General features: G+C 38.0%; 6 protein-coding genes across 7 annotated transcripts; 2 read left to right on the top strand and 4 right to left on the bottom strand.

Annotated features, from left to right (window-relative positions):
- Positions 1-34,312: 34,312 nt before the first annotated feature.
- On the top strand, positions 34,313-35,692 carry LOC141914230 (uncharacterized). The gene has a single exon (XM_074805497.1). It carries the CDS (start codon positions 34,313-34,315, stop codon positions 35,690-35,692), a length of 1,380 nt encoding a protein of 459 aa, XP_074661598.1.
- Positions 35,693-39,596: 3,904 nt separating this feature from the next.
- Positions 39,597-86,069, top strand: LOC141914229 (death domain-containing protein 1-like). Its single transcript, XM_074805495.1, has 16 exons — positions 39,597-39,609; positions 40,063-40,250; positions 70,187-70,380; positions 71,111-71,315; positions 71,821-71,961; positions 72,309-72,491; positions 73,070-73,201; positions 73,654-73,924; positions 74,600-74,729; positions 81,437-81,550; positions 82,206-82,336; positions 82,659-82,903; positions 83,328-83,510; positions 84,370-84,544; positions 85,206-85,306; positions 85,798-86,069. Exons 1-16 carry the CDS (start codon positions 39,597-39,599, stop codon positions 85,969-85,971), a joined length of 2,580 nt encoding a protein of 859 aa, XP_074661596.1. The 3' UTR covers positions 85,972-86,069.
- A 1,271-nt stretch (positions 86,070-87,340) lies between these two features.
- Positions 87,341-88,315, bottom strand: LOC141914228 (growth hormone secretagogue receptor type 1-like). Its single transcript, XM_074805494.1, has one exon. It carries the CDS (start codon positions 88,313-88,315, stop codon positions 87,341-87,343), a length of 975 nt encoding a protein of 324 aa, XP_074661595.1.
- Positions 88,316-95,325: 7,010 nt separating this feature from the next.
- Positions 95,326-96,300, bottom strand: LOC141914227 (growth hormone secretagogue receptor type 1-like). The gene has a single exon (XM_074805493.1). The coding sequence runs from the start codon at positions 96,298-96,300 to the stop codon at positions 95,326-95,328; it is 975 nt and encodes a 324-aa protein (XP_074661594.1).
- A 2,744-nt stretch (positions 96,301-99,044) lies between these two features.
- On the bottom strand, positions 99,045-110,004 carry LOC141913928 (cysteine dioxygenase type 1-like). The gene is made up of 4 exons (XM_074805157.1): positions 109,661-110,004; positions 108,383-108,648; positions 103,157-103,341; positions 99,045-102,513 (listed from the first exon to the last, which is right to left on the bottom strand). The coding sequence occupies exons 1-4, from the start codon at positions 109,840-109,842 to the stop codon at positions 102,481-102,483; spliced, it is 666 nt and encodes a 221-aa protein (XP_074661258.1). The 5' UTR covers positions 109,843-110,004; the 3' UTR covers positions 99,045-102,480.
- Positions 110,005-110,787: 783 nt separating this feature from the next.
- On the bottom strand, positions 110,788-125,829 carry LOC141913929 (AP-3 complex subunit sigma-1-like). Of its 2 annotated transcripts, XM_074805158.1 has the most exons (7): positions 125,633-125,829; positions 124,212-124,303; positions 119,440-119,551; positions 118,563-118,634; positions 117,617-117,724; positions 116,489-116,512; positions 110,789-111,248 (listed from the first exon to the last, which is right to left on the bottom strand). In XM_074805158.1, the coding sequence occupies exons 1-7, from the start codon at positions 125,699-125,701 to the stop codon at positions 111,138-111,140; spliced, it is 588 nt and encodes a 195-aa protein (XP_074661259.1). In that variant the 5' UTR covers positions 125,702-125,829; the 3' UTR covers positions 110,789-111,137. The 2 variants fall into 2 exon arrangements, with proteins under 2 accessions (XP_074661260.1, XP_074661259.1); XM_074805159.1 differs by lacking the exon at positions 116,489-116,512 and having other exon boundaries at positions 110,788-111,248.
- Positions 125,830-144,179: the final 18,350 nt, after the last annotated feature.

Genomic DNA, 144,179 nt, shown 5'->3' with positions numbered 1-144,179 from the left:
CAATCGAAAAATCATAGTTGAAAGATGACGATTTCACCGGACACGATCAATACGAATCTCGAGAATAACGTCGTAACACGAACATTACTCGAAATATGCATTAACGATCTAATTGAAATTTTGATATGATTAGAGTTTCGTACCGATCCCGAACCAGCCACACCTGCCGGGATCGAAACAGTACCGGGGCCAGTTGCAAAGTCGTGACTTAAGTCCAAAAGTGGTCTTAAATCATAAGACTGGTCTTAAGTTGTTAGATAAGCTATAAGAGTAAGTTGGTCTTAGACTGGCCTTAAGTCTAAGCCATGACTATGTAACTGGCCCCTGGGGATTAAGTTTTAAGAAATCGAAGTAATCGGTATTCTTAACTGATTGATATAGCTATTAATAGCATATAGCTCATCCTCAACTCTGGCAATGGCGGTTTGGTATATATGAAATACATATTTATATGGAATGCGATCTATTTCGCCAAAAGCTGTATTGGCTAAAGAACCAACATTTGTTAAGGCGTGTTAATGAGTTCGTGCCTATCACTTTAAAACTAGGCCTAATGGCGAGTGGCTGATGCTATGTAACGAATCCCGAATATCAGACGAGTCAATTCGTCGCGGAACAATTTCAAATTGACGACGTAAATGAAAAAGTTCACATCTCGCATATTTAAACTAATCGCATCCAAGCATTCGTTCCAAATGGGACGGTTTTCGATGCGTTCCCTTATATTTGATTTCCGTCTATTGTTAAAAATTTCCCTAAATTTTAAATCGTTTTCCACGACTGGACCTGCTAAGAACTGGTCAATCGACGAAGTTAAATACATGAAGAAAACTGTTCTAAATGTTACGAGTGATCTAGCAATCTCACCAAAATGTCCCTAATATTTTGCAGATTTACAAAATTCCCTGACTTTCCCTGATTTCCAGTGGCCACCCTATTGGATAATAATTACTATGAAGTTATTTCATGATAGATGTAACGAACTATCGGTTATAACGAACTATCGGTTATAACGATAACTTTGTGGTCCATAAAGAAGTTCGTCGCAACGAGATTACATTGAATATATAGGTACATCACATGTGTTCAGTAATTCACACGAAATATTTCTAATTGAAAATGAACTACAAATACTAGACATTATACATGTTTTTCAGCGCACTTTCAGAAATCGATCGTCCACACTTCTCATATTATGCTTAGTACTTCACCTGAGACATGTTTGATCGAAATTGAACAACAAACACCAGACATTAGACATTTTATCAGCACACTTTCAAAAACTGATCGTCGACACGTCACATGTGTTCAGTGCTTAGCCTGAGACATATTTAATTGAAAATGAACTACGAACTCCAGACAGTTTATCAGCACACTTTCGAAAACTGATCGTTGACACTTCACGAGTGTTCAGCGCATCATCCGCGATAGTTTCAATTCACCTAAACCATGTGAATCTTTAGTTTTCAGTTATGTTTCCAATTCATTGCTCAAATTTGCAACGATGCAACATTCAGGGCTGTGAACGTAGATGAACTACGCGCACACCATGGTTACACATCTTCAAATGTAGTTAACAAACGATTGAAACTTACGGAAGCGTCCTGTATGGGGACATATCTATTAAATGTAATTTTGGAGGTTGGAGTTAATTCCGAGTTACAAACTCGGAATAAACCTTAAAAAAAATCACATTTAACTGAGAAAACTAGCTTATTTCGAGTTACAAACTTGGAATTAACCTCGATTCTTTATATTAGATATGTCCCCAGGACGCTTTCGTAGAAACTGGTATTAATTTGCCTTTATCTTATACAATATTAGTGTATGCTTATTCCATCGTCCAGTATATAAATTTCTTCTATAATTTATATATCATGTAGTTACAATCCGATACGTAAAAACTAGAAATATTGTTTAAAAATGCAACCAAAATGTAACTGGAAATGATACCGTGCACTTTTTATTTGATTGTCAAGAATATACAACTGTAAGATCACCAGTGCTTAACACAATTTTTTCAAGACCTAGTCAATATAAACTGATAAGCCTTTTCGCCTCCTCAAAAAAATCTGGTCTAATTTTGCGATTCCTGAAAGAAGCCTTTAAACCTCCATGGTTTATGCCCCTGAATTATTGAATTATTCACCGTTATTTCTCTATGTATTGCCACTATATTACTGTGTCGAATGATAGTCGTATACTGGACCATGTACAATGTTACAATAAGATGAACTGAATATCAGCACACTTTCAAAAAGTGATCATCCACGGACTCCGCATCGAATAAATTGATACACGCATTGATGCCAACGAAAGACCGAATACCATTTCGGTGCTGACTGCACGTTTCACCTGTAAATTATTAACTGCTGTTTTTGATTTTTCAGTCGACCCGTTCTTGGATTTGGAGGAGAAACAACTGCGGGCCGAAGCGAGTAAACTGCACGCCGAGGTGGCCAAGATAAGCGCTGAATTGGCGCAGGCGTTGAAATTCTCGGCTGAAACCGAGACGAGCGCGACCGAGGCGGCCGAAGCGGCCGTCAAAGCGGCCCAGGAAGCCAACAGAATACAGCAGGTTCGTTGAGTGTTTAGAAAAAAGAATTATTGCCAAACTCTCGGCGTCAAAACGCTGAATTGTTAGAGAATACGGGAGGATGATAACATGTTGAGGTTAAATGATTTGATTACATCAAATAAGTAATTATTATAATTACTTACTCGGTTAATTACTTAGGTATGCAGTATTTGGACATGTCGACTTGGTATAACAGTTTCAGCAGACTTTGTCTAGGAAAAGTTACTGGTAAATTTCTATCCCGAGTTGGTATCGAATACTGAATAAGAGTTTGTGAAATACTCTGTCTCTTACTGCGGTAAAGTCCAGCGTTGAAAAATTCAAACTCGCTAAAATTCTAATGTATAATCGGTAAGAAAACTGATGACAGAAATGCATAAGATTCTGTGTCTTGTTCGGAGCAAACAGTATATGAAACATTTCATGGATGAATACTGCTTTTTGTATTGATCCCTATAGTTAATATAGATCCTGGGGGATTTTTCTCCGCAGCAAAATCTATACGCGTGGCTTTTTTCTTTATCGATTCGGGTTAAGATATTTATTTACTGGTCTCTGAATCTAATGATATGATTGAACGACGTTCAACTCCAGAACTGCGCGATTTCAATTTCAAGCAGTTTCGTTGTGCATGAAGTTTGCATGGATGGCCGCTGCAAATATATCAGTTGCTGGCGCTCGGTTTCTCGGCCTCAACGGAACTGACCTGACAATCACCACTGGCGAGGCAGGATTTAGACCTCATCCGCGGTGTAAATACATCCATCACGCCGATTACAAACAGGAAAATCGCAAATAACTTGATATATTGCTGGATCTTTGTACAACGATAGACATGGAAGTTTAAACCGATTTTGTCTCTATCTACAAGCAGTGACTGTTCGGAGTGCCGACTGAAATGCAGGCTTCAGAAAATGTATCGGTTGGCGCTCAGTTTCTCGACCTAAACGGATCGGACCTGACAACAACCACCGAGAAGGCGGGGTTTAAACCTCATCCGCGGTGTAAATACATCCATGACGCCGATTACAAACCGTTTCACGTGAATCTGTATCTACAGATTACGACTTACGTCATTTTCAGCATAGCCATCTGGGGTTTCGGTACAAATTTACTGTCTTTCATTGTTCTCAGCAAAGAACGTTCAAACAACACCAGTATATTCTATTTGAGATGTTTAGCAATTGCGGACATGTTTATTTGTTTGTCTTATATATCATTTGACTTTCAGTATCATCTCTACAGTCACACATTGTTACTGGACATGACTACTGAAATAAACCACGCTATGAAGCGCATGTATTCATACACTCAATTCATTAGACTTTTTTATTCAGGTATCAGTGATCTGATAACATTGTTGATAGCTATAGACAGATATATCGTTGTTTGTTGGCCTCTAAAAGCTGTTAGTGTCATAAGTATGAAAAGAAGTTATATCTACATCACTTTAGTCTTGGTCATTTCAGTTTGTGATCAGACTAGGAATTATTATAAATATCATACCCGTCGATCTATTAATCCGTGCACCGGACACGAGAGATGGACTCAGAGGTTGACTCCATTTGCTAAAAGCATTTATTTGAAATATTATGATGGTTTTTTCCGCGCTCCGACATTTACTATAATCCCGACAGTGATAGTGGTTCTAATAACTATCCGATTGATTTTCACGTTGAGACGCGCAGGAGCAGCGAGAAAAACCATGTCTACAAATAATCAAACTTCTAACAGCAGCAGCAGCAGCAGTGACCGTAGTTTAACTCTGACGTTAATTCTCATTTCATGTTTCTATTTACTGAAGAAAGCCTTTAATCTCAGAGCATCGATTCAAAATCTAATTCTTACTCTCAACGGAAAACTTGGTAAAGGCTCATTACCAAGAATAATCACCCAAATTCAAAATATAATCAGAATGATCGTAGCGTCTTGTAATTTCGTCATTTATTGCGCTTCGAGGCGTCGCTTTCGAAATCAACTGAAAGCGATTATTACGATGTCGAAGAAAAACAATGATAAATGAAATTTAATTAAACTTCCGACAAGACTCCCGAGCTGTTGATACTGCACCGGAACGGTTCCCTATTACCCGACGTTTTTGATTATGAAGTCAGTTTCGCAAACACTTTGTACAACCATAAAGAAAAAAATTAAGAATTATCGATTAACTCCTAATATTGAAATTTACGTTAGTTTCCTATTCTAGTAAACCCGCGGTAATCACCTAATTTTAAGTCACCGTTACACAATTATATCATTAGTAATTACTAAACATCGTCACAGTATTTCTCAAACTCCCAAGAACATCAGATCCACCTTTCTAAATATTAGTAAAACACGGGAATACGATTCATAGAAAATATTCTAGGCGATGGCAGGATGCATTTTCAGGATTTATTTCATCAGAAAATATATAACATTTTTTTCTGATTCGAATAGTCCAAATATCAACACATTTTGCAATTTCGGTTTTCGTAGACGAGTGGCAGTCTAATGCTTATTAACTTGATTAACCCACAGTAAGAACAAAAAAAAAGCGATGAGTCTGACGTTAGAACACAAATATATGAACAATTTTCAAAATACTTCAATATACTTAAGAGATTTTTCAACGAGTTTTGCAATGCCTATTGTCATTCAGAAAATACATAGTCTTGGGGGTTTCCTAATCGAAAAATTTGATTTTTGAAAAATTATGCTCGCTAGTAAGCTTAGAAGCAGGATTCGTATTATCTACGCCAATAGCCTATTATCTCTATTATTTTACTCTATCAGTCATCAGTCGTCTTTGTTATTGCTGTAAAGTTCAGACTGAAAAAATTCTTGCGTTGGCGTCAAATACTTAGTAAGAGTTTCTGAAATACAGTACAGCTCTGTTTTTGACTTGGTTCAGTTTGGACACGTTAAGTCCAACTAGGTCCGGGCTGAAAACATACACTACGCAGTCGAAAGTCTAAACTTCCTTCGATGAGTTTTTTACTATACATCTCGCATATATCATTCTATAGCAAGTTGTAAGCTCAGATTCTTTTTTCATCGTCGATTCGGATCTAGATATCGCCTACTTTCTGAATGGAATGATCGGGTAGACGTTAGCTGCGCCGAAATTGCAGGTTTATCATATTCGCTGTCGGTCGTCTAAGAGCTAAGAGCTCTAGTACATCGAGTTCTAGTCTCTCAGCGTCAGCGCGCATTGGAGACCGTTCTATCTGGTGGTTTTAGGTCCGTTTATATCGAAAGTATATTTTTGCAGCCGGAAAATCGCTAATAACTTGAGATATTGCTGGATCTTTGTAAAACGATAGACATGGAAGTTAAAACCGATTTTGTCTCTATCTACAAGCAGTGACTGTTTCGGGTGCCGACTAAAATGCAGGCTTCAGAAAATGTATCGGTTAGCGCTCAGTTTCTCCACCTCAACGGATCGGACCTGACAACCACCACTGAGAAGGCGGGGTTTAAACCTCATCCGCGGTGTAAATACATCCATCACGCCGATTACAAACCGTTTCACGTGAATCAGTATCTACAGATCACTACTTACGTCGTTTTCAGCATAGCCATCTTCGGAATGGGCACGAATTTGCTGTCTTTTATCATCATCAGTAAAGAAAGTTCAAACAACACCAGTATATTCTATTTGAGATGTTTGGCGGTTGCGGACATGTTTATTTGTATATCGTATATCGTATTTGACTTTCAATATTGGCTCTACAGTCACACGCTGTTACTGGACATGACTGCTGAAATAAACCACGCCATGAAGCGGATATATTCATACAGTCAATTCAGTCGCCTCATTTTTTCAAATATCAGTGATCTGATAACACTGTTAATAGCTATAGACAGATATATCGTTGTTTGTTGGCCTTTAGAAACTGTAAGAATCATAAGTATGAAAAGAAGTTATATCTACATCTTTTTTGTTACGGTCATTCTAGTTTGTGATCAGACTAGGAATTATTTCAAATATTATACCCGTCGTTCCATCAATCCGTGCACTGGACACGAGAGATGGACTCAGAAATGGACGCCATTTGGTAAAAACATCTATTTCAGGTATTATGATGCATTTGTCCGCGCTCCTTTATTTACTATAATCCCGACAGTGATAGTGGTTCTAATAACTATCCGATTGATTTTCACGTTGAGACGCGCAGGAGCAGCGAGAAAAACCATGTCTACAAATAATCAAACTTCTAACCGCAGCAGCAGCAGTGACCGTAGTTTAACTCTGACGTTAATTCTCATTTCATCTTTTTATTTATTGAAAAAATCTTTTGAACTCAGAGCATCGATCCAAAATCTAATTCGTACTCTAAACGGAAAACTTGGCCGAGGCTCCTCTTACGCAATAATAAACCAAATTCAAAATATAGTAAGAATGATCGTAGCGTCTTGTAATTTCGTCATTTATTGCGATTCGAGGCGTCGCTTTCGGATTCAGTTGATTGCGATGTTTACGATTACGAAAAGAAACAAGGATTGATTAAACTAAACCAATTGTTTCTACATATCCCGAAATACTCATACAGAACCGGAATTGTTCACAGCAGCTTAAACGATTAAATCCATTAGCAATATCCCTGCCTTAAGACTGAGGAATCCTCTATTTTCGTGATATTTAAATGATTCGTTATTTCTGGAATTAACCGAAATCGCGGTAAAGACCTAATTTCAATTCACCGTCGAGACGAGTTGTGTTTGTCTGTTACTGCCTTATTAATTGTGACTGGTAAAATTCTATCCCGGTTTAGTATCAAATATCGAGTAAGAATTTGTGAAATACAGTAGACTCTGTCTCTTACTGTATTAAAGTTAAGACTGGTAAATTTCTACCCCGAGTTTGTGTCAAATATCGATGTAGAGTTGCTGTCAAATACTGAGTAAGAGTATGTGAAATACAGTAGACTCTGTCTCTTACTGCGGTAAAGTCCAGCGTTGAAAAAATTCAAACTCGAGTTGGGGTCAAATATTGAGTAAGAGTTTGTGAAATACAGTAGACTCTGTCTCTTAGTGCGGTAAAGTTGTGACTGGAAAAATTCTACTGTAAAATCGGTAAGGAAACTGATGACAGAAATGCATAAGATTCTGTGTCTTGTTCGGAGCAAACAGTATATGAAACATTTCATGGATGAATACTGCTTTTTGTATTGATCCCTTTAGTTTACAAAGATCCTGGGGGATTTTATTCCGCAGCAAAATCTATACGCGTGGCTTTTTTCTTTATCGATTCGGGTTAAGATATTTATTTACTGGTCTCGGAATCCAATGATGTGATTGAACGACGTTCAACTCCAGAACTGCGCGATTTCAATTTCAAGCAGTTTCGTTGTGCTTGAAGTTTGCATGGATGGCCGCTGCAAATATATCAGTTGCTGGCGCTCGGTTTCACGGCCTCAACGGAACGGACCCTGACAATCACCACCGGCGAGGCAGGATTTAGACCTCATCCGCGGTGAAAATACATCCATCACGCCGATTACAAACAGGAAAATCGCTAATAACTTGAGATATTGCTGGATCTTTGTACAACGATAGACATGGAAGTTTAAACCGATTTTGTCTCCATCTACAAGCAGTGAGTGTTCGGAGTGCCGACTGAAATGCAGGCTACAGAAAATATATCAGTTGGCGCTCAGTTTCTCGACCTAAACGGATCAGACCTGACAACAACCACCACTGAGAAGGCGGGGTTTAAACCTCATCCGCGGTGTAAATACATCCATCACGCCGATTACAAACCGTTTCACGTGAATCTGTATCTACAGATCACGACTTACGTCATTTTCAGCATAGCCATCTGGGGTTTCGGTACAAATTTACTGTCTTTTATCATTCTCAGTAAAGAACGTCCAATCAACACCAGTATATTCTATTTGAGATGTTTGGCTGTTGCGGACATGTTTATTTGTTTGTCTTATATTGTATTCGACTTTCAGTATCGGCTCTACAGTCACACGCTGTTACTGGACATGACTGCTGAAATAAACCACGTTATGAAGCGCATGTATTCATATACTCAATTCACCCGACTTTCATTTTCAAATATCAGTGATCTGATAACATTGTTAATAGCTATAGACAGATATATCGTCGTTTGTTGGCCTCTGAAAAGTTTCATAATTATTGGTATGAAGAGAAGTTATATCTGCATCAATTCTGTTTTGATCATTTCAGTTTGCGATCAGATGAGAAATTACTTCAAATATTATACAAGTCAATCTATCAATCCGTGCACCGGACACGAGAGATGGGCTCGGAGGTTGACTCCATTTGCTAAAAACGCATATTTGAAATATTATGAAGTGTTTGCCCGCGCTCTAGTTATAACTACACTACCGACGGTGATAGTGGTTCTAATAACTATTCGATTGATTTTCACGTTGAGACGCGCAGGAGCAGCGAGAAAAACCATGTCTCCAAATAATCAAACCTCCAACAGCAGCAGCAGCAGCAGTGACCGTAGTTTAACTCTGACGTTAATTCTCATTTCATGTTTATTTTTGATGAAGAAAGCTTTTGATCTCAGATCATCGATCCACAATCTAATTCTCACTCTCAACGGAAAACTTGGAAAAGGATCGTTATCAACAATTATGAACCAAATTCAAAATATAATCAGAATGATCGTAGCGTCTTGTAATTTCGTCATTTATTGCGTTTCGAGGCGTCGCTTTCGAAATCAACTGAAAGCGATGTTTTAAATTATGAAGATTAAATGTGATAGATTCAATGGAACCTCGTCAGTACGGCTCGGCTAAACAACGAAATCCTCACAAATACGATGCATTTAAGAATTCCCGGCTTTTCCTATAGCATTTTCCTATAAAAATAAGTTTGCTTAGTGCAATTATCTTAATACGAAATTCGCGGTAATAAGATATGAAAATTTACGATCATTTCTCAACATGCTTAAAACGAATGAGTTTCCACTTTTTTTAAAGTTGAACTCGTTCACGTTATCCATGCTTCGTCTGAGCTATCTATTACGTAAAGGCGCTGACCACCCTCGCAATACAACGATAGCTAAAAAGCAAAAGAACCATCGATTTACTCTTAATATTGAAGTGTACGTTTTTCTACCGAACTCTCGTGTAAAGGACCTAATTTCGTAGAGAAAAATCGGTTTGTATATCATTAGTCATTTGAGTTGACGTCGTCACAGTATTTCACGATTTTTTTAAATTAAAAAAAAACGTAATATATTTTCTTGATCCCAATAGTCTAATTATCAACCGTTTTTCAAATTTTGGTTTCCATAGACAAGTGTCTAATGTCAATGAAGTTTATAAACCCACATTAAGATAAATAAACTAAGGTAAAGTCTGATGTTTCAACTCGAATCGATGAGCCATTTTCGAAATACTTACATTTTGCAATGTCTATTACCATTCAGAAAAATATTTAGTCTCGGGGGTTTCTAATCAAACAATTTGATTTTGACAAAGTTATGCTCGCTAGTAAACTTAGGAGCAGCAATCGTATCATTGACCCCTAATAGCCTATTATCTGTACTCTATCAGTCACCAGTCATCTCTGTTATTGCTGTAAAGTTGAGACTAATAAAATTCTACCCCGAGTTGATGTCAAATACTGAGTAAGAGTTTGCTAAATACAGTAGACTCTGTCCCTAAACCCTCTGACCCGCTTGAGTTGAGATTGATAGAGTTCTACCTCAAGTCGGTTTCAGATACAGAGTAAAGGCTTGTGAAATACAGTAGACACTGTCTTGGTTCATTTTGGGACACAATGTCCAACCGGATCAAGGCAGAAAATATATACTGCGCATTCAAAGTTGAAACCTACTTTGTGCATTTACAAGCATATTTTACTTTATATTTCGCAGATATTAATCTACCGCAAGATATATGCGCATGATTTTTTTCACTGTCGATTCAGATATAGCTATATCCAATATCCGAATGTAATATATGGGTAGAAGTTCGCTACACTGAAATTGCAGGTTAATGTTCTTCGCTGTCGGGCGTCAACTCGAGAACTGCATATTTCGACTTCTAGTCTCTTAGCGTCAGCGCACTTTTGGCTCATTTCAGTTTGGTTGTTTTACGTCCGTTTATATCGTACACAATTCTTGCAGCTTGAAAATTGCTAATAAATTAAGATGTTGCTGGTTCTTAGTACAACGATAGATTAGGAAGTTAAAACCAATTGTTTCTATTACCAATCAGTGACTGTTAGACTGTTTGTCGCAAGTCACTGATTGGTAATAGAAACAATCGATTTGAGCTTCCTAGTCTATCGTTGTACAAAGAACCAACGACATCTCAAGTTATTAGCGATTTCCCAAAATCGGACATAAAACCATAAAGGACATAAAGCCGACCGCACTTCACAAACTCTTTCTAGATGTTTGACCAAACGTGTACATCATCCTTGTAATTTCGTCATTTATTGCGCTTCGAGGCGTCGCTTTCGAAATCGACTGAAAGCGATGTTTTCGATTATGAAGATAAACTATGCGGTTGATAAAGCTTAGAGCAAGTTTCGACATGACCCCAATGTTGTTGATACTGAATCAGAACGGTCTGAACGCGTGGATGGAACGCGTTCCCCGGGGGACTGTGCCAAACTACACCTCAACTAAAAAACCGGCTGTTTATTCCTAAAAATACACTTCGGAACTATGGTTACACTTCTTGTTGAGGTCAGGATGCATTATCGGGGAATTTATAATAAATAGATTGATACATTTTTTCGGGTCGTTGACCTGTCCTTTGATTCCGATAGTCGGAATATCTACCAATTTAACCATCATTTCTATCATTTTTCAGGAAATCAATAATCTCGGGGGTTTTCACGTCAAAAATGCGGATTTTGATAAGATAGAGCCCGACTGATTTAAAATGAACCTATGAACTTTATCGAGCAAGCATAAAAAGGTTTTTGGTATTATTTCCCTCTATCTTATAACTCTAACTGTCCATCAGTCATCTCTGTCTCTTACTGCGGTAAAGTTTAGACTGGTAAAATTCTACCCCGAGTCGGCGTCAAATACCGAGTAAGGTTTTATGAAATACAGCAGACTCTGTCTTTGACTTGGTTCAGTTGGGACATGTTGAGTCGAACAAGATCGGCAAAAAACGTACACCACTATGGTTGAAACCAACTTCGTTCATTGATCAGTATATAGTTTCCTATATATTTCGCAGATATCATTCCGCGGTAACATCAACGCGCTTCATTTTTCTCATCCTCGATTCGAATCCGTTATTTCACTAGTTTCTTTATGTAATGGTAGGGTAGAGGTTCGCTACACCGAAATTACAGGTTTACCTACGCCGTTTGGTGTAACCCGGAGAACTGATGTATTCTAACTTCTAGTCTCTAAGCGTCAGCTCGTACGTGAGTCTGCTCAGTTCGGTCGTTTTTCATCAGTTTATATCATAAACGATTCTTGCAGCGGAAAATAACTTGAGATGTCGTTGGTGTTTTGAACAACGATACAATCAAAAGTTTAAACTGATTGTTTTTCAAACGGTAAACAGTGACTGCGTGCTGTGGCGTACTGAAATGATGGCTTCAGAAAATGTATCGGTTGGCGCTCAGTTTCTCGACCTCAACGGATCGGACCTGACAACAATCACCACTGAGAAGGCGGGGTTTAAACCTCATCCGCGGTGTAAATACATCCATCACGCCGATTACAAACCGTTTCACGTGAATCTGTATCTACAGATCACGACTTACGTCGTTTTCAGCATTGCCATCTTCGGTTTCGGCACAAATTTACTGTCTCTTCTCATTCTTACCAAAGAACGAACAATCAACACCAGTATATTCTATTTGAGATGTTTGGCTGTTGCGGACATGTTTATTTGTTTGTCTTATATCGTATTTGGCTTTCAGTATCGGCTCTACAGTCACACGCTGTTACTGGACATGACTGCTGAAATAAACCACGTTATGAAGCGCATGTATTCATACACTCAATTCATTCGACTTGTGTTTTCTGGTTTCAGTGATCTGATAACATTGTTAATAGCTGTAGACAGATATATCGTCGTTTGTTGGCCTCTGAAAGCTATAGGAATCGTAAGCCTGAAGAAAAGTTATTTCATCATCATTTTCGTTTCGGTCATTTCAGTTTGTGATCAGGTGAAAAATAATTTTAAGTATAAAGCTACCAATTATACCCGTAATCCGTGCACCGGACACGAGCGATGGACTCAAAAATTGACGCCATTTGCTAAAAACATATATTTGAGATATTACGAAGTGTTTTTCCGCGCTCCTTTATTTACTATACTCCCGACAGTGATAGTGGTTCTGATAACTATTCGATTGATTTTCACGTTGAGACGCGCAGGAGCAGCGAGAAAAACCATGTCTACATCTAATCAACCTGCTAGCAGCAGCAGCAGCAGCAGCAGCAGCAGTGACCGTAGTTTAACTCTGACATTAGTTCTCATTTCATGTTTCTACTTGCTGAAAAAGGTTTTTGATCTCAGAGCATCGATCCAAAATCTGATTCTTGCGCTCAACCGAAAACTTGGTAAAGGCTCTTTGGCCACCATGATGATCGCCTTTCAGAACATAATTAGAATGATTGTAGCGTCTTGTAATTTCATTATTTATTGCGCTTCGAGGCGTCGCTTTAGAAAGCAATTGAAAGCGATGTTTCCATTATGAAAATATAAAATCCTATGATTGATAAAACTATACGAAAATTCATATGACATGACCACAACATTGTTGATGTTGAAACTGGGCTCGTGATAAAGCTGAAAAGTTGCAACGACTACACTGCAAAGATCACTCGCACTACAGGTTGAAGTTTGGCATATAGCTTCAGTGTATGTGGGCGATACCCACGCCTTTCGTCTTACAGTGGAGTATAGCGTTGGCGTTTTGAATCATATAAAAACATACCGATGTCAACACTAATACTGTAAAATCCGACAATAGGGAAAAAGAATGGGGTCCGAAAGGTTTCTTTCACTAGAAAATATATTTCAACGATTCCGCTATATTCTAATAGTGATCTTCAGTGATAATATGTTGACACTAATTTGACAAGAATTTTCCAATAACTAGATCTACTATAATGAATATTAAGCGTTTTGCGCATTCCGTTCGATATAATAACAACGTTTCAAATAAGATTTTCATGTTATACGATAATAAAAATCCCAAAGCGGTACAGCTCAGTTTGTGTTGTTTAAAATGAAGATTAAACCGTCGATTGGGCGGCGGTTCGACCGTAAAGAGGGAATAAGGAGAGACAATACGGAAATCGAAGCTAAAAGATATCTGTTCCCCGCGATATTTCAGGAACTGGAAGCGAAACGTCGAGCCGAGGAGAAAGAGGCGAAAGCGCTACAACGCGAGAAAGAGCTCGAACTGGAGAAACTCAGAGCGGAAAAACGCCGCGCCGAGGAGGAGAAGAAACGATTGGAAAAAGAACGAAAACTGCGCCAGAAAATGACCGGCAGGACTCCCGTGTGGGAGGCGTGGCCTCCTCAAGTGTAAGTTGTCAATCATAGCAATTATATGCATCGTTGGATATAAGTTGTATGAACACGTTCGAAAATATGAAATCATTGATTTCATCTAGAATGGGCTCGTCATTGGTAACTTATCGTAGTGCTGAATCATTCATGTTATTGATAATAAGACTTTAGCCTCTGAATTCTTTAAGAATGGCAATGTCGTCAATTGTAACGACTCGTAATTCAACCGAATATTCACTGAAATCATCAAGAATAAGGCTGTGGTCAGTAACTAATCATAATTTCAATGAATCGTTGAAGTAATCGAGAATGGCAAGGTCGTCATTAGCAACTAATCATAATTTCTTACTAGATGTGAGAACGTATTGAGAATGAGAAGGTTGTCACTAGTAACAAATCATAATTTTTACCGAATCGTTGAAATTATTGAGAACGAGAATGAGGCGGCCTTATTTCGTGACTAATTATAATTTCACTGAATCGTTGAAGTTGTCACTGAAAAAGTGGGCAGTTTTGAATTTCAGACATGTTCTCGTATTACTGGGTATCAATTTCAAATAAAGACCTCTTTTGATTGAGTTCAAAAAACTTATTCAGTATCGAGTGCCAATGTGTCCCGTTCTATCGCGCAGGATTCACGTGCCACAGGGCGACTTCGACAACGGCATCGGCTGCTTGATCCGGGCGCGAGGCGGCGGCGCGCTGAACCCGACCGTCGACATCCAGTGCCAGGTGCTCCGACAAACCGACACGAACTTCGTTTACAACACGAACGAAGAGCTGGTCAGCAACATCATCCGATTGAAGAGGAAAAACAGCGACGAGGAAAACGAAAAGGTAACTCGCCGATTTAGAGGCCGAAAGCTGAGATGCTTCAGCGTTGTATATTGGCCGTCAAATGGCCGTCATAACATCACCTTTTCATATATTTCAAATCGTTTAAATCAATAGAAAATAGCTTGCGCAAGGTGGTTTGGAACCTTTTATTCACAACAACAATATGGTTAAAATACTGTCCATCAAATTTGAAATTTGTTAGCCTCTTGCGCGAGAGGTGGTATGAAATGTTTGTTTTTCTAACACCAAGCGTATCGTGCGCATCAGCCGTCAACTACTATTATAAGAGACCCGCATGTGCACAACGGCCAATATGACGTCACGTAAAATACCTAAACGACAGCATTTTGAAATAAGTTGATTTAAATCAAAATTCTGTGTATACGATCTGTATACGAGCTTTCAATCAAAATCCGTGGATCTATATTAATCATTTTCATCTAACTTTCAGTTGAAGCAAACGATCTACGTGGCCGTACCTCACTGCATGACGCGAGCGAGCGCCATCTCGCGGGAAACGGTCGTGAAAGTCGAATACAACGGCGTGTGGACCGAGTTACAAACGCAGGAGATCACCTACGATCACAACAAGGTCGGTATATACGGAACCGCAAGACCTGACATCCCACCAGATGGCGTAAAGGGCACTCGGTCTTCAGCAATTGAGATTACTTCACTATCGATCAACTTTGAACTGTGAATCTTTACGACCCCGAATCCTGATTGGCCACGTGATCTACTGAATGCACTCAGTGATCGATAGGAAATTTAATCAAATTTTAACTAAATGTAGAAAAAATTGAACGTGCCGACAGAGTGACTACTAGCGCACCTGGTGGATACTCGCTTGCCACAAGTGGAATCATCGATTGCCGCGGTAAACCACGACGTAATTTCCTCATTTCTACGAATTTCTCTCAATTCTCTTTTTTCGAAATCTACAAACAGGATATGAAATTCGCGCAGGCCGGCGTCGATCGGCTGACCAGGTTGGCGGTCGTGTCTCGTCTGAAACGCGATTACCACGTGATCGCCGGCAAGAGCACCAAGATAGTTTCGGCGGTCGATCAGAGGATCTCGCTGACCTGCGAGAAAAACACGTTCAACTTACCGGAGAATCTGATGTTACAGGTAAAATACGAGACGGCCTTCATAGTAACTTCCATGCTCGAACCAGTCACCCGAGGACCAGTCACTCTGGCTTCGATCGAAAACCAGTCTAAGACCATATCTTAGTTCTAAAGCAAATCATTAACTACCTAAGACCGGTATCAAGATTCTAAATCTGGACACGAACGCGACTGTTCTGCAGAGCACATGGACTGAAGACGTTACCGCGCCCAGTGTTAGAGTTGAACAGTTCAGAACTTAGATCTTAAACCGGTTAACCCATCTTAATCATACATATGTAGACCAGTCTTAAGAATTGAGATTTTGGAATTAAATCATCGCTGTTCCAGTCCTTTGCCTGAAACTAATAAATGTCCACCGGTCCACTATTTGATTTGAATGGCGAAGGCTTAGTCCTCGACTAGTGTAAAATATCTTGATTCTAAAGCTTAAGTAGAAGATCTCGATTCCATAAGTCATTCTAAGTCCAATGGGTTTAACACTAGGTTTGTGACTAATCAAAAGTCATGATCAGTCATTAAATGGCGAGTATGCAATGTTTGTGTTATTGTTGTTTACAGATTCAGCCGGTCGATTCGAATTCGCTGTCGGACATGAAGAAACGTCGACCCGAATGTTCGGGACTCTTGAACACGAGTTCGATAGTTAAAATACAGTGGGAAGGGAAGTCGGATATGAAGAAACCGATACTGGTAAGTACGGAAGCCCCATGGTGACATGCCACCTTCTTCCCTGGCACGGATTCGGACCTGAGGGAATCGTTAGACACTGCCACAATCACCTCTGGCAGGAATTAGCACCTTACAGCATGGCGCTGTATTGCCACGTTCCACCCTCGCAGGGATTCGAACCGGTTGGCATCGCGAGTCTCTGCCGTGTTTCTTAACCCAAACTCTAGAAGCGCAGGACTTTGCACTTAACACTTTGCATTTCTTTCCCGAATGATGGAATTCCCTAAATGATAAAAAGCTCATGTCTTTAATGATTCGGCTTTCTCTATATTTCTCTAAACACCTAGGTGAACTCAATCAAATCATCATGCTATTCTACGTACAGGTTACAATTCCGGTGCCGCCTAACCCGGTCAAAGCGCGCAAAGCGGCCGAGATGAAGAAGCTGAAAGAGGCGCGCATGAAGAAACCGATCGTACAAACGGGTATCGTCGAGCCGGAACACGAGCGCAAGAAAGCGGCGGCGGCTGCGTCTCGCAGTAACGCGGCGGCCAGGAAGGTTCAACTGCAGCAACAAGCGGCCGCCGACGAGGAAGACACCGAACCGGTGAAACCGCCCACCAGATGGTACATGGGTCAATACGCTACTAACGACGGTAAGCGAACGTCGGGTGAATCGAAATGTGAATCAAGAACCCATTGCTGAGCACCAACTGATCCGCTAGATGGCGCATGCATCAATACGACTTCCGCGCCATAATTTAGTTCATTTTCAAATGCCTTTCATGCAGATTTTTATCTTTCCGCCAAAAACGAATCGTTTACTTGTGGTTAGTACGTTGAAACGACTGATTATTTGTAATATCGTATAGGTTACCACTTATTCTTCTAACTTAAGAAATCTTGAACTCCTCCAGAAGAAAGCAGTCGGCATTATCATTAAAGCTGATTTAAGAGCCCATACCTCACCACTATTTAAGACTGCAAAAATTCTCAAGTTGGCAGATATAACCAATTTTCAGATCGGACAATTCGTGTATCTCTCTCGTTGCCCGAATATGCGCTCGCAACACTGCACCTGGTGGCGTGGTCGTACGTCAATATCACCAATATCTAAATCATATCATTTAATATCATCAATATTAAATTATATTACTATTAATATCATCAATATTGAAATATTGAAATATTTGATATCATCAATACTAAACAATATCATCAATATTATAATTACAGTTACCGACGCAATTCTCGCTACTTTCTAGTCCGAGTTACTTTCCAAACTTTGTTCAAAATTTCTATCCGTTTATTTTCTCCATCTAAAGACGACGAAAACGACAATCTGTACCTGGTGACACACGACGAGAAGGGCTACTGCCAGGTGGTACCCGGGGTGAAGGTCACCGAAATCAAAATGGACGTCGTGCAGTTCATGCTCGCCGAAACGCTTTCGCAGTAAGTGATACCGTTTAAGTTGAGGAGTCACTAATTAATTAGATAATCTTGAACAGATTGACATCCATATATCAGCAACAGTCTACACTAGAATTCCGGAAATAAAAATGATTTTTTAAAATGGCTCACATCCCAAATACACTGGGTTGAGCCTTATTTCACGGCCTGGATCTTGTTGCTTAGTTAGTAACCTGGAGCCAGTTGCAGAGTCATGGCTTCAGTCCAAAAATTAAGTCCTTAAATCTTGAGACTGGTCTTTAGTTGTTAGATTGGCAATAGAACTAAGATGGTCTTAGACTGGTCTTAAGTCTACGTCCGGATTATGCAACCGGCCCCAGAGGCTTTAAGTTGTCTCAATCCACGAGATTGGTCTTACGTTGTCAGAATGGTATTCAATCTAAGACCCGACTTTGCAATTGACCCCTTATCTCTGCTCAACAGGGATAAACCATTTACTCTTCGACATTAAAGGAATAAGTTTTAACCGACCATGATTAATCTAATTCAATCCCTTATTCCGAAATTCGGTATCTCACTGATTTTCATTTTTTTACCGATATCGTTAGATTCACTGTGGTCCGCACGAAAACGACCGTCGACGACTCCGAGGCGCGTCAATTCGCCTCCTACATCGAGGATTATCTGTCTCAGAAAGTCACGAAATTCGTCGTGAAACAAAGGTAAACATAATCGAAAACGTTTTCGATTAGAAATACGGTGACATGTTATAAAAAGACTAAAAATTCTGAAAACTAAACTTAGGTTCATCGTTAAACCAAGGTTAGAAAAAAATTGCGGAATAATTACGAGAGGCCACACGGAAACAATGAACGTCTCATGTGGTTGAAGGAAGTGGCGTCATAATTCTATAATAAATCAGTTTATATGGGTGGTACCTAGGATAACTGGTCAAATGTTTCATGACGAGTCCCTGTGGTATTAGGAATATAATCTAGTACCCAATTTAAAGTCCCCGCGTGTATGCAACATTTCTGCCATAAGGTTCAAAAAGGTTCAAGGCTACTCTATAGGTTCGGTGCCTGAGCCTTTTGATCTAAGGCGATATGGTAACGATTTCTGAGGCACGTAAACCGACTGTTAAGCGTCGATTTTAACCCTGACTGTAAATCGTCACAAAAAACTGCATTTTACGCAGTCCAGCCATTTACGATTCAGTCTCATTACTATTGTAATGAAATTTAGCCTGGCGGGTGTTATCGATGTCCCTGGACGTTCGGTTAGTGTCACGATACATGAACCGAATAATATTCATCTTGGATATTATCGAATGTTTCGATTCGATTTCAGAGGGGATGAACCGAATAGCGTGGCCGTCGAATGCGCCACGTTACCGAAACTGGACAAAACCCTAGAACGTTTAGAAGAGGAGGGCTTCGACGACGGACCGGACGTCGGGCCGGACATCCAACTGCACGAGGGTAGGTAGACTAATAATACACATGCAACATTCAATTGGAACCCGACTTTACAGGCCTTATGATCCCTTTTTGAAATGATCCGATAAAATGTCTTATGTATGGTCTGCGTGATCTATTTTGAATGGAGAATGTGTCAGGTTAAGTACAGACGCTTGTGAAATAATGCGTTGAGAAAAAATCGGTTGCCAAAGAAAGGTTGCACGAATAACAGATCTTGTTCTGGCAGGGGAAATGCAAACGTCGCCGATTCACATACACATTTTCTGACATTTTCATCCGCTATAGGTGACGTGGTCGAAGTGATGTTCAAAGGCAACGTGAAGAACGAAGACGACTCGCCGCTACTGTTCGCCTTCAATTCCCAACTGCGATCCGGGGTCGGTTTCTGGGCGACGGAAGCCAGTCAGTACCTGCAGCGCCAGTACCCCGTCTTCCGCGGCATGATACAGATGTACAAACGCACCGAAGAGGTGAAGGTCGTCACGCCTGAGCCGGAAACAGTGGCGATGAAAGCCGCCGCTAAGAAAAGGGTTAGTTTCACGAGCTTAACACGAAATAACATATTATGATATTCACCTTATGATGTCAACAAAATATTCATATCTAGCCATTTGATCTTGTAAGCCATGTTCTATTGAAGAGTCTCTAGGATCAAATAAATGATAACTACCATCTAAATCCCATAAAGACTCCATCAAAAGGCCGATTTTCAATTGGACCAACCGAAATTATAAGCAATCAATAATAGCCATATCAATGACGTCATTAGGGGATGTAAAGTCATTCAATCTCATACGGATGTCATCGGGGGGGGGGCTTCGGTGGCGAGAACCTTTCGATTAGATAAACGGACTAGCCGTTCTGATTTCCCTCGTAATTCTTGTTAGATTATTCTCCCAACAGATGTCGCTAGCTGAGAAGAAAGTGCAACCCGCCGACGAAACCGAACAACAAGCGACGACCGAGGACGACCAGACGGCGGACCAGGTGGCACCATCTGACGGCGAAGAACAGGACGACGGGCCGAAGTACGTCACCGAAGTTAGGCACGATCTGTTGTGCCAGTTGATGGTCAATATACCGAAGGTCAGCAAAATCTGCCTTTTTTACAGAATGGAATAATGAAAATCTGCTGATATGTAAATCACTCGCTAAACGTATAGCATTAACATAAAAATGGGGATATTGAAACTGCTAACACTTGTCATGATATGTAAATCACTCGTCGAATCGTCCTAAAGCATTGATAATGGGGATATAGAAACTGGCATATGAAAATCATTTTTCATTTATATCGCAAAAAAGGGGATGCAGCAACAAACTATGAACTGTCGAATATCACTAGCCAAACCTATGAAATTAACACGATAGCGGGGATCTAAAAACAAACGGGATCTATCGTATATCACCAGCCGAACTGAACGCATTGAAATAACAATGGGGATTTAGAAACAAGCAAGAGATATATAGACTTACGGTTTTCATATTTTTGTCTTTCTTTCGTCGCGGTTATTTTGAGTAATTTCCATCCATATTTTCTCCTTGGTAATGAAACAAAAACTATTCTTTTGACGTGTGACGTAGGCATCCGCGCTAAGCCTGAAAATAGAAACCACGGACATGAACACCAGCTTTCACCCAGCCCTGGCAGTGGTTGTCTCATGGAATAAAGTTATAGGCTGGGGACAATAATACCAAGTTTGGAGCGCATTTGAACAGACTCTAGTTCGGATACCTGCGCTATATAAATGTCAATTATTATTATCATTATTATTGTCTCCACAGTGATCTCCGTTGCTTTACGATCCTAGTGTAACCAACCACCCAGTGGCACATCGGACACTAAGGTTCTTGGTGTAACTTAAGCTCAGCTGCTGATAACTGAGCCCAAACACAGCCTCTAAATTAGCTATTCGCGTAATGGTGTTATCAATTCTAGTATCCAATCGCCCCGTCATTTATCTAACCGGTATTCATCGTGATAATTTTGTTATAAAAGAAAGAGTTATCTGAAAATGAAGTTCATAAATAAGATCTTTTTTTTTCATTTTTCAGGATCATATTGAACCGGTACATCCTATAGTGAAAGCGCCCGTCGTGCTTCTGTCCAACATCAAAGACCCCGTCGACGACGAGTATTTGCACCACCTGGCGGAAGAACTAGGAGACGAATGGAAGAAACTGGCTCATTACCTCGGACTGCGACGGGTCCGCGTACAGGCAATCATTTGTAAGCAGTTGATCAATAGCGTTATGTCTAATGTCCAGAAGCCAGTTTCACAAAAAGGATTAAGGTCTAAACCGATTTAAGTTATGAACTGAATTGATGAAGAAATTAAATCGATTTAAGAGTTAAACCTTTTTGTGAAACTGGGCCGTGGACATTGGACATTGCAGAGTTTTGTGGTCGTTTTGATTGTTCCATGTGAAGTCCTGAACTCGGGTGAAATCTGAAAGATCAGTCCTCGTAAGTGCGCCGATGAGATGCCTTTCCATCTGGTGTAGTTCATTTTCAATTAATGATATCTCGGGTGAAGTCCTGGAATCGTGAGACGCGTGGAAGATCGGTTTTTGACACGTTGCAAATAAAACGTCCAATACTTAGTGTTTTAGGCCGATTGTCAGTTCAATTCTGTCTTAAACACGGACGAAGTGTTTGGGGTTGAAAAATGCTTCCGCCGAAGTACTGGACATGCAGTATGGACGATCAGTTTTTGAAAAGTTACTAACAATATGTCCCATACCTGATGTTTGTAGTTCAGTTTTAATTCGAATTCAATACACGTATGAAGTGTTTTTGATCGCAAATCGACGGGATCAAGACGATAAAGTAACGAAATATGCATGAAAAGGAGATGAATAGACCGCTGAATAGATACTTGTGATTAACCCTTTCAACCGTCTGAATTTGCAGGTAACATTAACAAGAACACCGGGCAAAGACGATCCGATGAAGAGGCTAAATACGAGATGTTGACAACGTGGATGAAACGATTACCACGAGGCGCTAACAAGGTAGGTCGCAACGCAGGTCGCATAGTAAAAACATCAATGAAATAAAATCAAATATTGAGTCTACTATATTTCACAAACTCTTCCTCTGTATTTTAAATCAACTCGGGGTAGAATTTTACCAGTCTTATCTGTACCGCAGTATGAGACAGAGTCTAATGTATTTCACAAACTCTTACTTAGTATTTGACACTACTATCTCGTGGTAAAACTGTACCGTTAGTAAGCAACAAATTCTACTAACTCTAATTCAGTATTTAGCATCAAATTACTAAGTATTCGAACATCAACTCTGGGTAGAATTAACCAGTCAACCGTATTTCTTAAAAAATCATCTAAAAATGAAATATTAACTTCTTTGAATTGATTTTCTTCTCGACAGGTGTCGATTTTGCGCAAGTGCCTGAGCCGCACCGGCCGACGCGACCTGGTCGAGGAGCTGCTCGACGTCGAGAAAGATTTCATCGCCGACAAAAAGAACCGACTGACGCGTCGACCGTCGACAAAGCCGCCCATGTTGACGAGAGGCACGAGAACGACCATAGCCGCGGTTTAGGACGGCGTCATTCATAATTCGGGCTATCCCGCTAGACGAGCGTTAGCCGCGATCGCACGGAGTCGATTTGCCCCGGGCCAAATGAGTGCGGCGCATCAGAGCCAAATTAAACCACAAATTCGATACAAAACTGATGCTAAAACGATGCTTTGGCAAGCGAGGCGTGTCGAATCCAAAACAAGTAAACACTAAAAAGGACTCGATGTAAAACGGGAACAATTTAGCCTGGGTCAAAATCGCCCTTGCGATCGCGGTATTGTGGAGATAAGCTGTTGATTTTGCGATCAACGTCGAACTCGATTTCGGCCACCCGGATATATTGAAATATGACCACGCGAGTTTCCATTGAGATATCTGATTTACTTTCTCCGCATGTCTGCTAAAGTTTTCGTATATTTAGGTTTAGGTTTTAGTGATTATCGATCTACTGCAGATTCTTTTCGAAAATCTAAACGAAATGTTGAATGTATTGGCAATAAGTAAGAAAGGGCCATCGTATACGATTCAAATGTCTTTTATTTAGTAACTATGTGCTTAGACAACTCTTCAACTCGATTCTTAGAAAAAAACTATATTCATATCAAATACGAAACTATGTGATAAGTGGCAAGCTGCTGCCCTCTCGTAGGGAATAAATTCGGATATAAGATGAAATGTGATTCAATTAAATATCAACTGGACACGTTTCACGAGCAATCTAAATAGGATATAAGATAAAATGATTCAATTGAAAAAAATAACGTTTCGCCTAACGTCGTTGGCTATAAGATAAGCGGTAATTTTTATTTTTTTATATTTCTCTCGTTGAAGTGAATATATTCGAAACATTTTGACCGGGGCATTCTTAGCACCAAAAGTCGCGCCTGTTTCATGTTCCCAATCTCTGTTTCGAATCCTCGGCAATGAGGTTTTCAATTCCTATTTTCCCGTTAGGTCACAAAACCCGTTTACGCTGCTTGGCGGCTATATTTTTTTATTTTTGTATTTGTCGTTGAAGGGAATATATTCGAAACTTTTTAAACAGGGCGTCTTTAGTAGCATATGGATCGGATTGCGTACGGCGCGTATTGTAAGTAATAAGGAATTAGGAAATCATACATAATAACTATACGTCATCTTTATTTGAAACAATTTCAACAATTTCAAATACATAAAACTATTTTATATAACAGATGACTGTGTTTCTTGTTTAATTTTTTGTTCGTTTGTTATAATTTCTATCTTTGAATGTCGTTTGGTTTTACTGGAAAACGGACGATTCACTTTGATACCAGTTCCAATTACGAGTAACCCGGACGAACATGACGACGGTACAGTTGCAGCTCTTAGAAACAAAATACCATTTGACCGAGCTGTTAGACTGACTTCTTACATAAACAACATTTTGATTCAGATCAAATCATCAACTGCGCTATTGGTTAACGAATCCCGAACATCAGACGCGTCAATTCGTCGCGGAACAATTTCAAATTGACGACGTAAATGAAAAAGTTCACGCCGCTATTCGTGATCATCAGGACGCCGCTTAACAATGAAGAAAAATGCAGCATATGCACTGGTAATCGCGACAACACGCTTGACGTGCCGCGCAGGATCGTGAACGCCGTATTCGGCATGTTAAACAGGAAATACGCCACGACTATGCAAATCAGATTGCGCACGCATCTGCGTTCCTGTTCGGAGGTGTAGGTATTTTTGAAGCGGGCGTCTCATCTGGAAAACTGACCAGCGATCAGCGCGGTGGATACGGCAAAACCGCTTAACGGGATTATTATGGTTACCGCGTTCGAATATACGATCTTGACTTTTGTCAAAATGCTTGCGAGCATGTATGTCTGACAATTCCGTGTTATACTGTCGTCGTGACCGTGCAAGGTTTTCACGTAAAACTGGCCGCTCATCGCACCCTCGGTAATGGTGAAATAGACGAATATCGACAACACCAAATACCGGCGTCGAGCCCGGGTCACCAGCCTCCCGACTTGTAACGGAGCCAACACGGCTACACTGCGCTCGATGGCGAAACATAGCAGCACCCAGGAGGAGGTTTTTATACCGAAATTGATGAGCACCATACCAAGCTTACAGGAGACATCGCTAATCGCGAAGAACATGTATTTACCGTGTACATTACCGGCCACGATATGAATCCGTTCCAGCGATTTCATCGAGAAAGTCACGACGAAAATCGAATCGGAAAAAGCCAGCGGAACCAGGTACTGAAAGCTACACGCGTCTATAGCGCGACGCACGCGGAACAGCACGATTACGGACAGCGCGCTTCCGGCGACACCGGTCACCATCCAGAAATAGATGTAGATATTGAACGCGTACCAAACGCCGTTCTGCCACGTGCGAGCGAGGAACATTCGTGAGGTACGGTTCAGACTCATTCCACCGCGAATACCTACAGAGAACCGTTGAATAACCGACCGGTTTTCCTCCGAGTTCTATCTATTTCACAGGGCTGTCTGACAAGGCTCGCTCTGTTGGTCGATCTGGTTACTTGTGGTATATCGACTGGTCACATGCCACATATAGGCGGTAGACTAGCGAAAGTATCGACGCCACAGTGTATATTCCTAAAACGCTCGCAGATCTTAGTAATGACTGTTCAGCTTTTTTTTGCCACGGTCCGATCGAGCGAGCGAGAGAGAAATAAAAGGGTGATAATGGATGCACATTCACTTGTATTCGGATCGACAAACGATTAAGAGCACCTCTGCATCGCTGCTATCGCTCCCCGTCAATATGTTCCAAGCAATTGCCAACCATTAAATCCAAATCGATTGCGCAAAATAGACAACATTTTATAGCATAAACTTGAAAGCTGAGCATCGAAACGAATTTCAAACGAAATTCAACCTATGATATCTTTATAATAAACATCACCAGAAAAAGTAAACGTTGCGACAATAAATAGTTAGTGAAATTAGAGCCATTGATAGTTTTTCTGATAATAGTGGTTTTCGCTGCTAATGCTTACGAATAAAGTAGTTTGTAAAAAATGGCCGCTTTTTTAATCACCTTATATATGACATCATAAAAATTCCCTCCAGGGCATTTGAATCCTTTCGGTTACGCATTTGTGGGCAGAGCCTATAGGTGATCTTTTTAAGATTGCTATCTGTTATGCCCCCCCTAACAGATATTTCGTAGGTCATCTCTGTGAATAGTAATTTTTTCAACATTAAATGTTCGACATCAAATTAATTGAATTAGACTCGTTTTAAATAGAAGGGAAAACATATCGAAAATCGAAAATGATTGTGTTTTGTAAGTCGAGTATTTTTCACACGAAATCTTTAATAAAGTTCGGAAAAATAAAAAGGATGAAAATTGTGACGAATGGAATTCGAATGAAGGGAGAAATGAAGAAAACTAAATTTTCTTCGGTTCGCTAGATCGAAAATAGCAACAATTTCTTTATTTAACTGCGATCAGAACGTAACATAGGACTAACAGAAAATGTTTTTTTTCCTTAAATTTGAGGTGTCGATTGAATTCTGAAGATCAGATCCGTACTCGAATGTGACCAGTCAGTAGTGACGTTAGTTCTTATTCCATTTGTTTTTTAGTCATTGAATCAACCTTACATACACTCAATCAAAAAATTGCGTGAAATACAGTAGACAATGTCTCTACCTGCGGTTAAGATGACACTGTTCAAATCCTACGTTGTTAAATACCGAGTAAGAGTCTGTGAAATACAGTGGACTCTGTCCCTTAACTTTGACACTGGTAAAATTCTACCCTCAGTTTTTGTCAAATAGTGAGTAAGAATTTGTGAAATACAGTAGACTCCTCACTAACTTTGTTCCGTTGAGTCCAACCGGGTCAGGGCAAAAAACGTACACTATGCATTCGATGGTTGAAACCTACTTTCGTCATCGATCAGTATATCCTTCAGTATATCTCACATACATCATTCCACAGCAGGATATATGCGTATGTTTTTTTCGTAGTCGACTAGGATCAAGCTATTTCATAGTCAACGAATTTAATGGTTGGTAGAAGTTCACTGCATCCAAATTGAGGGTTTATCATCTCCGCTGTCGGGCGTCAACGCAATAGCTTATTTCGACTTCTAGTCCTCTCAGTGTCAGCGTGCATTTGACTTCGCGCAGTTTGGTGGCTTGACATCCGTAAATATCGTTAACAATTCTTGCACCAGAAAAATCGCTAATAACTCAAATGTCGCTGGTTATTGAAAGGGCGATAAATTTGAAAGTTTAAACCGTTCGTTTCACTATCAATAACCGTTGACTGTTGTTGCGCTAACTGGAATGATGGCTTCAGAAAATGTATCGGTTGTCGCTCAGTTTCCTGACCTCAACGGACCCGACAACCACCACCACTGAGAAGGCAGATTTTAAACCTCATCCGCGGTGTAAATACATCCATCACTCCGATTACAAACCGTTTCACGTGAATCTGTATCTACAGATCACGACTTTCGTCGTTTTCAGCATTGCCATTATCGGTTTCAGCACAAATTTAATGTCTTGTATCATTCTCAGTAAAGAACGTTCAAACAACACCAGTATATTCTATTTGAGATGTTTGGCTGTTGCCGACATGTTTATTTGTTTGTCTTATATCGCATTTGATTTTCAGTATTGGCTCTACAGTCACACGCTGTTACTGAACATGACCGCTGAAATAAACCACGCTCTGAAGCGCATATATTCATACACTCAGCACATGCGACGTTTGTTTTCAGATATCAGTGATCTGATAACATTGTTAATAGCTATAGACAGATATATCGTTGTTTGTTGGCCTCTAAAAGCTGTCAGAATTATGAGCATGAAGAAAAGTTATATGTACGTTACCTTGGTTGTGATCTTTTCAGTTTGTGATCAGACGAAAAATTGTTACAAATATTATACTCGTCGTTCCATCAATCCGTGCACTGGACACGAGAGATGGACTCAAAAGTTTACTCCATTTGCCAAAAGGATTCATTTGAGATATTACGACGTTTTTGTCGGCGCTACTTTATTTATTATAATCCCGACATTGATAGTGATTCTAATAACTATCCGATTGATTTTCACGTTGAGACGCGCAGGAGCGGCGAGAAAAACCATGTCTACAAATAATCAAACTTCCAACAGCAGCAGCAGCAGTGAGCGTAGTTTAACTCTGTCGTTAATTCTCATTTCATGTTTCTATTTACTGAAAAAAGCTTTTGATCTCAGAGCATCGATCCGAAATCTAATTGTTACTCTCAACGGAAAACTTGGTAAAGGCTCAGCATTGTTTATCCAAATTCTGAATATCGTCAGAATGCTAGTCGCGTCCAGCAACTTCGTCATTTATTGCGCTTCTAGGCGTCGCTTTCGAAATCAACTGAAAGCGATGTTTTCGATTATGAAAACAGATAATGGTTGATGAAACCTAACAAAAGTTTCAACACGACCTCGAATTGTTGACACAGAACCGGAATGGGTTCCTATTACATGAAGTTTTTGACGCTGAACCCGGCCTCGCGAACAGGTTGAAACGATTAGGGTCGTACCCGAAGAAACTGGTGATTTCCTTTGGCCAAGAACTTCAAACTGTCAACAATTTAATGACAATGGAATTTAGTTCGAACATTTAAAATGTCGCAGTTATTAGCTGAATTGGCTGAATTACACTCGGGCCGATAGCAAAACACAATATCAAACAGCTACATAGTTTTATACCGATATTGTTATAATAGCGAATAACATTGCAAAACTAGTATTAACCGTGTAACACTGGACACGAGAGATGGACTTCACGTTGAGGCGCGCAGATGCAGCGAGAAAAACCATGTCTACAATAATCAATCAATCATCATCAGCAGCAGCAGCAGCAGCAGCAGCAGCAGCAGCAGCAGCACCAAATCGCGCTATTATCAGAAGAACAACAAAAATGGCTCTATTCTTAAATTAAAGAAGACTACTAACTAGAAGCAGTTAATGCGTTTCCACTCGTAGTAAACCATTAGATGAATGTACGGCACCGTTCGTAAGGATTTTAGAACACACACTTGAAAGCTACTCTTTGAAAAAAATAAGCTCAAAGTGTCAACAGATTTATGTGCGTGGAACCTTCTAAACGAATATCACCAGAGAAAGTACACATACCAGCGATAAATAGTTATTGACAATAAAGCCATTTTTATTGTTCTTCTGATAATAGCGCGATTTGCTCCTTATACCAAGAATCATCCATTAAAGATGGCGGCCTTTGGAATCCCCCAATTACGTCATGCAAGTTCAATAACGATATCGTACTAGATGTCTTCTGTTGTGATGGGGTAATTTCGAAGATGAAGATGGTTAGAAGCTTCTAAAGAACATCTTAGAAGATGGCTACCTATTAGATCTCCCTAGCAAATAAGTAAACATCTATCGTGAGACTTTTTATCAATAGCCTTCGGCCTATCACATGTCTGATGTCTGAGGTATGGGCCAGGCTGCGTGTAAAAAGTTAAATTGCGTCGTCAAGTAAATATCAGTAAATCTTGTGGGGTGCAGTTTTAGCTGATTTTAGTATTGACAAAACCACCGTATAGAACGTGGTGAACTTGATAATTAGATCAACGGATCAAACATGACAACAATCACCACGGAGACGGCGGGTGGGTTTAAACCTCATCCGCGGTGTAAATACATCCATCACGCCGATTACAAACCGTTTCACGTAAATCTGTATTTACAGATCACGACCTACGTTATTTTCACAATTGCCATCTTCGGTTTCGGCACAAATTTACTGTCTCTTATTGTTCTTGGCAAAGAACATTCAAACAACACCAGCATATTTTATTTGAGGTGTTTGGCCGTAACGGACATGTTGCTTTGTTTGTCATTTGTTGTATTTGAGTTTCAGTATCGGCTCTACCGTCACACACTCTTACTCGATATGACTGTTGAAATAAACCACGTTATGAAGCGCTTGTATTCATACACTCAAAACGTTCGACATTTGTTTTCTGGATCAGTGATCTGATAACATTGTTAATAGCTATAGACAGATATATCGTTGTTTGTTTGCCTCTGAAAGCTGTTAGAATTATAAGCATGAAGAAAAGTTATGTCTTCATCATTTTTGTAGTGGTTATTTCAACTAGTGATCAGTCTAAAAATCATTTCAAATATAGAGCTACTACTTATACCCGTAACGCGTGCACTGGACACGAGAGATGGACTCAGAAATTGACTCCATTTGCTAAAAACATTTATTTCAGATATTACGAGGTTTTTGTCAGCGCTATTTACTATAATCCCGACAGTGATAGTGGTTCTCATAACATTCCGATTGATTTTCACGTTGAGACGCGCAGGAGCAGCGAGAAAAACTATGTCTACAAATAATCAAACTTCTAACAGCAACAGCAGCAGCAGCAGCAGCAGCAGCAGCAGCAGTGACCGTAGTTTAATTCTGACGTTTATTCTCATTTCTTGTTTATTGTTAGCGAAAAAAGCTTTTGCTCTCAGAGCATCGATCCAAAATCTAATTCTTACCCTCAATGGTGAAATTGGTAAAGGCTCATTGAGCCCACCACCTCTGCGCATAAATCCTGCATTTTGCTTATGAAATACATTCATTTTAATTGGCCGGGAAATGAATCTAAATGCTTCAAATTTTCAAAGTTCTTGACACCAACCCAACACCTGCCCTACCCCGTCTGACCTGTCTGTGGTACAATCCATTTGTTCAAATAATTAACCGTAAATTCTCGGCCCCAGCGGTTTTTAGGCCCCCTCTTTCTTGTTCGAGCACTTACTATATTGACCACGCCACCCGTGCGTTCATATAAAATGCCCCTCCAATCAACCAACGAATTGCATGAAAAAATGCTTAACTTGTGGGACTGCCATTAATTGAAAAATGCCTAGGTTGTCGCTCGACGATGATATTAGGATTCTGTACTTTGTATCACTGTTTGACATTATTTTTTTATCTGACGTATATACATACATTTTGCAAGAGAGCGCCTGTCAGAAAAGTACGTACATGTTTCTTTGACCCTCCTCTCCGTAAAAAGTTACTACCGGTACATTATTTGTTACCCCTCCCCAAAACAGTATGTACTATTTTAACGCTATTTTATAAATTTATCACCAACGCACGTATCCGCAGCCCCCAGAGCCATTCCGAGAGGCTGCGTTTGGGCCTCCCTATTTACCAGTAACCTGTCTGCGGTATGGCATCATTCTGAAAAACTACGCAATGGGACCTGTCCCCCTCTAAGAACCATTCTGAGACGCTGCTTATGGGCGGGCAACACGGTCAGAACATATCGTTGATTCCAATCATATCAATTTTGATCCAAGGATTACGTGAATGATTGTCTTAACCAATGTTTTAAACACCCGAAATTCACAACCGAGGCACGAATCAGTGATGAGAGAACTGTGTCATAAACTGTTCTGATGCTGCGTAATGTATCCTGGTCAGTACATTACTGTATCACTACAGAAGTATAGTACGGTATACTTCACTATTAGATGGTAGACACATCTTTTTTAACCGAATTTCAGCCCGGGCCTAAAATGAATATTGTGACTCCCTGGGACCACCGATCTGTTTCAAACATGTAACTCGACGACGGGAAAAACTGGTATAAAGCATCGGTAAAAAGACGTTTCAATACAGGCATTAATTTCCCGACAATGCGTCGCGGTAAATACCGTCCGTTCTGCTTTTTAGTATAGATATCTAGAGATCTGACACATGACGATGATCTCTAGGGTGAGATCGAAACGTCGGGTACGATTAGTTCATACAACTCCCAACGGAACTATGAAAGCACCAAACAAGGTACATCAGCACTTATTTTTACGTGGTAGCCCTAGTGGATCCACATATCCAGGATATGTGCCGCACTCCTTCAAAATTGAAGCATGTTATAAACTGATAAGAATTATTAGGTGAAATCTTCGTGCGCTTCCCAGTGCGACATTTAAACCAGCAAGGCAAACCCGTTGTCGCTGCTTTGCAGCTACATTCTATTTCCTTTGATATTTAACTGAACAAGATGTCTGTCTGTAAACATTTCGAGGTACAATGATTCGTAGGAAATAAGGTCATTTAACAGTTATCTTTTAATGATTCAGTATCGTACAATGCTGCTATGGTGGCTGCCGAGGCAAGGTCCAAGAAAACTTCTTCGTGTAAAATGCAACCTGGCCACTTCTTGTGTAATTATTAAGTTTTGCGATGATCGATATCACTCTTTATTACCTGTATTTTTCTGCCATTCAGTCTCGATGCACTAATGATAACCAATAGCAAAAGTGTACGTAGTTCATGAAATTTTCTCACATTTGTAGGGACATTGAAGATCATTGGATACAAGTAAGTTATGTCAGAGATTTTTCAATGGAATTACTAAGGAATTACTATTTCAGAGTATGTTTTTTGTGCTGATTATTTCACAAATTCGCTACCACAAATTACCAATAAGCTACGCACGAATTGGTTTTTGCGTTAGTTTGCATTCTAGAATAAAATCAATACATCTAAGTCTTAAGCAAGCGTCCGCAAGTAAGATAACGCCGTAAAGCGACGCGAATTTCTCTTCCCGTTAAAACATAGACGTAAAAATTCACCGCAAAGTTCCAACGGTAGATCATGTCCGTAATTTGAAAGGCTAACTGCGATTGGGAAACTTTCGGATTAACCCAAGTCCGAATCCAAATTATGTTGTTTGGGAAACCTATCAGTAGGAACACAAGGCACGTACATACAACCATTACGGACACCGGTGAAGACGTCGAGCGATTTGTCTGCAAACGCTGATTTTTTGCGAGTGTCAGAACTATAAGCGCAGTTGAGAATATTATTACTGAGCTTGGTATGAATAAAATACATGTTATTTGTAGGGCTTTGATTAAAGTTCTATCCGTTGTGTGAACGCAGCCAATTCCTTCGATATACACTACACCTTTAGCCTCGGCTGTAACAATATAGAGCGGTGCACACATTGATACCAGCGAAACCAGTTTGGCAGCATTTGAATTCCAGAATCGAGGTCCCAGAAACGGGAATCGCACGATACAAGCTCTTTCCAACGATATCAAACAAAGCACAATTGGACTTAATGATATGAAAACAGCGTACATAACTAAAAGCACAATGCAAGTAAAATCATCGCGATGAACATTTATCAAAATCGATCGAGTTATGCGATAGTAAACTGCATTCAGACACATTAACAGATAATAAACTATCATACCACTATCCGATACAGCAAGAATGAGAAAGAAATTCCCGAACAGTTGCTTGCAGAATTTGGGCGTCAACATGAGTGCTACTATGAGGCCATTACCGACTAAACCAAACACGGTGACTAGGACCATGTTGATAGCCGACAACGTAATAAATGTCGTCGGGTATTGCTTTCGATGCACAAACTTGATATCCACAATTGTCAAACCGTACATTAAAGTGGTCGTATGATTGGTCACCATTATTCTACTGGTAAACGATATTTATTCTAAACGCTTTCAATATTTTCGATGTACTAAAAGCTTCTTATGTTATAGAACGACGGGCGAGCAACAGAGCTTTCTAATTTCTAGTCAATATTCAGCACACACTATTCCAGAAGATATCATTTCAGGTTACTAAAAGACTAAGTTACTATCTACTAAGAGGTTACTAAGAAACTTAAGAATAACAAGGCACCTGGATGTGACGAGATACTGAACGAATTCCTTAAAACCTCTGAAGATATAATAATGCCCACTTTAGTCAATCTCTTTAATAAGGTCCTGGAAACTGGGATTATCCCTGAGAACTGGACAATTGGTAAAGTTACACCTATTTTTAAGAACAAAGGCGAGCCACGTGATCCGGACAATTATCGGGGAATCACATTACTGAGTTGTATTAGTAAGTTATTCACAAGTATATTAAACGATCGTCTCCATGAATTTCTTGAATCAAATGAACTCCTGAATAGAAATCAAGCCGGATTTCGAAAAAATCATAGCATTTTGGATCACATTTTCACCCTTCACTCAGTAATTGACACCCTTTTTAGTAAGAAGCGAAAGCTCTATTGTATTTTTATTGACTACCAAAAGGCATTTGATACAATATGGCGAAAGGCACTGTGGCACAAACTTATCTCAACAGGTATCACCGGAAATATCCTAAACGTAATTCATAATATGTATAAACATATCAAATCCATGGTTCATGTGCAGGGTCAATCCTCAGGTTGTTTTCTTAGTAACATAGGATTGAGACAAGGGGAAAATTTATCGCCAGTGCTTTTTTCTATATTTGTCAATGACCTTGAGGCTTCATTAATTGAAAGTGGTTGTCAAGGGATTTCATCTCCCTTCGAAAACGAAGATCTATGGGTTCAGCTACTAGTTCTGCTGTACGCAGATGATACGATCTTATTGGCCGATAGTGCAAGTGCACTTCAGAAAAACCTCGATATGTTGGTCGCTTATTGTAAAAGGTGGAAATTAGTAATCAATATTAGTAAAACTAAAGCCATTGTATTCGAAAAAAGGAAGTCTATTAGACAACCCGTATTTAATATCGATGGAGTATTAATCGAAACTGTATCTGAATTTAAATATTTAGGTGTGCTTTTTAATTATACAGGAAACTTTGCAAAATGTAAAAAGCTGATTTGTGAACACGCAAAGAAGGCGCTTATATTTGTTCTTAAGAAAGTTCAACATTTTTCTCTTGACTTTGATACTGCTTTCCAAGTCTTTGACGCAATGGTTGGATCGATTTTAACATTTGGTTGTGAGGTGTGGGGCTTTGGAAATTTTGATGTTATTGAAAAAATTCATTTAACATTTTGTAAATATCTGCTAAGCCTCAAGAGGTCAACACCAAATTTGATGATATACGGTGAGACAGGAAGGTTTCCATTTGAAATTCGTATCAAAGTTCGTATGGTAAAATTTTGGGGACACTTGATCCTGCATGAAGAGACATACTCTGGTAAAATGTACCGCATTCTTTATAATAGTCATTTAAATGGTTCGCAAAGTAAATGGATATCCTGTATCGAATCAATCTTACAGAATTGTGGTCTTGGTAATATATGGTTGGAACAAACATTTCCGAATATTCCCTACCTTGGGGAACTCGTAAAACTTAGATTAGAAGATCAATTTAAACAGACATGGCATGGATCGATGGTACTATCCTCTAAATTAGATACGTATAGAATATTTAAAACTGATTGGGGACAAGAAAAATATCTTTCATCACTACCACGAAGTTTAAGAATCTCACTATGTAGATTTAGATGTTCCAACCATAAATTACCAATAGAGACTGGTAGATATGAAAACAAACCACGGAACGAACGAGTTTGTAATAAATGTAACGAGAATACTATTGGGGACGAATATCATTTCATACTGAAGTGCGAATTTTTCAACGCTTTTAGAATTTTGTATATACCTAACAGATATAGAATTGGCGCAAATCAATATAAATTCAAGCAATTGCTCAGTAATGAAAACCTGTATTACAGTCTATCTAAATACATTACGACTGCTACACGGTTGTTATAGCTAGGGCTATTAATATGTATAAATTTGCCAGCTTTTATATTTATACTATTCATACTATTTTGTTATGCTCGGAAAAATTGTATATCTTTTTTGGAGCAATAAACTAAAACTAAACTAAACTAAACTAAATGGTGCGAATGTGCATAGACTTCGTATATCCACCCAGTAAGCAATACATAGCACACCAATCCAACTTAAATAAGTGTTTATAACTGGACAGATATGAGACGCAGAAACTAGAAATCGAAACATGAAATCTAAGAATCAAATGCACCTGAATAGAATATTGGGTAAAGTGGTTAATTTTGTATGTGATATATTCATAAATGAAACTCATAGTGCTTCACTAAATGAAAAACACATCATCAGAAATGGTAACTACATTGAACTGAACTGACGAACTCAGAAATAGTCCGTGCAAAAATTAGCACGAGGTTCGTATTGTGGTGACGTGCAGAATTCCTTAAGTGATTCAAACCCGATTGGATTTGAGATGATATCGGTATAAAACCTAAACTGATCGAGGTCCAGCTCCTGAGTCAACTCTAGAGCCAAAATAGTAGCCATTGTAGTGTATAATACTATTTCTCGTGGTTTTTATTGGAGGTTGGAAAATAAATGCGCTTACTCACGATTACGATTCGTAGAACACTATATACGTGTTGACGCGATGAGGAGAGAATCCCACAATGATAATAAAACGTCCGAAAATGAAACTTCGAGATAGTAGTTTATTACAACGTTTCGACTATATCCTAATAGTCATCTTCAGGAATAATGGAATAATTATTCCTGAAGATGACTATTAGGATATAGTCGAAACGTTGTAATAAACTACTATCTCGAAAGTTTCATTTTCGGACTTTTTATTATCATTGTGGGATTCTCTCCTTAAATGCGCTTACACTCTGCAAATATGTTTTACACTCTATCAAGCATCAGAATTTGATAAAGTTACTTCTCTATAATAATTATAACTTTCGTAATTACGGGAACTTTGTTCCAGGTTTAGGAACCTAAAATCTCGATTGTTAAAATATATTTAAAAAAAATGTATAGTGTACAACCTGCTGATTAATGGGGTTTCAATGTAGTGGACAATGAGGTTTATATGTAGTGGACTTAACTACAGTAATATATAAGATAAAATAGTTTTTGTGAGTTTTTCTTTATTTTCTACTTGATTTTCTACTTGATTCTAATTCGATTCCCTGGCAGGTTTACAATGTTTAATGCCGCGTTAACTCTCCTGTGTTATGCATAATTTGTAAAGAAAAGATCTAAGATCTTCTCAAACGAATTATCTACATAAAGGCAAATTTTAAGAATCTTGAACCAATATTTACGATTAATTCCTGTTTATCTTATCTATGATCGTACCATTTTCCAAACATTTTATCCAAACGTTGTATGCCTGAGCGTGAATGAGGTAAAAGACAGTATCTGGCGAACCAAGTAACAAGTAGTTCGCTACATCGGGCCCCCGCAATTGATGTGATAAAATTTCATATTCTGAATGTACATCCACTGTTTATAATTTGCATGGCAAATTGTTATCATTTTTTTTTTGTAAATAAAGCTCTGATATTATGTATATACAATACAGCCATTTGATATGGCAAAAGTCACGATTAGTTTTCCAAAAGAGAAATGCTAGCTTATAGTATACGATCAGACTCCAATGCAGTAAAGTTGATAATGGTATCCAATGTGGTTTTGATTTTAAAAAAATTGACTATAGAATGAAAAGCTTTATCATATCACTGGACACGAACCTATAGTAAACGATATGCTATAGTTAACTAGGCATCCATCGTACGAGACATAATTTAGGTTTTTTACTGAGACCGGACTAACGGGTCTTTCGCTTATGAAAGCGTTCTAACGTATAGTTAAAATGACGCCCGAATAATTGGATTCATCTATAACTGATGATAAAAGGTACATCTTCCCGTGTCAGCAATCGAAAAATCACAGTTGAAAGATGGCGATTTCATTACGAAGCTCGAGAATAACGTTGTAACACGAACATTACTCGAAATAAGCATTAACGATCTAATTGAAATTTTGATATGATTAGAGTTTCGTACCGATCCCGAACCCGCCACACCTGCCGGGATCGAAACAGTACTGGGGCCAGTTGCACAGTCGTGACTTAGGTCCAAAAGTGGTATTAAATCTTAAGACTGGTCTTAAGTTGTTAGATAAGCTATAGAAGTAAGTTGGTCTTAAACTGGCCTTAAGTCTAAGCCATGACTATGTAACTGGCCCCTGGGGATAAAGTTTTAAGAAATCGAAGTATTCGGTATTCTTAACTGATTGATATAGCTCTTAATAGCATATAGGTCATCCTCAACTCTGGCAATGGCGGTTTGGTATATATGAAATACATATTCATATGGAATGCGATCTATTTCGATATAGAATAAACTAAACTAAACTAAACTAAACCCAAAAGCTGTATTGGCTAAAGAACCAACATTTGTTAAGGCGTGTTAATGAGTTCGTACCTATCACTTTGAAACTAGGCCTAATGGCGAGTGGCTGATGCTATGTAACGAATCCCGAATATCAGACGCGTCAATTCGTGGCGGAACAATTTTAAAGTGACGACGTAAATGAAAAAGTTCACATCTCGCATATTTAAACTAATCGCATCCAAGCATTCGTTCCAAATGGGACGGTTTTCGATGCGTTCCCTTATATTTGATTTCCGTCTATTGTTAAAAATTTCCCTAAATTTTAAATCGTTTTCCACGACTGGACCTGCTAAGAACTGGTCAATCGATGAAGTTAAATACACGAAGAAAACTGTTCTAAATGTTACGAGTGATCTAGCAATCTCACCAAAATGTCCCTAATATTTTGCAGATTTACAAAATTCCCTGACTTTCCCTGATTTCCAGTGGCCACCCTATTGGATAATAATTACTATGAAGTTATTTCATGATAGATGTAACGAACTATCGGTTATAACGAACTATCGGTTATAACGATAACTTTGTGGTCCATAAAGAAGTTCGTCGCAACGAGATTACATTGAATATATAGGTACATCACATGTGTTCAGTAATTCACACGAAATATTTCTAATTGAAAATGAACTACAAATACTAGACATAATGCATGTTTTTCAGCGCACTTTCAGAAATCGATCGTCCACACTTCTCATATTATGCTTAGTACTTCACCTGAGACAGTTTTGATTGAAATTGAACAACAAGCACCAGACATTAGACATTTTATCAGCACACTTTCAAAAACTGATCGTCGACACGTCACATGTGTTCAGTGCTTAGCCTGAGACATATTTAATTGAAAATGAACTACGAACTCCAGACAGTTTATCAGCACACTTTCGAAAACTGATCGTTGACACTTCACGAGTGTTCAGCGCATCATCCGCGATAGTTTCAATTCACCTAAACCATGTGAATCTTTAGTTTTCAGTTATGTTTCCAATTCATTGCTCAAATTTGCAACGATGCAACATTCAGGGCTGTGAACGTAGATGAACTACGCGCACACCATGGTTACACATCTTCAAATGTAGTTAACAAACGATTGAAACTTACGGAAGCGTCCTGTATGGGGACATATCTATTCAATGTAATTTTGGAGGTTGGAGTTAATTCCGAGTTACAAACTCGGAATAAACCTTAAAAAAATCACATTTAACTGAGAAAACTATAGCTTATTCCGAGTTACAAACTTGGAATTAACCTCGATTCTTTATATTAGATATGTCCCCAGGACGCTTTCGTAGAAACTGGTATTAATTTGCCTTTATCTTATACAATATTAGTGTATGTTTATTCCATCGTCCAGTATATAAATTTCTTCTATAATTTATATATCATGTAGTTACAATCCGATACGTAAAAACTAGAAATATTGTTAAAAAATGCAACCAAAATGTAACTGGAAATGATACCGTGCACTTTTTATTTGATTGTCAAGAATATACAACTGTAAGATCACCAGTGCTTAACGCAATTTTTTTAAGACCTAGTCAATATAAACTGATAACCCTTTTCGCCTCCTCAAAAAAATCTGGTCTAATTTTGCGATTCCTGAAAGAAGCCTTTAAACCTCCATGGTTTATGCCCCTGAATTATTGAATTATTCACCGTTATTTCTCTATGTATTGCCACTATATTACTGTGTCGAATGATAGTCGTATACTGGACCTTGTACAATGTTACAATAAGATGAACTGAATATCAGCACACTTTCAAAAAGTGATCATCCACGGACTCCGCGTCGAATAAATTGATACACGCATTGATACCATCGAAAGACCGAATACCATTTCGGTGCTGACTGCACGTTTCACCTGTAAATTATTAACTGCTGTTTTGATTTTTCAGTCGACCCGTTCTTGGATTTGGAGGAGAAACAACTGCGGGCCGAAGCTAGTAAACTGCACGCCGAGGTGGCCAAGATCAGCGCTGAATTGGCGCAGGCGTTGAAATTCTCGGCGGAGACAGAGACGAGCGCGACCGAGGCGGCCGAAGCGGCCGTCAAAGCGGCCCAGGAAGCCAACAGAATACAGCAGGTTCGTAAAGTATTTAGAAAAAAAAATGATTGCCAAACTCTCGGAGTCAAAACGCTGAATTGTTAGAGAATACGGGAGGATGATAACATGTTGAGGTTAAATGATTTGATTACATCAAAAAAGTAATTATTATAATTACTTACTCGGTTAATTACTTAGGTATGCAGTATTTGGACATGTCGACTTGGTATAACAGTTTCAGCAGACTTTGTCTAGGAAAAGTTACTGGTAAATTTCTATCCCGAGTTGGTATCGAATACTGAATAAGAGTTTGTGAAATACTCTGTCTCTTACTGCGGTAAAGTCCAGCGTTGAAAAATTCAAACTCGCTAAAATTCTACTGTATAATCGGTAAGAAAACTGATGACAGAAATGCATAAGATTCTGTGTCTTGTTCGGAGCAAACAAAATATGAAACATTTCATGGATGAATACTGCTTTTTGTATTGATCCCTTTAGTTTACAAAGATCCTGGGGGATTTTATTCCGCAGCAAAATCTATACGCGTGGCTTTTTTCTTTATCGATTCGGGTTAAGATATTTATTTACTGGTCTCGGAATCTAATGATATGATTGAACGACGTTCAACTCCAGAACTGCGCGATTTCAATTTCAAGCAGTTTCGTTGTGCTTGAAGTTTGCATGGATGGCCGCTGCAAATATATCAGTTGCTGGCGCTCGGTTTCTCGGCCTCAACGGAACTGACCTGACAATCACCACTGGCGAGGCAGGATTTAGACCTCATCCGCGGTGTAAATACATCCATCACGCCGATTACAAACAGGAAAATCGCTAATAACTTGAGATATTGCTGGATCTTTGTACAACGATAGACATGGAAGTTTAAACCGATTTTGTCTCCATCTACAAGCAGTGAGTGTTCGGAGTGCCGACTGAAATGCAGGCTACAGAAAATATATCGGTTGGCGCTCAGTTACTCGACCTAAACGGATCAGACCTGACAACAACCACCACTGAGAAGGCGGGGTTTAAACCTCATCCGCGGTGTAAATACATCCATCACGCCGATTACAAACCGTTTCACGTGAATCTTTATCTACAGATCACGACTTACGTCATTTTCAGCATAGCCATCTGGGGTTTCGGTACAAATTTACTGTCTTTTATCATTCTCAGTAAAGAACGTCCAATCAACACCAGTATATTCTATTTGAGATGTTTGGCTGTTGCGGACATGTTTATTTGTTTGTCTTATATTGTATTCGACTTTCAGTATCGGCTCTACAGTCACACGCTGTTACTGGACATGACTGCTGAAATAAACCATGCTATGAAGCGCATGTATTCATATACTCAATTCACCCGACTTTCATTTTCAAATATCAGTGATCTGATAACATTGTTAATAGCTATAGACAGATATATCGTCGTTTGTTGGCCTCTGAAAAGTTTCATAATTATTGGTATGAAGAGAAGTTATATCTGCATCAATTCTGTTTTGATCATTTCAGTTTGCGATCAGATGAGAAATTACTTCAAATATTATACAAGTCAATCTATCAATCCGTGCACCGGACACGAGAGATGGGCTCGGAGGTTGACTCCATTTGCTAAAAACGCATATTTGAAATATTATGAAGTGTTTGCCCGCGCTCTAGTTATAACTACACTACCGACGGTGATAGTGGTTCTAATAACTATTCGATTGATTTTCACGTTGAGACGCGCAGGAGCAGCGAGAAAAACCATGTCTCCAAATAATCAAACCTCCAACAGCAGCAGCAGCAGCAGTGACCGTAGTTTAACTCTGACGTTAATTCTCATTTCATGTTTATTTTTGATGAAGAAAGCTTTTGATCTCAGATCATCGATCCACAATCTAATTCTCACTCTCAACGGAAAACTTGGAAAAGGATCGTTATCAACAATTATGAACCAAATTCAAAATATAATCAGAATGATCGTAGCGTCTTGTAATTTCGTCATTTATTGCGTTTCGAGGCGTCGCTTTCGAAATCAACTGAAAGCGATGTTTTAAATTATGAAGATTAAATGTGATAGATTCAATGGAACCTCGTCAGTACGGCTCGGCTAAACAACGAAATCCTCGCTAATACGACGCATTTAAGAATTCACGGCTTTTCTTATAGCATTTTCCTATAAAGAAAAAGTTTGCTTAGTGCGATTATGTTAATACGAAATTCCCGGTAATAAGATATGAAAATTTACGATCATTTCTCAACATGCTTGATACGAATGAATTTCCACTTTTTAAAAGTTTTAAACGTTATCCATGCTTCGTCTGAGCTATCTATTACGTAAAGGCGCTGACCACCCTCGCAATACAACGATAGCTAAAAAGCAAAAGAACCATCGATTTACTCTTAATATTGAAGTGTACGTTTTTCTACCGAACTCTCGTGTAAAGGACCTAATTTCGTAGAGAAAAATCGGTTTGTATATCATTAGTCATTTGAGTTGACGTCGTCACAGTATTTCACGATTTTTTCAAATTAAAAAAAACGTAATATATTTTCTTGATCCCAATAGTCTAATTATCAACCGTTTTTCAAATTTTGGTTTCCATAGACAAGTGTCTAATGTCAATGAAGTTTATAAACCCACATTAAGATAAATAAACTAAGATAAAGTCTGATGTTTCAACTCGAATCGATGAGCCATTTTCGAAATACTTACATTTTGCAATGTCTATTACCATACAGAAAAATATTTAGTCTTGGGGGTTTCTAATCAAACAATTTGATTTTGACAAAGTTATGCTCGCTAGTAAGCTTAGAAGCAGCAATCGTATCATTGACCCCTAATAGCCTATTATCTGTACTCTATCAGTCACCAGTCATCTCTGTTATTGCTGTAAAGTTGAGACTGGTAAAATTCTACCCCGAGTTGATGTCAAATACTGAGTAAGAGTTTGCTAAATACAGTAGACTCTGTCCCTAAACCCTCTGACCCGCTTGAGTTGAGATTGATAGAGTTCTACCTCAAGTCGGTTTCAGATACAGAGTAAAGGCTTGTGAAATACAGTAGACACTGTCTTGGTTCATTTTGGGACACAACGTCCAACCGGATCAAGGCAGAAAATATATACTGCACATTCAAAGTTGAAACCTACTTTGTGCATTTACAAGCATATTTTACTTTATATTTCGCAGATATTAATCTACCGCAAGATATATGCGCATGATTTTTTTCACTGTCGATTCAGATCTAGCTATATCCAATATCCGAATGTAATATATGGGTAGAATTTCGCTACACTGAAATTGCAGGTTAATGTTCTTCGCTGTCGGGCGTCAACTCGAGAACTGCTTATTTCGACTTCTAGTCTCTTAGCGTTAGCGCACTTTTGGCTCATTTCAGTTTGGTTGTTTTACGTCCGTTTATATCGTACACAATTCTTGCAGCTTGAAAATTGCTAATAAATTAAGATGTTGCTGGTTCTTAGTACAACGATAAATTAGGAAGTTACAACCAATTGTTTCTATTACCAATCAGTGACTGTTAGACTGTTTGTGTACATACTGAAATGATGGCTTCAGAATATGTATCGGTTGGCGCTCAGTTTCTCGACCTCAACGGATCAGACCTGACAACCAGCACTGAGAAGGCAGGGTTTAAACCTCATTCGCGGTGTAAATACATCCATCACGCCGATTACAAACCATTTCACGTGAATCTGTATCTACAGATTACGACTTACGTCGTTTTCAGCATTTCCGTCTTCGGTTTCGGTACAAATTTACTGTCTTTCATCATTCTCAGTAATGAACGTTCAAACAACACCAGTATATTCTATTTGAGATGTTTGGCTGTTGCGGACACGTTCACTTGTTTGTCTTATGTCGTATTCGACTTTCAGTATCGGCTCTATAGTCACACGCTGTTACTGGACATGACTGCTGAAATAAACCACGTCATGAAGCGTACATATTCATACACGCAAAACATTCAATTTTTGTTTTCAGATATCAGTGATCTGATAACAATGTTGATAGCTATAGACAGATATATCGCAGTTTGTTGGTCTTTAAAAGCTGTTAGAATAATAAGCATGAAGAAATGTTTCATCTACCTTACTTTCTGCGTTGCCTTATCAGTTTGTGATCATTCCAGGAGTCATTTCAAGTATTATACTAGTCGTTCCCGTAATCCGTGCACTGGACACGAGAGATGGACTCAGAGGATGACTGCCTTTACCAAAACCATACATTTGAAATATTATGAAATGTTTGTTCGCGCTCCTTTATTTACTATAATCCCGACAGTGATAGTGGTTCTGATAACTATTCGATTGATTTTCACGTTGAGACGCGCAGGAGCAGCGAGAAAAACCATGTCTACAAATAATCAAACTTCTAACAGCAACAGCAGCAGCAGCAGCAGCAGTGACCGTAGTTTAACTCTGACGTTAGTTCTCATTTCATGTTTCTATTTACTGAAAAAAGTATTTTCTCTCAGAGCATCGATCCGAAATCTAATTCTTACTCTCAACGGAAAACTTGGTAAAGGCTCAGTATCAACAATAATAAACCAGATCCAAAATATAGTCAAAATGATCGTAGCGTCTTGTAATTTCGTCATTTATTGCGCTTCGAGGCGTCGCTTTCGAAATCAACTGAAAGCGATGATTTCGATTACGAAGAGAAAATATGATTTAAAAAACTGAAATGAAGCTTCGACAAGACGCCCGATCATTGATACTGAACCTGAATGGTTCCCCGTAGCCCAAAGATTCTGATGCTCGTAAACAATTTGAGTAATCAAAGATCAGTCCTGTTGTTCTCTACCGCTAAAGATTATCACAAATCTAATCATTTCTTTTCAAGGATCGAATCAATTTCAGCTGCCAGCGGATTATCATTAAATTCTCAAGCTATTTCTTTAGAGTTTTCCGCTTGTAGTAAAGAGTTTTTGAACTTTGAAATAACCTGAATTAGTCCATCCCGTGGCCAATTGAATAACTACAGAGTGGAACTAAAGTGGGCTAGGGACAACATGCCCACTTCTAGTTCAACGCCACCTAGTGAAAAAATATCGGCAAATACGAGTGACTGCTTTGCGATAGTATGATAAGCCACAACTTCACCAAGAAAATCAATGTATGATGTACACGTTTGGTCAAACATCTAGAAAGAGTTTGTGAAGTGCGGTCGGCTCTGTCTTTAACGTGGTCCAGTCCGGACTCGTGAAGTCCAACCGGGTCGGGCAGGAGATACACACTGTACATTCTATATTGACACCTATTTAGTGCATTTACCAAGTGTTATTTCGCAGATATTGATCTACCGAACGCAAGATATATGCGCATGGTTTTTTTCACTGTCGATTCAGATCTAGCTATATCCAATATCTGAATGTAATATATGGGTAGAGGTTCGCTACACTGAAATTGCAGGCTTATAGTCTTCACATTCGGGTGTCAAATCGAGAACTGCTGTACATCGAATCCTAGTCTCTCAGCGTCAACGCGCACTTGACTCAGTTTGACTGTTCAGTTTGTTGGTTTTATGTCCGATTTTGGGAAATCGCTAATAACTTGAGATGTCGTTGGTTCTTTGTACAACGATAGACTAGGAAGCTCAAATCGATTGTTTCTATTACCAATCAGTGACTTGCGCTGTGTACAGACTGAAATGATGGCTTCAGAAAATGTATCGGTTGGCGCTCAGTTTCTCGACCTCAACGGATCGGACCTGACAACCACCACCGAGAAGGCGGGGTTTAAACCTCATCCGCGGTGTAAATACATCCATCACTCGGATTACAGGCCGTTCCACGTGAATCTGATTGATTTTCACGTTGAGACGCGCAGGAGCAGCGAGAAAAACCATGTCTACAAATAATCAAACTTCTAACAGCAGCAGTTGCAGCAGCAGTGACCGTAGTTTAACTCTGACGTTAATTATCATTTCATGTTTCTATTTACTGAAGAAAGCCTTTAATCTCAGAGCATCGATCCAAAATCTAATTCGAACTCTTAACGGAAAACTTGGCCGAGGCTCCTCTTACGCAATAATGAACCAAATTCAAAATATAGTAAGAATGATCGTAGCGTCTTGTAATTTCGTCATTTATTGCGCTTCGAGGCGTCGCTTTCGGATTCAGTTGATTGCGATGTTTACGATTACGAAAAGAAACAAGGATTGATTAAACTAAACCAATTGTTTCTACATATCCCGAAATACTCATACAGAACCGGAATTGTTCACAGCAGCTTAAACGATTAAATCCATTAGCAATATCCCTGCCTTAAGACTGAGGAATCCTCTATTTTCGTGATATTTAAATGATTCGTTATTTCTGGAATTAACCGAAATCGCGGTAAAGACCTAATTTCAATTCACCGTCGAGACGAGTTGTGTTTGTCTGTTACTGCCTTATTAATTGTGACTGGTAAAATTCTATCCCGGTTTAGTATCAAATATCGAGTAAGAATTTGTGAAATACAGTAGACTCTGTCTCTTACTGTATTAAAGTTAAGACTGGTAAATTTCTACCCCGAGTTGCTGTCAAATATCGATGTAGAGTTGCTGTCAAATACTGAGTAAGAGTTTGTGAAATACAGTAGACTCTGTCTCTTACTGCGGTAAAGTCCAGCGTTGAAAAAATTCAAACTCGAGTTGGGGTCAAATATTGAGTAAGAGTTTGTGAAATACAGTAGACTCTGTCTCTTAGTGCGGTAAAGTTGTGACTGGAAAAATTCTACTGTAAAATCGGTAAGGAAACTGATGACAGAAATGCATAAGATTCTGTGTCTTGTTCGGAGCAAACAGTATATGAAACATTTCATGGATGAATACTGCTTTTTGTATTGATCCCTTTAGTTTACAAAGATCCTGGGGGATTTTATTCCGCAGCAAAATCTATACGCGTGGCTTTTTTCTTTATCGATTCGGGTTAAGATATTTATTTACTGGTCTCTGAATCCAATGATGTGATTGAACGACGTTAGTAATAGGGGTAATAGGCTTTCATACCAAAGGTCGAACGGTCGAGCCCATTAAAAAACAAAATATTAAAAGTAATTAAAAAACTATAATATATTTTCATAACCGCGTGCATTTTATATCAAAACTAAATATTTATTCTAAGATATCAATAATATAAAAAGCATATTGTATTAAATCAATTAGTCGCTCCACTTCGCTACCGCTCCGCTCCGCGACCAATTGATTTAATTACAATACACAAATTCAAATAATCAAATATATTCAAATGATAATAATTATTCTATTATTCAACTGAAATGCACGCGGTTATGAAAATATATTATAGTTTTTTAATTACTTTTAATATATGTTATTAATGAACTCGATCATTAAACCTTTGATATGAAAGCCTATTACCCCTATTACTCTTAAAATATTCATTTAAATCATTGAACTTCTAAAATCAATTTTAATAAAAAATATAGTATTAAAATGGAAGCAAATAAATACTACTGCCCAACATGTAATATCGATATAGACAAGTCTCAAAAAGCAAGACACAATAAAACTATAACACATTTAGAGAATAAATTGAAACTAGAATATAAAGATGATATATTAGAAACTAAATTAGAAGAATTAAAGAATGAAAAAGAAACATACAAATGTGATACATGTAATCAATCATTCAGTGATAAAAGATATTATAAAGAACATTTAAAATCTATAAGTCATATTAGAAATAAGAATAATGATATTTTAGGTGAAGATTATTTTGATAATGATAACGATAAGAAACAGAAGACAATTAAAAGAATAAAAAATAAATTAAACAATAAAAGACCATACATGGAAGATGTAAGAAATTATATTAATTCATTAGATAATAAAAAAGATATAGAGATAACCGAAGCATTTAAAAGTGATATTGGTCCAGCAGCTATCGAGTTTAAATTTCATAAAGGAAAAACAATAGAAGAAAATAAAAAACATTTAGAAAATATGAAAGAAATAATAAAAATAATTACAAACGTAGAATATCCAAAAATTAGTATATCAGTTAAAGTAAAGTTTATAAAATCTGAAGATAAACCAATATATAATATAAATTCTCATTCACAACATATTATATCTAAACAACATATAGATGATAAATTAAATAAATGTTATAATGAAATAAAAACTAAAATAGAAGAGAAATATTTTGAAGGATCTGGTTTAATATTTGATGAGATAATATTTATAACTTTACATGTTTATAACACAAAATATAATAAGTTAACTAAATCAAAACCAATTGATGAAAATAATTTATCATATTATAAAGATGATAATATAAATGGAACAAGTTATATTAAACTACCATTTAAAACTAATGGTGTAATAAATATACAAAATTTTGATAATAAATGTTTTATATGGGCTATAATAAGTTGTTTACATCCAACAGAAGATATTACACATAGTTTTAGATTAACTCATTATAAACAATTTGAAAATAATTATAAGATAGATAAATATCCTGTTAGAATTAAAAATATTCCAAAAATAGAAAGAGATAATAATCTTAAAATAAATGTATTTGATTTAATTAAATTACCAAATACAAAAGGAAATAATATTAAACATTATACATTAGAACCTTTATACCTATCAAAAGATTATGATTCAAACGTGGTTATAGATATATTATATTTTGAGAATCATTATATGTGGATTAAACAAATAGATTTATTCTTTAGAACAGAAAGTGATCACCATAATAAAATATATCTATGTAGAAAATGTTTACATAAATTCAGTAATGAAAGTACATTATTAGATCATAAACAATTATGTGAAAATCATGATTATTGTAAATTAGTTTTACCAAGTGAAAAGGATAAAATATTAGAATTCAAAAAATATGATTACAAAAATAAAGTACCATTTGTAATATATGGAGATTTTGAATCATTAAATAAAGAATTAACTGATCAAGATAGAAAAGATATATATTATAAAAGAAAGAAATTAAATTCCAATGAAAATGATTATTCAGAAGAACCACCAATAACAAATACAATTAAAAAGATTCATCAATCAGCTGCAGCTTTCGGATTATATATTAAATCTGATTATCCAGAACTAATTGAAAGTGAATATTATAATTATAGAAATGAAAATGTTATCAATCATTTTTGTGACTTATTAATTGAATATGAAATAAGATTTAGTAAATTATTGAATACAAATATAGAAATTATAATGATAGAAGAAGATAAAGAAGAATTTGCGTTTGCAGATAAATGTTATTATTGTGAAAAGATATTTAATTATAAAGATAAAAAAGTAAGAGACCATGATCATTTGAATGGAAAGTTTAGAGGCGCTGCACATGAGAATTGTAACTTGTAGCTAAGAAAATTAATTTTGTACCAGTTATATTTCATAATCTATCAGGATATGATGCACATTTATTTATCAAACAGCTATGTTATAAAATAGAAGAAATCAATAATGAAATAGAAATATTAAATTCAAATAAATCAAAAGATAAAATACCAACTTATAAATTTAGAATGTTAGCTAATACATCTGAGAATTATATATCATTCCAATTTGGTTGTCTAAGATTTATAGATTCATATAGATTTTTAAATAGTTCATTAGACAATCTATCAAAATCATTAGTTGATGATGAATTAAAGATATTAAAAGAATATTACCCAAATTATGATGATTTTAAATTAATGAGATATAAAGGCGCAATTCCATATTCTTTCTATAAAAATCATAATGATTTTAAAATAACTGAATTATTGAAAGAACAATTCTATGATGAATTAAAAAATGAATATGTTAAAGATGAAGTATATAATAGAACATTGAATATTTGGAATCATTTCAAAATAGAAAATCATGGACAATTAGTAGATTTATATTTAAAATCAGATGTATTATTATTAACCGATATATTTGAAAGGTTTAGAGATGTAAACCTAAAATACTTTAATATTGATCCTTGTCATTGTTATTCTAGCCCAGGTTTAACATGGGATTGTGGTTCAAAATTTACAGATATAAAAATGGATTTGTTAACAAATATAGATCAATTACTATTATTTGAAAAATCTATAAGAGGAGGTGTTTCAGGTGTATTGGGTGATAGATATTTCAATGTAAATGATAATCCTGGATATAAATTATTATACATAGATGCAAATAATCTTTATGGTTGGGCAATGATGGAACCACAACCTTATGGGATGTTTGAAATAACTGAAGTTTTACAAATTGATAAATTTGATTGGAAGAAAAGAATCCTAGATATTGCAGATGATTCAGATACTGGTTACTTCTTTGTTGTAGATTTAGAATACCCTGAAAATATTAAATTCAAATCTAGAAATCTAGCATATTGTCCCGAACATAAAACTGTTAAACATGAAGAATTATCAAATTATCAAAAAAGAATTAAACCCGATAATCATATTCATACTGAAAAGTTAATGGTAACTCAAGAAGATAAATATAATTATGTAGTACATTATAGAATGTTGAAGTTTTATTTGAATCAAGGAATGATTCTAAAAAAAGTACATAGATATATTTCATTTAATCAATCTAAGTGGTTAGAAAAATATATAGATTTTAATACTACACAGAGAACTGAAGCTAAAACTGATTTTGAAAAAGATTACTTTAAACTAATGAATAATGCGTTCTATGGAAAAACATGTGAAAACATAAGAAATAGAAATGATATTGAGTTAGTTAGTAATGGTAAAAGAATTAGACATTTGCAATCGTATCCGAAATTCATAGGTAATAGAATATTCGATGAAAATTTAGCAGCAGTTACGATGAAGAGAACGTCTATTAAATTCAATAAACCTATTTATGTTGGCGCATCGGTTTTAGAGTTATCAAAGCTATTGATGTATGAATTCTATTATAATGTATTGCATCCCCATTTTGGGGAAAAAAATATAGAAATCTTATATCTAGATACAGATTCTTACATATTAAAGATAAAAAGTGATAACATAACTGATGATTTAAAAATATTAAATCATCATTTTGATTTCAGTAACTATCCTAAAGATCATGAATTGTTTAGCAATGATAATAAAAAAGTTCCTGGGAAGTTTAAGGATGAATTAGGCGGTGAAGAAAAATGATAGAGTTCATTGGTATTAGATCTAAAATGTATAGTTATAAAACTAAAGAACATGAAGCTAAAAAGTTAAAAGGAATAACAAAAAGTGTAGTAGAAAAGAATATTCATTTCAAAGATTACATCAATTGTATATTTAATGAAGAAGTTAGAAAACATAAAATGAAATGTTTAAGATCTGAAGATCATGAAATGTATATTGAAGAGATAGAGAAGATAAGTCTAAACCCATTTGATGATAAAAGATATATTTTAGATGATGGAATCCACACAGTCGCCTATGGTTGCAATTTAGATGAATATATAAAATTCAAAAGAGAAGAAACAAAAGAAAATGAGATTATGAAAAGGATTCTAACATGTTAATCAATTTCAATAAAAATTTCTATAATAAATGGAGAGTAAACAAGTACACAGTGAATTCTTAGATAGAATTAAAGATACTTCAAACGTCAAATCTGTAGATTATAAATTCAAAAAGTTAACAGAATTATCAATTCACAAGAAATATTTAATTACTAACATTGAAACAATTACTAATAAATATGGAGATAAATTAATAATTCATTTAGAATATGAAGGATTAAAAGGAAATAAATATAAATTCAGAACTTATTTACCAGATAGATTTCATAGATTATCAAGTGAAGATCTAGAAGAATTATGTTCTGGAGATTTCTATTTCGTATACAAAGGTAAGAATGAAAAAGGGCACCATGAAATAGATTTCGAATAAGAAAATATGTAAAATAAATGGCGGAATTAAAAGAATATAGAATATTTGTTGATTCTAGAAAACTTACAAATTATAAATCACATAATTTATTAGTACAATTAGACAGAGAATTTAAGAATTGTGTAGATTTAAAATTAGTAAATATAAGTTTATGTAATTCTTTTTACAATGTATCGGATAAGTCTATTGAACATAGAGTCTTTTTAATTCATGATAGAAATAAAAGTAAATGGTTTCATCTTTATCTTAAACCAGGATTATATAATTTAGAAACATTAGCTCAAGAAATTAATAGAAGAGCTCGGTTGAAAATGGGTGCATCTGCTGGATTTGGATTAAGACTGATTAAAAGTGATAGTTCTGATAAAATAAGAATAAAATTAGGTAATGAAGATCAACATCAATTTCTAGTTAAAAAACCTTTAGCTAAAATTTTAGGAATAACCCCAGATATAAGGATACGCAATGCTGATGCTACACCAAATATAATGCCTTTTACACATTTTTATATTTATTGCAATTTAATCGATCCTACAAAAACATTCGAAGCAACTAAAGATATAACTTGTAATTCTGGTTTACTAAACATTTTACCATTGAAGAATGTTAAAGAATTTGGAACGCAAATAAATTATAATTTAACAGAATGTGATTTCAAACCATGCATTCCTCGTTTTAATAATTTTAGATTAGAAATTAGAAATCATAATGGATACTTAATTGATTTGAATAATTTCCCTGTGATATATGAATTAGTTATAAGATGTAGAGAGTAATTTTTTTCACTATATAAATGAATATAACTGTTGGACCGAGTATATGTTTTGGGTTTGATTTTAAACATGGTAAAGAAATGAGAATTAAACTAAATGATGTAATTACTGATATAAAAAGTAAATCATTTAACAATACATCAATGATTGATAAAGAAAAGTATAATATAGAAAAAGTAATTGATTTAATTAAATCACCTTTAGAATATTATGAATTAAATGAAGATGGAATTATTGATGATATTAAAAACATATTATCCAAAATATATGATAATCATAAAACTAGTAATGAAATAAATGTTGAAATAATCATAAATAAGATAACTAAATATTTTGATGATAGTAATTTTTTTGATAAATAAATGAGTGATTATAAGTGGATAATAACTGGATTATATAATGGCGCATTACTATCAGTTGGAACTGTTGGTTATTCAATGGTATTAAAAAAAGTATTCAAAATGGGAAGTGTTAATGTTGATAGATTTGATATAAATGATATTTTAAAGTTAACATTAGCAGTTACTTTATCTAATTTAACTATTGGTCATTTGGAAAAACAAAAATGTATTCCTCCCATATAAATACATAATTTTTTTGCTAAATAAATGGCTTCTGCAATTATAACTATTATAGGATCAGCAATTGTTAACGCTTTAGCATTTACTGGTGGTGGTTATTTATTTAAACATATTGATAAAAATAGTTCATTAGGAGAACAAAGAAGACATAACTTAGCGTTAGAGAAATACAATAAAGCTGTAGAAGAATATAGAGAAAAGAGACAAAACTATATGGATTACATCAATAAAGAATTATACGATCAGAAGATTTCACACAGAGATTTTCAATCAGTTGATGATGCAATGAGTTTATATAACACAGTAACCAATAAAGAAAAATTACATCTATACAAACCTAAATTATCAGATTATTATACCCCAAGTAAAGAACAACAGAAATATGAAATAATTTGGATTTTAGGTGGAACAGTTATTGTTATATTTGTTGCTTATAAGTTTACTAATTAGTAATTTTTTTTGTTAAATAAATGGAAGATAAAGTTGATAGTATTGATATTATTCCTCATGATATAAATAAAACTAAATTAAAAACATATTTAGAAAAACAAATATTAGAATTTGAAAGTGACTTAAAGATAAAAAAGAAAAAATATTTAAAAAGTAAAATTATATATTATTTGATTATCAGTGGTTCGGTTACAATTAGTTCTGTAATAACATTTCTAGCAATATTCAGTCCATTAACACCTTTAGCTATATCAATTGGTGTGTTAGGATTAAGTTCAAGTGTTTTAACTGGTATAAGTTCAAAATTAAATATAAAAAGTAATAAAGAAAAAATTAAAATTAATATAAAAGAAATTAATAAATTAAAGAACACACTAGATTATATAATAAGTTTAAATGGTCATATAACAGTTGAAGAACAAGATAAATTATTAAAAGAATTAATAAATTATTAATTTTTTAATTATATAAATGGCAGATAGTTTTCCAAAAGCTTTCCAATATAATAAATCAATTAAATATAATATTCCAGCAATAGATTTTAATAAAGATATTACATATAGAAATGAAGTTTTAGATTCATTAACTAATTTAGAAATTTATGTTACTGAAACTAATAATTTTAATACAAAGATGGAAAATATATTTCATGTATATTTAATTAATTTTAAAAAATCGAAAGATGAAAAACAATGGTTATTAAAATCTAATATGAAGTATTGGCAGAACCAATTAAATTTTGCTGTTTATTGTGCAACAACAGGATGTGGAATAAGTTGGAATGATCATTTGAATAATTCTAAATATAAACTAATTCAAAGTTTATTTAGATTTCATACATATTTTCAAATCAGAATAATATTAAATGAATTAGAGTGCGCTTTACCAGGATCTAGATATTTTAAAGAATTAGATAATAATATTAATTTATCTAAGTTTTATAAAATTTGCAATGAATTTAATATAGATATAAATAATTCTGATTTTAGAACAAAAATTGGAACAATAAGATCACTTCCTTGCCCTAAAAAGATTGCAGAATATTGTGCACTTCCCATACCATCTAATAGTTTTTATAATATCTATAATAATAAATTAGGTTATGGTAAAATAGAAACAAAGGATTTAGAAACATTAAATTTCAATAAATTACCAAAATTTTATGATAATTTAAAACAAGAAAACAATAATGGTTGGGTTTATTTTATTTTAGAAAATAGTGAAGGTTTTACAAAATCAGGTATAGAAAGAATAAATCAATCTATTAGAATTTATTTGATTTGTATTCTAGGATCACAAGTTGAAACAAGATCACCGATAATTGGAAATTTGAATACATCATTTGATACACAAAAACAATTTAAAGTTTTATTTGAAGATTCAATTCATAATGATAAAAATAGATCGATTCCAGAAAACATTATAAGATATCAAAATTATTTAGATAAATCTCATGTAAGACTTAATTATTGTATAGGCCCTAATCTATTAATTATTTCTAATGATTTAGTATTAAAGATGGGAAACATAATTGGTTATAATAATCTAATTAAAACTGCAACAATAAATAATTCATTTGGATTAAATGATATAAATAAAAAGATTATTACTGCTCCAAAATTAATGGAAGGTGAAAAAAATAAAAAACATATTCAATCAACTGAAACTAAAACTAAGAATATTAAATTGGATAATGATTCTAAAATAAAAGATTACAATACTACAGAAAATAATAGAACTGATAAAATTCAACATGATATAATTAAACTAAATGATGATAATAAATCCCATGAAAATACTAAATTAGCTATAACTTGTATAGGAATTGTAATCGGAGGAATATTATATTTTAAATTTTAATCTTTTTATTATGTAAATGGATGTAGAAGGTGGAGAAGATTATGAAATGGGAGAAATGGGAAATAATAATGAAGGATATATTGATGATGATTATAATGATACAGAAACTAATATTGATTATGATGATGAATCAGCATATAATACTAATTTAGGTGAAGATGATTATGATGATGATGATGGAATTAATACCGAAGTACGTGAAAAATTAAATAAATATTTAGAAGCTCTTGAAAGTGGTAAAATTTCAACTAGAACAGAAAGAAAAGAATTCATGGAATTATTAGTAAAACAAGAAGAAAAATATCCTAATGAACGTTTGGAATTATATAAAATGAAATCTAAAGTAACAGATACAATTGTTAGCGAATTACTACCAATAGCTGTAATACATGAAATTGATCCAAAAGGTGTTGTAGAACAAATTTTTAAAGATGACCCATATTTCATGAATAATTTAGAATTTAAAAATGATGCATGGTATTATAATCTTGATTTAAATAACAAAATTGTATCAATTCAATTATCTAAAATGGGTCAAGAAAATATTTATGAACCTGAAATGCGAGCATTATCTACAATTGAACATTCAAAAGGTGGCACAGAATTTCTCAGAATTATATGGAATGCACTCGATAGAATAAATGAAGAAGAACCAATTCCTAAAATTGATATAAACAAATATTCACCATTTAAAAATCCATTTAAAAATCCAAATCCAAATCCTACTGATTTTGATCCAGAAATGGAAGAGAATAGAAATCGATTAGATAGATTAAGATCTTCAACACCCGAAACATCTAGAAGAGACACTCAACAAATTGATAATGATTCAAGTAAATTACAATTAGAAAAACAAATTGATAGATTAAGAGATTCAGAAGAACTGATGAATAGTGCTGGAATAAATCGAATACAATCTTTACTAGAAAAAGGATTACTTGATTTAACTGATGATGAATTAGAAGCATTTCCTGAACAAACACGTAGAGAAATTAAAGGTATGCAAGAATCAGCTGATAAAATTGCGCATGAAAAAAGTAAAAGAGATATTAAAATTAGATTTTTAGAAAAAGATAGAACTGATAAAAATAAAGAAATAGAACAACTAAAATTAGATAGAGATAATCAAGTTATTGAAGAAATCGAATTTAAAAAAAGAAATGTATATTTAGAAAAAGAAATAGATGATTTAGAATATAACATAGAATTACAAAAAGAAGAAATTAAATTATTATTAAAATCATATGATTATAATATTAATAGATTAAAAGTTATTTTTAAAGATTTGTTGATTAAACCAAATTCTGAAATATCATTAAAAGACAGAATAAAGTTATTATTTAAGTTAGAAGGAATAACAATTCTTTCAATTCTAACATCTGTAACTATGGTATTTACAACAATTGGTTTAGTAATATCAAATGCTTTAAAATCTACTCCTACTCCCAATAAACCAGATAAACCTCCAAACAATAATTCTATGCAAGATAAAGTTAAAGATGGTTTAAAGAAATTAGCAAAATATTTATGGGAACTATCTAAAAAATCTGCTGCAGCATTACCAGGAGTTATTGCATCAATTGTTGGTTTTATATTGAAATCTGCAGGAAACATTATTAACTTTGCTGCTGAACATATTATTTTATTTTTAATTACAGTTGTAAGTGCTATTATTTTTGGGTTAGTGAATATGATATCAAAAGATATCAAGTAAACCATGATATCAAAAAATATCAAGTAAACCATGATATCAAAAATTAATTATTTTTTTGTTAAATAAATGAGTGGGAGTTATATCAATCCTTCTAAGAATAATAGAATATCTAATGCTATTAAAGCAGAAAGATCACATCATATAATTACTCATAACCCTTCAAATATTAATCCCGATGAAACTTTATACGTTAGAATCCCTCGATTAACACAAAATACTTTTTACGTTCCAAATAGTATTTATTTATCCGCTGATATAAAAGTAATCGGTAATAATAATAATTATGTTGTTGATAATGTTGGAAGATATTTGATTAAAAAGTTAACAATAAAGATTGGTCCGGAAACAGTTTTCTCATTAGATGATTATAATTTATTTATGCACTATAAAGATTTATGGTTAACTAAAGAAAATAGAAATAATATGATATTTCAAGGCATCCAATCAGAAAACCAAAATAGATTAAGATCAGAAGCTAATAGCGCAATATTAACTAATGATGTAGATAAATTGATAAAAAGTATATATGGAAGTAAATATAAAATTCCATTAGATTTTGAATTGATAAATAATAATGCACCTTTATATAAATACGCAATTCAAGAAGATATTATATTTGAGATAACATTTGCTCCTGTAAATGAAATTGTATTATCTAGCGTTGTTAAAGATATGAGTTATAAATTATCGAATATATGTTTAGAATATGATACAGTAACTGATGAAAATATTTCAACTATAATTCAAACTCAATACAATCAAGGATTTTCATTATTATATGATTATATTGATAAATTTAAAACTGTAACTTTTAATGCAAATGATGAAATTATTAATGAGAATATTAACTTTCCTAGAAGATCTATTAAAGGTATATTAATATTTTTTACCATTGGAACGTATACTAATGGCGCAATAAATGTTGATAATTATTATAATCCTGAAATAACAAAAGTAGAAATAACTATCGAAGGAATAGCAAATAAAATATTTTGTCAAGGAATGAGAATGATAGATCAATGGGTAGAAATTAAAAAACATTTTATGAATGAAAAAATAAAATCATTTGAAAATTGTAATATTAATCAAATTGACTATTATACCGGTAATAAATATGCATTATGGTTAGATTTTAGAACAACAGAGGATAATTCATTACATGGTTCTGGGAAAAAACTACAAAATACAAAAGATGGAATACAATTATTCATGACAAAGAAAAAGGGAATCAAAAATTTTAAAATGCATATTTATATTATATCTGATGCGCAATTAAATATTGTAGATTCACAGTTAGATAGTGTTATGTATTAAAATTTTAACTTTAATAAAAATATATATAATAAATGGAAGGAGGTAAAGTATATAAACATATTCCATACATCGATACACATGAAAATAATGATGGTTTATATTATGTAATACCTTGTAATATAGCTTTGATATTTGATCCTATTTTTAAAAATTATAAAACTAAACTAATAGAAATCGATAATAATAAAAGTGAAGTTGTTGATAATTTAAGTAATGTAATTGATAATAATGTAATACCTTCTACATCTAATAACGTAATACCTTCTACATCTTATAATGTAATACCTTCTACATCTAATAACATAATACCTTCTACATCTGTAATACCCTCTACATCAAATAATATAATACCTTCTACATATAATAATACAATAATATTAGATGTTAGTGAAAATAGAAATTATTGTGGTTATTGTAATGGTGAATTTTCAAACGCTCCATCAAATTGGAATAAACATATAAATACAAATTCACATATTACTAATGTTATAGAACGTGTTGGTTTAAGAGAATTTATAGAACACCCATTTAGATATGTTACAAAGTTTGTTTCAAATAAAAAAGTAAATGGTAAAGAATTATATGAAGATTTTTTATTAGCAACACCTAATAAAGATGAATTAGATTTAACCGATGCTAATGAAATATTAGGATCAAACACTGTAAATGAAATATTAGGAGCAAACACTAATAAAGATGATAATGAAAATGGTGCCATACACCCACATGATGATATAGTTACAGTTAAACATATTGATAATAAAGATTCTATAAAACTTAAAGTAGAAAATAATAATAAATTTGATTGGAAGAATAAGTTTAAAAATGAAACAACTATTGATGATTTAGTAAAAAATATGAAAAAGGTAAAAAAGGTGAAAAAGGTGAAAAAGGTGAAAAAAAATTATAAAGATATTGAAGAAGATTCGGTAGAGCATTTAAATAAATTGTTAGCGTCTGATAGTGAAAGTGATTCAGAAATTGATTATCTAAAACTCGAATAATAAAGGTTTAAAATTGTATAAAATAATAGTAAATAAAAAAGGGGGTTTAAATTATTTAAGGTATCTAATAGGGTATCAGGTATTAGGGTATCAGGTATTAAGGTATCAGGTATTAAGGTATCAGGTATTAGGGTATCAGGTATTAGGGTATATAATAGGGTATCTAATACATAGGTATACAAATAGTTATTTTATAAATTTATATTCATATGGAAATTGTAATCTCAGTAATAATTTTGAACCTTTATTATTTTTTAATTTATTCATATATTCATCATGTAATTCAGGAGGTATAATTTGATTTTCTTCCAATGATTGTTGCATAGATTTTCTATCTTTGTTGTAGAATAAAACTAGAAATCTTATATTCTCTCTAAAATCTTTCACAATTGAATTATATTTCTGATTTAAAACCCAAGTTGTTATCCCAAAATGTCTACCAGAGAAAGCTAAATAACATAACTCACTTTCTCTAATTTTAGAATCATGTAAATTTGCGCAATCATCAATAATAAATAATGTATTTGATCCTTTATAAATATCTAATGCAATTTTTATACAATTATCTAAATTATCTTTCACTGTTTTAGAATTTAATATAATAAACTTTTTATCTTTAAAAACTATATCTCTATTATACGTTTCATTCATTTCATATGTAGGACAGAATAATATTATATTATCAAAATGATTCTTATAAATAGTTTCTAATAAATCTAATATGAAATGTGTTTTACCACAATTTGTAACTCCAGTAACTAACATATTATGTGGTTCAAATATAAATAAATCTTTATTCATTTATTCTTTTAATTTTACTAGATAAAATCCATTCATTAAATTTATCATCATATCCTTTATATTTCACCAAAGAATACTTTTTTCCTTTAAGAGTTTTTGTTTTCAATACCTTTTCTATTTTGTATTCTATTTCATCTGGATTTGGTACTAATGATAATTCTTGTTCATAAAAATAACCTAATATTTCTTCATCTTTTAAATCAAACAATTTATAAACAAATGGTTTAGTTAATATTATCTTTTTAATCTTGAATATTTCTTCTGTAAAATTAGGGGTATAACCTTTATAAAATGTTTTTCGATATTTAGAAATTCTTACGTGTTGTCCTATTTTAAATTTAGGTTCTCCAAAATCATGTGTAACAAATGCTCCATATAAATTATTCCAAACTATTTCTGAATTTTCTTCTTTTCTAGCTTGTATAGGTTTCATATTTATAGAACTATGTTTAGAATTATTATAACCTTTAACTAAATCATCTAACACATCGATATATTTATATGTTTCATTAGCAGTAAAATATTTCCACATTCTAGTTTTCAATGTTTTATTAAATCTTTCTATAACAGATGCTTTTTTATCTGAATGTGTTGAAAAATATTCTACATCGTTATCAGATAATAGTTTTTTGAAATGTTTGTTATAAAATTCTTTACCTTCATCAAATTGTATCTTATCTGGAATAGCTTCTTTAAATATAGATTTAAAAGCATTTGTTACTTCTATACCAGTTTTATTTTTTATCGGGATACTCCATGCGTATCTACTGAATATATCTATAACATTCAGTATCCAAAAATATCCTTTGTTATATTCTTCTAAGTTTTTCATATCAATTAAATCAGCTTGCCATTGCTGATCGATATATGAAACCATAACTTTTCTTGTTAAATATTTTTTATCCATCTTTTTATGAATTTGATATGTTGGTTGATTTTGTAACCATGATTTTAATTCACTATATTTTATTTTTTCTTTATCAGATTTAATTTTATCCCATAATTCCGAAACACTTGAATATGAAACTTCACTTTCTGGGTTGTAATATAAATCTCTTAAATATTGTTCTTTTTTCATCATATTTTAATCCATTAATAATATTTTAGATTTATTTTCATTTGATTTATTTTCTGGTGGTTTATTGTCTGTACATGGATAACTAAGTTTCCGATCATCTTTATCGTCAGATTTGAATTTTGATTTATATATTACACCGGATAATATAATAATTGTGATTAACCCAATTGTAATATATAAGTAATTATGAGATTCAGCTGTGCTGAATCTATTAGATGGATTATTATTTGAATCAATACCAGGTGATTCATTTATATCAGTTAATTTCTTTTTCTTAGCTTTTTTTAATTCTGATGATCTTTTACCTAATTCTCTTGCCCATTTAATTTGTTTCTCGGATCTAGCCTTTTTCTTAACTCCATCACTCATTTATTTTAGTTAATTTTTGTTCTGATTCATTTTCTGTTTCGACGTTTTGTTGTAGTACATCTGTTTCGTTCTTACCTGATTTATATTCCATAGGTTTGATGTTCGAAAATGTTATGACGCCAGTAGAAATCAATGTCATAACCGATCCTAATTGAAATGAAGCATATCCAACCCATTTTTGTAATTCAGTCATAACTAAGTAGTCATTTTTCAAATCACTATATAATTTATTTTCATCATCAATTGGTATTAGCCGGTTACATAATTTTGAATAACATTTGACAATACCATCTGAAATAGAATCATTTATTCTAGCTAATCTTGACTCTTCATAAATCTTAAAATATTTAATTACTTTTTCTTTGTTCATATTATCTAATTCTTGAAAAGTTATTGTTTTACCAATAAACTCTTTAGTTTTTCCACTCGCAATCAATAGTTCTAGATGATGCTTACAATATAAATAGTATTCATAATCAATATTACTATCAATTTTATTATCACATTTAGTTACCACATTATCATTATCATCTGTTAGACCTAAATCTTCCAAAGTTTTTTCAACTTTAATATTATTCTTATTCGATTTCTTAGACATTTATATTATAGAAATTTAATAAGAATAGTATTATAAGTATTCTTCAAATGATACTAGCTAGTTAAAGCTAAAGAATTCTAGTATTAGTTATTGTTTTTTTAGTATTTTTTATTTGTGATATAAAGTATTCTCTTTTGAAAAGAAAATATTAAAAATTAAAATAGAAATAATAGATAGTTGAAGGTATGTAATTTTTATTATATTTTATTTGAGATATATTAATCTTTAACCACTCATTAAAGACTCAACGTATTGTTCATTATTTGGATTATTATTCCATTGATCAATAAATTTCTTTGCTTTTGTTAACTGTTCTAAATATAACTGTAAATCTAGTTTATTAGATTTGATTTGATTTTCTTTCTTTTCTAAAGGCCTTAAATTTTTCCAACCCCAAATAAGTTTTTTATTGTATTCATCATTCATGTTAAATTTAGATATTGGTAACACGTGATCAATGTGGTAATAATCCCCATAATTATCTATATTCATTTTATCATCGAATTGAAATATAATCCATGATTTGAGAAATTCATCCGAACAACCCAATAAATTAGATAGTGTTTCTGAATGTGTTTCTTTGTTGAATAATTGTGTTAATCTAGTCCTTAAGCATTGTTTCAATCTAAAATTAAGATCTGTTTGATATCTTTCTCTCATATATTTTGTCATATAATAATTATAATGTTTTATATTATCTTCTCGATATTGTTTGGTATATAGTTTAGTACAAGTTTTACAACAATATTGAAAACCATCTTTGCTAATCTTACGCTTACTAAATTCTGTTAATGATTTATCTAATTCACATTTAGAACACTTCTTGTAATATATGTTTATAACACCAGTGTTATTTGTAATATTGATAGTTTGTGGTTGTTCTGGTTCCATTTATTATATGTATTTTTTTACTAAATTGGTTAATATTTTATAATCCTCTTCCATTTCTTCGATCAACGCCATCCTTTTTCATTCCTCGCTGCTTTTGATAAGTTGTTTCGATTCCTTGATATCTAAATAATACCACTGGGCAAAACCGCTCTTATAGGAGCGCTTTTGCTTAATACGCATGCGTTAATCATAATTATATATTCATTCTGTAAATTCTGTAAAATAGAAACGACTGACAAAAAATATCTAAACGTGTTCGCACTAAGCAAAACCGCTCTTATAGGAGCGTTTTTGATCAATGCGCATGCGTTAATCATAATTATATATTCATTCTGTGAAATAGAAACAACTGAACATAGAAAATTCAAACGCATGTGCACTAGGCAAAACCGCTCTTATAGGAGCGTTTTTGATCAATGCGCATGCGTTAATCATAATTATATTTACATAATGAATATATAATTATGTAAATAGAAACGACCGACATAAAATATCAAAACGTGTTCGCATTAGGCAAAACCGCTCTTATAGGAGCGCTTTTGCTTAATGCGCATGCGCTAATCATAATTGAAACGAATTATTATTGAAACGACTGAACATAAAAATTCACCAAACAGATTTACACAATACATTATACAAGTTGTTCAGTCGTTTCTTCCAATACATCATTTGATTTCTATAAATACAATTTATAATTACAAACATTTTTTCAATTGTTGGTAAATATTTAACTACATCAACAAATGTTAAACTTAATCATTGGAGTCTTAATGTTTTTGAAATTCTTATATAGTTTCTTCGTCGATCTTTTGGTGATTCTACGCCAGTTTCTATTGGTTTGATATCCATTGCTGTTGATTCCTCAGTCAGAAAGAGTATCTTGAGTTTCTCTATCACTTCTTGATTCGTATGGTGTTTTATTAATCTAAAAGATATTAGCGGTAACTCTATCTATCTAAAAGATATACTAAATACACTTAAATATATCTAAAGGTTTCATATTTAATAGCTCTAATAACTACAACAAACAGTACTTACATTTAGATTTATAATTGTAAACTATAAACTCCTTATTTCGTTTCGAAAGATAGAATATCCTGAGCACAATATTACAGCGTATGTCCATTTCCGGGGCGATTTCTAGAATGACACGTCGTTGATTATGCCACGTCATCTAGTTCCGGTTCTAGAGTGTTCTACACGTTTCTGATTATGACGTGTCATAATGTCTCGTTGTTATAGTAACAACCGTAACAGCTGCGAATTTATAGATTTATTCTATAGCTCTGTACATTGAATGTATATAGGCTCAAATAGAATCATGTTCTAGTATAAACATCGTATCCTCAACGTATTGTTCATTATTTGGATCAGTGTTCCATAATTCAATAAATTTCTTTCCTTTTGTTAACTGTTCTGAATATAACTGTAAATATTCTAGTTTCAATTTATTCTCTAAATGTGTTATAGTTTTATTGTGTCTTGCTTTTTGAGACTTGTCTATATCGATATTACATGTTGGGCAGTAGTATTTATTTGCTTCCATTTTAATACTATATTTTTTATTAAAATTGATTTTAGAAGTTCAATGATTTAAATGAATATTTTAAGAGTAATAGGGGTAATAGGCTTTCATATCAAAGGTTTAATGATCGAGTTCATTAATAACATATATTAAAAGTAATTAAAAAACTATAATATATTTTCATAACCGCGTGCATTTCAGTTGAATAATAGAATAATTATTATCATTTGAATATATTTGATTATTTGAATTTGTGTATTGTAATTAAATCAATTGGTCGCGGAGCGGAGCGGTAGCGAAGTGGAGCGACTAATTGATTTAATACAATATGCTTTTTATATTATTGATATCTTAGAATAAATATTTAGTTTTGATATAAAATGCACGCGGTTATGAAAATATATTATAGTTTTTTAATTACTTTTAATATTTTGTTTTTTAATGGGCTCGACCGTTCGACCTTTGGTATGAAAGCCTATTACCCCTATTACTGACGTTCAACTCCAGAACTGCGCGATTTCAATTTCAAGCAGTTTCGTTGTGCTTGAAGTTTGCATGGATGGCCGCTGCAAATATATCAGTTGCTGGCGCTCGGTTTCCCGGCCTCAACGGAACTGACCTGACAATCACCACTGGCGAGGCAGGATTTAGACCTCATCCGCGGTGAAAATACATCCATCACGCCGATTACAAACAGGAAAATCGCTAATAACTTGAGATATTGCTGGATCTTTGTACAACGATAGACATGGAAGTTTAAACCGATTTTGTCTCCATTTACAAGCAGTGAGTGTTCGGAGTGCCGACTGAAATGCAGGCTACAGAAAATATATCGGTTGGCGCTCAGTTTCTCGACCTAAACGGATCAGACCTGACAACAACCACCACTGAGAAGGCGGGGTTTAAACCTCATCCGCGGTGTAAATACATCCATCACGCCGATTACAAACCGTTTCACGTGAATCTGTATCTACAGATCACGACTTACGTCATTTTCAGCATAGCCATCTGGGGTTTCGGTACAAATTTACTGTCTTTTATCATTCTCAGTAAAGAACGTCCAATCAACACCAGTATATTCTATTTGAGATGTTTGGCTGTTGCGGACATGTTTATTTGTTTGTCTTATATTGTATTCGACTTTCAGTATCGGCTCTACAGTCACACGCTGTTACTGGACATGACTGCTGAAATAAACCGCGTTATGAAGCGCATGTATTCATATACTCAATTCACCCGACTTTCATTTTCAAGTATCAGTGATCTGATAACATTGTTAATAGCTATAGACAGATATATCGTCGTTTGTTGGCCTCTGAAAAGTTTCATAATTATTGGTATGAAGAGAAGTTATATCTGCATCAATTCTGTTATGATCATTTCAGTTTGCGATCAGATGAGAAATTACTTCAAATATTATACAAGTCAATCTATCAATCCGTGCACCGGACACGAGAGATGGACTCGGAGGTTGACTCCATTTGCTAAAAACGCATATTTGAAATATTATGAAGTGTTTGCCCGCGCTCTAGTTATAACTACACTACCGACGGTGATAGTGGTTCTAATAACTATTCGATTGATTTTCACGTTAAGACGCGCAGGAGCAGCGAGAAAAACCATGTCTCCAAATAATCAAACCTCTAACAGCAGCAGCAGCAGCAGTGACCGTAGTTTAACTCTGACGTTAATTCTCATTTCATGTTTATTTTTGATGAAGAAAGCTTTTGATCTCAGATCATCGATCCACAATCTAATTCTCACTCTCAACGGAAAACTTGGAAAAGGATCGTTATCAACAATTATGAACCAAATTCAAAATATAATCAGAATGATCGTAGCGTCTTGTAATTTCGTCATTTATTGCGTTTCGAGGCGTCGCTTTCGAAATCAACTGAAAGCGATGTTTTAAATTATGAAGATTAAATGTGATAGATTCAATGGAACCTCATCAGTACGGCTCGGCGAAACAACGAAATCCTCACAAATACGATGCATTTAAGTATTCACGGCTTTTCCTATAGCATTTTCCGATAAAAATAAGTTTGCTTAGTGCAATTATCTTAATACGAAATTCCCGGTAATAAGATATGAAAATTTACGATCATTTCTCAACATGCTTAAAACGAATGAGTTTCCACTTTTTTTAAAGTTGAACTCGTTCACGTTATCCATGCTTCGTCTGAGCTATCTATTACGTAAAGGCGCTGACCACCCTCGCAATACAACGATAGCTAAAAAGCAAAAGAACCATCGATTTACTCTTAATATTGAAGTGTACGTTTTTCTACCGAACTCTCGTGTAAAGGACCTAATTTCGTAGAGAAAAATCGGTTTGTATATCATTAGTCATTTGAGTTGACGTCGTCACAGTATTTCACGATTTTTTTAAATTAAAAAAAACGTAATATATTTTCTTGATCCCAATAGTCTAATTATCAACCGTTTTTCAAATTTTGGTTTCCATAGACAAGTGTCTAATGTCAATGAAGTTTATAAACCCACATTAAGATAAATAAACTAAGGTAAAGTCTGATGTTTCAACTCGAATCGATGAGCCATTTTCGAAATACTTACATTTTGCAATGTCTATAACCATTCAGAAAAATATTTAGTCTTGGGGGTTTCTAATCAAACAATTTGATTTTGACAAAGTTATGCTCGCTAGTAAGCTTAGAAGCAGCAATCGTATCATTGACCCCTAATAGCCTATTATCTGTACTCTATCAGTCACCAGTCATCTCTGTTATTGCTGTAAAGTTGAGACTGGTAAAATTCTACCCCGAGTTGATGTCAAATACTGAGTAAGAGTTTGCTAAATAGGGTAGACTCTGTCCCTCACCCGCTTGAGTTGAGATTGATAGAGTTCTACCTCAAGTCGGTTTCAGATACAGAGTAAAGGCTTGTGAAATACAGTAGACACTGTCTTGGTTCATTTTGGGACACAATGTCCAACCGGATCAAGGCAGAAAATATATACTGCGCATTCAAAGTTGAAACCTACTTTGTGCATTTACAAGCATATTTTACTTTATATTTCGCAGATATGAATCTACCGCAAGATATATGCGCATGATTTTTTTCACTGTCGATTCAGATATAGCTATATCCAATATCCGAATGTAATATATGGGTAGAAGTTCGCTACACTGAAATTGCAGGTTAATGTTCTTCGCTGTCGGGCGTCAACTCGAGAACTGCATATTTCGACTTCTAGTCTCTTAGCGTCAGCGCACTTTTGGCTCATTTCAGTTTGGTTGTTTTACGTCCGTTTATATCGTACACAATTCTTGCAGCTTGAAAATTGCTAATAAATTAAGATGTTGCTGGTTCTTAGTACAACGATAGATTAGGAAGTTAAAACCAATTGTTTCTATTACCAATCAGTGACTGTTAGACTGTTTGTGTACATACTGAAATGATGGCTTCAGAAAATGTATCGGTTGGCGCTCAGTTTCTCGACCTCAACGGATCGGACCTGACAACCACCGCCACTGAGAGGGCGGGTTTTAAACCTCATCCGCGGTGTAAATACATCCATCACGCTGATTACAAACCATTTCACGTGAATCTGTATATACAGATTACAACTTACGCAGTTTTTAGCATTGCCATCTTTGGTTTCGGTACAAATTTACTGTCTCTTCTCATTCTTACCAAAGAACGAACAATCAACACTAGTATATTCTATTTGAGATGTTTGGCTGTTGCGGACATGTTTATTTGTTTGTCTTATGTCGTATTTGGCTTTCAGTATCGGCTCTACAGTCATACGCTGTTACTGGACATGACTGCTGAAATAAACCACGTTATGAAGCGCATGTATTCATACACTCAATTCCTTCGACTTGTGTTTTCTGGTTTCAGTGATCTGATAACATTGTTAATAGCTATAGACAGATATATCGTCGTTTGTTGGCCTCTGAAAGCTATAGGAATCGTAAGCCTGAAGAAAAGTGATTTCATCATCATTTTCGTTTCGGTCATTTCAGTTTGTGATCAGGTGACAAATAATTTTAAGTTTAAAGCTCCCAATTATACCCGTAATCCGTGCACCGGACACGAGCGATGGACTCAAAAATTGACGCCATTTGCTAAAAACATATATTTGAGATATTACGAAGTGTTTTTCCGCGCTCCTTTATTTACTATACTCCCGACAGTGATAGTGGTTCTGATAACTATTCGATTGATTTTCACGTTGAGACGCGCAGGAGCAGCGAGAAAAACCATGTCTACATCTAATCAACCTGCTAGCAGCAGCAGCAGCAGCAGCAGCAGCAGTGACCGTAGTTTAACTCTGACATTAGTTCTCATTTCATGTTTCTACTTGCTGAAAAAAGCTTTTGATCTCAGAGCATCGATCCAAAATCTGATTCTTGCTCTCAACGGAAAATTTGGTAAAGGCTCTTTGGCCACCATGATGATCGCCTTTCAGAACATAATTAGAATGATTGTAGCGTCTTGTAATTTCATTATTTATTGCGCTTCGAGGCGTCGCTTTAGAAAGCAATTAAAAGCGATGTTTCCATTGTGAAAATATAAAATCCTATGATTGATAAAACTATACGAAAATTCATATGACATGACCACAACATTGTTGATGTTGAAACTGTATGGGCCCGTGATAAAGCTGAAAAGTTGCAACGACTACACTGCAAAGATCACTCGCACTACAGGCTGAAGTTTGGCATATAGCTTCAGTGTATGTGGGCGATACCCACGCCTTTCGTCTTACAGTGGAGTATAGCGTTGGCGTTTTGAATCATATAAAAACATACCGATGTCAACACTAATACTGTAAAATCCGACAATAGGGAAAAAGAATGGGGTCCGAAAGGTTTCTTTCACTAGAAAATATATTTCAATCAGAAATCAGTGATCTTCAGTGATAATATGTTGACACTAATTTGACAAGAATTTTCCAATAACTAGATTTACTATAATGAATATCAAGGGTTTTTCACATTCCGTTCGATATAATAACAACGTTTCAAATTAGATTTTCACGTTATATGATAATAAAAATCCCAAAGCGGTGCAGCTCAGTTTGTGTTGTTTAAAATGAAGATTAGACCGTCGATTGGGCGGCGGTTCGACCGTAAAGACGCAATAAGGAGAGAGAATACGGAAATCGAAGCTAAAAGATATCTGTTCCCCGCGATATTTCAGGAACTGGAAGCGAAACGTCGAGCCGAGGAGAAAGAGGCGAAAGCGCTACAACGCGAGAAAGAGCTCGAACTGGAGAAACTCAGAGCGGAAAAACGCCGCGCTGAGGAGGAGAAGAAACGATTGGAAAAAGAACGAAAACTGCGCCAGAAAATGACCGGCAGGACTCCCGTGTGGGAGGCGTGGCCTCCTCAAGTGTAAGTTGTCAATCATAGCAATTACATGCATCGTTGGATATAAGTTGTATGAACACGTTCGAAAATATGAAATCATTGATTTCATCTAGAATGGGCTCGTCATTGGTAACTTATCGTAGTGCTGAATCATTCATGTTATTGAGAATAAGACTTTAGCCTCTGAATTTTTAAGAATGGCAAAATCGTCATTTGTAACAACTCGAAATTCAACTGAATATTCACTGAAATCATCAAGAATAAGGCTGTGGTCAGTCACTAATCATAATTTTAATGAATCGTTGAAGTTATCGAGAATGGCAAGGTAGTCATTAGTAAATAATCATAATTTTACTGAATCGTTGAAGTTATCGAGAATGAGAAGGTCATCATTAGCAACTAATCATAATTTCTTACTAGATGTGAGAACGTATTGAGAATGAGAAGGTTGTCACTAGTAACAAATCATAATTTTTACCGAATTGTTGAAATTATTGAGAACGAGAAGGCCGTCATAAGTAACTAATCATAATGTTACTGAATCATCGATGTTACTAAGAATGAGGCGGCCTTCTTTCGTGACTAATTATAATTTCACTGAATCGTTGAAGTTGTTACTGAAAAAGTGGGCAGTTTTGTATTTCGGACATGTTCTCGTATTACTGGGTATCAATTTCAAATAAAAACCTCTTTTGATTGAGTTCAAAAAACATATTCGGTATCGAGTGCCAATGTGTCCCGTTCTATCGCGCAGGATTCACGTGCCACAGGGCGACTTCGACAACGGCATCGGCTGCTTGATCCGGGCTCGAGGCGGCGGCGCGCTGAACCCGACCGTCGACATCCAGTGCCAGGTGCTCCGACAAACCGACACGAACTTCGTTTACAACACGAACGAAGAGCTGGTCAGCAACATCATCCGATTGAAGAGGAAAAACAGCGACGAGGAAAACGAAAAGGTAACTCGCCGATTTAGAGGCCGAAAGCTGAGATGCTTCAGCGTTGTATATTGGCCGTCAAATGGCCGTCATAACATCACCTTTTCATATATTTCAAATCGTTTAAATCAATAGAAAATAGCTTGCGCAAGGTGGTTTGGAACCTTTTATTCGCAACAACAATATGGTTAAAATACTGTCCATCAAATTTGAACTTTGTTAGCCTCTAGCGCGAGAGGTGGTATGAAATGTTTGTTTTTCTAACACCAAGCGTATCGTGCGCATCAGCCGTCAACTTCTATTATAAGAGACCCGCGTGTGCACGACGGCCAATATGACGTCACGTAAAATACCTAAACGACCGCATTTTGAAATAAGTTGATTCAAATCAAAATTCTGTGTATATGATCTAAATAAAGTCGATGTATTCATCGTTGAAAGTACGCAATTTTTTAGAAAGGTATCCAGTGAATGCTTTCAATCCAAATCCGTGGATCTCTGTTAATCATTTTCATCTTACTTTCAGTTGAAGCAAACGATCTACGTGGCCGTACCTCACTGCATGACGCGAGCGAGCGCCATCTCGCGGGAAACGGTCGTGAAAGCCGAATACAACGGCGTGTGGACCGAGATACAAACGCAGGAGATCACCTACGATCACAACAAGGTCGGTATATACGGAACCGCAAGACTTGACATCCCACCAGATGGCGTAAAGGGCACTCGGTCTTGAGCAATTGAGATTACTTCACTATCGATCAACTTTAAACTGAATCTTTACGACCCCGAATCTTGATTGGTCACATGATCTACTGAATACACTCAGTGATCGATAGTAAAGTTGATTAATTTTAACTGAATGTTGAAAAAATTGAACATGCAGACCGAGTGACTACTAGCCCACCTGGTGGCTTGCCACAAGTGGAATCATCGATTGTCGCGGTAAACCACGACGTAATTTCGTCATTTCTACGAATTTCTCTCAATTCTCTTTTTTTCGAAATCTACAAACAGGATATGAAATTTGCGCAGGCCGGCGTCGATCGGCTGACCAGGTTGGCGGTCGTGTCTCGTCTGAAACGCGATTACCACGTGATCGCCGGCAAGAGCGTCAAGATCGTTTCGGCGGTCGATCAGAGGATCTCGCTGACCTGCGAGAAGAACACGTTCAACTTACCGGAGAATCTGATGTTACAGGTAAAATACGAGACGGCCTTCGTAGTAACATCCACGCTCGAACCAGCCACCCGAGGACCATACCAGTCACTCTGACTTCGATCGAAAACCAGTCTAAGGCCATATCTTACTTCTAAAGCCAATCTTTAACTACTAAAGACCGGTATCAAGATTCAAAATCCCCTTTGGACACGAACGCGACTGCTCTACTGAGCATACGGACTAATGACGTTACCGCGCCCAGTGTTAGAGTTGAACAGTTCAGAACTTAGATCTTAAACCGGTTAAACCCATCTTAATCATACATATGTAGACCAGTCTTTAGAATAGAGATTTTGGAATTAAATCATCGCTGTTCCAGTCCTTTGCCTGAAACTAATGATGTCCACCGGTCCACTATTTGATTTGAACGGCGAAGGCTTAGTCCGCGACCAGTGTAAAATATCTTGATTCCAAAGCTTAAGTAGAAGATCTCGATTCCGAAGATTAAGTCATTCCCAGTCCAATTGGTTTAACACGAGGTTTGTGACTTATCTAAAGTCACGATCAGTCATTAAATGGCGAGTATGTAATGTTTGTGTTGTTGTTGGTGTTTACAGATTCAGCCGGTCGATTCGAATTCGCTGTCGGACATGAAGAAACGTCGACCCGAATGTTCGGGACTCTTGAACACGAGTTCGATAGTTAAAATACAGTGGGAAGGGAAATCTGATATAAAGAAACCGATACTGGTAAGTACGGAAGCCCCTTGGTGACATACCGTTGATGGCATCACGAGGCCTAGCCACGTTTACTCCCCCACCCCCACCCCACAGAATGCAAGGAGGGATTTGAACCTGATTCCATAGTAAGACTCTGCCACCTTATCCCTGGCACGGATTCGGACCTGAGGGAATCGTTAGACACTGCCACAATCATCTCTGGCAGGAATTCTGACCTTACAGCTTGGCGCGATATTGCCACGTTCAACCCTCGCAGGGATTCGAACCTGTTGGCGAGTCTCTGCTGTGTTTCTCTTAACCCAAACTCGAAGCGCAGGACTCTTAACACTTTGCATTTCCATCCCCAATGATGGAATACCCTAAATGACAAAAAGCTCATGTGTTTAATGATTCGGCTTTCTCTCTACTTCATTAAACACCTAGCTGAACTCAATCAAATCATCATGCCATTCTACGTACAGGTTACAATTCCGGTGCCGCCTAACCCGGTCAAAGCGCGCAAAGCGGCCGAGATGAAGAAGCTGAAAGAGGCGCGCATGAAGAAACCGATCGTTCCGACGGGTATCGTCGAGCCGGAACACGCGCGCAAGAAAGCGGCGGCGGCGGCGTCTCGCAGTAACGCGGCGGCCAGGAAGGTTCAACTGCAGCAACAAGCGGCCGCCGACGAGGAAGACACCGAACCGGTGAAACCGCCCACCAGATGGTACATGGGTCAATACGCTACTAACGACGGTAAGCGAACGTCGGGTGAATTGAAATGTGAATCGAGAACCCATTGCTGAGCACCAACTGATCCGCTAGATGGCGCATGCATCAATACGACTTCCGCGCCATAATTTAGTTCATTTTTAAGTGACTTTCATGCAGATTTTTATCTTTCCGCCAAAAACGAATCGTTTACTTGTGGTTAGTACGTTGAAACGACTGATTATTTGTAATATCGTATAGGTTACCACTTATTCTTCTAACTTAAGAAATCTTGAACTCCTCCAGAAGAAAGCAGTCGGCATTATCATTAAAAGCTGATTTAAGAGCCCATACCTCACCACTATTTAAGACTGCAAAAATTCTCAAATTGGCAGATATAACCAAAACCAATTTTCAAATCGGACAATTCGTGTATCCCTCTCGTTGCCCGAATATGCGCTCGCAACACTGCACCTGGTGGCGTGGTCGTACGTCAATATCACAAATATCTAAATCATAACATTTAATATCATCAATATTAAATTATATTACTATTAATATCATCAATATTGAAATATTGAAATATTTGATATCATCAATACTAAACAATATCATCAATATTATAATTACAGTTACCGACGCAATTCTCGCTACTTTCTAGTCCGAGTTACTTTCCAAACTTTGTTCAAAATTTCTATCCGTTTATTTTCTCCATCTAAGACGACGAAAACGACAATCTGTACCTGGTGACACACGACGAGAAGGGCTACTGCCAGGTGGTACCCAGGGTGAAGGTCACCGAAATCAAAATGGACGTCGTGCAGTTCATGCTCGCCGAAACGCTTTCGCAGTAAGTGATACCGTTTAAGTTGTGGAGTCACTAATTAATTAGATAATCTTGAACAGATTGACATCCATAGATCAGCAACAGTCTACACTAGAATTCCGGAAATATTAATGATATTTTAAAATGGCTCACATCCCAAATACACTGGGTTGAGCCTTATTTCACGGCCTGGATCTTGTTGCTTAGTTAGTAACCTGGAGCCAGTTGCAGAGTCATGGCTTCAGTCCAAAAATTAAGTCCATAAATCTTGAGACTGGTCTTTATTGTTAGATTGGCAATAGAACTAAGATGGTCTTAGACTGGTCTTAAGTCTACGTCCAGATTATGCAACCGGCCCGAGAGGCTTTAAGTTGTCTCAATCCGCGAGATTGGTCTTAAGTTGTCAGAATGGTATTCAATCTAAGACCCGACTTTGCAATTGACCCCTTATCTCTGCTCAACAGGGATAAACCATTTACTCTTTGATATTAAACGAATAAGTTTCAACCGACCATGATTAATCTAATTCAATCCCTTATTCCGAAATTCGATATCTCACTGATTTTCATTTTTTTTACCGATAACACGTTCCCAAATGTTTTGATACTTTCTCAGTTTGTATCAAAAATATTGCCAATTTCTGGTCCTTGAGTCCTGAAAAATGATAAATTTACAGCGCAAAATCGTACAAACGTGTCAATTATACTTCTAAACACTTTATTTGCGGACCAGTTTATGAATTGAACGTGGGCCATAGAGCGCTATATCCGCCTATGATCTCAACTTTCAATTTATTACGTAAGCTATTCGTGAACAAAATGCGGTCGGCGCACAATAGAAACTTCGCTCTATTTATTCTTTCATTACCGCCGACAAAGAGGACCGATATTTCGCAAATTGGATTCGGGAGGTTTAAACCTCCCAAGGTCAAATCACTAAAATTGTGACCTTCGTGGAGATTATCTAAAAAGCCGATGGTAATCAAATTTAGCATAACTTTTTACCCAAACGTTCAATGGCATTCCTAAGTATTTTCCTAAGTTGAGAAATCATAAGATATTCATATAACCATGGACTCTAAAACCTAAATCGTATAAGAGTCTCTGATATAAAAAAAAACTTCGCATAACGAAGAAGCAAAAATTCGAATCTGATTCATCTGTTTGGAATTGATTCTTATGAAATGGAAACAAATGCGTGAGCACCTACTCATTCATTCAATTTACTTTGCGGCTTTACAACGGCTATTTCACTGGTTCTGCGTGATGAGATAATTCTGATTAAAGTTATTGTAATAATTTCTATATGTATATACGTAATGATACTCTTTCTGAATAAAGGATGCACGTTATTCGAATCCCCACCATTGTTCTCTACAATGTACGTTAATCAAACTCACGATAAAACCAGATCCAAAACCATGGACTCAAAAACAAAGAATCCGTGGTCAAACATACAATTCTAATTTCCCCGTTAGTTCACTGATGCCGCCATCGAATGCAAGGATTCTAGCCAATCAGAGAGGCGCATGTACACATCCATTGGCATGTTAGTTATAGTACAACTTAGACAATAATCAAGGTTCGCGCCAATGAACTAGAATATGTTCTTTCAACTAACTAGAATATGTTCTTTCATCGAATACAAATAACTCAGTAGTAGTCAGTTAGTTGAGTTTGTTTGACTTGATTTGTATTTCATCAATCAATCTATTTCATTTTATTTTAAAGTACAAACTAAACGCTTGAATTGCTTATAACACGACCAGGTATGAATTAGAATAGATCGGCTTAATAATTCGAATGCAAATTTGGCGTTTAAGCAATCGGAAATTCGAAGTGCTTGAGAAATTTTTCAATACGCACATTACTTCGAATAGCGATAAGTTCATTGACACATGTGACCATTGTTTTGTTACTTTCGATAGCGAGTCGAATAAGCTATGGGACAGCTAACGACAGCACAATCGCAATATCAACAGAAGTTCATTTTATCCTACATGATGAGGCTAAATTCAGTGAAATCGATCGTGTTCTGAAATATAAATTTTCCTGGATACATGTTGTTCATTGTAGCTATTCTATGCGGTTTTACATTAACCTGCTATAACATATTGACCGTTTTCAAGAACCCAAAAATTACAATTTGCTGGGAATCTGTTTTTTTTTCAAAAACAACCCAAACCCGAAATTGTGTACAGTTAGTACGCAGCGTATATAATGTCGGATTAGAGAATATTGAAAAAACTTTAAAAAAAGTTGAGTGAAGGGAAATAAGCTCAGCAGTGACAAATTGTCATTTCTACCCTTCACGTGATTAATTGATGTCCAAATATGTTCTACCGTGAAAACTCTGCATTTAGCATCAAACGAATTTTTGTATACGTATCTCAGGATGCATGCTCTTCAAAAAGGTAGCCTATTAGGAAAAAACTTACCCGGTAAAATCCTAATTTGTCCTAAACGATATTCCAACTATTATTTTGTTAATTATTCAACTATCATCACTAACTGGGTAAGTTAGTTGAACTTACATAAAGATATATCATTAGGGACACTTCAATTTCACACCATTCAATATCATAAGGGAACAAAATTCTTTGAAACTTGGTTAATGGTAGTTCTTAAGACTAGGTTTTGTTTCCGGAATTTACTAAATGTACCAATTCTAATAATTCACTCATTGAAGCTTCTATACATTAGAAGCGAAAGCTCGTGCGTCGAAATAAATAGTTAACCTTTAAAGTACTACTTGTCTCTTCATTTAAATTCAAAATATAAGTCTTTATTGATTCTTTTTTGTTGGAATATGCATAACTTTTTCTGGGCAAATTTCTATATTCTGTCAAGTCATGGACTCTAAAACGATTTAGACATTAAAGCGTTTTAGAGTCCATGGTCAAGGTATTTTGGCTATAACGAATATAACTAACTCCCTGGGGCAACGATGTGGCTGATGAAATGATCTCTCCCATTGTAATCCCACCATTTAATTACTCATTGTATAACAACTCTCACAATTAAGCATCGGACTCTTAAACGAATTATGAGTGCATGCTTTAGTATAGGCTCTGATATAGAGCATATTGTCTTGATTTAGAACATGTATGCATAAACTCTAGGCTGCAAAGAAATACGTTTTCAGCGGCTCTAATCGAGTTAAATCTTTCGTGATAGATTAACACAGAGAGGCGGCACCCAATCGCTGCTTATTGACATTAGGCACAAGCCACTGTTATGTTCATTAGTAAAACTAATATAGAATGAATAAGTGAGGAGGGAAAATGCATAAATTAAATTTATAAATGAATTTATAAGAATTTAGCATGCATCGGAGTGCACTTAAATTGGATTATTACAAAATAACTCACTTCAAAATCTATGATATTGTTTCATTGATATTTATTACTTTAAAGCAATTCACTTTAAGAACTTTGGTCAACCATAAGTCTGACCTGCAAATCAAATCATCGGGAGACAAAATACTGTTTCAAAAAATTATATTGCTAATACATTCCTAATCTTAACCTTTCGCCATAAACCTACTGGATTTAGGGCCTGGGGCATTTTAGATGGTTGTAGGTAAAAATCCCCTAGGTAAAATCCTCACTTGGCGATTTTTCAAGAACATTTGAAAGCACGATATTTATTCAAACATATTCATCCACAATACAACTGCAATATATTTAACTGTGCATTGATCTCTTTTGTTGAAATAAATCTTTAAATAAATTCATAGAATAAATGAAATTAATGAACTTTTTATTCATACTATCTTTTCATAATTTTATTCATACTATCTTTTAATTCGAACTAAATAACTCTTTTTAACTTGTGGTATAGTATGCTTATGATATGGATTCGATTTACGTATCAATATTTTTATGTTGACGGGGGCCTGATGATGGCTAATAGCATTAGCCGAAACATTGCTCGTAGAAGATTTTTTGCTGAATTCATTGTGGGATTTGCCTCGTTATTCACCATACACGGATATTGTGTATTTACTTCTCATTTTCATGTTGGTTTTGAACAACTTAAATTTTGCGATTCTAGTACCTTATTAACTTTAGATGACAGTAATACCTTCAATTTACATGTAAAATATGATCACTGCTGAAAGTGTAATAAGGAATATATATTTACTCCAGTGACAATATTTTGATTCTAAGATTTAATTCAATCATCTAGTCCGAGTATGTATGGTAAAACTTCTGGCTAACCAAGAGCTAACCGAATACCGACAATAGAAGGTGGTCGCTTAAAAATTAGTTAATTTACGCAACAGGAATCTATCTTGATTTCAAGGGCACTTCAATTAATCGTTTCAATAGTGACCACTGTAAATTAGCCAGTAGTTTAAATGACCGAATTCAATCAACCGATTCGTATCCTAAGAATGAGAATTGTATCTAACCACAGTAGTTATTCCTCATCAAACGTTCGGTCATCATATTATACATCTATACATCATTACTATCATCTTTAGTTAACAGAAGTGCAATTAAATCTAGAATCTATGAGTTGAGTTTTTTTAGACATAATAAATTGTAACAAATAAAATGTAATAATAACAAAACTTCTTTACAGAGTTCAAAATATAAACCAACAATCTCATCTCAAGCATGTACTAGCGATGACGCTATGGGATAAAACCAAGTCTCGATTCATTGCCTAAAACGTGGGTACATTCATTCAAATCAGGACTAAAATACGCTTATATGAATATCTTGCATGATATCATTTTACATTACGGGTGTCTCATAGGCCTGGTTTTACTTGTACATTGTCATCAATTGATTAAACATCCCAAGTAACTTCTTTATTTACTTATGGCTTAATCACTGGTATTCAATAGCTAGTCGGCTATAGAAAGACTAACCCGATAAAATTCCATTAACCGTTCGTCCAGAGTCGAACACTGTTCGCGCGTTAATTCGCAACGATTTTAAAGAAAGAAAATGATTGCATGAAATCTACTTTTCGTATCAATCGGCGTCCAATCTCTTAAACCATCCTAAACACAGTAGTGTAGTAGTTTGTGTCTATTTGCTTTTGCTGATGTCATTTAACATAACAATGGAAATGTATTCGTTTATTTGGAAATTATATGAAGAAATAGAGTAATCATGTGACAAATCAAATTATTACTGCAAGGCAAAACATAGCGCACTTCAGATATATGATATGGTCTTAAAGACTTTTCATATATTAACAGTCCAGTTTAACGTCTATTGATATGAATAGTCCAGTTTTGATATGACTGTCGCAACAGTTGGAATAAAACCTATGAAATCTAGGGGCATTTATCTCATGAAATTTAGATTTGAGATAATTGTATTGTATTGTATGAGGATTAAACATTTCAATGGCTGGTGATTATTTGTGATAAAGTAATCAGTGAGATGGACTGTTGATGTAGCCTTGATTGAGGCACTCGGGTCAGATAATATTTTTTAGATAAAAAAGTGCATTTGTTAAAGCAGAACACATGATTTTAAACTAAATATAAGTAGCTAAACCGTTAATTTTCATTCCTAATTTTCATCACTCCCGATTATCAAAAATAATTCAACAGTTTGATTAACGGATAGTTGCAGTTAACATCATTTCTATCTGATAGAGAAGGTATAGAGGTATACAGAGGAACAAGAAAAGAACATCCAACTAGACACTGGAAAATCTTTATTCGGGTTTTTTACCGGGAGCCTTTACCTTGGGGTATATTTAACTAGGGGATTTTTACTGAAAGGGACCTTTACGGGGCGAGTTTTTACCCGATCACATCGATTATTGAATGACATGTTCGATAAAATCATGACAAAAACTGGTATCACTGGTTCAATTTGCTAATTTTCGCTATTCGGGTGGTTCTGTAGATTATTGGCTATACCGTTGGTAACTGACTAGCTATTTGTATCACTGATCGGACTGTGAAAATATAGCTTTGACAAAACCACAACGAGAAATGAATCACATGCAATATTTTACTCGAAAACGAGCTTAACCATGGAATCAGTAACGTATTTTCACAGTCCATGGCTGAAATGACGCTGTTGAAAAAATCAATGAGAAATACTGCCTCCGATTTTTATGACGAAAATATAGGAATAAATTCCGAACAGAATCAAATCAGGTTGTTCTTATTGGTATTGTGTATACATTTCATTTATTATAAATTTCAAGTAATTCGTGTAATTAGGATCCAATAATGGGTTTTTCTTTCGGTTTTATGTAATTTACAACTTACCAAATATGGACTACATGGTTTGACATTAAAACCAGTGAGCATTATGGTATCAAGTTCAACCAAAATTGATAACGATCGGCCTTTCGTAGAATCTCCCTGAAGGTCACAATTTTAGTAAATTGACCTTGGGAGGTTTAAACCTCCCGAATCCAATTAGCAAAATATCGGTCCTCTATGTCGGCGACAATAAAAGTACCATGCGCGTAACTTTCTATTGTGCGCCTGCCGCGTTTTGGGCACGAGTAGCTCACGTAATCTTAATTGAAAGTTGAGATCACAGGCAGATATTGAGGTCTATGGCCCACACATAACATCATAAATTGGTCAGGAAATAAAGTGTTTTGTGGTATAGATGACACGTTTGTACGATTTTACACTGTAAATTTATCATTTTTTAGGACTTAAGGACCAAATATCGGCAATATTTTTGATACAAACTGAGAAAGTATCAAAACATTTGAGAACGCGTTCGATATCGTTAGATTCACTGTGGTCCGCACGAAAACGACCGTCGACGACTCCGAGGCGCGTCAATTCGCCTCCTACATCGAGGATTATCTGTCTCAGAAAGTCACGAAATTCGTCGTGAAACAAAGGTAAACATAATCGCAAACGTTTTGGATAAGAAGTACGGTGACACGGAATGAGACTAAAAATTCTGAAAACTTTACTTTAGTTCATCGTTAAACTAAGGTTAGAAAAAATTTGCGGAATAATAACGAATCAAAGGCAACACGGAAACAATGAACGTCACATGTGGTTGAAGGAAGTGGCGTCATAATTCTATAATTCTTCGTACAAGAATAAATCAGTTTATATGGGTGGTACCTAGGATACCGGGTCAAATGTTTCGTGACGAGTCCCTGTGGTATTAGGAATATAATCTAGTACCTAATTTAAAGTCCCCGCGTGTATGCAACATTTCTGCCATAAGGTTCAAAAAGGTTCAAGGCTACTCTATAGGTTCGGTGCCTGAGCCTTTTGATCTAAGGCGATATGGTAACGATTTCTGAGGCACGTAAACCGACTGTTAAGCGTCGATTTTAACCTCGATAAACCCTGACTGTAAATTGTCAAAAAAAAAACGCATTTTACGCAGTCCAGCCATTTACGATTCACTCTCATTACTATTATAATGAAAATTAGCCCGGCGGGTGTTATCGATGTCCCTGGATGTTCGGTTAGTGTCAAGATACATGAACCGAATAATATTCATCTTGGATTATATCGAATGTTTCGATTCGATTTCAGAGGGGATGAACCGAATAGCGTGGCCGTCGAATGCGCCACGTTACCGAAACTGGACAAAACCCAAGAACGTTTAGAAGAGGAGGGCTTCGACGACGGACCGGACGTCGGGCCGGACATCCAACTGCACGAGGGTAGGTAGACTTATACATGCGTCATTCATCATTCAACAAGGAACCCAGCTGTACAGGCATTGATTACCAAAGTAGCGCCTGAAGTCCTTATGATCCCGTTTTGAAAATGTTCTGATAAAATGTCTGGTCTGCGTGATCTATTTTGAATTGAGAATGTATCACGTTAAGGACAGACGCTTGTGAAATAATGCGTTGAGAAAAAATCGGTTGGACCATGCCGAAGAAAGGTTGTACGAATAACAGATCTTGCTCTGGCAGGGGAAATGCAAACGTCGCTAATTCATATACACATTAATTAGGCTGACATTTTCATCCGCTATAGGCGACGTGGTCGAAGTAATGTTCAAAGGCAACGTGAAGAACGAAGACGACTCGCCGCTACTGTTCGCCTTCAATTCCCAACTGCGATCCGGGGTCGGTTTCTGGGCGACGGAAGCCAGTCAGTACCTGCAGCGCCAGTACCCCGTCTTCCGCGGCATGATACAGATGTACAAACGCACCGAAGAGGTGAAGGTCGTCACGCCTGAGCCGGAAACAGTGGCGATGAAAGCCGCCGCTAAGAAAAGGGTTAGTTTCACGAGCTTAACACGAAATAACATATTATGATATTCACCTTATGACGTCAACAAAATATTCATATCTAACCATTTGATCTTGTAAGCCATGTTCTATTGAAGAGTCTCTAGGATCAAATAAATGATAACTACCATCTAAATCCCATAAAGACTCCATCAAAAGGCCGATTTTCAATTGGACCAACCGAAATTATAAGCAATCAATAATAGCCATATCAATGACGTCATTAGGGGATGTAAAGTCATTCAATCTCATACGGATTGGTTTAGAGACTTTTCAGAAGTTACAATAAAGAAAAGGCATCACGATGATGTCATGGGGGGGGGGACTTCGGTGGCGAGAACCTTTCGATTAGATAAACGGACTAACCGTTCTGATTTGCCTCGTAATTCTTGTTAGATAATTCTCCCAACAGATGTCGCTAGTTGAGAAGAAAGTGCAACCCGCCGACGAAACCGAACAACAAGCGACGACCGAGGACGACCAGACGGCGGACCAGGTGGCACCATCTGACGGCGAAGAACAGGACGACGGGCCGAAGTACGTCACCGAAGTTAGGCACGATCTGTTGTGCCAGTTGATGGTCAATATACCGAAGGTCAGCAAAATCTGCCTTTTTTACAGAATGGAATAATGAAAATCTGCTGATATGTAAATCACTCGCTAAACGTATAGCATTAACATAAAAATGGGGATATTGAAACTGCTAACACTTGTCATGATATGTAAATCACTCGTCGAATCGTCCTAAAGCATTGATAATGGGGATATAGAAACTGGCATATGAAAATCATTTTTCATTTATATCGCAAAAAAGGGGATGCAGCAACAAACTATGAACTGTAGAATATCACTAGCCAAACCTATGAAATTAACACGATAGCGGGGATCTAAAAACAAACGGGATCTATCGTATATCACCAGCCGAACTGAACGCATTGAAATAACAATGGGGATTTAGAAACAAGCAAGAGATATATAGACTTACGGTTTTCATATTTTTGTCTTTCTTTCGTCGCGGTTATTTTGAGTAATTTCCATCCATATTTTCTCCTTGGTAAAGCAACAAAAACTATTCTTTTGACGTGTGACGTAGGCATCCGCGCTAAGCCTGAAAATAGAAACCACGGACATGAACACCAGCTTTCACCCAGCACTGGCAGTGGTTGTCTCCACAGTGAATTCCGTTGCTCTGCGATCCTAAAGTAACTTCCACCCAGTAGTACATCAGACACTAAGGTTCTTGGTGTAACTATAGCTCAGCTGCTGATAACTGAGAGCCAAACACAGCCTCCAAATTAGCTATTCGTGTAATGGTGTTATCAATTCTAGTATCCAATCGCCCCGTCATTTATCTAATCGGTATTCATCGTGATAATTTTGTTATAAAAGAAAAAGTTATCTGCAAATGAAGTTTATAAATAAGATCATTTTTTCATTTTTTTCATTTCTCTCAGGATCATATTGAACCGGTACATCCTATAGTGAAAGCCCCCGTCGTGCTTCTGTCCAACATCAAAGACCCCGTCGACGACGAGTATTTGCACCACCTGGCGGAAGAACTAGGAGACGAATGGAAGAAACTGGCTCATTACCTTGGACTGCGACGGGTGCGCGTACAGGCAATCATTTGTAAGTATTTGATCAATAGCGTTATGTCCCAGTTTCACAAAAAGGATTAAGGCCTAAACCGATTTAAGATATGAACTGAATTAATGAAGAAATTAAATTTAAGAGAAAACCTTTTTGCGAAACTGGGCCGTGGACATTGGACATTGCAGAGTTTTGTGGTCGTTTTGATTGTTCCATGTGAAGTCCTGAACTCGGGTGAAATCTGAAAGATCAGCCCTCGTAAGTGCGCCGATGAGATGCCTTACATCTGGTGTAGTTCATTTTCAATTAATGATCGGGTGAAGTCCTGGAATCGTGAGACGCGTGGAAGATCGGTTTTTGACACGTTGCAAATAAAACGTCCAATACTTAGTGTTTTAGGCCGATTGTCAGTTCAATTCTGTCTTAAACAAGGACGAAGTGTTTGGGATTGAAAAATGCTTCCGCCGAAGTACTGGACATGCAGTATGGACGATCAGTTTTTGAAAAGTTACTAACAATATGTCCCATACCTGATGTTTGTAGTTCAGTTTTAATTCGAATTCAATACACGTATGAAGTGTTTTTGATTGCAAATCGGCGGGATCAAGACGACAAAGTAACGAAATATGCATGAAAAGGAGATGAATAGACCGCTGAATAGATACTTGTGATTAACCCTTTCAACCGTCTGAATTTGCAGGTAACATTAACAAGAACACCGGGCAAAGACGATCCGATGAAGAGGCTAAATACGAGATGTTGACAACGTGGATGAAACGATTACCACGAGGCGCTAACAAGGTAGATCGCAACGCAGGTCGCATAGCAAAAACGTCAATGAAATAAAATCAGATATTGAGTCTACTATATTTCACAAACTCTTACTCTGTATTTTACACCAACTCAGGGTAGAATTTTACCAGTCGCAACTTTACTGCAGTAAGAGACAGAGTCTACTGTTTTCAGCAAACTCTTACTCAGTATTAGACACCAACATGTGTAGAATTATACCGGTCTCAACTGTACCTCAAGTGCACCGCAGTAAGAGACAGAGTCTACTGTATTTTAACAAACTCTTACTTTGTACTTGACACTATCTCGTGGTAGAACTTTACCGTTAGCAAGCGACAAATTCTACTATATTTCACTAACTCTTATTCAGTATTTAACATCAAATTACTAAGTATTCGAACATCAACTCTGGGTAGAATTAACCAGTCGACCGCATTTCTTAACAAAAAACTTCTTAAAGTGAAAAATTTACTTTTTTGAATTGATTTTCTTCTCGACAGGTATCGATTTTGCGCAAGTGCCTGAGCCGCACCGGCCGACGCGACCTGGTCGAGGAGCTGCTAGACGTCGAGAAAGATTTCATCGCCGACAAAAAGAACCGACTGACGCGTCGACCGTCGACAAAGCCGCCCATGTTGACGAGAGACACGAGAACGACCATAGCCGCGGTTTAGGACGGCGTCATTCCTAATTCGGGCTATCCCGCTAGACGAGCGTTAGCCGCGATCGCACGGAGTAGATTTGCCCCGGGCCAAATGAGTGCGGCGCATCAGAGCCAAATTAAACCACAAATTCGATACAAAGCTGCTGCTAAAACGATGCTGTGGCAAGCGAGGCGTGTCGAATCCAAAACAAGTAAACACTAAGAAGGACTCGATGTAAAACGGGAACAATTTAGCCTGGGTCAAAATCGCCCTTGCGATGGCGGTATTGTGGAGATAAGCTGTTGATTTTGCGATCAACTTCGAACTCGATTTCTGCCACCCGGATATATTGAAATATGACCACGCGAGTTTCCATTGAGATATCTGATTTACTTTCTGCTAAAGTTTTCGTATATTTAGGTTTAGGTTTTAGTGATTATCGATATACTGCAGATTCTTTTCGAAAATCTAAACGAAATGTTGAATGTATTGGCAATAAGTAAGAAAGGGGCATCGTATACGATTCAAATGTCTTTTATTTAGTAACTATGTACTTAGACAACTCTTCAACTCGATTCTTAGAAAAAAACTATATTCATATCAAATACGAAACTATGTGATAAGTGGCAAGCTGCTGCCCTCTCGTAGGGAATACATTCGGATATAAGATGAAATGTGATTCAATTAAATATCAAATGGACACGTTTCACGAGCAATCTAAATAGGATATAAGATAAAATGATTCAATTGAAAAAAATAACGTTTCGCCTTATTTTTTTATATTTCTCTCGTTGAAGTGAATATATTCGAAACATTTTGACCGGGGCATTCTTAGCACCAAAGGTCGCGCCTGTTTCATGTTCCCAATCTCTGTTTCGAATCCTCGGCAATGAGGTTTTCAATTCCTATTTTCCCTTTCGTTTACGCTGCTTGGCGGCTATATTTTTTATTTTTGTAGTTGTCGTTGAAGGGAATATATTCGAAACTTTTTAAACAGGGCGTCTTTAGTATCATATGGTTCGGATTGCGTACGGCGCGTATTGTAAGTAATACGGAATTAGGTAATCATATATAATAACTATACGTCACCTATATTTGAAACAATTTCAACAATTTCAAATACATAAAACTATTTTATATAACAGATGACTGTGTTTCTTGTTTAATTTTTTGTTTGTTTGTGCGTTTGTCATAATTTCTATCTTTGAATGTCGTTTGGTTTTACTGGAAAACGGACAATTCACTTTGATACCAGTTCCAATTACGAGTAACCCGGACGAATATGACGACGGTACAGTTGCAGCTTTTAGAAACAAAATACCATTTAACCGAGCTGTTAGACTGACTTCTTACATAAACAACATTTTGATTCAGATCAAATCACCAATTGCGCTATTGGTTAACGAATCCCGAACATCAGACGCGTCAATTCGTCGCGGAACAATTTCAAATTGACGACGTAAATGAAAAAGTTCACGCCACTATTCGTGATCATCAGGACGCCGCTTGACAATATATAAAAATGCAGCATATGCACTGGTAATCGCGACAACACGCTTGACGTGCCGCGCAGAATCGTGAACGCCGTATTCGGCATGTTAAACAGGAAATACGCCACGACTATGCAAATCAGATTGCGCACGCATCTGCGTTCCTGTTCGGAGGTGTAGGTATTTTTGAAGCGGGCGTCTCGTCTGGCGAACTGACCAGCGATCAGCGCGGTGGATACGGCAAAACCGCTTAACGGGATTATTATGGTTACCGCGTACGAATATACGATCTTGACTTTTGTCAAAATGCTTGCGAGCATGTATGTCTGACAATTCCGTGTTATACTGCCGTCGTGACCGTGCAAGGTTTTCACGTAAAACTGGCCGCTCATCGCGCCCTCGGTAATGGTGAAATAGACGAATATCGACAACACCAAATACCGGCGTCGAGCCCGGGTCACCAGCCTCCCGACTTGTAACGGAGCCAACACGGCTACACTGCGCTCGATGGCGAAACATAGCAGCACCCAGGAGGAGGTTTTTATACCGAAATTGATGAGCACCATACCAAGCTTACAGGAGACATCGCTAATCGCGAAGATCATGTATTTGCCTTGCACATTACTGGCCACGATATGAATCCGTTCCAGCGATTTCATCGAGAAAGTCACGACGAAAATCGAATCGGAAAAAGCCAGCGGAACCAGGTACTGAAAGCTGCACGCGTCTATAGCGCGACGCACGCGGAACAGCACGATTACGGACAGCGCGCTTCCGGCGACACCGGTCACCATCCAGAAATAGATGTAGATATTGAACGCGTACCAAACTCCGTTCTGCCACGTGCGAGTGATGAACATTCGTGAGGTACGGTTCAGACTCATCCCGCCGGAAATAAGAGCCTCGTCACTCGTTGGCTCGCTACGTCTATTTCGTCACGGCTCACTCTGGTCCCCAGCGGTCGCTAGGTCGGTAGACTGGTCACACGAAACCCGCTGCTGTCGACGCGACACACCGTTATTCCGGCAGATCTTAGTAATCGTCGCTTCAATTTCTTATCCGCGCGATCGACATTCCTGGAGAACAGCGGCTGTCTCCCCCAGCGATAATGGATGCGCTTTGTTCGAATCGTATTTCAAACGAACAAATAAGAAGACTACTAACTAGAAGCTGTTAATGCGTTTCCACTCGTAGTAGACCATTAGATGAATGTATGACACCGTTCGTAAGGATTTTAAACGCACACTTGAAAGCTACTCTTTGAAAAAAAATAAGCTGACATTTCAAAATATTTATGCGCATGGAACCTTCTAGGCGCACATCATCAGAGAAAGTATACATACCAGCAATGAATAGTCATTGCCAACAAAGCCATTGTTGTTGTTCTTCTGATAATAGTGCGTTTTGCTCCTTAAACTAAGAATCAATCATAAATGATGGCCGCCTTCGGAATCCCCCTATGACGTCGTACAAGTTGAATAATGACATCGTATTAGATGTCTTCTGTTGTGATGGGGGTCATTTCGAAGATGAAGATTGTTAGAAGCTTTTTTAGAACATCTGAGAAGATGGCTACCAACGTTAGATCTACCTGACAAAATAGGTAAACATCTTTCGTGAGACTTTTGATCAATAGCCTTCGGCTTTACAAATGTCTGATGTCTTAGGCCAGGCTGCGTTTAAAAAGTGGTTTTGAGTATATCTGGCAAAGTAGAAAATCGCAATAGATCTGAATTAGCACGACACTGTCGGAATTAAAATTACCAGGATTGCAAAATTTAGGGGTTACCGAGGTTTAAATCGACGCAAACTTGCCGGTCGATGTGCCTCGAAAATAATTACCATTCGCCTCGAGAAATTAAGGTTTAAATACCGAACCCTCAAACATCTCCTACGCGCAAGATATTTTGCTCACAGGTGGTTTTATTTTCCAGTCGTGGAAAGGGATTTGTTTAAATCCCGTTTGCCGCGGTGTCCTTTAAGGCAAAGAGATCCGAACTGCATTGCACGGCGTATGGTATTGTGAATTTGGGAAAAAGCTTATATTTGAAATACGTTTAACTATACATTACAACCATTTCAGGCCCGTACGTTACCTCTCTTTTGGGTGGGTGCGAATTTAGAGAGGGTGAAACTCCTTCCGCCAAGCTCCTTCAGGGGGTTCGGGAAAATTTTGAAAATAGAAACGTTCTAGATGCATTTTCGGCCAAATTTGAAGATTTCATATAAAAAATATCAATGAAAAATTGCAATTATCCTCAAAACATATTCAGAATAAGTATTTAATATAAGGTCTACTAATCCAACAATGTATACTGGATTATCATCCTTCGTTTATGGAGACTGGCGAATTGACAGTCTATAATCTATATAATAGTTCGCACCCAACGCATCCCCCCTGGGTACGGGCCTGCATTTGATATGGCAAAAGTCATGATTAGGATTCTCAGAGTTTTTCAATAAATATGCTTGCTTATAGTATATGATCAGACTCCAGATGCTGTTAAGTTGACATTCGTGTCTTACAACACGAGTAGAAATTAATGGGCCAATCATAGTTTTGTCGCTGCAGTTCCCCTTTAATATTTTCAAATACCGTAGACTCTGTATTTTACTGTGGTAAAGATGAGGAAGAATTCTACCCGCGAGGTGATGTCGAGGTTGTGAAATACAATACACTCTGAGTCGGGTCAAATTCTATCCCGAGTTGATGTCAAAATACTGAGTATTAGTTTGAAAAATACGTTAGACTCTGTCTCTTAGTTAGATAAGAAAGCAAGAGAACATTTAGTATCTAACTCGGTTTAGTTGGGACACCTAAAAGTCAAACCGGGTGGGGGCAGAAAACATACGAAGAAGCAATCGGTTGTTGAAATCTATTTTGTGCACATATCTTACATATATCATCTATTCAACAGTAAGTTATATGCGCATAGGTTTTTCAGCACTGTCGATTCGGATCTAGCTATTTCCATCTTTCCGGAATTGATGGTTGGTTAGAAGTTCGCTGCATTGAAATTGCAGGTTTTTTATCTTCGGTGTCGGGCGTCAACTCAAGCACTGTAGCATTTCATCAACTTCTTACCCCTCGGCTTCAACGCAATTCTTAGTAACTGCGATACTGCAGAATAATAGACATGGAATTATAAACCGATAGTTTCTCTATTAACGACCAGTGACTGTGCTTCATTGCGACGACTGAAATGATGGTCGTAGAAAATGTATCGGTTGGCGCTGAGTTCCTCGCCCTCAACGGATCGGACCCGACAACCACCACTGAGAAGGCGGGGTTTAAACCTCATCCGCGGTGTAAATACATCCTTTCACTATTGCCGTGTTAACGCGTCGTTTGACAATATTCACTTTATAGACACCAGTTCCAATCAGGAGATACCTGAAGAATGTGCACAGTTGTTGAGGCAACTTCAGCACTTTCATCTAAAACGGAATTGAGTTCGAAATCTTTGGCCTAGCGGCCACTAACTTCCTTTTCCCCTGACTGTTCCCTGACATGCACATTATTTTCCCTGATTTGGTCTGCTAAGAATCAATTCCATTAGCACAATCAAATGCATACCACATAGACGAAAACTGTTTATTTTACGCGCGATCTGGCGATGTCAACGAAAGCCCCTGACCTTTTGCAGAATATTATCTTTTACAACCAAAATTCCCAGGTTAGTCGCCACGCTCTTTGGCCATTTAAAACCAAAGTATTCAAGTAGCGAGACTGACGTTGGCAAAAATAATTGAAAAGACTGATCTAAAGTTGTAAATGCCCGTAAACGAACTTCGATTTGACTGATTTTATGTTGTTAGATTGGCTTCACGCGTAATCAACATGGTCTCGAAACATAGCCTGTACAAGTGGGCCACCAGCTAGTAACTGGTGATAGTTACCGAATCCCGAAGACGCGTCAATAACAAAGTTGATGCCACTATTTAAGTTCATCATAACTCGGCTGATCGATATGGAAATATACAACGGATGCAATCCCGATAGCATGCTCGACATGCCGTGCGGAGGATGATGAACCCTATCGGGCATGTTGAACAGGACTATGCAAATCAGATTGATATATTTCAATCTTTAGTTTAGCCGGATTTTTACAACATGAATTAATTTACTGAACTGCAATCAGCTGTCATCAGTCAAGTGGAGGAAACTCGAGGTCCAATGATTATTTGACCGAATTTCGACAACGGATTTTCGTACAGAAATATTCGCGAATTTCTCGCCCCAGTAAAAGATATATGTAGAAGTTCACTGCGTAATTACAAGCCTGCCATTGGTTGAAGATATCATATAGAAAATCTCTCTGTCCCGTAGGGATTGGTAAAAATGTAGTGATAGTGGTTGGAAGTGTAAATATTGCAAACGCTAGTGAAACTGTTACGAGCATTATCGTCGTACGTTTCGATTTTGTAGTTTTCTGATCGGACGAAACCATTTTTGAACCTCTGAACAACTGAGCTATTATTACAGAATTTGATGTTATAATCAAAGTTAAAGGTAATAGATTGACGTGGATGACAATACCAGTGAAGAGTGTTATTTGGTCAAATAATGAATGGTAGCATCCGAAAAACTTATCGGAAAAATATATCGACGATGTTGGTAGAAGATATAGAATCAGTACGTTCACTGCGGTAATTATCAATATAGCAAATCTAGCGAATCTCGGTGTACATATCAAACGAGATGTGAACGGGAAGAGAACAACTGCCGCGCGTTCTAGAGATAAAGCTACTACTAACCATGAACTATTACTAACACTAAGTACCGTTACGAATTCATAGATTTGACAGCTGATCTGTGAATTCATGATGAATAAAGGACCATCTTTAACGTGCAACAGAACAAACTGTAAAACCGGCATCAACGCATAATTGATGCAATACATGGAATCGGTGATCGACAAAACGATCAGATAGTTTGCGTAAGATAAACCACGAAATCTGCGACTTATCATCATCAGGAAAGTAGCTGAATTTCCGAATGCTCCTAGCAGGAACACGATAGGCAGAATGACGAAAGACGCCGTACGGTAGATTCCAGACTTGTTAACGACGGACATGAGAAGAATGTAACCGTTATAAGTTCGACCGATTTGCATTTGAGTAGAATTCATGATTCACGACAGTTAACTCTTGGCGGTGCGGACTGGCGGTATCAATAGACCGACACCTTAAAGTAATAATGTCATATTTATGGAAACTCGCAATTCATTGTTCGCATCTCTCAGGAATCTGACGCATTCACTCACATTTTGCGAAATGTACTGATTATTCGAATGTAACTAAATTGGATAAAACATCGGCTCAGAAAAAATTCACCGTTACTGGTGAAATATTTTCTATTAAATTATCTGAACGGGTTGTGAAATACTTGTGGATGCATCGAATCGTTTTCGCCGAGTTCAAAATGATAAAGCAAAATATGCTATATGCTACCTGTGAGCAAAACAATGGCGCCTAATCCGTGGCCCAATGCATCGGGCAAAATATCCCAGATACCGGAGGTCCCGAGTTCGAGCCCATTACACCATCGCTTGTACACAATCTAGTTGATCCGTTCGAGAATTTGTCTATTTCTGATGAAAAGAAAATGCGATTCTCTGTGAATTGATATCATTTCAGTTAGAACATTCAATGGAAAATTAGTAATAGCCGTATCATCGTATGCACATTCGAAAATAGTAATCCAAGTAAATAATAGTATAATAGTATTATTACCAGCCAAGTTAGTCGGACAACAGGAATCTGGATGAAGTATATGAAATAAGAATCGTTTCAAACTTACTCACAGAAGCCGGCTGTCACACGAGTGGTTTTATATATTTCTTTTTTCTGTTTGTAGATTTGTTGTTGAATGCATTAAGAAATGGCCGTGCGTCACTAGCGTCTTTCATGACCTACTGTACGGGGGCCCCTTCTAACTATGTTTAGTAAACTCATCTCAACCAATCTTGATATGTATGCGTTCGAGTCTGCCTTTCAATCTCACGTTGTATCAACACACCCGTCATTACGTTAAAAGGTTCAGTTTCAGATGTATAAAGCTGAATTCTCATCTCCTATTTATCGTCGTTATGCTCGTATTCCAACTTCCTCTCGTTTCATTGTAATACACCTTGTATATTTGTCTCGCGTGTGTTACTTTATGGTAATTCCTTTACCGACGATATTCTGTAACGTTAATGATCAATAAAGGAATTTGAATTGTTATTTGAAAATATGGGGTACGTGACCTATTTTCGAAATACATACAAATATTTCAGAAGGCATCAGGAGACATTGCTGGGAATTGATGAATGTTATTTATTTTTTTAAATATCTGTTTTAAGGTTCAGTCTAAAGCGAATTGGACAAAGTGACACATCTGACCAGCTGACAGATTGACCTAGTTCGATACCTGTTTCAATTCAGATATACAAGACGGATATTACGAGGGTCCAGCCACAGCGAAGTCGCGACTTAAAGCTAAAAAATGGTAAATTTTAGGTCAAAACAGAAAACCAATATAAAGAACAAAATATTAAGTATTTTAAGACTGACGCTAGAACTAAAACGAGCTTAGACGGGTCTTAAGTTGTTAAATAATAGCTTTAGAAAAAAATACGATTTCGCTTAGCTGTTCATTTCATTTCATTTTTATTGTTCCACAAAAACATGTTTTGCACAGAACATTCACACATTTCATTTTAACAGTGGATGGCATTGTACAGCGAAGCAAATCGTTGACAAGTTTACGTAAAGAGACACATATACATGTATGCTGGATAAATATTACGGGGCCTCGTTTACGCACCCCAAACTTATTTACAAAAGTTACTTAGTTTTACCGCCAGCTTGTGCGTATTGAAAAGTTCCCCCAGGTTTTCTATTGTTGGTACCCCCCAATAGTAACGCGAGAAAAGGCGCGCTCTTTCATTCGCATATACAGGGCATTCTAAAATGGCATGTCTTTCATCCCCAGGGTTTGGGTGTTACACTTCATACATCATAGTCTATCTTCTCGAGCAATACGATGACGGCGCCCTATCTCAATCGGTAAGCTATGGTTGCTGCAACGGAAACGACATAAAGTAATTCTATGGTTAGCCTGTAAATTTAATAAATACCATTCCGGTTCAAAGTTTGTTTTAATGCGGCAGTATGTGACAGCTTTAGGGGAGTTGGCGCATTCTGCGCGCCATTTTTGTATATATTGGTCAGTTAATCTATGCTTGACAGAGTGAAAGATAAAGTCTATATTTATAACGAAGGGTTGAGCTTGTTGGTTCTGCCAGATGTTTGCCATTCCACATTCCTCCAGAATATTTGGAAAGGGTTCCTTCATCCAGATATGCTCGGTAAATTGCGTTGTACATTCTACTAGAAAAAGTGGATCCATTCTTCATCACCAGACCTGCCCGAAATTTAACCATACGTGCCTTAATTTCTACTTCTAGAGGGGGCCTCCCTAATTCGCCGTAGACCATCACGCTTGGGGCGCTGCGATTTAGTTTTAGAATGTATTCACAGAAAGTAAGATGTACCTTTTCGATGATTTTAATATTTTCGTTACCCCAGATTTCACAGCCATATGTCAGAATAGGTTTAACTAACGTATCAAAGAGCTGGAGGCTCACATCAATGTTTAGGCTTAATTCTTGGATTTTTCTCAATACGTGAAATAGCGCTTTTGTTGCACTGTCAGATAACGCTTTTCGGCATTTAACGAAGCTTCCGGTATAGTTAAAAATTACTCCTAAATACTTGAAGCGATCGACAATCTCGATTACATCGCCTGCGAGACGGAAAATAAAATTTCTACATGATTTTCGTTTGACTGGCGTCTTATATAACCAAGATTTTGACTCAGATCAAAAATCATCGACTGCGCAACTGGTTAACGAATCCCGAATATCAGACGCGTCAATTCGTCGCGGAACAATTTCAAATTGACGACGTAAATGAAAAAGTTCACGCCGCTATTCGTGATCATCAGGACGCCGCTTAACAATATAGAAAAATGCAGCATATGCACTGGTAATCGCGACAACACGCTTGACGTGCCGCGCAGAATCGTGAACGCCGTATTCGGCATGTTAAACAGGAAATACGCCACGACTATGCAAATCAGATTGCGCACGCATCTGCGTTCCTGTTCGGAGGTGTAGGTATTTTTGAAGCGGGCGTCTCGTCTGGCAAACTGACCAGCGATCAGCGCGGTGGATACGGCAAAACCGCTTAACGGGATTATTATGGTTACCGCGTACGAATATACGATCTTGACTTTTGTCGAAATGCTAGCGAGCATGTATGTCTGACAATTTCGGGTTATACTTCCGTCGTGACCGTGCAATGTCTTCACGTAAAACTGGTTACTCATCGCACCTTCGGTAATGGTGAAATAGACGAATATCGACAACACCAAATACCGGCGTCGAGCCCGGGTCACCAGCCTACCGACTTGTAACGGCACCAGCACGGCTACACTGCGTTCGATAGCGAAACACAACAGCACCCAGGAGGAGGTTTTTATACCGAAATTGATGAGCACCATACCAAGCTTACAGGCCACATCGCTGATCACGAAGAACATGTATTTACCTTGCACATTACCGGCCACGATATGAATCCGTTCCAGCGATTTCATCGAGAAAGTCACGACGAAAATCGAATCGGAAAAAGCCAGCGGAACCAGGTACTGAAAGCTGCACGCGTCTATAGCGCGACGCACGCGGAACAGCACGATTACGGACAGCGCGCTTCCGGCGACACCGGTCACCATCCAGAAATAGATGTAGATATTGAACGCGTACCAAACGCCGTTCTGCCACGTGCGAGTGAGGAACACTCGCGAGGTACGGTTCAGACTCATTCCACCGCGAATACTTACAGAGAACCGTTGAATAACCGACCGGTTTTCCTCCGAGTTCTATCTATTTCACAAGGCTGTCTGACAAGGCTCGCTCTGTTGGTCGATCTGGTTACTTGTGGTATATCGACTGGTCACATGCCACATATAGGCGGTAGACTAGCGAAAGTATCGACGCCACAGTGTATATTCCTAAAACGCTCGCAGATCTTAGTAATGACTGTTCAGCTTTTTTTTGCCACGGTCCGATCGAGCGAGCGAGAGAGAAATAAAAGGGTGATAATGGATGCACATTCACTTGTATTCGGATCGACAAACGATTAAGAGCACCTCTGCATCGCTGCTATCGCTCCCCCGTCAAATATGCTTCAACTAATTGCCGACCATTAAGACAAAATCGATTGCGCAAATCCACAACACTTTAGACCTTAAATTTGAAAGCTGCTTTTCGAAACGATTTTCTAAAGAAACTGCACGTTTACGTTTGAAATCTTCGTAACGTACATCACCCTAGTTTCAAAACGCCGCGTGAACGCTCACCAAAATTTGGCCCGTTCTAAATTTGGACCGGACCAGGTACGGACCCATTTAGACCGGTCTAACTAGTTGTCGTGTGAACGCGGCTTTAGACACAATAAAATATTCCACCATTTACAAGGAATGATTATGCAACGTGCGTATCTATTTTCAATTTAGTTTTAGCTATTTTGCACAATATCTGATATACTTTCATAAAACCTGAATATTAAATCGTGTCGTCAGATTTCTGAGAATTGATTTTCTATCTGCCATTAACAACAATTCCTACGAAATAAATGAGTCTCGAAGCGGTAATGATAACCGAGATGAAATCTTCGAAGATGAATTACTTTCCAACACGCGAGAGAAGAAACGGTCAGTTCCAGAACACTCTCAGATAGTCAGAACACTCCCAGACAGGCAGCACGCTCTCAAACACACAAGACATTCTCTAAGTTGATCATCCCGAATTATGAATTCAACTGCGATGCAGATTGGCCTGGCCTACAACAGTTACATCAACATCATGTCCGTGGTGAACAGGTCTGGAATCTACCGTATCGCTTCCTTGATCATCCTGCCCGCCGTATTCGCGTTCGGGGCGTTCGGGAATTCGGCCACTTTCCTGATAATGATAAGCCGCAGATTCCGCCGTTTATCTTACGCTAACTATCTGACCGTTTTGTCCGTCAGCGATTCCGCGTATTGCGTCAGTTGTACGCTGATGCCCGTGTTACACAGTTCGCTATCTCGCGCGTTGAAGGCGGCCCGATATCCTTGATGAATTCGGTGGTCGGTTGTCAGGTTTATGAGTTTTTCATGGTACTCGCAACCAGCAACAGTTTGCCGTTGGTAGTAGCCGTATCTCTAGAACGAGCGGCAGTCGTGCTCTTCTCGTTCAAATCTCGTTTGATATGTACGCCGAGATTCGCTAGATTTACCATATCGGCGCTAACTGCAGTAAACATACTGTTTATATTTCTCAAGCCAGGCTTGTCGGTACGTTTCGACGAACAGTTTTTTGGATGTTACTTCAGATTATCTGACCAAATAGCCTACTTCGCGGTGTATGGCGTCCACGTTTTCGTACTGCCTCTGTCTTTGATTCTAACGTCGAATTCTGCTATAGTATAATTCAGTTAACGTTCAGAGGTTCTAAAATGGTTTCGTCCGATCAGAAAACTACGAAATCGAAACGTACGACGATAATGCTCGTAACGGTTTCACTAGCGTTTGCGATATTCACACTTCCGACCACGATGACTGCGTTGTTGCCGATCTCGCCGCAACGGAGAGCTTTTCTAGACGACATTTTCACACATTTGCAACGGAGAGCTTTTCTATCTTCGCGGTAAATTTCTACATATATCTTTTACTCGGGCGAGAAATACGCGAATATTTCTGCATGAAAATCCGCCGTAGCATCTCAGTCAAATAACCAGTTAGATCGAGTATACGACTTCTCACCTTTTCCGGGGCATATGATATTTCGTGGATAATTACCGTAACGTGGAAATTAGTTTAAGAACTCCCCCGAGAAGTCGAGTAGTATACGTGGGCGCCAGCGGAAGGCGATCAAACCCTGGCAAGCGAGGATGGTATTCAGACAAGGCTGTGGTGCGAGTCACCGTCACATTTTCTAGGTCATTGAAAAGAAATTAATACCATGGATACAGTTTCACAGTTGTTAGTTAGAGTAATCTCTGAGTTAAAATTAGTTCATTTTCAATGAGTTTACTCAGAGTCAAATCTTAACTCAGAACTGTGGAACTAGGTCATGAACTTTTGGCTAAAACTAGTGGCTTCGCTTACGTAAATCGCATTCCCGCTGGGAGACCCATGAAATAAATCGGTAACGCCTTTCAATATTCCAGTTCGAAGTTAACTATCGAAAGCAGTTTTTAAACAGTAAAATCCACATTTTAACACGAAATTCTAGGTACGCACCTTAGAGTATACAGCCAACCCCCGATGTACCACCCTCCCATATTCTCTCTCTCTCCCTCTCTCTATCCCCTCCCCCTTCCCCCTCCCTCCCTCCCCCTCTCTCTCCGATGTGGGCGGTATATCGGGGGTTGAGTGTATAGAATTAGGAAATACACTATTGTAGATTGGTACAGCGTATGCGTAAGAACAGGACGGTACCGCGCGAGTCGACATCGGATCTTCTCAGCATCTCAATAGTCATTAAATAAGAAATAGATAGGAAACTGCTCAAACTGTTGTCAACAAACGTTTTATTTCTAAAACAACTTTTTTTAAACGTACACGTACGTCGAATACCAACTTAAACCCGAACAAAATAATTTCTTCATACATTTACAAAATTTACAAGCACATTCACTTTATTACTCGATGTTTTTGAAAACACCGGTTTTAGCACATATGTATGTATGTATCGTAACGCTAGATGGCGCATACGACGAGAGGAATTCCTGTTTTTTGAGGGGCCGCACATAAATGACGACCACACAAAATTACAAAAAAAAATCTCCCCCTGTCCACAAAAGGAGGACGAGTGCAACAGGTTTCGTGACTTCTTTCTTGACGAAAATGGCAACCTCGGCGAGAAGACGGGGGTCCGGACCCCCAGACACCTCCAAAATGCGCCCCAAGTGGATAAGTTTCCACACTCCGAACCGAGTAAAACACTACTGTATCTCTGGCCATAAACTGGACGCAGACAAGCGCGGTTTGATATCGGCAACATCGTACCCGAAAAATTTTTAATCGTTTATTGTAAAAAACACCCGTGAAACAGGGAAATGTTCCGGGATATCATGTTTTCCTGTTTCCGAGTTTGTCTGCGTCGTGCGCGATGGGTTTGTCGAGGGCGCGTGCAACGCTTGCACGCTGGAAAAGACGCTATAGGAACTGTTTTTAAAACAGATCGGGAGATATAGAATAATGATTTACGGATTATAGTCGTCATTTCAATGGCTGCAGATGCATTTCGCCGATATGGACGCAACATGTGCGCAGATGTTGCGCTATACAACACACGTCAATCGAAAATCGATATCGTTGACAGTGATAACGGCCGAAATGCGGTTTGTATAGGCCTATGTAGCCGATGTGCATACAACATGACACACGTTTGTTTTAACTTTCAATTTTACCGTATTAAGAGACAGAATATTTTCGCAAACTCTTACTCGGTATTTGTCACCAACTCGGGGTAGAATTTTACCAGTCTCAACTTTACCGCAGTAAGAGACAGAGTCTACTGTATTTCGCAAACTCTTACTCAGTATTTGACCCCAACTCGTGGTAGAATTTTACAAGTCTCAACTTTACCGCAGTAAGAGACAGTGTCAACTGTATTTCACAAACTCTTACTCAGTATTTGACACCAGCTCGGGGTAGAATTTCACCAATCTAATCTTTACCGCAGTAAGAGACGGAGTCTACTGTTTCTCACAAACTCTCACTCAGTATTTGATACCAACTCGGGGTAGAATTTTACCCGTCTCAACTTTACCGCAGTAAGAGACAGAGTCTACTGTATTACACAAACTCTTACTCGGTATTTGACGCCAACTCGGGGTAGGATTTCATCAGTCACAACTTAACCGCAGTAAAAAAACAGAGTCTACGGCGTAATTATAACTCGATAATAATTATTACGACACGGACTCAGTATTTTACGCAAATATTTCGATAAACGATCGCGAGGTTACCGCGAGAACGTTCAGCGGAAACCAAGCATAAAACACGTGCGCAATGAATTCGAATCATTGGTTTTCATATGATCGTGAAATCCCGATAGAAAATATCATTCGTAACAACATTCCACGTATACTGACAACCGTACGACACCTCAAAATAATGTTCGCATATATAGAAATAAAATGACAGCTGACAGCGGTTTAAAAAGGCTTAACATAAAACACATATGTATCGTACATACACGTAAACACGAATATCAAACTGTAACTAATTATAATTTTACTGAATCGTTGAAGTTCTGGATATCCAGGCCGTCATTAGTTGCTAATCGTGATTTAACTGAATCGTCGAATTCCTTCAACACGGGAAGGTCGCCATTAGTAACTAAACATAATCATAATCTTACTGAATCGCTGAATTCTTTTAACACGAGAAGGTCGTCATTAGTGACTACTCATAATTTTACTGAATCGTTGAAGTCAATGAGAATGAGCAAGTCGTCATTACTATAGTAACTAATCATAATTTTACTGAATCGTTGAAGTTATCGAGAATGAGAAAGTCGTCATTAACTAACCATAATTACACTGAATCGTTGAAGTTATTTAGAATGAGAAGGTCGTCATTAGTAACTAACCATAATTTTACTGAATCGTTGAAGTTATCGAGAATGAGAAAGTCGTCATTAACTAACCATAATTTCCCTGAATATTAGAAAGAAATTTCGACAATTTAATACAATTATTTGAAAATAACGATTCGAATTTATTCATTCACTATTATTCATGGACAAAAGGTGCAAAGTAGCTTTTCGTGAACAAAAAAGGCCAGCCCTTTAAAAACCCAAAATAACACTTATTCCTGATGAGAAGCTGATCATTATTTACAAAGTACATATTCATCCATATCGCTGGGCAAAAAGGAGTTACGTATTGATAAAGACAATTTGATGTTTGTTAATTCGTTTTTCAATCAAAACTACATACGTTATCCCCGAAATCCAATTATTAAACGATCACCCTCAAAACAACGAGGAAACAGGTCGCAAAAAACGGCAAAATCATTTTGTACACGCGGGCAAAATTTAGAATTTTGCCATAAATTTTGCCATTATAACAACAACGAGGATAGTATTATACGCCTTTTTAAAAATGGTTTTAGAAACGCAACGAAAAACGCTAAACAAAGACCATTTTAAAGAAAAAACCGGCACATATATGCAGAAAACCTGAAACGGTAGTGACGCTTGGGAGCCATTTTTCAAAAATCATTAAATCAACTCAGTTATTAAACAAAAACCACTATCAAAACTAAGAGCAGGAGGGCGACGTTTCGACTGAATTCTATCAGCCATTTCCTTAACAGTTGAAACGGCTCAATGAATCAAAGTAAAAACGTCACTGCTCTCTTAGTCTCGAAAATGGTTCGTCGTATTGAGTCGAAACCAGGGCTGCCAACCTCTAAAAATGGCTATCAGTAACTCATTAACTGTGACAAATGAATCAGTAGTGAATAAAATTTCATTTCGGAATACCAAAAGAAAATGTTCAAATTAATCAGTAATCAACGGTAAGGCCCTCCAGTAACGTATTTCATAATTCTGTATATGCATCAAACAAATAAAATCAGAATTTCTCGTCATCAACAAATAACAAATACTGACAGTCAGGAACAGTTGGCAGCTATGCGTCACTACTCTTTTTTAGTTCTGAAAATGGCTTCAGAGAATTCGGTCCAAACGTCACCGCCCTCTAAACTTTTCTTCATAACAGTGGGTTTTTTCTTCACAATCGGTTTATAGACAGTCACTATTTGTCTCCGTAAACGGACATGAAACGATGCCCGAAAAATCGTTCCCAATTCAAATGCAAATTCATTGAACTCCGTTAATCGTGCAATCGATTTCTTTTTTTGTATGTACATCGCGTATTTACAATATTTCCATTTCATCGATTAGTGATTCCGGTAACAAGGTCGGGGGAGAGACGTGCGTGTTCAATTGTTTTCAGCCTCGATCATCGCTTGGTCCTAAAAAAAATGAAAATAAACAATTACACGGAAATCATGTACTAATCCGGTTCGATTTATGCATATTATTATCGGTTTTTCGACACTCTAAATGTACCGCTGATCCAAGAAAATACCGAAAAACTCTTTACTCAACCGAAAGGATTTCTTAGAATTTCACCATCAGCAAGAAACGGAGTGTACTGTATTTCACAAACTTTTACTCGGTATTATTGACACCAACTCGGGGTAGAATTTTACCAGTCTCAACTTTACCGCAGTAAGAGACAGAGTCTACTGTATTTCTCAAACTCTTACTCAGTAGGCTATATGATACCAACTCAGGGTAGAATTTTACCAGTCCCAACTTTACCGCAGTAAGAGACAGAGTCTACTGTTATATTTCACAAACTCTTACTCAGTATTTGACATGAACTCGGGGTAGAATTATATACCATTCTAAACTTGACCGCAGTAAGAGACATAGTCTAGTGTATTTCACTACATGTAACTCTCTACTTAACCTAACAACCGAGCGTGACAAAGTCTTCCGTAATTCACAAATTCTAATATCAATATTCCGATTTCGATTCTCGGAAATGAAATAACGTTTTTTTTAATCAGCGAGTTACAATGTATATATCACCTCTCGATGGACACTTACCGACGACGGAGGTCGATAGGGAGTGCGCTGGCCGAATTTCGAGAAGAACGTCACGACGCTCGGTCGTCGGGCGCCGGTCCTCTGGTCGAACGTGTCGCACATGTCGAACGGCGGCGAATACAGGTGTAAACTGACGGCGCGGTCGCAGTGACTCGTGTTCTCCACGCTGTGCAAGCCCAGATTATCTGCAAATATAGAAAGGGAATTCTGTCTCGCAAGATCCTTTATATCTTATAAATCTAATCGAAGTTGTCTGAATTAGTACGATAACCACACTCAAATGTGGTGAACGGATAAAAAGATTAAAACCCACTATCTACAGATTAATCGCGAGGGAGAAACGTGGCAGAAACTCGCGATGTCATCAGGTTCGAATCCCTGCGAGGGAGGAACGTGGCAGGGTCTCATGATGTCATCAGGTTCCACTCCTCGCGAGGGAGGAACGTGGCAGAAACTCGCGATGCCATCAGGTTCGAGTCCCTGCGAGGGAGGAACGTGGCAGAGTCTCGCGATGCAATCAGGTCCCGCCGGGAGGAGGGTCAGAAAAACGAAAGTAATCCTACTCTTAATTTCGATTTCAAATAGCTTCCGAGTTCGCGGAACTCAATTCACACCAGACAATAGTGTCTACGAAGGGGGTTTTGAAGCGTGTCGGGTCGTGTCACTTCCCGGTCAGATACCGAGAACTTATTTTCACGTGATAACGGTGTAGGCCTATAGGCCGAGTAGGCCTACAATACTTTTAAGACGCCGCCTTAACCGTTACAAAAACGCTAAATTTTCTACATCGCTTACTACCACCGCTATTCAGGGGCAGCGTGTGAGTGCATGCGCACTATGTCATGTGGCGTTTCGAAACGTTTTTAAGAAGGGGTTAAAACCCCAGTTTCTTAATGAAACTTAGGTCTATTATCCCCCCAAATGCTGTAAAGGCTCTGTGAGTTTTTAATATTATAACATCTTATTACTTATTCTGTTTTATGTTATAGCGTTACGAGTCTGTAATGAGAATGTCGCTGCATAGAATTAAACATTATCATTATTATCAGTATCATATTACGTTAACAACTGATTTAGAACTGTGTATACTTATATTGGCGTTTATTTGGTTTCGGTAAGATTTCACGATTCTTATTTCCTGGGTTATGAATTTTCACAAATATTCTAACGATGAAATTTATCGGCGATTTGTTAGCGCAACATTTTCGATATTGCTATTCGTTTCAATCGGCGATACTCATCGTCGTCAATATCAAGCGATAGGTTATTTTTCAATAGGCGTCAATAAACTCTCAAGTGCGGATTGCATAATTTCTTTACACGGGGAGTTCAAAGTACTTAAGGCCAATGCAAAAAAGTAATGACTTTTTTAGTACTCTTGTAATTCAAAAGTGATATTTTTCCAACGCATAAAATTGTAAAAAAAAAATCGGGATACCGAAAGTCAAAATTAAGCACTTTTTAATAGCACTCATGTAATATAAAAGTGATATCTATATATATTTCCAACACATAAAATCGTAAAAGAAAAACAATTTGGGATAGGCCAGAGGCCCTAGATACCAAAAGTCAACTTTGGTAAGCACTTTTAGTAAGCACTTTTCGCAATCACTTTTGAATTCCTTGTGCGCGAGTGTTGTTTGCCGGTTCAGACTGGTTGGAAGATTGTTCGAATGAACCGGAACCGAAATTTCCAAAACAAAACTCCGCAATTTCGACCGCCGATCACACAACTATATCTGTACTTCGATTTCCGATTCCGATATCGAACCTCCTGTTTCGCTCCCAGCAGGTGTGTGGCGGGTTCGTTGGTAAGGGACAACGAATCATTCAAACGAGCTAAACAAAATCTACCAATGAAATAAATAAAAGGGTCATATCCCTATTTCAAGATTTAAAAAAAAAGTAAGCACGTTTTGAAGGCCTTTAACTAAAGTTGTATCATCAAAAGTTCGTAAACACTTTTTTAAGCGCTTCGGTCCATAGAGACTAGCTATGAACCCAGGTTACAACACACAGTATTCAGGGTGTTTCATAAATACTAGTTTTATATATTCTACGAACTGTATACGGTTTGAATAGATTTTGAAATGCAACATAAAAAGAACACAACGATCCCCATAAATCAGCTGTTTTACACGCGCGTGCTTCACTACCAACAGATAGGGTTATCAGCTTTTAAAAACGAATTCAAATTTACAATGCCACTCGTCATTCCACTCCAGTGATTTTATCATCGAAATCGTAAAACTCGACAATCCGATTAGGGAGAATACGACCTAAAAAGCCGCGGACGCTGTGTAGGCTCCTATATATATATATACGCGTTTAAACTCGCAATATGGCGCATTTGTATTCATGAATTCATATCAGTTTAGAGATATATCTATCTAATCGTAATTTCAATATCAGAAAGTCCTTTTTCATAATCATCCAGCCCATCGGGCTATCATCGAGGTGAGATAACAGCCGATCGGGGTTTTCGAACGTATCGGGGGCGTCTTATAGGCAAACTATACCGGTCTATACTTAAACTATTTCGAAACATGACTGAGTAAAAATATATTTTACTCCAAAAATTACGCAGGCTATCCACTACCGATGTCAGAGTTGAAATAGTCTCCTTTAGGCTATAGCGGGACTACAGATGAAGGCCCTGTAGCCAAGTAGGCCTATATTAGGCAAGGCTATAAGGAATTGATATGTTGTTTCTCATTTCTGCCTTGGAGTAATCATTTAAGCTTAAAAGTTGACCCGGCCCACCGTCAATAGCCTATCTGTGCTTTTGTTTAAAAATCATTAAATCATGATCAAGCTGACCATAGCAGATCCGGCAGCTTTACAAAACATGGCCGACTATAAGTGACTGAAAAAAGTATCATTTTTTTCGTTTGATTTTTTTTTCTATTTGGTGTCCTCACAAACCCACCACAGCTTCTGGGATCGAAACTGTGAGTTAGATTTTGGAATTGGAAATCGAAGTAGGGTTACAGTATTGCGATCGGCGGTCGAATATCAGCCTAATGCACATGTAAGAACACTATACTATGGCCTAAGGTCGATTGAAAAGTCATGACACCTGAAATCTAGCTGATTTGGTCCTTTTTAAGGACGAATTCGAGCCCCTGAAAAATTCCGTGGATGCCCAACGCGCGAACTGCGAAACGGGCCCGGTAGTGTATCTGGCGCTAGTTAGTGCAATGTTAAGGCCACGTGGAGTATCATCGTAGATTAATCGATCTGACATTCAGGAGAGTTGATAATATAGATAACACAATCACCGCGGTTTACACAGTTTGTGTAAACACTCGCATGACAAGTGACATTTTGATTCGTGACCGATTCAAAGGCCTCCTGCAATCCCAACGAAACCATGCACGCCATCACAGAGCAAGCTGCCCTCACCGCTTGAGCGGTACACATGCTGATGCAGAACACACATGGATGAACTGAAAAATCTCAGCATGTTTCAGCAGCCCTTATTTCAGATGACATCCGTGGAAAATTGAATCGTCCCGCAAACGCCCATCGTGCAGATTGCTCCTCGGAAGTGTTACATCCCAAAATTCACTGGAAGGGGACCACAACAAATTCACTGGAAGGGGACCACATAAACCAATCTGTAGCCTACTATAGCCTACTACGATAACCGGCTTTAAGCAGTGTTCAGGAACTGACGCTGGATCACTTCCTGGTCGTCATACCGAGTTCTGCGGTGTTGCCAAAATAGCATTTGAGTTGAGAAAAATTCGTTGCTTTGTTGGCGAACTGGCGAATATGTTTTTTGAATGTAATGAGAAAAGAAAGTGTGAAATTTTAGGGATATTTGCAATACCATAGTGCGACCGCGAACAATAAATAGCCTTTCTTATAAGAAAATCAGTTTTGATTAAACCTGGACAACTGGAGAATTGTGAGAATATTACAGGCTCAGGCCCGTGGTGAGAATTAAGAGGACGGGTTCGTTTCTAATCTCAGTTAGAACTGAACAGGGGTCTAGAGGCCCATTCTCCCTGGAATAAACAAGCGAAAATGACGTGACCCTGCCGTGAACTCCGCGACATGTTTTCGAGGGGTGGCCACTTCTTTCAGACACAACTTACGAATTATCTTCTACACCTCTAGATGTCAATATTCTAACATTGCTTCGAAATACATCGAGCTAATGTGGAAAATAGAAGATTACACCGAAAGTATGCTTAAATCTTCCGAAGAAATTATAGAAAGCAACTTTGTACTTGATTTTATCATACAGTTATTCGAACTAAAATTATTGTTTTTGAAATAGTACAGAGAACAACTGGCTTATTAAATGATAACATCTTAATCAAGCTGTAATCATAGTTTACTTTGTTTGCATTTTGTGTGTTAAGGGTTGACTGTGAGCATATTTTTTTGCTTTATTGCATTTCTCTTTTTTTCTTTTCTCTGTTGAGGGACCTGTTTTATGCAAACTATTCCTTAGTTTCTACAGGCCCCTCCAGCATTAATTTACTGTATTTGGTATTATGCTTTGTACACTATGCTGTAAATTATATTTGAAAAATAAAGTGTTCAAATCGAATAAAAAAAATCTTCGATATCTTCTTCGGGCGGTAGATCGAAAGCCTTGCTACTTCAGCAGCCAGGATATAATACAATATTAGCCATGAAGAATGCAGCCCCATTTTTAAAACTCTATGGTGAAGAGAAATAGCCTATATTCTATAGAGAAATTGTACTCTTTGAAAACTCGAAAACCCTATAGAGAACTCCGAGACAGCGGGGTGTTCGAACCCTCTAAACCCCCGCACTACGCGGACCTACAGTCCCCATTGGATAATAAAGTCATTATCAGTTTGTGTAGGCCTAACACTTAATAAGTTGCTATAAGTCTTATAGCAACTTGTTGTTTTGTGTAGAAATGTATTTGTTAGTCGTGTTTGTAAAGTAATTAGTCATATATTCTTATGGCATGTTGTTGCTCAAATTTTCTGCTCACCTTTGTTTTTCATACCTAAGTTTTTGTTACTAAGCACGAATATAGATATAAGAGTCAGTTGGGATAGAATTGGAGACGCGACACACACTTTTAGCGGGCAGTTTGTACTGAGCAGTTGTTGCGGTCGGAAGCCGACCAAGCATTTGAATAAAAGATATTTGTTCAAGATGGAATTGATGACTTTGGATTTATTTTGACGAGCTAGTTCCCGAGTGGACTGAAAATGCTAGTTGTTACACACTTACCGTTGATGTAAGCGCACTGGTTGCGTTTGTAGCTGTTCTCGCCGACGGGCTGCATGACGAAGCCGTCGCGCTCGGCGTCCTCGATCACGCGGCCCTCGTGCCCGGCCGGCCACGCGTACATCGTCTCCTTCAGCTCGCCGTCGAGCACCTTCATGAAGCAGTGCGAGTTGGCGTGCGAGTGGATGCTCGAGCCGTTCGACTCGCCCCAGCACAACGCGATCAAGTTGAACTTGCCGTTGCCCTCGTCGACCAGGTTTCGGGCGTATCTGCGGGAAAAAGAGGGGACACGAATTCATCAACGTAAATGGCTAAGATATCTGATTGTGAAGTAGGCTAGCCAGTCATCGATTCAATCCAGTCACTCGTTTAGCAAATTTCTCAAGGTCCTTCACTACGACCACAGGCACTCGTTGACCAGAGTTGTAGATTACATAGGCCTAGGCCATGGACGTATAATCTAGTTTATACGTCCATGGATAGGCCTAATGTCTAATTTAGATATGGACTTTTTGGATATCCTTCAATACAATGAAGAAGAATGGATTAAAAAACAACAATATTTTATTCAGGTCAAACCTACCACTCGTTTAATGGTCCTAATAAGACTTTTATTAGGTACTTACTACCAATACTGACTAACCTAGGCCATCTGATAGTGAAATGCTCTCAAGTCAAGTTGAAATAGACTTAAGTGTAAAAACGATAATCTGTTAAACTGGTGTTTACACAGGTAATATATAGGCCTATACACTGTGGATTACCAGGTAAGGGCCTAGGCCTAATCGTTTTTACACTAAGGCCTAGGCCTACTACAAACCCTGATACGGGCCCCTTAGTTAGTTACCTAGCGTAACAGACCTTAGTGCTAGATAGGCTGATGAAAATACCCGATCGCGTACAACAGATAGGTTACTGACCTCTGTGGCTGTGATACAGCTACAGGGGCTCGTCACGACTGGATAGCTGGGACTGGGAGTCCAAAATCAAAGATTTGACCCAGTATCCTCTAGTTCTTTTTTTATAGGTGGTAGGCCTACCTAGGATAGGCTGGGTTCAAATCTTTGATCTTGGACTCTCAATCCCAGCTATCAAGTCGTGACGAGTCCCTGTGGGCTGTGACTAGTCAGTAACCTGTCTGTGGTTTAGTTTCACTATCGGATATTTTCACAAAATAAAGCCCATCCGATTAAAGAGTGAACCACCAACGATTAGGTACCTTACTTTTAGGCTGTGACAACAACAAATAGGCTATGTGGCGGTGGCTATCGTGCTCCCTACCTGTACGGGTCGAAAATCGCGAATTTCTTCCAGTCCTTCGGGTTCGACTTGTAGCTCGTCATCAGAGCCTGGACGTATTCCACGTTGATTTTATCCTCGGCGAAAACCTGTTTCAATCTGGCGATCAGTTCGTCCAGATTACCGGGCGGTTCGATGGTCGTCGGGTCGGTAAACCGGTCCATATCGCGTCCTGCAGGTCGATTCGACGAATATTCGAGAGGAAACGCGGCGAAATTGCGTCGTATTTAGCTAAACAAGAAGATCGTAAATTACGACGTAGACCTAATAATAATGTACGTACACGCGCGCTGTAAACAAGCTTCGTTTCTGGCTTACGGCCAAGTCCGGGGATGCCCTTAGAAACGGAATCCCCGATACCGACGTCATGCTTTCTGCAGGTGTGGCGGCCGAATTTATTGAAACGCGTTTGGCGAATATTCAATCCTAAAACCGATATTCTTATGTTTAACGTCGGTATATGTGCTGTTGATGAATTAAAAATCTCAAATTCATTTAAAAAAACCATAAACGGGGAATTTCCTCTGAAAGTAGAAACGGAATCCCGATAATCTGACGTCATGGGGATTTCTTTTCGAGTATCAGATGCTTCGACTTCCGAGTCGACCAGGGTCGAATCCCATTATTTTCGATTTTTTTCTGCGCGTTATTTTGTGCCTGTAATATTACTACGGTTACCAGAGTCTGACAAGTGAGGCACAATTAAATTCAAGCAGAACAAGAGATAAAAATCAAGCTACCACACATTTGAGAAATTAAAAAAACTGCATCAACCGCCTGTCCACTAGATGATATGCCTAATGATTGATAAATCTTTCTTGTGAATTTACCAGACGTTTTTGACTGTTTAATTGCAATCTTTGATAGTGTAACACCGCTATATACCGGTCTATCGTCACTAAACTCAAACACATCGCAAAAACAATCGCTTACTTAAAATTTCAAAACACTTTCATCGGTACCAACAGTGACAATATAAATGACTTGAATCTACGTCTGTTCTGCTTGTTGTTGTCACCATGCATTCCCTTTTTGTACTTGAAAATTTAATTCAAAGCAATCGCTAAGAAAAAAGTCAAGTAAACTCAAAACACGAAACAATTATTCAGTAAATATTTTTATTCTAATGACTAGTTTTTTTCGTAAATTTTTTTTATCATCATATATATATTTACACACGGGGTACGATAACTCTCGTCGACGGAATTTCGACTAGCGCATTCCCCCGTAACTCAAGACAATTATAGTTTACATTTAATTTAATGACCGGTATTGAATATATAAATTTACATGTACACAAAAACATACACAATCGATCGATTTGACGGCGAGACTGATTGAACTGTTTGAAATATACGACAAAATGTCACTGTGATTCACAACGCAGTCCACACTGCGGGTCAACACCACATCCATCCATCGTCGTTTAACCGACACGATTTCGCGGCGCCGCCTCATCTCACAGTTTGATCGACGGCAAATCGGGCAGTTTGATGTCCTTGATCTTCTGCGGAATGTTCATCTCTTTGACGGCCGACACGGCGCGAGCGGGCGCCGCCGCTAGGCCAGCCTGCAACCGAAAATAAACAGAAGTTATATTCAGTTTTCTGACCGCTATCTACCCGGAAATGAATGGGTATGTCCAGGCTTATGATACTTCTACGAATGACCCGCGCCGCAAATGTATGAGAAAGGTAACAGTTAAAAATCCCCCAAATGTGATTTCACAGCAATATTTAACAAAATACTTCAATATTCTTATGTTGAAATACTTATATAGAAGTTGTCAAAAATTTTAGATTTTCCGTGATGTTTTTTACGATATTCACCTTGGATAATCAATGACTTTGACCAAGCTACGCGCATTAAAATGACATTATGCTGCGACTTTTAGCTAGTAACATACATGAAAAAATGATACTATCGTATTTCCGAAAATTTCTATGGAGAAATCTAGTTTAAAAGTCATAGCAAAATATCTGTGAAACTATGCACTAAGCATTATTGTAAAAAGTATTATCTGTTTTCATTTCGGTTTTTTACTTAAATTTGATAGAAAACTAAAATGGGGGGATTTTTACCGAGGGGGATTTTTAATTTTTTTCCGTGTGGGATTTTTACTGGGGAATATTTACGGGGGGTTACCGGGGGTTACCGGGGACATTTTTACCTACATTCAATTATGAGAAATATTATCTTCTCAAGTTATAAAAGACATTCCAAGTGGTTACTACCGGCGTGGCTGGTATGTTCAGCTTTTTGAAAGTCGCAGTTTAAACTTCCAGAACAAATTTGCGCCGCCACATGATGTAAAAAATTCATTTTAGATGGCGTAGCATGAAAATTCCGTTCCGCTCCTTGAAGTATCATCAGGCGGTGCCGATTGTTTTTAGGGGGATGAATCACATATCCTTTTTGATTGCACCCCCTATTTCTCATTGAACTACGCGAAACCATTCCTAATTTAGACACGTTCAAAAACATTTTAACTCCAAATAACCAATAGGCAAAATTTATAAGTTTAAAAACGGCAAAGCCAATAGGCAAAATTCATACGTTTAAAAACGGATTAGATCCGTCCTATTTCTTTTTTCTCTAAAAATCCGCGACAATTCCCGGACTTTTCGCAGACTTCCAGGTAAGTGGCCTCCCTGTTTCTTTTTGTCCCTTGTCACATAGAACCCTTTAGCGATTACTCTCACCGAATTTGCCACACGTGCCCCTAGCCGGATCGCTTTTTAAAGATCTTGAAATGCTGCCGATCGTTCCTCGATTCGATTCGATGCTTTTGCGGGTCCCTTTTCGATACAAACCCACCACACCTGCCAGGAACAAGCCAGCGGTTTCAAGTGGCCCTTATTACGAATTATTCAAAATGTCGAAATGGACTACCGGTATTCCTACGAGCAATTATCTAACATAGAAACGAGACACTATTTTTCTTAATTTAACGATATGATTTGAAATTGATATTGTTGAACATTCAAATCATGCAGTCACTTTTCTCTTTAGATAATTGCTCGTAGGGTAAACCGACACCTGAATCGTATCTCAACGTCACCTAGACCACGGAGGAGTATAATACTGATGCCTAGACTCGGTGACCGATAATGAAACCGCATAGAAAAAGTGCAAAGATAAGTGACGGGCATAAGTGCGGCCAGACCGATTCAGTTAGCAAAGCGACTTGATAATAGGCAAGATCTGGCTTTGAAACAAAAACCCACAATTACGGTAGATTTGCTTTGGGTGCCCCTAAACAAACCCAGCAACTCGATTTCAGAAATCGGGCAGGGTTCTGATCGTAAAATATAGGGATTGTTGATCCCCCTTATCAATTTCATCGGTAAATTCAATTTGATTTTAAATCCCTTACAACAAACCCAGCACACCTGCCGGGAGCGAAAGAGAAGGGTTCGATTTCAGAAATCGGGCATGCTTTTAATCTTAAAATATACAGATGACAGTGTTGACCCTGTTATCGCATTGGTAGATCTAAATTGATTGTGTGCCCCTTACAAATCCAGCACACCTGCCGGCAACGAAACAGAAGGGTCTGATTTCGATTTTGATTTCAAAAACCGTGCATGCTTTGGATCTTGAAATATAGAGATAGTTATCCCTCATATCTATTTAATTGGCAAATTTGATTTGATTCGGGGTCCATTACGAACCCAGCGCACCTGCCGGGAACGAAACAGGGGCCCCGATTTCGATTTCAGGAATCGAGCATGCTTTTCATTCGAAAATTTACGGATAGTCGCGCCTCTTTATTTATTTCATCGGTACATTTGCGATGATATAGGGCCTAGTGTCCCTCAAAAATCTACACCACACCTACCGGGAACGATACAAGGGGGGGGGGCATGATTACAGAAATCGGGCATGCGTTCGATCTCAAAATGTATGTCTACCATTTTTGATCGGTAGATTTACTTCGATTAGGCGCGTCCACGTAAGTACAAACGCAGCCCACCCGCCGGGTTCGATTTCGACATGCTTTTTTATACACGGAACACGACACGACACATGAAAAGCCAATAGGGAAGAAAAACATATTACTCGTGAGATGCGAAAAAATATCACCTAAATAGTAGTAGTAGTAGTAGTAGTAATAATAGTGGAGGAAAATAATCAAAACATGCGATGATTTTTTTTGTAACAAATCAACTAAAATTACTGATTGATTAATAAACGATTGGTCACCGATGATATGAGTATAGCATATGTGGCTGATTTTGATATGGTTCATTTTTGATTGTATCGGTTCGATATACGATAGACCCGGCGATCGCGAAGACAAAACGGTGACAGATGCTGCTGTATCTCACAAACTCTTACTCGGTATTTGACACCAACTCGGGGTAGTATTTGACCAATTTCAACATTACCGCAGTAAGAGACAGAGTCTACTGTATTTTTACAAACTCTTATTCAGTATTTGACACCAACTTGGGGTAGAGTTTACCAGTCTCAACTTTACCGCAGTAAGAGACAGAGTCTACTATATTTCACAAGCTCTTACTTAGTATTTGACACCAACTCGGGGTAGAATTTTACCAGTCACAACTTTACCGCAGTGGCACATAGAGTTTACCTATAGGGCCCAGTTGGACTATTAGCCCAAAAGCACCGGTATGACACCGGTCTAAAGTTATCAGATAGTCTAAATAAAACTAAAATTGCCTTAGGCATAAGCATGGTCCCCACAGCTATGTTAAATAAAAATTACCAGGTTTTTCCCAAGTATTTCATAGGTGATTTTTTCCAATTTATCCAAATGGCAAACGGGGACCTCGTAAAACTGAACAGATATCATCTCACTACCGTCAACGTTTTAATGGTGACTGGTCGATGATGGTCATTTTTAAGGGAAATCGCGGAAGAAAGTTGCACTCGAGTTCCAAAAGTTCCAAATGAGTTTTCCAAATATTTCTCTGGTTTGAGGAAAAATTCTCGAATTCCCAAATATTCCCAAACTGGGCAATATCATTTCAAAATTCCGAGGTTTTTCTTAAAAACCCTGTTCTGTGGGAACCATGAAAGGTAGACTGGTCTAAATTCTAAGCTGCGCTACAAATGTGCATTAGGCTTACTAGTCATATACGGGGGTTGCGACTAGGAGGGATTTCAGAAGGCCAGCTCATTACCTGGGTCTATCGTATTTTTCGCCGTAAAGATAATATACGACGACGAAAAACCGTCAGATCGAATTCGGTCGCTCGCCGAAGCCAGTCCAGACGACGTTAAAAAAAAAGAAACCCATGCTGCTACTACTATATACCGAACCGGCCTCGGCAAGCGACGCATTGACGACGTAGTCGTGCTAGATGTATGAGTTAGATAGAGAGAAGGTAAGTATGATACAAGCCGCGATCACACGGAGACGTCAAATTGGCCCAACCTCGCTTGCCGGAGTACGATCGCCTGCCGCGGAAGCTCACGCCAACACAAACCCCGGCTGGCCGTGAGCCCTTCATTGGTTTATCGCATTGTCAAAGATTTTTGTTGGCGGACTGGTTGCCGCTTGTGGGCCACCAGTTTATATATCTAGCCAATCAGACGTGCCGTTACCATAGGGCGAACCCCTAGATATATTATAGACTAGTCTAGATACCCCTAGATATATAGACTATATAGGCTAGATATATAGACTAGTCTAGATACCCCTAGATATATAGACTATATAGTCTAGATATATAGACTAGATATATAGACTAGTCTACATACCCCACCCCTAGATATATAGACTATATAGTCTAGATATATAGACTAGTCTAGATACCCCTAGATATATAGACTATATAGTCTAGATATATAGACTAGTCTAGATACCCCTAGATATATAGACTATATAGTCTAGATATATAGACTAGATATATAGACTAGTCTACATACCCCACCCCTAGATATATAGACTATATAGTCTAGATATATAGACTAGTCTAGATACCCCTAGATATATAGAATATATAGTCTAGATATATAGACTAGTCTAGATACCCCTAGATATATAGACTATATAGTCTAGATATATAGACTAGATATATAGACTAGTCTACATACCCCACCCCTAGATATATAGACTATATAGTCTAGATATATAGACTAGTCTAGATACCCCTAGATATATAGACTATATAGTCTAGATATATAGACTAGTCTAGATACCCCTAGATATATAGACTATAAAGGCTAGATATATAGACTAGTCTAGATACCCCTAAATATATAGACTATATAGTCTAGATATATAGACTAGTCTAGATACCCCTAGATATATAGACTATATAGTCTTGATATATAGACTAGTCTAGATACCCATAGATATATAGACTATATAGGCTAGATATATAGACTAGTCTAGATACCCCTAGATATATAGACTATATAGGCTAGATATATAGACTAGTGGCCGCTGAGCGGCAAACTGTCCGCCAAGAAATCTTGGACAATGGCAAAAGACCAATGAAGGGTTTGCGGTCAGGGTTTCTTGTTGGCGTGAATAATCAGCAGGAGGCAATGAAACCCTGGCAGGTGAGGACGAATTGGCCCAGATCAAGCCCGAGTCTAATTCAGCTCGTGCCGAATTAGAGAGCGCGTTCGCGCGTAAACCACACACTCCGTACGAAACAATGCTGCGACGAAGCCAGACGGGTCATCTGCCCGATTCTGCGACATCTCATCTGCGACAATTTGACCCGTGTTAAAATTTGGATAATCGGGCTCGGGCCTAATCGGGGCCAAAAACACCGTCGCGTAATCGCGGCTTTCGATACGGTAATCCAAAGTCGACGTATTAAGACTTGCCGGTGCGTTAGCTAAAAAGTTGCGCTGCAAAAAATGAAGAAAAAAAAGAGAAAGAAAACAATATATATGTAATATGTATACATAACGAACTGTGTAGGTACTGTACATAATACGAATATATATATATATATATATATATATATATATATATATATATATATATATATATATATATATATACACGAGAAACAAGCGGTTCGATTCACACGCACACAGTGGATACAGATGTAAGGAAGTAGAGGAATCTGGCACGGCGCTAGAGGTTTGAGGTAGTGGAAGTGCGAGAGGCCCGCTTCGCGCGGAGGGACAACGAACGGGTCAAGTCAACAAGTAGGCGAAATTTTTTTTCGAAAACTGTGTACCCCCTGCGGGAACTCGTGTCTGAAGTTTGGGGGGGAAGCTTAGATAATCCAGTATTGTTGCAGGTACTAGGAAGTGCTTCGCATACTGGATGATCTAAGTCTGCCCCCCCCCCATAGGGTGAATTGTGAGGAAACCTCCCCCCAAATAGGGTGAATTGTAAGAAACCTCTCCACACCCCCCCCCGCCCGTTAAGTCAGTGATGCTACAAGACTGCAAATACTACTCACAGTCAGGTCTGCCGACTTTGATGTCTATTCGAACTTCGCTCGAGAGAATGTTGGGTGGCCTAGCTCATTGTCAGTTTTGGCGTAGCACATACCCTACCTGACATAGGTCTTAATACGCTCGGCCCGGATGGGCAATTTTACTACAACATCGATTTTTACCATATATCGAAGCATTGTAAAAAAAGTGTTCTTTGAACGGGGTTGCAAAGATAAAAGTGACTCCATGATTCGAATGTTCAACAGTATCAATTTCAAATCATATCGTTAAACTTGATATAATTAAGAAAAATAGTGTCTCGTTTCTATGACGAGTCGACTTCATTCAACGAAGAATTTTCAGCAATGCTTCAAAAAACGGTATAAAAATGGTTAATAATCCTGATGATTTCGTTCAACTGCGCGTCGATTATGGTCCTTTGTAGAACTATATCAGGTATGATGTTCTACCAAAAACTAACCGAGCTAGACTACCCAACGTGCTCTCGAAACACAGTCGAGATAAACGAATGTCTTCGCGGCGGCGGCATCGCGTACGTACCTCTTGTTTTTCGAGTTTGATTTGCTCGTCGTATCGCGTGAGTATTTCGGTCATGTTCGTCTCGAGCACCATGCCGCCCATACACAACTCGCCCAGAATATAGTGTACCTACACGAAAAACAGAGATTAATCGACGAAAAAACTAATCACATAGAATCGAAAAATGAAAATCAGTCGCTATCTATTGCAATTCAGGATTGGATTTTATCTTTTACCCCATTAGTCATAGAACTTACATTTATCTAGTTTTTCACACGTTACATTTTACTGTAGGCACAAAAAAATACTATACACACAAAAAAACTGTTACTATAAACACAAAAACTCGCGATAATGAAAGACCTGTTTCACAATTGCGAGTTCCGAGATAAATTCTGCATTCAGATTGGTTCAATTTTTCAATGTCTTAAATCTACAGACTCTGGGGCCGGTTCCATAGTCGAGTCTTAAGTCCAAAAAAGTAACTAATGATACACCGCACCGCGGTCTAGACACATTATAGTGGTATTCCAATTATTCAGCACACTAGGGTGGAATTTAAAATTTTTTCAAATTATCTTCAGCACCATAGGGTATCAATTAGTCAGCACTGAAAGGGTTAAGTGTTATGCAGTAAATGATTTGCACTTTTTTGAAAAATTCAACCTTTTGGCACCAAGACTCGCCACGGTGCGAATCCCTGCCACGCCAGACCGAGTGCGCAGCTACATGCCGAGCTTAGATGATGTCATCATTAGGCGATCGGAATCCCGTTTTATTTTAGCCCGGGTTTTTCCGTCGATAGTTTTTCCGCGAAATTCGCCTCAGCGATTATACGACGAGCAACGGGATCGGTGTTACAAGTTTTCCCGCGTCAGTCTTGATCTAGAGTGGCCGGGTTTCGCGCCATGGCAGCTGGTGACAACGAACCGTCGAACCGGCGGTACCGGCGCGCGAATGAACGTACCTTATCGACGTGGAAGATCAGGTCCAACTCGCAGACGTTTTCGAAGCATTTGTCCAACGTTTCGACGAACACCTGTAAAAAAAAAACAGACCACGTTCCGTTAGTACATATGTACTAGAAGATTCGCAGAGTAGCCGTGTTAACCCTTTCAGTGCGTCAACAATGATGGATTTTGCTAATGAATGCTATTAGTACACCGCACTATGGTGCATTGATGTAATTAGTAATTATCTCTCTTGAAAAATGGCAGCACCTGTCAAACATAGGGAAATGTAAGTAACTAACGATACACCGCGCCGCGGTGTAGACGCACTATAGTGGTATTAACCGTTATTCAACACACTAGGGTGGAATTTTTTAGAATTTTCAAATTATCTCCAGCACTATAGGGTATTGATTAGTCAGCACTGAAAGGGTTAACCGGATTTAGAATAAATAGCAAGATAGTAGTACTAGGGGATTGACTATGGTGCGGATCCGGATTGGGGGTTTCAGGTGTTGTGACCCCTCGCGGGCTCAGCTACCTAAAAATTTCTTAATCGTTTTTTCTTGAAGGAATGTACTCAAGACAAAGCGGGCAAACAGTACTTCATAATCGGTACCATATCACCTTATTTTCGGCCAAACAATAAACAATATGCCGTATAGGCCCCCTATACAGTCAAATCAGAGATTTTAGTCGGCAGTTTAACTTTAAAATCGCATTATTCAAAACTTTAGAAATAAAAAAGTTAAAAATAATACCCACGAGAGCTCTGTCTATTGGCCCTTGGAGTAATCAGATTGATTACTCCGAGACTGGCCGTAGGAGGGGGCTGAGGGGCGGAATCGGGGATGGGTAGCAGGGTGAGGTTTTGGGCGAGGTATCATTACTCACCTGAATCAGATCGAGAATACCGAGTTCGCTTTCCGACGAGTCGACGCAGAAAACGAAATACAACGTCGCGTAATGACGGTAGATTAGCTTGTAATCAGAGCCACCTATCAGCCTGTAACGGAAACGAACTTAAATATTAGCCTATAATGAGAATTCGCGAGGTCGATCTAGCGGATTGAAACGAACGAAAACAATTCGGGATCAACGCGGCGCCGATGAGCGATTTTCATAAGTGGTGTGATCTACCGTATTAAAAATCATGGCCAGTTTTTTTAGACTGGTATTAGCTTTAGCGCGGGGGTTAACTCAATTGAAAATTAATCGAGTTAACCCCCGGGGTTAAAGATAATACCGCAGTGACTGCAATATACTGATATCTATCTCGGTGTAGAGTTAACAAATAAAAACCCACAGTTAGGTCTGTAAAAGGTCTGTAAAGTTGTTTTTGTTCCTCTGATGACGGGGCTTAAAGCTTCGAAACTCTCAGGAAAATAAACTGTTTTACAGACCTGAGGGTTTATTAGATAATACCACAGTCTATTAAACCGGCACCTGGGTTTCTGAGAATATCATCACAGGAATCCCATGCAGTGGTTTTTTTCTTTAATGATATCTTAAAAAATCGTTTTACGTCTCGAGATTGTTACGATTTTTTTGCCACCAGACGCCATATGCGATCGCTAAATCTAAAATGGAATTTCGCTATAAATATCTTAAATCTAAAGGGTGAATTAAGATCGTCGAAAAACATCTACACCACAGTCGATGATTCTATCGAGAATCAGCCCCAGCTTCCAGCTAGATGTAGCAAACGTAATCATACAAAATGACCAATGCCTTTAGACCTACCACTAACCCCCCAGCCCCCCCCCCCCCCGATGATCAAACCACGGATTCTTAGCTTTCGATGAATGTTTGTTGTTAATTCTAAACAATAAAAGTTTTTCTAACCAAAATGGAATCGAAAACAGGATATTGAATGCAGCCTCAAGTTCAGGTCTTTTGGCACTAAAATGTAGGTCAATTAGTAGAATTAGTAGAATTATAGGTCGGCTAGCCTAACCTCAGCCTCTGGCAAGCCAAACCAGTTTTGGTGCCGAAATGTAGGTCAATACCTATAGCCTAATATAGGTCAGCTACCCTTGCTACCCTTCAGCTAGCCTCTGACATACAAAGCCAGAGTTTTGGCACCAAAATGCAGGTCAATAAATAGACCTATAATATAGGCCAGCTAGCCAAACCCAAGCCTCTGACAAGCAAAGCCAGTCTACCACTGGACCATAGAGTTAGGGTGACTTACGAAGTTTGTAAGTGTGGTGACACAAGTGATCAGTGGAGACTCTATCCGCTTAAAGTGCACCGGTGTCCGGCCTAGCCCGGTCCATTGCTAGGGAAATTCCGAGGTCACTGTTAACAGAAGACAGTTCTAAACGATGATGGCTGATTACATCCTTTATGTCGAGGAATGCAGTTTAACCGTCGGTTTACCACGGGGACTTGTGCGCGTACATCATTAATTAATGATATATGTTTATATATTAGTCTGAATATTTAACAGCTCTGCTGTATTTTAAAAAAAGTTTTAATTGGATCGCCGAGTGAATTCGTTTTCTAACGACTTCGCGATACACAGACGCGGATAGTGATACGGCGCGCTAATTAGGGTTTGGTCGACGGAGAGCGTAGACGGGACCGCGTTATCGTCCTAACTATGAACGCGCGCGCAAACTTAACCTCAACGACTACCGCGTCGGCGCCGCTCGACGATGACTCGTTCGGCTACGAACGTAGCTATCGCGGTTACTGCGGCGTGATATCGCCGCGCGCGACTTACGGCATATACGTAAACATTTTCGGAGGCTTCCCGATCATGACACTGGGCATCGCGTTGAACGTTGTGATTATCGTTACGTTACGAGTACAGAGTTCAACGCACGTGTCGTTTTATCTCCTGCGCTGTTTGGCTTTTTGGGACATCATGTTTCTGATTTGGCGCGGCGTACAAGGACCCGTGCGCTATCTACTGGCGTGGCTGATACAAGGGCGGTTCATATTCGAAGTACCGTGGCATTCGAGTTACATGCCGTGGCTTTACGTCATAGCCCACGTGCCGCGATACGGATCGCAGTTGACGCGCAACTGGTTAACCGTCGGCGTCGTCGCGCAACGGACTCTGTCGATTTTGTTTCCGTTTTTCGCCAAACGACATATCACGAAATTTCGAATCAACGTCGCGATCGTTTTCGTTTTCCTATTCTCCGCAGCGATGTACAGCCCTTATCTCGACACCGTCGAAATTGTTTACTTCTGGGACGTCTGCACGAATCGTCCGCAAATGGATCTCCGTAAAAAAAAAGAGTCAGCGCTTGAAAGCGCTTTTCGAGGCGATTTTTTCCATCTACGGGCCGATCGCGAAAGAATATCTACCGACTATATTACTGATCATTTTCAACACGATCATGGTAATACAACTGCGACGAATTCGGAATAAACGCAAAGAAGATCTCACGACGCACGGCGGCGAAGACAAGAACCGAAACATCGACGTCAAAGCGACGAAAATGGCGATATCGATCGTTCTGGTTTTTCTGGTTTTCGAAACGCCCGGCTCGATTTCGTCGGTACATCGTCAAATGGCGACACATTTCAAGAATTTGCCCGGTTTACCGTTAGTGTGGCACGCGTACGCCAATCCGACGTTCAGCGCGTTGTTCCCGATGTCGAATTCGACGTCGAATTTTTTCTTGTACTGCATCGTGAATAGCGCGTTCAGAAAGACGGCTCTGAGAGTTATGCGGCGTCGGTGTGATCGACGAAACGCGGCCTGATCGTATATTCAACGTCCGGGGTTCATTATCTCCTTTCGAGTTAACCCCCGGGTTAAAGATAATACCGCAGTGACTGCGATTAACCGATATCTATCTCGGTGTAGAGTTAACAAATAAAAACCCACAGTTAGGTCTGTAAAAGGTCTGTAAATTTGTTTTTGTTCCTCTGGTGATGGGGCATAGTTAAAGCTTCGAAATTGTCAGGAAAATAAACTATCGGCGTGATCGAATATTCAACGTCCGGGGTTCATAATCTCCTTTCGCACATCCCCCCCCCGATTCCGTGTCCCGATTCGAATTGTACCAACCGTTAATAGACACTGTCCGTCAATCAGGTCCCAGGACACGTCCTCGACTGAACTAAAATGGTCGCTTAAACCCTTTCAGTGCGTCTACACCGCACTGTATTTTGCTAGTACACCGCACTGTGGTGTATTGATGTAATTAGTTATTAGTTTTTATCTCTATTGAAAGATGGCAGCACCTGTCAAACAGTTAAATACTAGTAACCAACCATACACCGCGCGCGCACCGCGCGCGCACCGCGCCGTGCTGTAGACGCAATATAGTGGTATTCCCGTTAATCAACACATTAGGGTGGAATTTTTAAAAATTTTCAAATAATCTCCAGCACTTTAGGGTATCCACTAGTCAGCACTGAAAGGGTTAAAACGAACGCCTGTTCCCCACTACCGAGTGTCATTCTTACCGGGCTAGTGTACTGGTCATTTTAGACTAGTAACTAGACTAAAATGACCACATCTGATAGCGCAATGTAGGCCGATACAATTGATTATACACGACCGAAAGCCGGGAAAAGTATTCACGTGGTAAGGGAGACACCGTTCAACGACCACGACCGTGATTCGAGGATCCTAGAGGCTGTTAGATAAAAACCCACTATTCAAAAATTAAAAGAACCTGACGATGTTCTGTAGTGCGAGATCGAAACGTCGTGTTCTTATATTTTGGATTGTTTCAATAAATAAATTCTCGATTTTAGATTTCTTTTTATTTTTAAATAGTGGGTTTTTATCTTATCATCTGTTCACCACGTTCGAGTGTGGTTCGAGAACCGATCCTCGAGGTCGTTCCACATCGAAAATTGCTAACCGTTTAAGATCGAAAAATCCGATCTTTGGATTTTTTTTTAACTTATGGTTCTAGGCACGCATGCACGTGGCTTATGAGCGGTATTTTATTGGAATAAGGCAACGAATATGGTAAATAAACAGAATACATAAATATCTATGCTGCACGCCGATCCCATGAAGTTTCAGAAATCAGGTCGAATCAAATAAGAATTCGTAACTAAATACATTTTAAACACTCAGCCTTCAGTTTAGTTATGAGACACTCCGCATTTTGTCGAGTGAACAAAATATTAATGAAATAATCTTCATAAAGTCAACCTTGGTTAATCCACTTACCATTAAAGCTGTACAGGCCTAAATGGTTCCTACAGATTGGTCTTTCCAGAATTTTAGGGGATTTTTTTTTTTGGGGGGGATCCCTATCCGTATTCTAACTTAATTCCAGACCAAAACGTGGTCCCGCGGGTCGAATTTCTATGTAAAAACTCTTTATCAGCCGGCGGGAACATAAGTTCGTAGAGAAATGTATAAACAACCGTGAAAGTTAATGTGGCCAGTGAGAAATATGACTAACTCTTTGCGCAACAGCGGGAGGCGATCAAACCCTGGCAAGCGATTATTGCGCGAAGTGTTCAAACATACGTTTGTCCCGCCACTGTTTCAACAGCCCCGCGAACTCCTAACGCATAAATTCTGCGTAATTCAGTCCAACCCTGGCAAGCGAGGACTGGAGATGACGCTACAAACTCAGCCGTTCCAACGCTGGGTAAGGGGTGAGCGTTTCTTCGCTACGGCAGTTGAGGTTAAGCGGGTCCCAGCGGTTGAAAGGAAAGGGTAGATCATCACTTACGTGCCACCCTCGAGGAAATTGCAAACATTGTCATCTCGTTTCGAGACGAGTTGAAACGTTTCTCGTATGATCTGTTGTTGCGTGTCTTCGGACTAGAAAATAAAATGACAATGAATAGATTTATGCGTCAAAGCTCGAGCAGTCCGCATCTATCGTACGGATAGGCCTATCAGAATGTATTGATCTTCGGTTAACCCTGTCAGTGCGTCTACACCGCAGTACGGTGTATGATTTATACATTAAATCGGTGATGAATTTTGCTAGTACGCGGCACTGCGGTGTACTAATGTAATTAGTCTTTATCTCTATTGAAAGATGGCAGCACCCGTCAAATATAGTGAAATATCAGTAACTAATGGTACACCGCACCGCGGTGTAGACGCGCTATAGTGGTAGCTACTCCCGTTATTCAACACACTAGGGTGGAATTGTCATTGTTTAGGTCTATCGAGTTGAGGCTTACTGCCAAAGATCTAGGCTAACAGGATCCGTGAACTTCGGTCCCCACACATTTGTCATTCCAGGATATAAGGATGTTTAAAGGAAAAAAATTTCAAATTTCAAGGAAGCATCTGCAAATCACTGACATATCCATCCAATTTACACATGTCTCCTAAATTGGAACTGTTTATCTCGGTAAAACTTTAATTCAGTGGTTTTGTAAAGCCTGGCGCACACGGGCCAGTTTCGAGCAATTCTCGAGCAACCGTCCGAATTGCTCGGCTTCGAACGAAAAAATCGCTCGTCTGCGGCAAGGGGCGACAGCGATTGCTCGTTGTCGAAATGAATTGCTCTGTGTCGCCCAATATCAAACATGTTTGATATTAGGCGACGGAAAAATGCTCATCGGTTGCTTAGAAATCGGTCGCAGCAACCGGCAACTAAAAATTGCCTCGTGTGCGCCGGGCTTAAGCAAATTTGAGGCTTTAGTAAAACCCTTACACTTATGTCGGCCACACCGTCTCTACGTGCGACGTTTTGGTCCATACTTTCGTTAAAATCAATTTATCAGCGAATAGTACGCATAGGTAGTGGATTTTGCTGCCACAGCAATTGCCATACGGGATATTTTGGGGGTCACCGACACGTTTAATCATGATTTCGAGAGGTGAAACGTTATCAAATGGCCTTCAAGTAGACACATTCAGAAAATATAGGATAATGTTTTGAACAATTTAAAACGGATTTCACAGAAATCCTTAGGATATTTTATTAGTTGAGTAATAGCGATTTTAAATCGAAGTGTCTGTCATACGAGTTTCCACCCTTTTCTTTTTATAAACATAGTACCTTGAATATTGGATGATCTAAGCTACAGTTCACCCCCAAACTTCAAATACGAGCCCCTGTGCGCTGGAGGAGTAATATTGTTGGCGTTTTGTCCTTGGGTAGGGAGAATTAATTAACTGTATACTACTCACGTAATGATGGTAGAATTTCGATAGTCGCGGTTTGCCGTGATTGTTGAACACAAGAATCGCCTTAATCATTCTCCCGTTGATGCCGAACGCAGCCGGTTCGATTCGCAAATTCGTTGATTCGCCCGAAAATCTCCGAAAATTACCGAAAAAATCGTCGAAATCTGAAAAATCGCGAACCCGGAAGTAAAACGTCGAGGCGGCCGCTCGACGTAAGTCGGCGCGGGTCGTTTCTCGACGCGCGACGTCTAGCGCTAAATTCACGCACAAATTAAATTTTATTGAACGCATCCGCACGCTCCGGCTCCGAGCGCCTGGGTTTCGGCTACAATTCATTAGACGGCTTTGGCTCAAGTTAAGAATCAGCACCCCTCATGGGCGTACCTAGGGTCAAGGGAAGGGAGTGTCCATTTATGAAATTTAGGGCTTTTTTCTAAGCTTCGCCGCAATTGCGTTGTACATGCCGGACACGATTTTAAATCTTCTAAAATTAGTAAAAAACAAGGCACGTCGCGGTGGCAATGTGGGTGGCAATTTGCAACAACAGAATTTTAAAATTTCTTCACTTGTTCTACCTTGTAGGTTTGATCTGTCTTCGTAATATATCCACCGCCCCGGAATATTTGAAGATGGAATTTCAACGGACCTCAACATATTAGGGGTGCCCGGCCAGATCGGACACTCGAAACTCACTGTGCGAAATCAAATTCAATTCAAAAGGTTCCATCGAAAAAAGCAACATTGATTCTTTTTATTTGATAGGATCGAGTACAAATATATATGTAAATAGTACACATAGGGTTTGGTAACATTCAAATAAAAATCGTCGTTATTTTCATATAGCTGAAATTTTACGGATTCGACTATAATCTGTTTCACGACACGGGTGCACAACATTTTCGAAGGAAATTTCGTACATTTATCAGGCGCGTGCCACGGCGGAGTCGATTGCCTGGGATTAGTGCCATCCTCCCTCGGCAGGGGTTCGAACAACAGAGCGTAGAAACGAGAGGTAGCAATCTTTTTAGCCTTGGATAAAGTTGTCGCATTACCGAAGTCCTATCTATTTGTGAGTACAGATTTGCAGTAACAGCGACTTCGGCGAGTTCGACAGCGCCCACCAGTCTATACATCTAGCCAATCGGACGCGTTGTTTTGATAATGCAAATCCGCCGGTGAAAAAATAACGCATCCGATTGGCTTAATGAGGACTGTGTTCCACTGTGGCAATCGAGGATTCCACTTAAGGCAACCGAGGATTTACCAGGTGTCGCTATTGGTCACTCAGACAACAACTGCCGAATTTCTTCTAACATTCAATTAAAGTCTATCCATAATTTCTTAAATTCTTTGATTGGTGATCAGTAAAAACCACCTTAAATATGAACCTTAAGATTATCTGAGTTTATCTATCAAGAGCAGTGATTTGCCTAATTTCTGATGAGGGAGGCTAAACATCTAGATGAAAATTAATTGAAGATGAACTTGATTTTGACGGGGTTGACGCACTGTTACCGCACGCCATCTAGCGGAATAGCTGGTGGCACGAAGTCCTTAGGGGGGGGGGGCAATCAAACCATGGCGAGCGAGGATGGGGGCGCCCCTGCTCAACATTATTGATTACAAAAAAATTCATTAACAAACAGAAAACCGGTGTAGAATAACTAACACTGATAAAACGGAATATTCAACTTGGATATATACAGTAAAAACGAACATCAATATATAAAACATATAAAACGCTATTAACTAAACAACTCTTTCAAAACGGCTTATCTTCTTGATCCATTGAATAATTAGCTTTAAACACTCTAGTTATCATAAGACTTCGTTGCTCTTCATAAACAGGTGACTGTCTGGATACCGATTAGGTAAAAACCTATACATTGTACTGAAAATACTACACGTATTTGAGAATTTCCAGCCAATTCTATGGAAAATGAAGTTGGTTTCTGTGAATGACCCCATAGAATTGGGCGTTGGAAACGTCGAATTGTCAGTTGTTTTCTTTTCATTATAATATATGTGCATGTTTATATAACAAATATAGAATTTCATCCAAAGTAGGAAACTCTGACTAATGTCATACCTGGTATAACGTCCTATCGGTAATAGAAAATATTTGCTGGTCCCGTGAAGTTCGCTGACTAATTAAAACGCTGTACCCCAAAACGCTATTACATGATATATTTCTGTATTTTTGTTATTTGAACCTTCATTTATATGTCATCTATGTAATATGCGCCATTTAACTCGAGAACGCGACTTAAATAACACGGTGCATAACTTCAACTTGTTTACATAGAAATTATCATATTGAAGCAGGAAAACCGTTAAATGCATACGAGAATCATAACGTTCTTTTATGTTGTGTGTGGGCACATTTCGTGGCCGGGCATTTCGCCACGTAGCCATCGTCGCGTTGCTGCGCTTGAAGGCGGTCGTTTCATCGGTAGTAACGTTGTCGACCCCATCGATGTTTGCAATTGCGGTGAACGGTCAGCAAGCTGCGAAAACGGAATTTCGCCGCGCAAAATTCGCACGCGTAAAATGCACCGCCCACGTTCCAGCGCCGTGGGCCTACGACGGAATCGACCGAAGTGGTCTTCGATTTAAGGCTTTTTACGGTGACAGCCGAAGGCTCCGTGGTTTTACTATTCATTCGTCGATTTATAACGGAATCAGCCGACGTTAAATCTACGGAACCAACCGAAGTTGCCAAATAGCCTACGGAACTAACCGAAGACTCATTCCCTTTACTATAATTGGTTGTTCGGTTTATTACGGAATCGGCCGATGATTCTTTGATTTCGCTACTGACCGTTCGGCTTACTACGGAATCAGCCAAAGACGCATTCGTTTCGCAACTGACTGTTCGGTTTATTACGGAATCTGCCGAAGATTCTTTGATTTCGCTACTGACCGTTCGGCTTACTACGGAATCAGCCGAAGATGCATTCGTTTCGCAACTGACTGTTCGGTTTATTACGGAATCTGCCGAAGATGCATTTGTTTCGCTACCGACTGTTCGGCTTATTACGGAATCAGCCGATATCGCTTTCGCCTCTTCCTCTACGGAACGAACCGAACTTATCTTCGAACTGATATACACGGAACTAACCGCAGGTCGCTTTATTCCGCTATCATCAACCCTTCGATCTATTGCCGAATCGAGCGCCGTCGGTTTCGTTCGTTTCATCGCGGCAACGACCGAAGTTCGGCCCATTTTACGGCGGCAATCGATCGCCGAATGAACCGAAATAATGTTCGTTCGACCATTTACGCCGGTCACACGTAATTTGTCCGACGCTTTCGTATAATTAGACGCTATTTCACGTTGATCGGGTGAGTTCTCGCGAGATCGACCCGCGCCGTCGCATTTCTCGCCCTCCCGACGACAATTCGTAGAACTAGCCGGATCATCGTCGATAGCGTTTACCAAGTTCATCCTCGCGATCTTCAGCGCGCTATCCGATCCGTAACCCTTCCGCAGGTGCGTTTTCCGGCCGGTTTTGCGAGCGAGTAGAAGACGCTTCCTTCCAATCGGAAAATGGCGACAGTTATTTCCGGACCGCGTGTCGTGATTTTTCGCGACATTGATGACAGTCTTTCTGTAGTTTAATCCGCCGGCCGCCGAGAATGATTTCGAATAAACGCCGCCACCTAGACGGCAACGTCGTCGATTCAGCGGCGTGGTTTTCGTCGTACGCGGCATCGCGCTACGATCGCTTGTATCCGGTTCGCGCGTTACGGCGTCGGGCGGAGATGATGTAATAGTTAGCGCATTTCCGTCGATACCATTTTGGAGCCGCCCAATTTCGTCACATTTTTCAGACAAATCGACCGACTGCTCGTCCAAGAAAACGTTTCTCGATTTTTCGCGATATAACGTCACATTTGGTGACACCTGTTGGTTGTCCTCGATATTAACCCTAGAATCCAAAGCCACCTGTTGGTCGGGTGGCGAACGTAGGCAATTCCTAGATTGTTTCGGATTCGTCGCCGAACTGCAGCCGACACCGCTCTTCCGCCGCCCGGTGGCGAAATTCGGTACTAAACGATAATCGTTCTCTTCCGAACAGTCCGAATCATCGTCCGAATCCGATTCCGCGAAAAGTTCGCCCCCGCCGTTCGACGTAGCATCGCTGTCCGTTGGGCGTTCCGAATCCTTAGACGGCGTCGCTGCGACCAGTCCATTTCTCGAGCGCGCGACCGACGACGCGGACGTTGCCGCCTGGTCGCCGATGTTCCGCGCCACTTTATGCGCCACCAGATGGCGCACGAGCGAAGAATGATCGACGAACGCGCAGCCGCAGTGACGACACGCGTGTTCCGGCGGAGCGGCGACCAGTCTCGGCGCGCCGTTCTCGTCGGCGCCGATCAGATACTTGTGCAGGTCGGGCGATGTGATCTCGATTTTGATGCCGCTGCGGACAGGCGAGTACAGCAGTGACGAGGCCGAATCTAACGTTTCATTCGTCATTCTACAAAACGAAGCTCTAATTATGCCTTTTTAAAGACCCTCCCTAGACGATAGATATTTTACAACAGTCAAATTCTTCAGGCATCACGCGTCTTCGGATCGGACCGCACCCGAGAGGTTTTCGATCGAAAATGTCCGACATTTTTTCAATCGAAAATGAACCGGCCAGAAATGAGACACGAGCACATTTTCAAAAACGGATCTTCAACACTTCACAAGCGGTCAGGGTTCCCCTTGGGACTGCGAACTATCAAAACTCCTGAAATTGGATATTCTATCAGCGCACTTTAAAAAACCCGAAAATCCACTTTTCATGTGCGTTCAGGACTTCACCAGATACAATTCTAAGGGAACATGAACTACAAACAAGAGACATCTAGACTTTTAAGATATTCCATCAGCACACTTTCAAAAACTGATCGTTGTCAATTCACACGCGTTCGGGACTTCACCTGAGACTCGTGAAGTGAAAATGAACTACAAACACCAGAAATTAACCATTCATCGGTGTACACTCTCAAATCAGCGATCATCCAGATTTTAGGACTTAACCTTTATCTTTGGAAAACTTTCTAAAACCGGCCGTTCACGCTTTACACGACGTGTTCAGCACTTGAGATATGCCTTGAATGATTACTCCGATGACATGCTTTCTCGGAAATAAACTATTACAAATACCAGATATTAGACAGCAACACACTCATCAGCAAACTTTCGAAAACTGGCCGTCCTCGCTCAGCCCTTCGTCTGTTAAACTAAAAACGAACAGAAACCCAAACACGAGGCATAGGATATTTCACCTGAGAGGGTTCCGCACTTAAATAGTAACTAGTTTTTCAAACGGACGGGATACATAAACTTTCACACGTCGATGGCGAACGCCTGAACGGGATCTGCGCTAAAATAGTACCTACTTAAAGGTAGTTATAGAAGCAATGGCTTCGGGAGGACAACCGAAAAAACCAAAACATGTCGTCTAATTAGCCCAATTCGGTTCTACGTACTTGATCCGAGACGACAGGGGCTAATATTGCGAGGTCAAGGCTAATATTTAGTTAACAACAGTCCGAAGATTCGCCACCGGCTCCAGGTCCTGAAGTATGTGCATACGTAATATACTCGATGAGATAATTTGTTTTCGGTCACGACAGTGCCCGTGGCTGCGCGATGGTAATCTTCCACGAGTGTGGTAAATACCCGGAGCGCCAGCAAAAGTATAGCAACCGAAACTAGACGACTAGCATCTTCATCGCATAACCGCTCGCTACCTATCGGCGATGGGTTCAACTACTAATGCTAATTAGCGTTGATTGAGCGGCAGTTGATTTAATGAGACATAACCGGTAAAATATTACTCGCAAATTAAGTATCGCGTAATGCACGTACAATGTACGCATATGCGTGAATACAACCGAGCTTCCAACCACGCAGGCGTCAATGATCGAGTCATCAAACTAAGATGATACGTGCACGTTTACGAAAACATTGCGGGAACGGACACAGTGTCCTATTTCGACGGCCTCGCCGAAGACCGAAGACGAAAAGGACACGCCTTTCAAAAGGGGCGCTTTATTAGAATCGATCCCAATGCGAGATTGAATATTCGAAACACCCTGAGGAAACTAATCGTTTCGGGCACACCCTCGTTTTGTCTGATAAAACAATTGACAGGTTTTCAAATTAATTTCGATTCTTTCAGCCTTTCCGGTTAGGGCATTTCTGATTTTAGTGTCTCACGTGAGGTATTTGAGGTACCCTGAACCCGCCACTGAAGCATAGCTTTGACTGACAGAGCGATCCACCTTCCTTAGACTATATGTTCGGGACGGGTAATAAATTAATAAGACGGGTAATAATTCTCAATTTTTGCATTCAAAAATTCCCAGAATCGCCAAAAAATATCTGCATTTCATTTCCATTGAAATGGTGTATAAATTGAGTTCATCGAACGAGGGACTGCAGAACTATGTGATATTCAATCTAAACTCATGTTTCAAAAATGAGCGCAAAACGGCGCCTAGAAACTGGAAACTTCTTTATTCATGAATGAAACGTATAGGCCTACTTCAATACTCTGGGGGATAACAACTGCGTTCATCGAGAAGCAAGCCACCCTTTTAGAAGCTTTTATCGCATTCTCTATCCATTCACGGCATTGAATATGTTAGTTTTAGCGCTGTTCACTCCGTTGTATCGATGTTGTACTATAAGGCGTGTGATGCTGTTGCATTCAATATCAGATGGCTCGCCGAGTGGTAAGCGCAAGCGGGTTCGAGTCCCGCTTGCTGCTGCTTACAGCGCGCGTGCAGCACTACAAACTCCGCGCTCCCGTCTTGAGCCTAGACGAACCATCCAATAGGGTTAGTCTTCGGGGAACAAGACAAAACCACGGGGAAGCCCAGATCCGAACGACGCGAACTGAAGCAAGAGACAAACGAAAAAACAACATCAACAAACACTGAAAACCTACGCTTGATTTAGAGTTTCGAATACGATCAAACCGTTCAGATCATACTAGTCGCCGATACAGTCGCGATATAAACATCGAAACGCCGTCAAATTCGTATACGGTACCTATCGCGTAGCACGGTAAGACGCGCTGATTTAGATCGCGGACCCATTTTTGACAGCTCGGCTTTGCTGTGACAACGCAGCATCTCTGAAGCGAGTGCGCGCCGAGACGCGAAGGGTTCTGTACGCCGCCAGTCTGCGTGGGTAGCCAGCGAGCGAGACAAAGGATGATAACCGCACCAGCTGAATCGATGGAACGACGCTCTGCGGCTGATATATCCATCGTCATCACCGCGCGCGTCGCAGATCTAGAATATACCGTGTGCGGTGTCGAATCCCGATTAAACGCGGTATACACATTACGATGATAATCTGTCCAATATCTACAATGACGATCCCCCGTTAAATAAAACGAGATTGTTTTGATCGTGATGCGATCTTCATAACGAATTTTTGACGTCGTAAAAACCGTTACAATAATGTTTATTATACATCGATAAACTAGGCGTCAACAGACTTTCAAGTCAATCTTCTGGTTCTCATTCTTGGTGAGTTCAAACAATTAACACTAAAATTATGATTAGTCGCTAGTGATGGCCAGCTCATTTGTCTTACTGGATGGATTTAGTAACAAAAAATCACGATACTTACTAATAACGACCGTCTGATGACTCTGATTTTCACTGACTCCTGACTTCAAATTTAAACGTTCAGTGAAAAAGTGATTAGTTAAGCGACGACCCCCAGGGGCGTATTCAGACTGTCGCACATGTACAGCACGTGCGATAGTCTTCGCCATTTAAGTGCCCTCGACAATATTGTTCACACAAAAATACCCGCCGTGCCCTACAGGTTATGATATCCGTAGTGCGACGATTTAGTTTTGTAATTTTGATTCGATATGCTTAGTTTACACTAAGAGTTTAGCATTTTCTTCAAAGTTGCTCAATTGCCAGGAAAACGCATTAGAATATGAATCAAAATCTAAATATCAAGCACCTATAGACCCCCTATATCTAGGTCGTAGAGAGTGACCCCTTATATTCATTTCTTTCGTAGTTATTTGCCGAATAAACACTATAATCCGTGTAAACTGTAGATAAATGAAGAAATCCCACACTTCGAATTTGAAATTATACTATCAAATTTATTATTACGAAACCACAACGTTTCGGTTGTTGACTAACAGCCATCATCAGGTGGAACGACCAGAAAAACAAGTAACAAAGCATATAAACTCGCAGGATCTAAAATAGAAGCAGTGTGTCAAAACTAAAGATAAACAGAACAAGCAATAAAACACCAAGGGGTACCGTGGAAACCACAGCAATTCTAAACAGTTCAGAGTAAAAACAAATTATGTAACTATGTGAAGTGGACTGAAGAGGGTGGCGATAACAGAGTGACACATAGTGACATCAACCCAAATCTAATAAAGAGTTTATGTGTCTGGATAATAATTGGTTATGTGGAGAAAAACCAGTATTTAAATTAGTAGATAAATTGGATTTCGAAAGTTTACATATAAGGGCTGATTCCACTATGTGTCTCTTATGAATATCTTTACAAGGAAGGATAAATAAGTTTCGAATTCTGAAAGTCAAATTGGTGATTGGTTGTAAAGACAAGATTCGCTATTCCACATAATCTTTGAGTGCCTGAACGTTCTCAATGTCAATTACTTATACGATTCAGTATAGTAATAAAGAGGACCATCTCATTCTCAATTGCGTCAGAAATTCAGCAAAATTATGATCGGTTACTATTTTGACGACTTGCTAATTCTCAATAACATCAACCAAAACTTCAACGATTCAGTAAAATTGCGATAAGTTCCTAATTACGACCTTCTCATTCTCGATAACTTCGACGATTCAGTAGAATTATGATTAGTTACTAATGACGACCTTCTCATTCTCGATAACTTCAACGATGCAGTGAAATTATGATTAGTTATGGTGTATAGTTATGATGCATTAATTATGATGTATATTGTGAGTTCGCTCAATGAAATTCTGAAGTCTGGAAATATAAACTTGTAGACTCTCAACTCATCTCCCCTTCCTCTCAAAAGCTATAGAAAATGACGTCCAAAGACTAGAAATATAAACATGTAGTCTCTCAACTCATCTCCCCTTCGCCTCAAAGGCTATAGAAAATGACGTCCAAAGACTAGAAATATAAACATGTAGACTCTCAACTCATCTCCCCTTCGCCTCAAAACCTATAGCAAATGAAGTCCCGAGTCCGATCTTCGAATTCCTTTATATACACACGTGTGAACACCTATATATAAACGCGTTAATAAACAGCACGAGTTTTTAATCGGTTGTGTTCCCACGTACACGCGATGATTCAACCCGTGCGGTGCGCGCAGATGGGCTCGAGGCCGCATAAAAATCCAACGCTTCGGAAAAATGATGCGCGCCCATTACGAACGAGACAAAGGACACGTACGCACCGGCAACAATCACCGGGGAATTAAAATGTGACCGCGTGTCGCGCTACAGGTGTGCGGGCCATCGATCTTACGCGTTTAATTAGACACGTAGCACGTGCGAGCGCGAGGTAACGTTACTCACCGCGAGGACCTTAATCGACAGAAACCCACACGTCATATAAATTCGAACAACTGCAGTTATAATCGTTTATTTTCTAACGTTTTAAGCGGAATCATTCCATCGATCTTCGGTGTTTATTTGAAAATGACAGTTATAACTGTTCCCGGTGTGACTAGGTCTATGGCGACAGCCCTAGCTATCTACGTTACTGTATTTCACAAACTCTTACCTTACCACAGTAAGCGACAGAGTCTACTGTATTTCACAAACTGTTACTCAGTATTTGACACCAACTTGAGGTAGAATTTTACCAGTCTCAACTTTACCGCAGTAAGAGACAGAGTCTACTGTATTTCACAATCTCTTACTCAGTATTTGACACCGACTCGGGGTAGAGTTTTACCAGTCGCAACTTTACCGCACAAGGAGACAGAGTCTACTGTATTTCACAAACTCTTACTTAGTATTTGACACCAATTCGGGGTAGAGTTTTGCCAGTCTCAACTTTACCACAGTAAGAGACAGAGTCTACTGAAATTTCACGAGCTCTTACTCAGTATTTGACACCAACTTGGGGTAGAATTTTACCAGTCTCAACTTCATCGCGGGTACAGATCAGTCTACAGGAGAGATATCCAAAAGACTTAAACTCAGGCTTAAACTGCAAATTACCCTCTTTAACCTCTGTGAAAAAAGGAAATATAGCTTCAAGAGATACTAGGATATCTCAAAATTTATAAATGTTGCGACTTGTTTTACGCAGGGTTAAGATATGCGGTCCTTGGTTTCACATCGTCACTGTTCTCAATTGTTGCGTTCAAAAATTCAAAAAAACGCCAGCAAATATCTGCATTTCATTTCCTTTAAAATGGTGTATAAATTAATTTCGTCGAGCAAAGGACTGCAGAACTATATGATATTCGATCTAAACTTATGTTTTAAAAATGAGCGCAAATTATCGCAACAATGGGCACCTCGAGGGACCGCCACATAATGGCGCCTAGAAACTGGAAACTTCTTTATTCGAGGTCGTGTCGTTAACTGTCGTTTTGTACAATCAATCGTTGTTTTTCTTCGTAATCGAAAACGTCGCTTTCAGTTGATTTCGAAAGCGACGCCTCGAAGCGCAATAAATGACGAAATTACAAGACGCGACGATCACTCTGACTATATTTTGAATTTGGTTCAACATTGCGCCTTTACCGAGTTTTCCGTTGAGAGTAAGAATTAGATTTTGGATCGATGCTCTGAGAACAAAAGCTTTTTTCAGTAAATAGAAACATGAAATGAGAATTAACGTCAGAGTTAAACTACGGTCACTGCTGCTGCTGCTGCTGCTGCTGCTGCTGCTGCTGCTGCTGCTGCTGCTGCTGCTGCTGCTGCTGTTAGGAGTTTGATTATTTGTAGACATGGTTTTTCTCGCTGCACCTGCGCGTCTCAACGTGAAAATCAATCGAATAGTTATTAGAACCACTATCACCGTCGGTAGTATAGCAAATATAGGAGCGCGAACAAAAACTTCATAATATTTCAAATAAATGTTTTTTGCAAATGGAGTCAACCTCTGATTCCATCTCTCGTATCCAGTGCACGGATTAATAGACCAACTTGTATTATATTTGAAAAAATTCCTAGTCTGATCACAAACTGAAATGACCAGTACAAACGTGATGTAGATACAACTTCTTTTCATACTTATTATTCAAACAGTTTTTAAAGGCAAACAAACAACGATATATCTGTCTATAGCTATTAACAATGTTATCAGATCACTGATATTTGAAGAAATAAGTCGAATGAATTGAGTGTATGAATAAATGCGCTTCATAACGTGGTTCATTTCAAGAGTCATGTCTTTACATGAGTTTACTCTTTTTCTTGCAATTTATGAAAAAAAATGAAATGTGAATAAACATTATTGTTAAATTAGGGTTAGGTTACCGTTTCTGAAGCTGTGAATATCACTGATCCAAATCGAGTCCGGATCCTGCCCTGCGGAATTCCATCAAAATAAAACAAAAATCCAATTTATGAAAAGAATAAATTTCTTCATAGTCCTTTGTTGCGTTTGGATCGTGAATTTAAAAAATCCAGAAATTTTCATTTCCGTCGTTATTTTTGATCTTATGATTCGCCAAATACTTAGTTTCTCAATTCATCGCAATTTTTCACTCTTCTTTAACTTGAAGATTTTATCTAGAAAATTCTCGAATACTACAACGAAACTGTATTCGATTTATTTTTTTCCGATACCCCTCAAAAAACGCCTATAATTCAAGTTTTAATTACCTTCTTTTTATTTTTCCTTTAATTCTCCCTCCCGAATATTTTTTTTTTGGTTGAAAAATCCGTACTCCAAGTTATTAAAAAGGCGCGGTTATTTTTATTCAACGAAGCTTGATGTTGATATATAGAAATTATGTTCAAACGACTTGAAATTAGGTGATTGACGCGAGTGCTGTATAAAAAACGGTATTTCACGAAAACTTACTCAGTATTTGACACCAACTCGGGGTAGAATTTTACTGGTCTCAACTTTACTGCAGTAAGAGACAGAGTCTACTGTATTTTACAAACTCTTACTCGGTATTTGACACCGACTCGGGGTAGAATTTTACTGGTCTCAACTATACCGCAGTAAGAGACAGAGTCTACTGTATTTCACAAACTGTTACTCAGTATTTGACACCAACTCGGGGTAGAATTTTACCAGTCTCAACTTCATCGCAGTAAGAGAAAAAGTTAAGGCATGACTTAATGACTGTACTTTGGCCGGACGCGAATTGAAACTTATTTGACGTCGGGAATTTTGGAGACATTTCCAGCCAATGTTAGTGAATATTTCATATAACGAAGTCAGTTGAACAAACACTAATGGGTAGTTCAATAAATGCTCTTTGTGACGAAATATAGTGGAACTTTGGAACTTCTGGGGAGATGCGTTCACATCCAAGGCACCCCGTGGGTACGGGCCTGTTATATGGCCATTTAGGAAAGTTTGGTTCTGTATCAACAATTCGAGGTCGTGTCGTTAACTGTCGTTTTGTTCAATCAATCGTTGTTTTTCTTCGCAATCGAAAACATCGCTTTCAGTCGATTTCGAAAGCGACGCCTCGAAGCGCAATAAATGACGAAATTACAAGACGCTACGATCATTCTGACTATATTTTGAATTTGGTTCATAATTGTAAATAATGAGCCTTTACCAAGTTTTCCGTTGAGAGTGAGAATTAGATTTTGGAACGATGCTCTGAGATCAAAAGCTTTTTTCAGTAAATAGAAACACGAAATGAGAACTAACGTCAGAGTTAAACTACTGTCACTGTTGCTGCTGCTGCTGCTGCTGTTAGAAGTTTGATTATTTGTAGACATGGTTTTTCTCGCTGCTCCTGCGCGTCTCAACGTGAAAATCAATCGGATAGTTATTAGAACCACTATCACTGTCGGGAGTATAGTGAATATAGGAGCGCGAACAAAAACTTCATAATATCTCAAATAAATGTTTTTAGCAAATGGAGTCAACTTCTGAGTCCATCTCTCGTGTCCAGTGCACGGATTAATAGACCGACGTGTATAATATTTGAAATAATTCCTTGACTGATCACAAACCGAAATGACCAGTACAAACGTGATGTAGATACAACTTCTTTTCATACTTATAATTCTAACAGTTTTTAAAGGCCAACAAACAACGATATATCTGTCTATAGCTATTAACAATGTTATCATATCACTGATATTTGAAGAAATAAGTCGAATGAATTGAGTGTATGAATAAATGCGCTTCATAACGTGGTTTATTTCAGCAGCCATGTCCAGTAACAGCGTGTGACTGTAGAGCCGATAATGAAAGTCAAATACGATATAAGACAAACAAATAAACATATCCGAAATAGCCAAACACCTCAAATAGAATATACTGGTGTTGATTGAACGTTCTTTACTGAGAATGATAAAAGACAGTAAATTTGTACCGAAACCGAAGATGGCAATGCTAAAAACGACGTGCGTTGTAATCTGTAGATACAGATTCACGTGAAACGGTTTGTAATCAGAATGATGAATGAATTTACACCGCGGATGAGGTTTAAACCCTGCCTTCTCAGTGCTGGTTGTTGTCAGGTCAGATCCGTTGAGGTCGAGAAACTGAGCGCCAACCGATATATTTTCTTGAGTCATCATTTCAGACTGAACACAACACACAATCACTGATTGTCAATAGAGAAACAATCGGTTTAATCTTCCAAATCCATCGTTGTACAAAGTACCAACGACATCTCAAGTTATTAGCGATTTCCCATTTGCAAAATCTGCGTAGATATTATAGGAGGTAAAACCAACGAAGTGACCAGAGTCAAGTGCGCGTTGACGCTGAGAGACTTTAGAAGTCGAAATAAGCAGTTCCCGAGTTGACGCCCGACAGCGAGGAAAATTAACCTGCAATTTCAGTATAGCGAACTTTTACCCATATATTACATTCGGATATCGGATATAGCTACATCTGAATCGACAGTGAAAAAAAATCACGCGCATATATCTTGCTGTAGAATTATGTATCTGCGAAATATAAAGTAAAACATGCTAGTAAATTCACAAAGTTGGTTTCAACTTCTAATGTGTAGTATATATGTTCTGCCTTGACCCGATGGGACATTGTGTCCCCATTTGAACCAAGTCAAAGACAAAGTCTGCTGTATTTCACAAACCTTTAATCTGTAAACCGTGTATCTGAAACCGACTTGAGGCAGAATTCTAACAATCATAACTTAAGCTGGCGAGGGACCGAGTCCATCGTGTTTAGCAAATTCTTTATCTGTTTCTGACACCAACTCGGGGTAGAATTTCAATGGTCTCAGCTTTACCGCAGTAAGAGACAGAATCTACTGTATTTCACAAACTCTTACTTAGTATTTGTCTTCAACTTAGGGTTTTATTTCTCCAGTCTCTACTTTACTGCAGTAATAGAGTTTACTCTATTTCCTGCAATTTATGAAAAAAATGAAACGTGAATAAACATTATTGTTAAATTAGGGTTAGGTTACCGTTTCTGAAGCTGTGAATATCACTGATCCAAATCGAGGCCGGATCCTGCCCTGCAGAATTCCATCAAAATAAAACAAAAATCCAATTTATGAAAAGAATAAATTTCTTCATAGTCCTTTGTTGCGTTTGGATCGTGAATTTAAAAAATCCAGAAATTTTCATTTCCGTCGTTATTTTTGATCTTATGATTCGCCAAATACTTAGTTTCTCAATTCATCGCAATTTTTCACTCTTCTTTAACTTGAAGATTTTATCTAGAAAATTCTCGAATCCTACAACGAAACTGTATTCGATTTATTTTTTTCCGATACCCCTCAAAAAACGCCTATAATTCAAGTTTTAATTACCTTCTTTTTATTTTTCCTTTAATTCTCCCTCCCGAATATTTTTTTTTTGGTTGAAAAATCCGTACTCCAAGTTATTAAAAAGGCGCGGTTATTTTTATTCAACGAAGCTTGATGTTGATATATAGAAATTATGTTCAAACGACTTGAAATTAGGTGATTGACGCGAGTGCTGTATAAAAAACGGTATTTCGTGTCGTTAACTGTCGTTTTGTTCAATCAATCGTTGTTTTTCTTCGCAATCGAAAACATCGCTTTCAGTTGATTTCGAAAGCGACGCCTCGAAGCGCAATAAATGACGAAATTACAAGACGCTACGATCATTCTGACTATATTTTTAATTTGGTTGAACATTGCGCCTGAAGAGCCTTTACCGAGTTTTCCGTTGAGAGTAAGAATTAGATTGTGGATCGATGCTCTGAGATCAAAAGCCTTTTTCAGTAAATAGAAACATGAAATGAGAATTAACGTCAGAGTTAAACTACGGTCACTGCTGCTGCTGCTGCTGCTGCTGTTAGAAGTTTGATTATTTGTAGACATGGTTTTTCTTGCTGCTCCTGCGCGTCTCAACGTGAAAATCAATCGGATAGTTATTAGAACCACTATCACTGTCGGGAGTATAGTGAATATAGGAGCGCGAACAAAAACTTCATAATATCTCAAATAAATGTTTTTAGCAAATGGAGTCAACTTCTGAGTCCATCTCTCGTGTCCAGTGCACGGATTAATAGACCGACGTGTATAATATTTGACATAATTCCTTGACTGATTACAAACTGAAATGACCAGTACAAACGTGATGTAGATACAACTTCTTTTCATACTTATAATTCTAACAGTTTTTAAAGGCAAACAAACAACGATATATCTGTCTATAGCTATTAACAATGTTATCAGATCACTGATATCTGAAAACAAAAGTCGAATGAATTGAGTGTATGAATACATGCGCTTCATAACGTGGTTTATTTCAGCAGTCATGTCCAGTAACATTGTATGACTGTAGAGCCGATACTGAAAGTCAAATACGATATAAGACAAACAAGTGAACGTGTCAGAAACAGCCAAACACCTCAAATAGAATATACTGGTGTTGTTAGAACGTTCTTTACTGAGAATGATAAAAGACAGTAAATTGGAGCCGAAACCGAAGATGGCGATGCTAAAAACGACGTGCGTTGTAATCTGTAGATAGAGATTCACGTGAAACGGTTTGTAATCGGCGTGATGGATGTATTTACACCGCGGATGAGGTTTAAACCCTGCCTTCTCAGTGCTGGTTGTCAGGTCCGATCCGTTGAGGTCGAGAAACTGAGCGCCAACCGATATATTTTCTGGAGTCATCATTTTAGACTGTACACAACACACAATCAGTGATTGTTAAAAGAGAAACAATCGGTTTAATCTTCCAAATCTATCGTTGTACAAAGTACCAACGACATCACAAGTTATAAGCGATTTCCCATTTGCAAAACCTGCGTAGATTTTAACGGAGGTAAAACCAACAAACTGAACAGAGTCAAATGCGCGCTGACGCTGAGAGACTTTAGAAGTCGAAATAAGCAGTTCTCGATTTGACACCCGACAGCGAAGCAAAATAAACCTGCAATTTCAGTGTAGCGAACCTCTACCCATATACTACATTCCAATATTGAATATAGCTAGATCTGAATCGACAGTGAAAAAAATCACGCGCATATATCTTGCTGTAGAATTATATATCTGCGAAATATAAAGTAAAACATGCTAGTAAATTCACAAAGTTGGTTTCAACTTCTAATGTGTAGTATATATGTTCTGCCTTGACGCGGTTGGGCATTGTGTCCCCATTTGAACCAAGTCAAAGACAAAGTCTGCTGTATTTCACAAACCTTTAATCCGTAAACCGTGTATCTGAAACCGACTTGAGGCAGAATTCTAACAATCATTACTTAAGCTGGCGAGGGACCGAGTCCATCGTATTTAGCAAATTCTTTATCTGTTTCTGACACCACCTCGGAGTAGAATTTCAATGGTCTCAGCTTTACCGCAGTAAGAGACAGAGTCTACTGTATTTCACAAACTCTTACTCAGTATTTGACACCAACTCGGGGTAGAATTTACCAGTCTCAACTTTACCGCGGTAAGAGACAGAGTCTACTGTATTTCACAAACTCTTACTCTGTATTTGACACCAACTCGGGGTAGAATTTTATCAGTCTCAACTTTACCGCGGTAAGACAGAGTCTACTGTATTACACAAACTCTTACTTAGTATTTGTCTTCAACTTAGGGTTAGATTTTCCAGTCTCTACTTTACCGCAGTAATAGAGTTTACTCTATTTCTCTAGTCCTTTGTTGCGTTTTGAATTAAAAAAATCCAGAAATTTTCATTTCCGTCGTTGTTTTTGATCTAATGATTCGCCAAAAACTTAGCTTTCTTCATTTCGTCCATAATTCGAATTCAATTCATCTCAATTTTCACTCTTCTTTAACTTGAAGATTTTATCTAGAAAATTCTCGAATCAACGAAACTGTATCCGATTTATTTTTTCATATACCCCTCTAAAAAGGCAAAAAATTCAAGTTTTGATTACCGTCTTTTTATTTTTCCATTAATTCTCCCTCCCGAAAATTTTTTGTTGTTGTTGAAAAATCCATTCTCCAAGTTATTAAAAAGGCGCTATTATTTTTATTCAACGAAGCTTGATGTTGATATACAGAAATTGTGTTCAATCGACTTGAAATTAGGTGATTGACGCGAGTGCTATCTACGTATAACGTTATTTCACAAACTCTTACTCAGTATTTGACACCAACTCAGGGTTGAATTTTACCAGTCTCAACTTAACCGCTTTAAGAGGCATAATCTTTTCGCAAATTCTTACTCAGTATTAGACACCAACTCGGGGTAGAATTTTACCGGTCTCAACTTATCCGCAGTATGAGACATGAGAGTCGATGTGATTTTGTGTCTGAAAAAATTTCAGCCCGCTCGTTTAAACGCCGCAGAACGAATTCGCAAATTATAAAATTAAAGCAATTTTCAATGAATTGCAAGAAATTGCAGTCGGTCAGTCCCTCAGCCGGCCAGTCAGTTAGTCGGTCAACCAGCAAGCCAGCCAGTCGGTCGTTTGACGGTATGGAATAGATTAATAACAAACAATAATGAATGCAACAATTAGTAAATATCCCTAACTTAAGAAAATTTGTAAATCATTTTACATCATAGATGTCCTAAAACCATCGAAACCGAAATGAACTATGAATTAAAATTAGTAAGCAAGTGGCTTTCCGCAAATAAACTATCTTTGAATATCGATAAGACCAACCTCTTATTATTCTCGGGAAGATTTAAAATAACGAAGACCATTAAACTATGCATTGATGATGAAGAAATAAAAAAGGTGACAGCTGCCAAATTTGTAGGCGTTATAATTGACGACAAAATCACCTGGGAACACCACATACATCAAGTTGAAATTAAATTTCGCAGAATACCTTTTATCCTTAGCAAACTAAAACATAAACTTCCTAATTACACCTTAAAAACAATATATCAATCATTAGCATTACCTCACATACAATACTGTAATATCGTCTGGGCTAACAACTACCCCTCAAGACTA

This window comes from Tubulanus polymorphus, chromosome 12, assembly GCF_964204645.1.
Source record: "Tubulanus polymorphus chromosome 12, tnTubPoly1.2, whole genome shotgun sequence".
NCBI classification, from domain to species: domain Eukaryota; kingdom Metazoa; phylum Nemertea; class Palaeonemertea; order Tubulaniformes; family Tubulanidae; genus Tubulanus; species Tubulanus polymorphus.
Note: the sequence above shows the minus strand (reverse complement) of the source record. Positions and strands in the feature narration are given on the sequence as shown.

Coding starts and splice junctions, on each gene's coding strand:
- LOC141913928 (XM_074805157.1), bottom strand. CDS start 109,842: ATGGACCGGTTTACCGACCCGACGACCATCGAACCGCCCGGTAATCTG. Junction 108,649..109,660: donor GCGATTTTCGACCCGTACAG/GTAGGGAGCACG, acceptor TTTTTCCCGCAG/ATACGCCCGAAACCTGGTCG. Junction 102,514..103,156: donor CCTATCGACCTCCGTCGTCG/GTAAGTGTCCAT, acceptor CATTTTTTTTAG/GACCAAGCGATGATCGAGGC.
- LOC141914228 (XM_074805494.1), bottom strand. CDS start 88,315: ATGAGTCTGAACCGTACCTCACGAATGTTCATCACTCGCACGTGGCAG.
- LOC141914230 (XM_074805497.1), top strand. CDS start 34,313: ATGTATAAACATATCAAATCCATGGTTCATGTGCAGGGTCAATCCTCA.
- LOC141914227 (XM_074805493.1), bottom strand. CDS start 96,300: ATGAGTCTGAACCGTACCTCGCGAGTGTTCCTCACTCGCACGTGGCAG.
- LOC141914229 (XM_074805495.1), top strand. Junction 73,925..74,599: donor TCAATACGCTACTAACGACG/GTAAGCGAACGT, acceptor TCTCCATCTAAG/ACGACGAAAACGACAATCTG. Junction 82,337..82,658: donor GGACATCCAACTGCACGAGG/GTAGGTAGACTT, acceptor CATCCGCTATAG/GCGACGTGGTCGAAGTAATG.
- LOC141913929 (XM_074805158.1), bottom strand. CDS start 125,701: ATGATTAAGGCGATTCTTGTGTTCAACAATCACGGCAAACCGCGACTA. Junction 124,304..125,632: donor CGAAATTCTACCATCATTAC/GTGAGTAGTATA, acceptor TTTATTTTCTAG/TCCGAAGACACGCAACAACA. Junction 116,513..117,616: donor TCAAACTCGAAAAACAAGAG/GTACGTACGCGA, acceptor CATTTTTTGCAG/CGCAACTTTTTAGCTAACGC.